We start from the raw sequence: 144,179 nt of genomic DNA, 5'->3' as shown, positions 1-144,179 counted from the left end.
AATATTTACACCAATGCAAAGCGTCAACTCAACCAATTTTGATTGTAAAATTAGACTTTGACAAGGCCTTTTACACCTTGGAACATTAATTTATACTAGATATGCTTGGAGCCAAAGGGTTTGATGACGGATGGAACATGTGGATCGAAAAAATTCTAAACTCAGGCACGTCATCATGAAAGAAAATGAGTTAACCGTATACCTCTAGGCAGGGATGTGTGCGTGTTATATAGAGATCAAGATTATATCATTGGCACGTGGTTATCTAGTCTTGACCCCTACTCCAAGCTATAAAAAGATAAGGATCATATCAAAAGAACCTCCTGTCGGTTACAACTTAATACACCTGATTAAATTAGCGTGACATACATCACGTTACAAAAGCCTATCATTAAACATCCTCCTTCAATCTGAATGTGTCAAGGTTTAGATTGTTCTTGCAGGCTTGTAGCTATCGGACTTCCAAAGGCTTTGTAAATCCATGCACGACTTGGTCTCTTCTAGGAATAAACCTGATGTCCAACAATTTTCTAGCAACTCTTGCTCTGACAAAACGAAAATCAATTTCTATGTGTTTTGTCCTTGCATGAAACACTGGATTGGCAGAGAGGTAAGTTATTCCAAGATTATCACACCATAAACGAGAGACATGTGGTCGTTCAACTCCTAGCTCATCTATCAGAGTTTCCAGCCACATTACCTCAGATGTTGCATTCGCAAGATACTTATATTCTTGTTTAGTACTAGAGCGAGAGACTGTTGTTTGTTTCTTTGCGTTCCATGGTATAAGATTAGAACCAAGAAAAACAACAAATCCACTAGTAGACCTTCTGCCATCTGGGCATCTTGCGCAATCCATGTCAGAAAAGGCTCTTACACTGGTTGAAGATGTCTTGCATATTTTTAGTTCGGTGCTAGCACTCCCTTGAACATATCTCAATATTTGCTTTACTAGTGTCCAATGTAGGGAAGTGGGACAGTGCAAAAACTGACAAACCTTGTTAACAGAGAACGATATATCAGGTCTAGTGAGAGTTAAGTATTGAAGTGCACCAACCACACTCCTGTATTTAGTTCCTTCTTCTGGACTCAACATTTCTCCTTCATGCAATGACAATTTTTATGTTGTAGACAGAGGTGTACTAGTGTCCCAACCCCCTCAAAAACCTCTTTGTTGATTTCTAAATTTGGGAAACTTTACATTATAAAGTTTCTCCAATTGACCCAAAACTTTTTGAGCAGCTTTAATGCCGCCCCCACGACAAATATTGGATTTGTGGGAATTGTCTGAATAGTTTTGCAAGAAGAAGGTCATTTCGGCCCATTTCATGGGTTTTCCAAGTCTACATTGGAAACTTTCTCCACCAAATCCGAAATTTGGTGTGCAGGCTTAATTTCTTCTATTACTAGATACTGTTAAGTTTCATATCAATTGGAATGCATTTGTTAGCCATAACATCCATCAAACACCTTGTGTGCACTCACCAAAATTTCTACTTTGGCCCCTCCCACTTAACTCCTTGCTCTCAGATTTTCACCACAACTCTATAAAGTTCCATTTACCTTGAGTAGCTTTGCCGTGGGGCACTGGTCAATTATTGGAGGATGACTCCATATATCTACCTCTCATTTTCACCTTGGCAACACTATTTTTACCACTCTTGCTATACTTCTGCTTAAGCCAAAGCCCCCACATTCTTCTAGGGCGTCTCTAGCATGCTAATGCATCATTTCAAACCAAGATATGACATGCTCATGTGGGAAAAATGAACAGCACATCTGAAACTTGACTTCTGGTAGAATTGTAGCCTTGCACTACAACTGCTAGCTAAACTCATCCCCCTAAGCTAAAACTTTGCACACCTATAGTCATTCCATTCCTAAGACATGGTTTCTCCCCATTGTCTCTCCAGTAAGTACCCTCATTGTTAGCCTTAAGGTTGATGCTGCAAACTAAAATGGAGTGAAAGCCAATTCAAATCAGCTCCATTCAAGGCCAAAGTCCACCATCAGCTTCTTGCATGCATGTCTACATGTTTGACACCTTGGCCTCGCCAACGGACGCCTATGGACATGTAGTGGGGTGGTGACCACCTCCTTGGCGTGCAGAAATGGTGCTCTTCACCTTGTCTTCTTCATCCAGGTCGTGTCCAGCTGTTGCAGCATGTCTCAGCACGCCGTTGGGCCACCTTTGACCAGTCCTCTCCCTCCCCGACGCCAATTTGCCTCCAAACTCCCTTGGCACGCGTTCTCTCCCATGCCCGGGCATCCAAAGCTCCCTCCCCCTTCCCCCATCTCTCCCCCTTCCCTACTCTTTCCCCTGAGCCACTGCTGCCTCCTACATCTCTCCCTCTCTCCCTGGCACACCCTCGGAGCTCCCCTAAGCCGTGTCCTTCTCTCCATCCTCAGCAATGGCCGAAGCCATGCCGGCGACCTTCACTCCAATTCCAGCGGCACAAGACCTCTCTCCCTCCCGTGGGACAACTAGTGCATTGCCAAGCCGCATAGGAGGTCTCCTATCTGCAAATCCTCGTTCTGGTGGCCGCAGAACCTTCCTCCCTTGGCCACCATCGCCAGCCCCGCCGCGGCCAAGCTCCCGCCCTCCTCGTTGCTTCCCTGGTGGAGCTAGGGCCTCAGGCGGGTGCGGCACGCCTCCCTAAGCATGCAGGTGGCCAGGGGCCCGCCAGAGGTGGCTGGTGCCGTCGAGGGCAGGAACCGTCGAGTGCAGGCGCCGCAGCATGCTCAGTCGGGTTCCCCTACCCCTCCCCTGTCCAGGAGGGAGGTGGGAGAAGGATCTGCCACACGGGCCCTGCCTATAAGCCGCAGACCGGCCGGGCCCCCCTATTTAAGTGGTTGCACCACGGCTGGTTGCTGTTTCAACCGCGCACTATTAGGAAAAGGCCTGCTAGTGGCGCACCTGTTTTGGCTAATAATGGCGCACTACACGTGCGTCACTAGCATCACGCCATTAGAATTTTTTACTAATGGCGCACCACAGGTGCGTCATTAGTATCTGGTATACTAATGGCGCACTAGGCAGTCCGCCATTAGTATAGCTCATGGTGCTCCATTAGTATGCCTCCCAGGGCATATATACTACTGGCGCACCAGGCAGTGCGCCATTAGTATAGCCCATGGTGCTCCATTAGTATGCCTCCTAGGGCATATATACTAATGGCGCACCAGGCAGTGTGCCATTAGTATAGCCCATGGTGCTCCATTAGTATCTGGTATTCTGGCATATATATGTTTTGTTTCAAAACCACAAATTCAACAACACATAACATATATATCAAATATATAATACATAATATGTGCCCAATAGTTTTACTTATCCACAACATATAACATATATGCAAAGTTGCATAACAAATTTCATCATCCATATATCAAAATTCCATAGCATCCATACATCCAAAATTCCATAGCATCGATATATACATATAGTTCCATAGCATCCATACATACAAAGCTCCATAGCAAATATAATATGCAATGATACTTTGCGGGCATTAGTAACTAATATTTGGCACTAAAACAAATGCCTTCATATTCATATCATAGTCCAAAGAGCATCCGCATGGCAACCTACAAGATGAAATCATCAACATGTCAAATTTAACACTCTAAATGATGAAGATCTTCAAGAATGGTCTCTAATTATAAATTTGATCTTCAAATGAGTCAAATGATCTCTACTTACATGTTTTGAGCAACAATGCCAGTGATGCAGAGGCGAAAAGAGCAACCTCTAGCAAATTACATGTGACAGCCCGATGCCGACTATTCTAGAAGATTCCCCTTTATTTCCGTTTCCATCGTGTGATTAGTTTTATTTGTTGCATCATCATTAAGTTTTCATCATGGCATCATGCATGGCATCATGTCATCTGTGTGCTTGTCTTGTGTGGCTAGTTGCACCTCGTTGTTTGAGTGTGAGCGCATGTGTGTATGTGCCTTAAGGCCTGGCAACGTGATTGGGTGCAACAAGATCAAGCTCTTACCCCTTGTTGTATCATGTTCTCAACCCCCCCCCCCTCTTTTCCATTTTTTTCTTTAGGGGCACATTTAAAGTCTCTGGTTTCAATCAAATAAAATGATCCTCCTCTTTTTCAATCCTTCTTATTAATGTGGAGGCAACCCCCTTGGGTTTCCTTTTTTTCCTTTTGTTTATTTTCAAAATAGAGCCCCATTTTCTTTATAAAGAAAGGATTTTATTTTTTATTCTTCAAAAAGGGTTTCATTTTATTTATTTTAAAAAAAGAGGCCCAATCTATTTTTAGTTGGGGTTTGTGTTAAAAGAGTAAAAATGTTTCTTTTATTGTTGTTTAAACCCTTTTATTTTGTTTGAGTTTCTTGCTTTAAAAAAAGAGCAAAGATGGGGAGGAACCTTGTGGCAGCCGGCCAAGGCCCAAGGCCCAGGTCCCCTAACCTTGTGTATGTGCCTTAAGGCCCGGCCTCCCTCGTTCCCTCGTCCCCTGCAGCACCGTCTTCCTCTCCTCAGCCATCGTCCCCGTGCTCCCCAACCCCTCGTCCCGTGTCCGCCCCCGCAGGAGCCCGATCCGCTGCCATGGCCTCTCACCGTATACTGCGCGCGCCGTGGTCGCCGCCTTCCTGCCGACCTTGCCATGGCCGCCTTGGCCCTCTGCATATCGCCTCGTCCTAGCCCTGCCACTATCTCCCCGCCCCTACGCCGTACCCCGCGCTCGCCGTTCCGTGCGCGCCGCCGCTGTGCCCTCGGCCCCGCGCTAGCAGCCCTGCGTCACCAACCTCCTGCTCCCTCCGCGCGCTAGCTCCGGCCGCTCGCCGGTACCTCACCCCGCCATGGCGTTCCTCGTGCCACCTCCTCGAGCTGTGTCACCATGCCGCGCTCGCCTCGCCGCCTCCCCGCGACCCTTGCCGTGCCGCGGCCTCCCTGCCCCGTTTCGGTGGCCGGCCCGAGGACCTCCGTCGTTGCCGCCTCGTTGCTCGCCTGTTGCTGTTGTTGTGCTCGTCTCCCCGTGCGCCTCACGAGCTCGCCGCAGCCGCCGATGGCTCGCCTCCCCGCGCCGCCGCCAAGCTCCCTCCAGGCCAGCCTCCTCCTGCCGAGCCAACCGCTGCTTGCCGGCTGGTCCTGTTGCCGCTGTTATGTTGCGGTGCTTGCTGAAGCTTGCATGTGTGATGGTTGTCCTGATGCTGTAGCCTGCTATGGCTGTTGCTGTGTGTAGCCGTTGCTCTTGCTGCTTGTTTCCTGCGTTGCTGCACGCCTGCCTGCTAGCAGATGTTAGCAGACGTTGGTAGTTGCCTGCTTTGTAGCTTGCTGCTGCTGCAGATAGTTGGTTAGCTTGCTGTTTGCCTTGCTTGCTTTGCTAGATGCACCTAGGTGTAGTTGCTAGGTTAGGTTGTTAGTTGCTGCTAGTCTGCTGCCGCTGCTAGCTGTTGCTTGCTGTTTGCCTGCTAGCTCTAGCCGGGTTGCCTGCCATAGCTTGCCGTTAGATGTTAGTTGATAGCGGTTGCCGCTGTCGCGGGTTACCGTCGCCGAAGACCGCATGCACCATCCCCTCCTTCATGGAACCGACAAGATCAGCGAGTACAACTACGTCCTCGACGACCCCCGGAACTTGTGCGACTACCGACGTCAAAGACCTGTCTACCGACGCAAGAGTATGACAACCGTCGACGAGACCGTGTACAACTACTTCCACGACGACCACGACGATCGTTGTTCTCCTTCACCGAACCAAACCGCTACGATTCGCACGCTTCGAAGGTATACCGATGGGACGCTATCGTTATCCGTGTGCATGTGATGTATGAGATGTATCATTTGTTTGCGACTAGTTGTTGTCTGTTGCACGTGTCCCTCTTTCGTTGAGCCCCGACACATCGGAACCCGGTAACTGGGATCACCCCATCTTTATTTAGCGTTCCCGCACACTCTCCCTATTCGCTGGCACGATATCTCGACGAGTTATCGGGATAAGAACGTTGCCGTGGCATCGTTTCCGTTTTGCCGCCATGGTTCCCTATTGCTCGCCGTGGCGACATATGCTTCTCTTCCTTCCTTCCCGTGTTGTTGCAAGCTTGCATGCATGACACATTCATGGCATAATTATCTTGTGTTGCATGTCTTTTGTGCCGTAGCTTCCGTTCTATGTCCCGTGTGTTAACCGACTAGGATGACATGTAGGATCACCGCTTCACCCTTGCCATGTTAACAACATTAAATATCGCCGTGTGAATTAAACGGGAGTGAACTCAATACTTAAACGTGGAGTTTCGTCGATACGCAACTCGTTGCATATCGAGCTTCACTTAATGTGTAGTGTTTGTGTGAGGGGAATTCCCATGCCATGCCTTGCATTATTGATTCTGCTCATGCATCATATTAGGTTGTGCATTATGTTATGCATCGTGTGGTGAATATTTGTGTTGATGTTTGTTTCCGGTTGCCGTCTCGATGGAGTTCCGCAAGCGTGTCGGAATGTGAGGACCCGTTCAACTACGTTGGTTCGCCGACTTCACAGAGTTGTTCTTCTTCCAAGCGGGATCTCAGGCAAGATGACCATTTCCCGAGATACCATTACTATCATTGCCATGCTAGTTTTATCGCTTCTATCGATTATATCACGTTGTCGACCACATGTTAAATATCAGCCTCTCAACAGTGCCATGAAAACCTTCAACCTATTCAACCTAGCAAACCACTGATTGGCTATGTTACTGCTTGCTTAACGCTGTTGTTAGTGTCGCTAGTTGCAGGTGTAGTTGCTTCCATGTGATAACATTGGTTCCTTGTCATATCACCATATTAAATGCTATTTAATTTAATGCACCTATATATTTGGTAAAAGGTGGAAGGCTCGGCCTTTCTAGCCTGGTGTTTTGTTCCACCTTTGCCCCCTTAGTTTCGGCTACCGTTGTTATGTGCCATATTTGAGCGCTCCTAACACGATCGAATTGTTAGGGGGACCCCCTTGATAATTCATTTTAGATTAAAGCTGGTCTGGCAAGGCCCAACATTGGTACTACATTTTCCCAACATAATAATTTTGTTAACACTGAAAGCATAGGGCGTCATGAACCCGAGGAGTAATTACACATAATACAGGGGGGCAGTGCTGATGGTGCTGGTCCAAAAACAGAGCACCGTGCGGGACCAACCCGGGGCAACTCGGGAGATTTCTATCAGGTCACCGTACGCTTCGCTTATCCGTCGTGTCCTGAGAATGAGATACGCGGCTCCTACCGGGATCGTCAACACGTCGGGTGCCCTTGCTTGATTAGTTTTACCTTTGACGAGATATCTTGTGCATCGGGATTCCTGTGATGCTTTGGCTAATCTCACAGTTGAGGTTTTCCACTAAGAAGTCCGACGAGATCGCGAGCTTTGTGATCGAGGATTTCTATGCGGCTTGTGGTACTTTACGATGGACTAGATGGAGCACCCCTGTAGGGTTAAATCTTTCGGAAAGCCATGCCCGCGGTTATGTGGCAACGTGGAAACTTTGTTTAACACATGTTCTAGATAACTTGTAGTCAACTTAATTAAAATATGTCAACTGTGTGCGTAACCGTGACTGTCTCTTTCAAGAGTTCCTTCTCCGATCGAGGACACAGTGGGGTTATGTCTGACGTAGGTAGGTGTTCAGGATCATTCATTTGATCATCAGTAGTCACGTCCGTTATGCGTAAATCTTCCCCCTCTTTATTCTTCTACTCGTAAGCTTAGCCACCAAATATAAGCTTAGCTGCTGCTGCAACCTCACCAATTAACCATGCCTCACCTATTAAGCTTTGCTAGTCTTGATACCTTTGGAAATGAGATTGCTGAGTCCCCTGTGGCTCACAGATTACTACAACACCAGTTGCAGGTACAGGTAAATGTTATTTGACGCGAGCGCGTTGACTGTTCATTTGGAGTTGCTTCTTCTTCTTCTTCTTCATCGATCTAGGATGGGTTCCAGGACGGTAGACTGGGATAGCAAGGATGGACGTCGTTCTTCTTTTCTCGCTTGCTTTCGTCCGTAGTCGGACCCTGCTCTTATTCATGATGATTATATGTTGTACTAATGTGACTCTGATGTAGCTTGTGGCGAGTGTAAGCCAATTATATATATATATAACTCTTCTTTTCAATGCATTTACTTGTAGTGATATCCATTCTTGCGACACAACGAGATGCGCTTCTATCACTGACGAGGCCCTCGTGCCAAATTGAGGATAGGATCGCATCTTGGGCATGACATTACAACACTTGAAAAGCATAGAGATTTCTATTGATAAATAGATAGGAGTAGAGAAAGAAGCACCTCTGGGCGGTACACTCATTGCTTGTCTACTTCACATACATGCATGCAAGTGCCACTGTACATGCCTTCAACTATAGAAGCAGAGCGATTAAACTCGCACGTTCTTTTAAAGAAATATAAAGAAGAGAATGGCTTGAAGATAAAAGTAATTGGGGCATTAATATATGGCACTGCAATCTTTTCTTCATCGGGGCATTGCTTGCTCGAGATAGTGATGGTCGACAAGAGATAGGACTGGGCTTCCGTTGTGGCGGTACTAGGCCAGCGGCGGAGGAGGGTGATCTAGTGGCCGTATTTCTGGAACTCCCATTCGCTATTGTCTGCAACGTGGAACAAAATAAAGATGCTGGCCAGTATGAAGATTTCAAACAAGATGAACTTCGGCCATACAGGGACTGTGGTTACCTAGTGGGTAGACTTGGCGAGTCTTGAGCCACCTACTGATGCAGTGGAAGTGGAAATCATGATTACAAACACCTGTTGTGCACAAGAGCACATCATGTTAGGTCCAGTGAAGGCAAGAATGCTACATTTATTGCACTATATTCATTTCAGAAAGAAAAGAATTGACCTCAAAGACTGTCCAGGGGATATAGCATGGCAAATTTACTCGGTCGCAACAAAATTTTAATGACTTCCAATATCAAATATCAAACATTCCAATTAATCACACCCACATTAAGTGCCCAATGAGGACATCCTACTATCTTCTGGGTCAACACCTATTCAGGTCTTGACACTACAATTACAGGACTAGGTATAGCATCAACAAATTCATATCTCATGGATGACTGATCTATGCTGCAGCCATAAGCACCAGTGTAAAATTATCTTGTGTTCTCATTTTCTCACGGTCCACCAGCAATGGTCATCATTACTACTCAAGCTACAGTGTGGTGAGAGGATTTTCTTTTCACATATGGAAATACAAATCTTACAAGAATAGAAGCTCATCGGAAACATAAGTGGTGTAACATGTACAAAACAGGGGCTGTAATCTTGATTCACCAAAAAAGGCAAGAACAACCCATAGTCGCCACTTAAATATCAGCTAGAGTACTTACACATGGAAATCTTGTAATAAAACCAGGCCCCCGTGTCTCACAAAAGATGTACCCAACTAAGAAGGAAGTTTTAGTCTTCTTCTTTTTTAGCAATATAAGTGGGTCTATTTCGTAGTAACCACACTCCGCCTCCCCTCCCGCGCACAAAATGCTACCAGGAAGACCCACCCACGGTTGTTCAGTGCTAAAATATAACATTGGAATATTGGAGCCTCAGTTTGCAACACACAAAAAAATAGAGCAGAGATGTGTATTTTGCTTTTACCCTTGATGATTTACATATAACATTGTTTTTCGAAGCCCCGACATTGAATCCATATCTGTTGCTTTATCATCTGCTTCATCTTTTTGGTGTCAGGACCAAAAACGCTTGTCTGAATTATATTCAACAAAAAGGCCATCTAAAGTCTAGAAGGGAAACAGGGGAGAATGCGTATTCGCAGAAGAAGCAAAGAGTTACGCGTCTTGGACGGTCAGGAGCTCCCAGATCTAACGGCAGAGAGCGGTCGTGGCAACTTATACCCTTCTTATTCGAGTTGGTCTCAGCTACGTAAGTATTTAGTACGCTTCCTACATTGTAAACTGTAATTGAACTGTGATGGATTCAGACAGTGCGAGCGCTATATAAAGTAAAGAGATGGTAATGAGAAGGATAGGAAGAAAAACAAGCAAATTTACTAGTGGACTTTAGTGTTTGCGCACTAGAATAGAACCCTAGCTTCGCTGCCTAATGAGAAGGATCGACGAATCCCCTCTCTCTTTTGTGATTTTGTTGTGTGAGGAACAATCCCTATAGGATCCTGACAGTAGGTCGCTAGACTAGATGATTATATTGCCTAATCAAGCATTCATCCAGGGTTGAAGCTTTTAACATAGTTATATGGTTCATTATGATTGATTTAGACAAGATGCAGAAGAATTTAGCACAGCCCAAGCATTAGAAGAAGAGAAGAGCGGCGCTGTGCGTACCCCAAGCGACTGTGCACTCCTAGCTGGTGGCACTGGCCTGGTTGGCCTGACACTCGATGCCTGCAGATCAGATCAGATCAAGGAAGGAAGGGGAAACCGAACCATAACCAGCCACAGATCGCCACATAGAAGATATATAATAGAAAAAGAAAGAAGAAGGAAGAAGGAATGAAGGAAGCTTACATAGATCCATGATGTGGTTGCGGCAAATGGAGCAGTTGTCTACCACGATGTCTGCACACCAATCAATCTACCAATCTATCTGTCTATCCAAGCTATCTAGGGTTAGAGCGGACGGATCGGCGCTTACCCCAGGCCCATAGCGCGACGGCGTTCCACTTCTTGATCTCGTAGTGCTTGCCAGGCTTGCGGGACGACGACGATGATGAGGACCCGGCCGCATCTTCGGCGGCGCGTTGGGGCTGTCGGTCTCCATGGCAGACATCGTCTCTCTCTCTATCTCTTTGTGTGCTTGTGCTCGGATGGATGTTGGATCTGCTGCGCCGTCTCTTTCTCTACTTTTTTTTGCAAAACTACTAATGGGGCACCACCTACAAATGCGCCATTAGTAACCCTGGTTACTAATGGCGCACCAGTTGGTGGTGCGCCATTAGTAGTTTTGCAAAAACAAATATTTAGTAGTGGCGCACTGGGTGAGTGGTGCGCCATTACTAGTTAAACAAGTAATGGCGCACTCTGCCCCGGTGCGCCATTGGTACTTTTGCAAAAAAAAATTATAGTAGTGGCGCACCGAGTGAGTGGTGCGCCATTAGTGTCCATCACACTAATGGCACACCTGCACATGGTGCGCCACTGCTATATAGTAGTGGCGCACTACCTGTCTGGTGCGCCATTAGTGTCTATATCATCTATAGCCCTTTTCCTAGTAGTGGCGGAGGAGGCGTAATATGGGGAATATGCCTTCGACCTGGCGAGCCTTCCACAGGGCGACGGTTGCTGGCAGCCCGGTGACTATCTTACGCCCTGGGCACCTCTTAGTCAGTCGGTGAGCTGTTTTCCCTCTTTCTTTTTATTTTACCAGAGAGTTCTAAAATCCATAAATATTTTTTTATAACTCCAAATCTGATAATTCAAATTTCCAAAGGTTCCTAAGATCAAGTCCTATCCATATATTTGCATTCCACATTTTTCCAAAAGACTTTTCTATGGGGTTAATATTCAAATGCCCATTTGAATATTTTTAACACCACCTTTCAAATATCCTAGAGGATTCAAATCAACTCCAAGTGGAGTGATTCCAATTTCCACAGACATATTAAATCATTCCCTAATTTCTTAGCATAGGTGAACATTCTTCTATACCTTGTTTGTGTTGCATTAAATAAATAGTGTCTATCCCTATTTATTCCATATTGTAAAATCACTAGAATATTCATACCAACTTGAAATCCATTAAAACAACTTCCTAAATGTTTCTAAAATCATGCTTTGTCAAATGAGTTCCTCTACTCGTTTTTAGCATAATGTTTTCTGTAGGCTTCTTAAAGGATCACCTATGCCTCCTTTCGTCCATTCAAAAATCCCGGATGGTCCAAATCTCCTAGAGCAAGCTTCAGTTTTTTTCTTATGACCACAGAGGTCCAAGAAAAATAAAACCTCTATTTATATAGCACTTTTATTTCTTCTTGCTCTATGTCTTACCATGATTGTTTCCGATGATAGTTGATGGAGTAGATGGAGTACTCAGAGTTGGACCGAAAGACCTTGAAGACCCCGAGAAAATGTCTTACCGTGAGAAAAGGCAAGCAGCCCTTTGACCATGTGTGAGAAAATGTTTTATGCATGTCATATTGATTACTTTATTCTGATGCATATAGTTAAGATTAATCGGTACACCCTTGCATGGTTTATCCGATAGCTCCTCTAGAGCAGTTGCGTTGAGCATGACCCTACCATCTATGAGGGTCACGCTGATAAAAGTTGACAAGTAATAGTAGTGCTACGCATAGGATGAGCATATGCATGATGATGGTAACTCAGAGTTGATATCAAAAGTTTTATGAAAACCCCGTCGGATGCCACTAATGCCCGAGAGTGATAGTGTTGAGCTGGATGACCACTTGAGGAAGAAGTGTTGTACCGGAAAGGTTTTCTGTGAGTGGTTTCGAAAATGGGATTAGATTTATGATTTGTCGACCGTCCCAATCTTACATGTGCGGTCATGATACCCCTTTATGGGCTGGGGATTTCTTGATTACTTTGCTTGGTGCTAGCAAAGAGCCCGCATTACAAGTGGCGGGAGTGATATATACTCACTCTCGTGACGGGGTCGTACAAAGTAGGTCGACTATGCCGTTTTGACGTGTTTCGGCCACACCGTTGGTCCCTACATGGATGATACCGTCTAGAGTTGGTGCTCATAAGACGTACATCATCTGGGCTCCGTAGCAATCGTGTGGACTCTTTGTCTAGTGTCATCAGGGGAAAGGCAATGATAGGGTACTTACCTCGGGCATGTTATATACCGCGAGTCGTGGATAACATGGAAGTTTCCCGGATCTCGTGTCTACAGAGTGTAAAACTATCCGAATAGCCATGTCCACAGTCAAGGACAGTTGGGCGGTGCTTCTTAAACTATGTCCAATCTTTTCTGCGTAAACCAACTGTGTGTGTGTGCGTGTGTGTTTAAAGATACGATCCGAGAAAGACGATATGACAAGTTTGGTGACTTGGCATATAGGGTGAACCTGATGTTTTCAACCCTTAGCAGATATGTTGATGTCTGCAACCTATTCTTATGATTACCATCTTGCTTAGGATGCATATCCATACAAGTAATTGACCATGCATATTATTAAGTAAAACTTCCTTTCCGCAAAGGCTGTATATCACTTTATTATTGTACCAACTGCATTATCCACAACACGGGCAGTTTGTGAGTACATTCAAAGTACTCATTGGCTTGCCACTGGTTATTTCATTGACCAGGTATGAGAGAACATGAAATGGTGAAGGGTACCTTGTTGACATTCCTGCGAGCTAGGACGATTCCTAGTCAGAATGCGTGTAGGTTAAGGCTGATGGCATGGGTTCATGCTTTCTACCAATATCTCCCCTATTGGTCAAGTTTGGTGTGCTGGCATTCAAGGCCCTATATATGTAAGACTTGACCGCAATGGTCATTTATTGTATCGAACCGTATGTATGGATGTAAGACTCTTGTTATTCAGTTTCTGTGTGTTTGGTGAGGATTAATCTCTGGGATCACCGAGCATGTTCATTAGGGGATCTCGACTTGTAAGTGTGGGTCCCCACATTATCACGACTTGCGGGTCGATGATTACGGCGAACAGCAGGAGCCATATGGTTGTTTATAATATATTTCATGCCATTAGCTTTATTTTATCGCTATGACTTAGCAATAGTAGTAGAAGAAATAGTTGGCGTGAAAACCACATGAAGACACAATGATGAAGATCATGGTGTCATACAGATGACGATAGATATCATGTTGTTGCTTTCAAGATGGAGATCAAAAGCGCAAGATCATGATGGCCATATCATGTCACTTACTTGATTTGCATGTGATGTTTATCCTTTATGCATCTTATTTCTCTTTGGACGATGCTAGCATTATAAGATGATCCCTCACAAAAAATTTGAGATAACATTATGTATTCCCCAAGTATGTACTATTGCGAAAGTTCGTCGTTTTCCAAGCACCTCGTGATGATTGGGTGTGATAGACTCCTTGTTAACATACAACTGGTGTAAGAAAGTTTTACACATGTGGAATATTTGGGTTAAACTTGATGACCTAGCATGTACAAACATGTGTCGGAATCGGGGCTCCGCAGACCTAGAAGGTTCGAACTCTGGGGTGCGCTCACCATCCTACCTTGTTCTACCTCCCGACTTCATGGCAACTTTCAGTGGCTTGATCTAAGGAAAGCAAACAAAAACAGACGAGCATTTTACCCAGGTTCGGGCCATATTGTTGTGTAAAACCCTATTCCTGCTTGTCTAAATTGCTTGAGGTGGAAGAGGAGTACAAAGGTGGGCTCTTGTCCTAGTGGAAAATGATGGGGATTAGATCTCTCTCTACTACGGAGGACGGACCTCTCTTTTCTAGTCGCCTTGGACCTCTTCCCCTCGAAAACACACTCGGTCGGAAAGGTTGCCACAACGGCTATTTTGAAAGGGGACATAACTGCATTCCGCACTGACAAAGGTGGTATTCTCCTGCAAAAGCCTTTCTTCGTGACGTGTTGGTGGGCTCGGGGTGACCTCTGTCGTGCCGAGCCCCCAGCATTGGTCCTCTTGCAATGATCAGGAAACTTTTGGGAGATGCTTTGGGAGCCCGCCAGCTAGCCCTGCTTCCTTGGCACGAAACTGGAAAGCCCTCCTATCCATGCCCGCTAGCACCGCTCCTGCACCGCGTGTACATCGTGCATCATCCACGTGGGGGCACATGGTTATGAGAGTCTCCTCATGTCGCCCTGACGAGTTTGTCCCTCAAGAACCTTTGGGTGGCCCCTGACGATGATCCCTAGACGCTTGCCTCACGAGGCAGTGACCCTTGCGAGGGTCTTCCTTGCAGAGCTTGCCGATGGGACGAACCACGCTTGGCCAGCTGCGTCGCGCCTGGCACCGCAGGCCGATGGGTCTAGGTACCCCCGGTCCTAGAGGCCCGATAGTAGAGTCCGGTCCTGTGTTGTGCATGACGCGAGCCCCAACCTCCTAAGGGTGAGGCTCGAAGCGTGAGATGCAACGCGATGCGGGACTCTTCCAAAAATGATTCGGGAACGTCCCAAGTGGGTTGATGCAAAGCTTGTGCGCAACGCCTACCATCAGTGCTCTTGACCGACGCCATCCACTTGCGTCATACTTACAGCGTAAGGTTACCTCTTTGCCAATGGCATGCGTGGATCGGCCGGTTGGTGGAATAAGGTGGCACGAGCCGTAACCATCCTGGAGCCAGTCATCGTACATGCCACATGATGGGGCGCATGCCGCCTCCACTTCCCAAAATGCCTTGGAGACTGCGGTCACGGCTATAAAACCGCCACACCCGAGGGGAGGAGGTGGCACAACACTGCTTCTTCCTTACAAATTCCTCGTGTCCTGCTCCGCCATTCTTGCGTGAATGTCACCTTTTCTCGTCTTTCTGCCTTTTCATGGCGGCTAGAAGGGATGCTTCAGGTGCTGAGGCACGCGCGGGCCCTTCGGGTCCACGGCTGCCCTGCTGCGACAGCGCCGGGACACCATTGATGAGTAAGTACACCGTCATCAATGCTTCCTTTTGCATGCCTTGTCCGGCTGAACGAATCGGATCGATGAACTTTCTAGGGTGCCGACACCCTAGAGGCATCGTGTTGGCCCGCCAGGGGCATCCTTTCCCTGGGGAGGCCTCCTCCTCCATGCTAGGCTCGACGAAGCCTAGGGGACCCGCAACCTCCTCACGGGCAACGATAGGGCAATGGGGCCATGCAACCAAATCCTCCACGCCTGCCCCCCCCCCCGGAGCGCTCGGCATGAGGCGGACTTAACCCTTCGGGAGGCGACCATTGTTGGGCAAGAGAAGGACGTGGCTCTTCACGGGCGGGAGGCCGCTTGGACCACCTTCGATCAAGAAGCAAAGCGAGAGTGCCTTGAGACCCAAGAGAGGCGCGTGCTTGCAGACGAGGTCACCTTCGCGGCAATGCGTGAGTAAGATCTGACCGAAGTGGAAGCGAGGATGGACCGAGAGCGAGCGACCACCCTAGAGGAACATGACGATGAGCTTGCCTTGCAGGAAAACCGCTTTCAACTCAGGTGCGACACACTCTAGGGGGAGGTAGGAACACTCAAGGCCTAGCTGCAGGATGCTCAGGTTACTCTTTAGACCTCCCTCCAGGGTGAGGAGGGTGCTAAGGAGGAGCTAGCCATGCTCCAGACCTAGGTCGAAGAAGCTGCTGATGCCTTGAAGGCAGCCAGGGACGGCGCAATGCATGCACGGATGATGGACGAGCAACACGCCAAGCAGTTCTTGGAGCTCGCCCACCACGCGAACAGCATGCTGCCTCGCTTGGTTGAGGATGCCCCACCACTATAGCGCGTGCATGGCAACGAGGGATACCTCGACTTCTTCCTCAAGGTGGTAGGGGTGCTGGAATCAGGCATCTCCAAGGTGGACGATAACATCAATTCTAGTATGCGGGAACTCCTAGATGGTGCGATGACGCGTGCCTTCTACAACCTACGCTGCCACGACCCCACGTTTGACCTCCCGCGTGTGGTGGAGCCGGGGTCCGCAGAACTCCAGAGCTCCCTCAAGGACGAGGTGCACGAGCATGTGGAGTCCCTGGTCGGGCGGTTCGTCCAGGAGGCGCCTTCTGAGGGGAGGAGTGACCTTGGTGTTGGGGCCTACAAGGGCCACGGCGAAGCCAGCACCTCCTCCGCCTAGGCTCTTATTTCCCTTTGTCCAACATGAATCACTCAGCCCTAAAAAGGGCATATGATGTTATGTAATATACCTTTGTTTTTAGTTGTGGCCGCCTTTTATGCTTGGTGTGTCTTTGTTCCCTCCGCGTGGTTCTTCGCTGACCTTCACGTGTTTACTGTGTCCTAGACGGGAGGGGGGTCCCATGGTGCATGGCTCACAAGGCCCTCTCCCCCGATGTGCGACGGGGCCTCGGGGTATAGCCACCAAGCTCTTCTTAGTACTTTCCTTGGTCGTCCTTCCCCATGAAGCCATCCGGACAGCTTATCAACACGGCCCCACGGGGGCGCCTGGAAGTTCTCGATGACGGTTGCCAGTGCGGGCCTCGCAAGGCTGGTGTCTTTGCGAGGACCTTGCCCATGCAGTAGGGCGATGAGCCGATCCAAGTCGCAGAGTGCGTCACAAGGTTGCCAGCTCGTGCCCCTAGGCTTCTCCAGGCCCTTGCACCCGACAGCATATCCCACATGTGTGCGTTTGGCCTGCTTTATCTGGTGGTGGAAGTCGGAACAACACAGGCCCTCCATGCGGAAGAATCGAGCATGACATGTGGCCTACGACGGGCGCTCCGCACTCCCGCTTCCGATGTCGCCTCGTTGCCTATCTGGCACTCAGATAAAGCCTCCACGCGGCGTAGGACAATTATTGCCCCTATTAATCTTCTACCCGTGGAATGTGTGAGAGGCGACGTAGACCTAACGCCCTCTTGGAGGCTCCATATAAGGGCAAGGGGGAGGGATCTCCTCCACCAACCTCCCCGCCCTTAATCTTCATCCCCGCTCATCGTTGCCGCGATGATGGCAACAACGAAGAGATCCTCCGCTGTCAAGAAGGAGACATTAGCGAAGAGGCGATCGGGTGTGCAACGGCCGGTGAGGGGAAGGGTCCTCCCTTGCGTGCCCGTCACCGCACTCTAGGCACCTCTCACGGGATGCGGGCGCTCTCCGCCAGTGGCCCGTGGCGGCCTGAGCGGCAGCGGGAGGGGTTCCATTCACAGGAGTGGAGGACGAGGAGGCCGCAGACGGGGCTGGTAGGGCGGCTTAGGCATCCAGCCCCCGAGGTCGTGAAGTCACTCTGTCGACGTAGCCCGCGAGTTCATCGTACGGATGGAAGACAGGACCCGCACCTGGCTCCGTATATTGGACTTTTTTGTGAGGAGATGGAGGAGCTTGCGCCTCTGGGCCTGTGGCTGCAGCTAGACGGCTACTACAACGAGCCCACCTGGGTGACGACCGAGTTCAACTCCCTCGGCTTCATGTTCCTCGAGCGCGGGTGGAACTCGTTCACCCTCACCCAAGCTTGTAGGACACGCGCTTCCTCCACTTCAAATTTGATGGGCCTGCCATGCTCTTCGTGAAGGACTTCAAAAGCGCCAGCGGTCGCCTAGGTTGCTGCATGGAAGGCGACAATAGCGGCAGTAGCGTCCCTTCTGGCACCGACGGCAGAGGCAGCAGCTTCTCCTCCGGCGGGAGTGGGGGTGAGAGTGACTCCGATGGCTCCCGGGGTTCCCATGTCAAGGTGGAGTAGGGCTCTGACTAAGCATGTGCGACGCCGACGTCGAGGTCCCTGCAATGATGCTTCAAGGACCTGATCTTGTTTCTCTTCTGCCATCTATCCCTTTCCTGTAATGTAACATGCTGGCCCCGTGGGCGTGTAAGAGGGGTTATGACCTTCATACTTCAAATCGAATGCATTTTGGATCAAAAATAAACTTCTCCTCGGTACTCATCGCCAAGCTTGGACCCTCCGCAAGGTCATCCGGACGCTTCGCGTTCCTGAGGCCCATCTCTTGAGCATGGGTACGAAGGCTCCTGAGGCAGCCCCTGAGGGGCTCGTCTTCCTCGCGCGGGCACCTCACGCGAGTGGTTGCTACCTGTGGCGTCCGCCTCGCGAGGCCTCTCGAGGGTAGTCCTGCAAGGGGGGTGCCATGTAGTGATGTTGCTTGCTTGTCCACTTGCATCTGGGAGTTGCACGAGGAGTACATGCCCTCAGGTCCTTGATGAGGCGACACATGCATGGTGTCTACCCACGGGCCAGAACCCAACTCTCTAAGTTCCCAGCATCGCCAGGGCAGACCGAGGCAAAGGCACAGTGCCCAGCCCCCCCCCCCCAAGCGCGTGGCCCAGGGTAAAGTGGCGGGCGCATGCTGCAGGATCGTTCCCTTGCCATCTTCGTCGTCCCCCAGGGTGAGGAATGGGGCTTCCGCTGGGTGTGGGCATGGTAAGAAAAGCGGGAACCAAGGAAATTCCACAAAAAAGCAGCGGACCAAAATCTTCACCAAAACACCAAGGCTAACTTGGGCCTGGTTGGCCTGTTCACAGGTTGAAGAAAAAGGAGAACAAAAACGGCTGCCTTATCTAGCACGGGTCAACCTAGAAAGAAAGGCGGCTGCCGTATCCAGCACGGGTCAACCTAAAAAAATAGGTCCGACTCGTGAGGCGTCTTCTTCGAACATCCCGCAAGCACAACGCGAGGGGCTTCCACTAAGGCATGGGGATTGTCCTTGTTCAATAGTTACTCCACTAGTGCGGACCATAGGGACTTCCACTTGGGCGTGGCCGAGGGCTCTCCACCGAGGCCACGATGCAGCTCGTTGTGGGCTTCCACTTATGAGACCCCTAGGGAGTGTACAACCCCAAAACTCATTATTACGTGAGAGTGTCACAGGTGGCGATAGTTGGGAGGATACCCCAGGAACAAGGCTTAGGAGTTCCTAACCCCGTCTTCAGGTGCGCTCGTGAGGCCTAAACATGAGCATTGTCCACGCCCCGCGTAGCCCCATGAACACCGTTGCGTGCCCCTACGGCCCAAGCATGAGCGTCGTTCATACCCCGCACAACCCTAAGAGCACGTCATGAGGAGAGTCGTCGTGTGAGGCGACAAAGCACCCGTCCAGCAGCAGCGAGAGCCGTGTTGTGTCCCCGTCACCTGCTCATGATGTCTTGTCGAGAGGGCGCGGCACTAAGTACCTTGGTGAGATAGCTAGCGCATGTGGCCAGCCCGCGAGCCAGAGCTCGATCGCTTTGATTTGTCGGCACTCTGAGGACAAGTCTAACCGCTCACCGTATATCCTTCCCTGGGCGGTTGCGGAGGCGCGTCAGCCCATGGCGGCGGCGGAGCAGCAGATCTTAAAGTTCAGACAAACTACACCATCTGTAATGAAAGTTAATCGAGTTTGTTACAGATCGAGAAAATGCCCACTCGGTGCGATGAAAAATACAAGGAATTTCCTGATTCGAGCAATCTGAAAGTCTCCTAGAGGGCATGCTACGGGGGGAGCATAAAGCCGCTTGACGATGCGCGCTGTGGAGGGCTACCCCTACGGGAGGGGAAGGCGGCTGGCCCTCAAATCTTCAATACCTTGTGGGGATGGTTCCTGAGGCCTCAAGGCCATGAGAGGCCCGGCATATCACGAGGCATGTGTGACCCGTATCTCTTGCAGCTTGCTGTTCTCCTGAGCGATGAACTCCAGCGTCCATGGCGCCCTGCGCCATGCTTCTAGCCCATGGGGGCGCAGGCCGAGATGCGCCACCACATGGTTCTCGAGTGCCCATAAGTTGTGCAGACCAAGATAAGCAACTCCCAGGTGGGAGCCCCCGAGACCGTCTTGATGAGGATGTCGGGTGTAGCCTCTTATACCGAAGGGAGGTGTGCGTCGGCCGAAGGCGTGAGTTGCATGGCACCGACGCCAACCGCGGTACTCCGTGGTCTGTCGGCGCGAAAGCGGGTCCAAGACGGGGCAACACGCTCACCTTGAGCGGACCCGCCTACTTGGCAGTCCTCCATGTTGTGGGTGCGCGTGTTGTGGTGAGGAGAGAACATCTCGCCGACCCTTTCGGGCATGCCCCTACGGGGGACCAGCGGCAGCCCAGACCTTGCCACCGGGACCAGGAGGATCAAGAGCACAGCGTCGGGCATACGTCGCCAGAGTCTCTCGAGGTGAGGCCTGAGTGAATCGTCGCTTGATACTGGAGGTGGCTCGCTGGCCGAGCCCCCCATTTCTGGCACCGGCGGACAAAGAGGGGCATAGGGCACAGGGAAGTCCTGGCGACAGTGACAAGCTCGGCGAAGTGGTTCACCTAATCGTCGCACCCTCTGTTCGTCGGCCGGTGGTGAAGTTGTTCACCCGCCATGAGAAGCGCGTCTTGCGGATTCAGACCTCCTACATGAACGCGGGCCGAGGCAGAGGCTGCGGGGGGCGCGGCGGGGCGGAGACCCAGCCGTGTAGGGGGCCACAAGGGGCCCTGTTGTCCGTGGGCGACGACGGTGGTGGCAGCGATCATGGTGGGGTGGTAAGAGCTGGCCGGCGCAGAGCACTCTGGGTGCGTGAAGTGAGCATTGGCCATCGGGTCTGTTAATCTGGAGGCAAATCCAGAGCTGGAGGACGCTTGTGCACGCCTACCTAGCACGCCAAATGCCGGGGTCGGGGTTCCTCAGACCTAGAAGGTCCGAACTCTAGGGTGCACTCGCCCTTCTGCCCTATTCAACCTCCCGACTTCAAAGTGACTCTCTGGTGGCTCGATCTAAGGAAAGCAAACGAGAACACGCAAGCAATTTACCAGGTTTCGGCCACCTTCCAGTGTAAAACCCTACTCATGTTTGTCTAGATTTCTTGATCTGGAAGACGAGTACAAAGGCGGGCTCTTGTCCTAGTGGAAAATGATGGAGATTGGATCTCTCTCTACTACGGAGGTTGGGACTCTCTTTTATACTGGCTTTAGTCCTCTTCCCCTCGAAAACACACTCGACAGGAAGGGTTGCCACAACGGCCATTTTGAATGGGGACACGACTGCAATCTTCCCTCACAAAGGTGGTCTTCTTCTGCAAAAGCATTCCTTCATGACGTGCTGGTGGGATCTGGGGTGAACTACATCCTACTGAGCCCCCAGCCTTGGTCCTCTTGCACTAATCAGGAAACCTTTGGGAGATGCTTTGGGAGCCCGCCACTTGGCCCTACTTCCTTCGCACGAATGTGGAAAGCCCTCATGTCCATGCCCGCTCGCACCGCTCCTACGCCGCTTGCGCAACCTGCATCACCCACGTGGAGGCATAGGGTTATGAGATCCTCATCAGGTCACCCCTAACGAGTTCATCCCATGATAAGCTCTAGGGTGGCCCTGGTGATGATCCCTAGACGCTTGCCTCGCGAGCCAGGGACCCTTGCAAGGGTCTTCCTTGCCGAGCTTGCCGATGGGCAGAACCAGGCTAGACCGGCCGCGTCGCACGTGGATCCGCACGCCGACAGGCCTGGTAACCCCTGGTCCCAAAGGCCCGTCAACATGCCCTGGAGACATAAGAGACCGAAAGATCGAACATGATTCATATAATAGATATTTTCAATATGGAGATGTTCACCGTTGAAAAAACCTCATCTCACGTGATGATCGGACTGGTGATGGTGGATTTGGATCATGCGACACTTAGACAACCTCAGGGATGTTGATTTGAGTGGGAGTTAATTAGTAATTTGATTAGCTGAACTTATTATCACTAACATAGTCTAAATATCTTTGCAATTTATGTTGTAGATCAATGACTCACGCATTAGTTCCCCTGAATTTTATGCGTTCCTAGATAAATCTAAGTTAAAAGATGATGGCAGTAACTACTTATAGTGGGTCCGTAATATGATGATTATCCTAACGGCTTCACAAAAGGCTTATGTTCTTGATGCGCCGCTCGTTGCGCCACCCCCTCCCGTATCGTCTTCAGATGTTGTGAACGTATGGTAGTCATGTAATCATGACTACTCAATTGTTCATTGCGCCATGTTGTACGACTTTGAATTGGGACATGAAAATCATTTTGAACACCAAGGACCATATGAGATGTTCAAGGATCTTAAACTTGTATTTCAAGATAATCCCTGAACTAAGAGGTATGAGACCTCCAATAATTTTTTTCCCTACGGATGGAGTAGAATAGTTCAGTAAATGATTATATACTCAGAATGTCTGGGTACTAAATCCGCTTGAATCAGTTGGGAGCTGAGCTTCCACCTGAGACGGTTACTGACAAAGGTCTCCAGTCACTACCACTTAGCCACAAGGGCTTTGTGATGAACTATATTATGCAAGGGATGAACAAGTCAATCTCCAAGCTATTCATGATGCTGAAGCCCATGGAAGTAGAAATAAAGAAGGAGCATAAAGTGTTGATGGTAAACAAAACCACTTGTTTCAAGCAACGGATGGGAAAGAAGGGAAACTTCAAGAAGAACGGCAAGCCAGTAGCCGCTCCCGTGAAGAAACCCAAGTTTGGACCCAAGCCTGAGACTTAGTGGTTCTACTGCAAGGGTAATAGCCACTTGAAGTGGAAGTTCCCCAAGTAACTAGCTGATAATAAGGCTGACAATATCAACGTAGGTATATTTGATATACATGTTATTGACGTGTACCTTACTAGCTTTGGTAGTAGTGCATGAGTATTTGATACAGGTTTAGTTGCTCATATTTGTAAGTCGAAGCAGGAACAATGGAATAAATGGAGCCTGACAAAGGATGAGGTGACGAAGCGCATCGGAAATAGTTCCAAGGTTGATGTCATCGCCGTCGGGTCGATCGCTGTTCAATTACCATTATGATTAGTTTCAAACCTAAATACTTTTTATTTGGTGTGTGCGTTGAGCATGAACATTATATCTAGTGCTTCTTTATTGTGAGGCGGTTATTCATTTAAACCAGAGAATAATGGCTGTTCAATTTATATGAGTAATATCTTTTATGGTCATGCACCCAATGTGAATGATTTATTATTGTTGAATCTTGAACGTAGTGATACACATGTCCGTAGAGTTGATGCCAAAAGATGCAAAGTTAATAGTGATACTGCCACTTTCTTGTGGCATTGTCGCTTTGGTCGTACTAGTGTGAAGTACATGATGAAGCTCCATGCTAATGGACTTTTGGAATCATTCAATTGTGAACCATGCCTCATGGGAAAGATGACGAAAACCCCATTTTCCCGAACAATGGGACGTGCAAGTGAATTGTTAGAAATCATACATACTGATGTGCGCGGTCCAATCAGTGTTGAGTGCGTGGTGGATATCATTATTTTCTTACCTTTGCTAATGACTTGAGTAGATATGGGTACGTTTACATAATGAAACACAAGTCTGAAATGTTCAAGCAATTTCGGAGTGAAGTTGAGAATCATCGTGACAAGAAGATAAAGTTTCTACGATCTAATCATGGTGGAGTATATATGAGTTACGAGTTTGGTATGCACTTAAGACAGTGTAGAATTGATTCACAGGTCAAGCCACCTGGAACACCACACCCCAATGGTGTGTACGAACATCGTAATGATACCTTATTAAATATGGTGTGATTTATGATGCGTGTACTAATTTGCCACTAACATTTTGGTGTTATGCATTAGAGACAACCTCATTCACGTTAAATAGGGACCATCTAAATCCGTTGAGATGACTCCGTATGAATTATGGTTTGGAAAGAAACCTGAGTTTTCGTTGCTTAAAGTTTGGGGTTGTGTCATTTATGTCAAAAGGCTTCAGCATGATAAGCTGAAACCCAAACCGATGAAGTGTTTATTCATAAAATACCCTAAGGAAACAATTGGGTACACCTTCTATGTATCATCTGAAGACAAAATCTTTGTTGCCTGGAATGGATCCTTTCTAGAGATGGAGTTTCGCCCGAAAGATTTGAGTGGGGGGAAGGTAGAACTTGATGAGGTCACCGAACCATCACTTCAATTAGAAAGTAGCATGACACGGAAAGATATTTTTGTGGTGTCTGCACAAATTGAAGAGGAAGATAATCGTGATGATCATGAAGACTTAAATCAAATCACTACCGAACCTCGCAGGTTGACAAGGACACGTACTGCCCCTGAGTGGTATGGTAATCCTGTCTTGGAGGTCAAGTTGTTGGACAATTGTGAACATACGAGTTACGGAGAAGGAATGGTGGCCTCATATTTTGACAAATGGCTAGAGGCGATGAAATTTGAAATAGGATCCATGTATGGAAAGAAAGTATGGATTTGGGAGGACTTACTTGATGATCCTAAAGGCGTTCAAAACAAATGGATCTTTAAGAAAAACACGGACGCGGATGGTAATTTCACCGTGTATAAAGCACGACTTGCTGTAAAAGGGTTTTCACAAGTTCAAGGAGTTGACTACGATGAGACTTTCTCTCCTGTAGCGATGCTTAAGTCTGTCAGGATTATGTTAGCAATAGCTGCATTTTTCGATTATGAAATCTCACAGATGGATGTCAAGACATCATTCCTAAATGGTTTCCTTAAGGAAGAGTTGTATATGATGCAACTAGAAGGATTTGTCAATCCTGAAAATGATAACAAATATGCAAGTTCTAGGGTTCCATTTATGGACTGGTGCCTCCATCTCGGAGTAGGAATCTATGCTTTGATGTCCTAATCAAGGCGTTTAGGTTCATACAACTTTATGGAGAAGCTTGTATTTACAAGAAAGTTAGTGAGAGCTCTATAGAATTTCTAATACTATATGTGGATGATATATTGTAGACTAGAAACAATATAGAAGTTTTGGAAAGCAAGAATATGTATGTCGAGACCGGATTTTAAGGGATTTTAATTTCCTTTCAAATGGCCCTTGTGCATTCCAACCCCAGGAATAATGTTAGTTGGTGCAGGAATCCTTATACATTTGTCCAAGAAAAATTACAAACTTGAAGTACAAGACCGAGGTGGTCCATAGAGTACATCAAAAGGTTTCTAATCGTTCATGGGGGAAGAAGTTTGGGGATCTCCAGCGTCTCTGGGACACAATTTCCCATAGGAACATCTGACCTAGATAATTCCTATCTCACGCGACTACTGTCTTCAGTGCCTAGGTTCCGAGTTTATCGTCAAGTTCCTCCTCTCCAAGCACGCAATCTGGCCAAGACAATAGCCAGGGAGAAGTCAGTGAGTACTTTGAATGTACTCGCAAATATCATGAAACAAACATAAATCGGCAGGGTTAACTATACACTTATAATAATGCCACAATACTTCGTCAACCCAGAAGTACTTCTCAAGTACTAGTAATGAAAATATAATCATATTGAGAATTTAATAAGCAATCAATAAAAGTAAAAGTAATGAATGTAATATAAAACATGCCTCCATCGGGCGTTTGAGCGACACGACATACACGGCTTGAATAAAATAATAATGAGCATGCCACGGTCGGGTATCTGAGCAACACCACATAAAGGGCTTATATGAAATAATAAACATGCCGCAGTCGGGCATCTGAGTGACACCACATAAAGGGCTTATATGAAATAATAAACATGCCACAGTAGGACGTTTGAGAGACACCACATAAAGGGCTTATATGAAATAATAAACATGCCACAGTCGGGTGTTTGAACGACACCACATAAAAGGCTTATATGAAATAATAAACATGGCATAGTCGGGTGTCTCAGCGACACCACATAAAGGGATTATATGAAATGACAATAAATAAAGAATGTCCAGGAGATAGAACCGTCCTAGGGATATTCAACAATCACAATCGTAGGGGTTAGTCCACAGAAAATAATGTTTATAATCATCCACCATATTTCCTGATTAGCCTCACAATTCTTTAACTACCTCCGAAGACCGACACTCACACCGACACTTGACTAGTCAACCAGTCGTCCTTGATCGTGGACACGGCTACTGGAATAGTTTTGACTCTGCAGAGGGTGTACTCTTTACCCACAACACACGGGTTTCAATAGTCACTCTGACTGATCCCGCGTACGGTATCTCACAAGTAAACACTCAGAACCATTACACGCCCTTTCTTCTCACGCGAAGACCGATATCACTCGGACTACGCTGCCAGAGAAGAACCATAAGACGGGGAGGCTGCAACCTCGAGTAGCATGGGATCAAATTTATACCGCGCGCTACTAGGGGAGAGCTCTTCCCCTCTCGGTCCCAGACCGGAAACACCCATGCCCCCTGACCGGATGATTGGATTTAGTCCAGAGCCGTGGATACCTTCATCCCGGCCCCTCTACTTGTTGTGTACCTGGTAATAGGTTTACGACTATTGAATTTCGGGCTCCGCAAAACCCTAAAAGATTTGAACTCAGGGGAATGTACGAATATCTCTTGTGGGCTCGCCTCACCTAGCTCGCTAGTTGTCGGGGATGGCAAATAACTCACTCGATGGCGAGGAAAACACTGAACACGGTGGTTTACCCAGGTTCGGGCGGCTGGGAAGCTTAATAACCTACTCCTGCTTTGGTGGATTACCTCTAATGGAGGTTGGTGGATGAACTAGTAAAGTGTTCGAGGGTCTCCGGAGGCCCGTCGACCTTTGTGTGGTGCCAATGGCCGAATAAATCAATCCCCCTCTATGAGGTAACCTACCCTCTGTATATCGTTTTGACAGGAAGGGAACTCACACTGGCCAATTTTGAAGGGGAACAAGGGAACATGCTCTCGTGCCCAAAGGTGGTGTTCGCGTGCAAAGTGGCTGCCAGCCGTGCAGGGACGGGTCCCGGCATGATGTATGTCCTGCTGGCGGGCTGTGATGGATTTGTTACACCAGATGGGAAACCTTTGGAAGATTCCTTGGGAACCCCGATACGTTCTTGCCCCCTTTGCACTAAAGGGGAAACTGCTCCGCCCTGCTGTCTGCTGCTCGCATGTCCTTCCTACACGTCATCCTTGACTCCTGAGGCTAGGCCTTGCCTGGAATATCCTCCTCTCCGGAGGGGTCCTGATGAGGCCCCCTCCGGGTCTTGATGTTGCTCATCCCCGCGAGGCTCGGGCCCTCGCGAGGGCCTTTCCCTGACTAGTGTGGTGCCTGGTTTGTTTTTGGTCGATGAAGTGGGCCAGCCCTGGGCCATAGGTAGGCAGGTCTATTTACCACCATTCCCAGAACACCGAGAGTAGTCCCCTGGCCCAAGGCGCGCATGGGCTGGCTTCCCGGCGAAGCCTTGAGAGCCGCCCGAAGCGCCATGGGCCCTTAACGCCTATGGGCCGGGTCTAGCGCGCGTCACGCGGCTGATGTCGGGTTTCCCTTGCCTTTTGTCTCCGCTCGAGTTATCAGGAGTCTGATTTGTTACATTGGTCCATTATTGCTTTCCCTTCTCCCAAATCGATCTTCCTCCTCGGTCGCCAACTCCAACCGGCGTCTCCCAAGTCCAGAGCCTCGCTGCTCCTTTGCTAGTTCAGCAATGGCGCCCGTCGGCAAGTAGAAGCCAGAGGCGCAAGGTCCTGCCCCGCCTCCTCCCCTCCTGGATTACGCCCTCTCCAAGGATGTGTATCTCGCCCCCGTGCTTCCATGGACTTTGGCCGAGTCCAACGAGCACAGGCGGACCCTGATCTGGCATGATGCCATAGAGAAGATGCCCGCGCCGAAGGTGGTATACCCCTTCTTCCTCCATAGCATCTTAGCCGGGCTGGTGCCAGCTTTCTCATCATTCTTCACCACCATCTTGTATCACTACGGGATCCAGGCCCTTGATCTCCAGCCCAACTCCATCATGCTTTTGTCCGTCTTTGCTTTCCACTGCGAGGACTTCATGGGCGTGCGGCCTTCAGTAGCCCTCTTCTGCCACTTCTTCTGTCTCCACTTGCACGACACTGATTTGTCGGCATGCGTATCTATCATTGGGGCCCGGAGCGGAAATTTTCTCCTGAAGGCCGGGAAGAAGGTGGAAAACTTCACGCACCGCTGAGTTCTCATGAGTCTCAGGGACGCCGAACCTCGGCTGGAGGAGCCAAAGGGGCTGTCGGAGGAGACTTTGGCGTGAAGCTCGGTGAAGCTCTCTAACCTTCGGGCCGTGCTCATCCTAGAGTGCTTCTCCAACGACAATAGTGCTAGGAGGCTGACTGGAGGAATGATAGTGAAGGAATTCTTGGCGCAGCGCCTGGCGCCCCTTCTGGACCACTCTAGGCACATGTGGGACTACAGGGCTGGTGACGATGAGCTCAGGCTCCGGTCCCAGGACCTTTCGACTGAGGAGCTAAACAGGGTCATGGCGATCTTACTGGGTGGTGACCCTGGAGACCTGCCCGAGGCTCTCGGTCCGCTCTATCGTCTCGACAACCGGGCCGATTTAATTGTCGCGCTGCCTGTCTTTGATGAGCGGGGGATCTTCCTGGCCGAGGGCTCTGGTCCGGTGGAGGTATCGTCGGACCGCACCTCCGGCAAGGAGGACTCAGAGAAGACCATCGAAGACTGCCCCGCGAACGCGCCTCCCCCATTGCAGGCCATTGTTCTACGCGAGCTTGAAGATGATGATACCACCGGCGAGGTCTCCGTGGTGATCTCCTCGCGCCCGACCAGGACCTCCAGGGACCCGCATGAGCCCCGCGCGCCACGCGGTCCGCGTGCGTGCTCGCCCCCAGAGGCATGGGGCTGAGACGCCCTCGGTGTGTCCCACCTTTGTCGGTCGAAGATCTGTGGCGCCGTGCTCACCCCCCTCCGCGGGGAGCCCTGTAGCCCCTTCCTTTGTCAGGGCAGAGAGGAAGAAGAGGTGGCGCGATGTTGAAGAGTAAGTGTCTCGTCTTGGCACGCTCTGTGCGCTCATCGTCCGTGCATGGCTGATTCTCTTTTTACCCGATGTCGAGGGACGTTGCTTCGCCGGGGGCGAAGAAGAAGAAGGCGGGCGTCAAGCCGAAGGCGACTCCTGACGCACCGCCGGCTTTCCCCAACGCGTCGCAGCCTGCCGATGAAGAAGGGGAGGCTCGCGAAGCGACCTCTCTGGCCTTGGTTGCCGAGCCCCCCGAGCCCCCGAAGCGTCCTGAGGTAGTCGTGGAAGCACCTTTGCCCGAGGGACAGGCTCTTGAGGCCCCTCGATCTAATGATGCGCCAATGCTTGCAATCTCCGAGCAGCCTCGGGATTCCCCTGTCCTTCGTGACACTGCCTCCCTGACGGCACCGCCCGCAATAGCACTAGGGCTCCTCACGAGGAGATCCTGAAGACTTCGGTATTCACTCAGGTCGTCCTGAACAATGCCTTCACCGCCGTGGGCAAGGTCGCGGTCGCGATGGCGAAGGGCGAGGACGAGGCCAAGGCCGATCACGCTGCGTGTGAGTGGTGCTGGAGGGAGACGCGACAGCTCCCAAACGCTGCGAAGAGGCAGAGGCTTGCTTGGAGGCCTTCCAACCAGAAAAAGCCAAGCTAACCGAGCAGCTTTGCCTGCGGGAGGAGGGACTCGCGGCCTGCAAGGCCAAGCTCGACGCCTGGGAAGAAGAGCTATCCTAGGAGGAAAATCGCCTGGGCGCGAAGCAGACATGCTTGGACGAGAAGGAGAACGAGATCGCCTCTAGGAAGACCCTTCTCGATGCCAAGGGAGAAGCCCTCGCCGCGGCAGAAAAGAAGACGGCCGTGGAGCTTGTTGGCTTCCCTGATGTTGATCTCAGGCTTCGCATGGCGCTCCGCACCCTCTGTCGGGACGGGTTCGACGAGCCTCTGGCCACCTAGAGAGCGGCTTCGCCGTGCTCGCGGCGGAGATCGCCGTGGCGTTCGACGACACTGTCATCCAGGTGGACAAGATCTTGTACAAGGAGTGATGCAACCTCTTCTCTGAGGCCGTGACACGCGTCTTCAGTCACCTCCATCTTCGTGAGCCGGGATTTGACTTCGGCTCCATGATCCTTCCGGTCCCCACTGATGCCCGCCACAGCGGTGCAGAGGCGGTGAAGGGCCCTATGGACGCATTGGTGAAGTGGTTCGCCCACGTCGCAGCTCCTTCATCTACGGATGCCGCTAAAGCCAACGACGGGGAAGACGACGCTTCTGATTCCGACGACAAGCCCCCTGAATATGGGGCGACCAGCGGCGGCGGCTCCTCCTGATTTGTCCTGTATGGTTTTTCCTGCAATGCCCATCGTGCCACGTGGAGGCGTCAAACTTTTCGAGAACATGTTGACGCTTGTAATAATTCGCTGACTGCTGGAATGTTTTCTTCGCCTCGTTTCTTTCATGTTTGTCGTGATACTCTGCATCGATAGGGCCTGCCCTGCACGTACCTCTGCCGCTAGTGAACCGACCGGAAACCATGAGGGCCCAAAGGGGGGAGGGGCTACGAGCACAGTTAGGCCCCTGAGTCGCGATGCTCAGGGGTCCCCCTTGACGTGCGAGCTGCCCTCATGAGGGGAACGCGGTGAGGATTTGAAACTTCAGAACATCTTCAGCGCTCTGCGTCGACAGGGCCCGCCCCGCGCGTACTAATATGTCCCAAACGTATCTACATTTTCTGCTCGTTCCATAATCTTTTGGGTGACATTGTTATATGTTTTGCTATAGTTTTATATCATTTTACACATATTTGGACTAACCTACTGACCGAGTGCACCGAGTGCCAGTTTCTGCGTCCTGATGTCTTTTTTGTAGGGGATTTTACCCAATTTTCCGAAGGTCGAAAAAATCCAGAAAAATATATAAAAAATCAGCGAAACACAAGCTTCGGGATCACCGAAGGAGGGCCAGAGGGGGGCCAAGGGCCTCCCAGGCGGCCTGCTGGCGCAGCTAGGCCCTAGGCCGTGCCAGGAGGTCGCCTGGGTGTGTCCCACCTCCTCCGGTGCTCTCCTTTGCCGTATATTTAGTGTTCCTTGAGAAAACCCTCGCAGACTTTCTGGAATCATGAATTTCTCCATCATTCTGCTGCTGCAGCGCTTCCAAGACCGGGAGCATCAGGAGACCTCTTCCAGGAAACTTGCCGGAGGGCGGATTCACCTCCGGGAGCTTCTTCACCGCAATGTACGCTTCCCAGATGTGTCGTGAATGGTTTTCCTTTGACCATGAGTCCATGACCAGTAGCTATATGATGTCTTCTCTCAAAACTTGTGCTTCAATGGTTAGTCCTCGTGAGCTGCCCTACATGATCAAGGCATCTATGTAATCCTCTTGCTTTTGCTATGCTCGTTTTGTTGGGGTCTGATGGATTATGACATTATGTTCAGATTGTTATGAGTTATATATTTGATTATCCTTTTATATTATGTTCCTTAGTGATTCATGCATGTTCTCCGTTGCTTTTTATTGCTTTGGCCAAGTAGTAGATTGTAACTCCAAGAGGGAGCTTTATGCATGATTGTGGGTTTGGGCCCCTCGATGTGTAGCTTGAGGGAGAGAAACATGCGACTAGGGGATGTGCTTGTGCCCACCAGGTAGAAAACAACGGTGCTTGTGACCACGGTTGCAAGGATTGTTTGCCTTATGCATAGTTCATTAATGCAATTGTCCATTGCTTTGAGTTTACACTTTGGGTGGGGCTCGCAACTTAATATCGGAGAGATGTTCTAGATAGGTATCTCGAGGTGGATGATTAGTAAGTAGATGTTGATGAATAAACGGTCTACTTGTCTTGGCGTACTGCCCATTACTATTGAACCTCTAAATATCAAGGAGCATAATTAGCATTGTGGTGCGATCATAATTTTGTTAATTGCCCAACTGTTATTTGTTTACCCTAGCATAGTAGTTTATCATCTTTTGGGAGAGTGACATCACTAGTGAACATCATGTGACTCCGGTCCATATCACCATCATTGTTTACACCTCCATCATTTACCGCTTTCTTTATTTTCTGTTGCAATCACTATTACCTACCCGCTTGTGTTATGATCATTTGCAAACTACAAGGCCAGAGAGATTGACAACCTCTCTGTAATCATTGGAAGCAAAGTTATTTGTTGTGTGTATAGGTCCACGTCTTCTGCTAGCGCCAGGGTGGAAGACACCTACTTGTTGAGCCTAGGAGTCGTCCTGGTTCGATAAACCTTACAGTCTATATGTAAGGGAAATTTGCTGCTGACTACTTCTCTACCTTCCACTTGGGGTCAAACGAGGGCGAGAAGTATATTCATCAACTCAACATCAAGCGAATTTCTAGCGCCATTAGTGGGAACTCCACTCTTCAAGATAGGGGAGTTGAACAATATCATTTACCTTTGCTTTTTAGTCTTGTTACTTTTCTTTCTAGTTTTTTCTTTATAGTCCTTTACCAAAAACCATAAAAAAGTTAGTTACTTTGCTCTTGCCTGTTGCCGTTGCTATGGGTTCCACTGAGAACACCAAGTTGTGTAACTTCACTAGTCACAACAACAATGACTTTATCTGCACACCTATTGCTGCTCCCGCCACTGAGGCCACGTCCTATGAGATTAAACCTGCTTTGCTGAACCTAGTTATGAAAGATCAATTCTCCGGTGCTGGAGATGATGCTACCTTGCACTTGAACAATTTCATTGAGCTCTTTGATATGCAAAAATATAAAGAAGTAGATGGTGCTATTGTTAAACTTAATCTTTTTCCCTTCTCCTTGAGAGGACGAGCTAAAGTGTGGCTTCAATCTTTCCCTAGGAATAGCATAGATTCTTGGGATAAGTGCAAAGATTGTTTTATTGGGAAGTATTAGCCGTCTGCTAAGATTATCTAGTGTTGGATTAACATTATGAATTTCAGGCAAATGGATAATGAACATGTTGCTCAAGATTGGGAACGTCTGAAATCTCTTGTTAAGAATTGCCCTACTCATGGTTAGACTACTTGGGTGGTTATCCAAACTTTCTATGCAGGATTGAACTTTACCTCGCGGAATCAGTCATACTCGACCGTGGGAGGAACCTTTATGTCAACCACACTTGGTGATGACACAAAGCTATTGGATGAGATGATGACAAATTATTCTCAATGGCACACCAAGAGAGCTCCAACAGGTAGGAAGGTAAACTCTGTTGAGGAGATCTCCTCCCTTAATGCTAAAGTTGACACGATCATGACTCTACTTACTAAGCAAGCTCTATTGATCCTCATGATGTTCCTTTAAATTCTTTGCTTGCTCAAGAAAGAGAGCAAGTGGATGTTAATTTTATTTCTAGTAACATCGTCAATAACAATTCTTATAGGAGTAATTTTCGTAGCAATCCTAGACCGTTCCCATCCAACAACTATGGGAACAACAACAATTATCCTAGCACCAAAAAATCCACTTCTATATTAGAGAGCAGGCTTAAGGATTTTTTCACTTCTCAAAAAGCCTTCAACAAGAGTGTAGATGAGAAACTAGAAAAATTAGATAATCTCTCTTTGAAGGTGGACAACATAGCTTATGATGTAGAGATGCTTAAAATTAGAACTTCCCCACTTGAGGAAAGGAACACCACACCCATGAATGTTTTCCAAGTCCAAATTAATGAGAACATATGGCCTAGAGAAAAGGTAGAGGAAGAGAGAACTAAGAGCCTTTCTACACACACTACCATTGCTACTATACAAGTTGCTCAGGATCTCAAAACTTTCAGCACCCATCACACTCCTAGTCCCAATGGACCCAATTCTCATGCTAATACCTCAAATATAGGAGAAAAAGGTCCTATGAATTTAGAGACTACTAAAAGAATGAGCTTAGATGATATTACTACCACTTTAATTAATGGTAGTAACCTTGATTTTGACAATTGTAGTCTCTCCGAAGTCATCACCTTTTTGCAAAGAATGGCTAAAGACCCCCACACTAGTACACTCAATATTGCCTTCACCGAGCATATTACCAATGCTCTTATCAAAGCTAGGGAGGAGAAGCTCAAGCTAGAGACTTCTATTCCTAGAAAACTATAAAATGGTTCGGATCCTATGGTCAAAATTAAATTGAACAATATCTCTTGCTTTCCTTTGTGTGATGTTGGAGGTAGTGCCTCCGTTATGCCCAAAAGAACGTATGATATGCTTGATTGGAAACCTTATGATCCATGTTATTTTCTTGTTCGTCTTGTTCATTCTTCCATTGTCGGGACCCCGATCCTAAGCCATACAATTCCAGCTTGTAACACATCATATCACTTTGTGGCCTCACGCACGGTAATCACCACGGCTGCCACCTTACCTTGGTCGGGACCGTTTGCGCCTTTTGGCTCACGTATATGACTATTTGACGAGCAATTATATGTTAGAGAACCCGGGTCGATATGGCTAGTGATAAACCCAAGTGGCACATCTGTACAGGGACATGCATAGATAACCCATCAAAGCAGGTGTCGGTCAACAACGTGTGTAGACGAGTCGTAGCAAGCTACATGGACTCCATTACACCGTGTGACATTTCCCCAAGGGGACAGACACAGTAGCAGAGAAGGATACATGCCGGTCAATCAATGCGACCGAAGCAGTACCAAGCTACCAAGGCTCGGTGCAAGCACAAAGAGGCATTTCCCTGTAAAGAGTACTACTACAGGCACACAACTAGGTGTCGACTCCCACACATACCAATGCATTTCAATCATACACACAATATGCATGATATGTGTAGATACAACAATGGCATCACAACATAACTCTATGGCATCACAACATTTAATTAATAAGCTCCGAAGAGCCAACATAGTATAATGTTACAAACAGAGGGGTCACATGACACAACATTCAGAGCATACAAGCATCAAGTGGAAGTTACATGTCTAGATAGAGACATCTAATAAAAGAGGCTGGAAAATACTGAAAAGCTGCAACGAACCTACCATAGGAGCCAGACCACTATCTCGGTTCCCAAGCTATTCCATCGATGTTAACATAGAGAGAACAACGTCTATCTATGCAAAAATGAAAAGAAGCAACAGTGAGTATGAAGGTACTCAGCAAGACTTACATCAGAACTAACTACATCTGCATCATGTATCAATCAACGGGGTTGTGGGGTTCACCGCAGAAAAGACAGCTTAGACCATTGGCTAACATAACTGCAACATTGTTTTATACCTCTCTCGTCTCCCTACGAGAGAGCGCACACGAGTCCACATATCCACCACATCAATACACCACCATGGATCATGTCTCGTCATCCTACGAGAAGGCCATCCATAGCACTCACACTTATCTGGACCATTTTAAAGTACGCGTCAAAATTATCTATGAACCATGTAGGTATCCAGTTAGTCCATATCCATGGACGCGGCTAATTGAATAGATAATTACCCTGCAGGGGTGTACTTCATCACACATGCTCCTACCACTTATCGCCAAGTGCACATAAAAACAAGCACCTCGGCAACCTTCAAGCGGAAGCCCAGCGAGGGAGTCGGCCACGGACGTTAACCTACAATGACTCACGCCCAAGGGCGCCGCCTATCTGAGTTGGAACCCATGATGGAAGTCTGGCCGAGGTTTCCAACATGGCCTCAACCGATGTGAGCAGGGCCCCAAGACGGCCCCGATTGGACCGTTCATCCACTTAGCAGGACGTGCCACAACCTATGAACATTTCGAACTACTGCGACTCCTGGACTGAGAACAAAGTAGTTAATAGGCCGAGAGGGGTCGAGTTACCGGAACCCAATCTGCGGTAGTAGCTAGTCTTGGAACACCAACACAAGATCTCAGGTCCTAAGTGCGGTATCACTGAGACAACCTACCATGTACTCCTACATGGCCTCTCATCGCTACCTTGGCCAAAATAGGTTCACACACTTAACTCTCATCAGTAGGACATGATCATTCCAATTCATCATCCAGATGATCAGGCCAGCTCAACTCTAAGCATAGCAAGCATATAAGGGTAATGACACAACATGGCTCAAACATCTACCAGGTATGCTAGGTTGCTTGGTTTAGCTATTTACTGTGACAAAGACATGTCATGCAAAGGAATGGGTTCATCTACCGTAACATAAATAGCAGTTGAATCTTTATGTCCTAATGCATTGAAATGAGAGCAAGAGCGAGAGAGTGGGGTTGTATCGGAATGCTCAAGGGGGTTTTGCTTGCCTGTTGATCAGAAGAACTCAGCTGTTATTTGATGTCGGTGATAACTACATGTCGCAAGGTATATCAACAAAATTGAACAAGAACAAATTAAGCACGGCTAATGCTTCACAATGATGCATGAGCATGGAATGTTAACATGATACTGGTTTTATCTAATGCAAGTGATCACAAGTTAAATGGGGTTTATTTGATCAATATAGATCATTTCCAAACTCCAAACATAAGCATTTATATGCCTATTGTGTAATTGTCCTATTCAGCAAGTCTAAATTGTTCAAACATGCATGAAAATGGTACCATTGGATTCCTTGCATTTTTCTGATAATTTTTCATATATAATTTATTTTCATTTGATTTATATTTTATTTTCTATGAATTTTTGAAGTTTTGCTATTATTCTGGAATTATTTAAAATCAGAAATTGCATTATTGCGTCACAGTGACGTCAGACTGATGTCATCAGTCAACAGCACCTGGCACAGGTCAAACCTGACCAGTGGGGTCCACTGGTCAGTGACCCAGGGCTTAATCCCACGTTGACCCACCCTAATGGGGGTTTGACTCATACGTGGGGCCCTCTGTCAGTGGCTAGGGAAGGTAATTAAGGAACTAATGACATTGCCACGTCGTCGCCCACCGGAGGGTGGTCGCCGGCGACCAAGCTCGCGGCGGAGGGCTCGCCGAAGTTGGCTTAACCAAGGCTACACGTCACCAAATCGAGCGCGGTCTACGTCTAAACGAAGCTAGCGAAGTGGCCAATCTGGCAGGGGTAGCAGGAGGGACTGAGGTGGCCGAAGAGGGTGCCGACGATGAGCACTAGTGGCGGCCAGAGGTCGGGCTCGATGGGGAGGTGGCTCTGGAGGGTTACTCACATGGGCGAGAGAGGGGAAAGGATCAGCGGCTAACTGTGGTTCCGTTTTTAGCATCCTGGAGGTCGGAGAGGCCCGGGGCAGACCAAATCAACGACGGCGGATCTCAGCGACCGGAGGAGGAAACGGCAACATAAGTGACAATATAGGGGCTCCCAGCTCGATTGACTTGGCGGTGAAGAGCTGCTCGTCGAGGCGGAAGTGATGAGCTAAACAGGGAGGCGAGGGGTGGATGGACACGACGGCGGCGACTCGAGCAGTGCTCGGCAATGGCGGCGACGAGGTGGAAAGAAAATAGAGAAGGAAGAGGGGAATGGAGAGAGGGGAGGACATAAGGGAGAGGGCGAGCTCGTGCTGGCGCAGTGGAGGCAGGAGAGATCTCCATGGCGAAGCAGGAGGTGGCGAGGGCGGTCGCCGTGCCTTCCTTCTGCTCTGCCTACTGGCAGGAGGAGGAAGACGACAGGGAGCTCCAGGTGGGCTGGGCCTGGTAGGTGAGCGACGGGTAGGCTTCTTCTCCTCTTTCTTGTTTTCTATTTTATTTTATTTCTTTCTGACATTTTCTTTGATTTGAAAATAGTTGAAATCATTTTTATAAAACCCTGAATTATTTTTAGGTGGCATAGTGTAATTATCCAATGCCACACATTTAGTTTCAGGAATTATAGAACTATATTTTATATATAGAAATATAATTCAACTGCAAATAATTGTTAGTTTAAATCAAAAGTCCAAAATAAATGTTTCTCTGATCCAAAAATATTGGTTGACAACTTTATATCATGCCAATAATTTATTGGAAAACTAGGGACATTTTCCTGGAACTATTCGAAGCAATTTTTACATTGCATATTCCACAAAATTTTGGTTCCTGAGGTTTGATCACTTCCCCATTTCAAATTCAAAAGAATTTAAATATGCATGCATGAATGCTTGGCAAGCAAAGTGAAACTAGAGCTGTGTCATCGATAAAGAAACCTTTAGGGAGAATTGATGATGTGCTTATTATTGTCAATGATAATTATGTGCCCGTTGATTTTCTTATTATGGACATTTAATGTGATCCTTCATGTACAATTATTTTGGGACGTCCTTTTCTCCGCACGTTGGTGCTATCATTGACATTAAAAAGGGAATCATTAACTTCCAATTTCCTCTTAAAAATAGATTGGCACACTTCCCTAGAAATAAGATTAAGTTACCTTATGAGTCTGTTACACAAGCAAGTTATTCTTTTGGAGTTGATGACACTTGATCTTCTTGCATTGTGCCTAGCTCAAAGGCATAAAAGAAAGCGCTTGTTGGGAGGCAACCCAATATGTTTTTATTTTCTATTTTAGTGGTCTTGGTGTGTGTTACTACTGTAGCAACATCATTGTATCTTTATTTTTAAAGCTTTGTGCCAAGTTATAGCCTCCGATTGCAAGAAAGTTCAAAAATTGTGACATGCTGTCCAGAAACAGATTTTGTCTTCTTGACAAATAACTTTGCAAGAAATAACCAAATCATCTTTTTGATCTGGAGTTTTTTGAAATCATGACCTATATAATTGTATTTTTGGCATCTGTTCTGAGTTTTGTTATTTGAGTTGCAGAAGTGCCCCAAATAAATTATTTACTACCTGCCGTTCTGTTTTTCACAGATTCTGCCATGTTTTGTGTTTTCATGGTTTTGCGAATCCTAAGCTTGCTTTTTATTTGCAAAAACCCTTTGGAATTCATGAGAAGCAGTAGCTTTTCATGAAAATCTTTATTTCCAGCATGTATTGAATTATTTTGTTAAGGTAACTAACCACTCTAATCAGCTTATGATGAGTTTTGTGTGAAGGGTGTTTTCAAATATTGCGATGGGAGAGATGATGAAAGAAGATAAAGGAGTGTCAAACACTCAAGCTTGGGGATGCCCCCATGCAACCCAAGAAATATTCAAGGATACTCAAGAGTCTAAGCTTGGGGATGCCCCCGTGCATCCCCTTCTCTATCAACAATCATCAGGTCGTCCATCTCCATCCTATATTTTTATCACTCCATATGATATGTGCTACGCTTGGAGTGTCCCGCTATTTGCTTTTTAGTTTTGTTTTAGTTCAGTTTGCTTGTCATAACAAGTCGGAACCTAGCCTACCTTGTTTGGGAGAGAGACACGCTCCATTCCACTCTAGAACACAACATAGCTTTTCATGCTTATCTATTTTGTGTGTTCTTCATCTTTTCGTAGCTACTGTCATACTTAGCTCTTAGATTTCATGCTTAACTTTTTAAGAGATTTTACTTAGGTTGATTTTGGAACTCTCTTGAGTTATCATGCTTATCTTGTTTAGAGAGTTGGCTTGTTGCACGGACTTGTGTGTCTTGCATGAGTAGGTAATAGAGATTGCTATTTAAGTATAGTAGTAACTTGCAATAGTTTTCAGGTATTGATTTGAGTAATGTTTGGACTATTGGTGCCACAAGCTTGAGCCTATTAGTGATAGGTGTTGTATTTTGGGAAGTCCGTGTGTTTTTCAAAAACTTAAATTAGTTGAGAACTCTAGCTACTAATTTGATCGCTAACCTTTGGAGGGGTTGGAATATATAGAGTACCCTCGCGTTACCATGAGTTGAGGATGCGCAAGGTTAACCAAACCCCCAAACATTCCACCTCGGGGTACTTGTCTCTTTGTGGATTTCCTAACTAGATAGAGAGTTACCGATAATAAGTGTATGTTCTTCGGACTAATGTGAGTATTCGATTGTTGGCACTTCCACCATCCATATTTTGCTGGCCGCTTGCATACCGTGCATTGCCTTTCTCACATTGAGAGTTGGTGCAAACTCCGCCGGGGCATCCAAACCCATGACATGATACGCTCTGTCATACATAAGCCTCATTATATATTTCCTCAAAACAGCCACCATACCTACCTATTAAGGCATTTACATAGCTTTTCCGAGATACATTGCGTTGTAACATCCATCATCTCATGACTTGATCTTCATGTCATACATGCTTTTTCTTGATCATAGAGCCACAAGCTAGTTGGGCTTGCCCTCAGTATTGCTACATGACGCGCTAGTATCATTGCATATCCTGCTACACTGGCAGAGGCATACATTTTCAAACATCATGATAGTTTTCACTTTTCTTTATGTTGATTACTTCTTATAAAGTGTGATGATTTTTCTTTCTATTTATGTAAAACATAGAGTGTTGCCCCTAAGTGAGGAAAAGATCCCAAAGAGGACTAAACAAAAGATCCCAAAGAGGACAAATGATAGATAAAAAGAAAGATCCAAAGAGGCCAAAAAAATAAAAAATAAAAGAGAAAAAGACAAAGAAAAAGAAATAAAGAAGTAAAAAGAGAGAAGGTGGCAACACTACTATTCCTTTTGAAAGATCGACACTCGTACTCCATTACTATATTGGTACTACATAGAGATTATCATTCATGCATAACTATGTGGGGACCCTACACTATAGAACTTGGTTTGCATATTCCAATGATGAGCCTCCTAAAATGAGCTCTAGGTATTCATGAGGAAACAAGTTGGATGCTCCGCCACTAGTTCCATTGGAGTGGTTACCTTAGCTCATATGTGCATCCGTTACATGGCAATCCCTACTCCTCACATCATATCTATCATTTGGCTTTCTCTCGCCTATGGTTGTCCTCATTGATGTTTGCCTTTCACACCTTTTTGTCTTCCTTCCCCATCATTATTCTATTTGCCTTCCTAAGTGCCAACATATCTTGCTTACGTTCATTCATTGCATGAGTGCTCAAAATCGAAAGGGAGAGGATCATTTTGACTTGTGCCTGACAAGTGGTCTGGGGATAAGCCAAAATAAGATTCTGAAGGAGACCAAGTGTGAGGATTAGTAGATTGAGGTCTCAATTAAAAAATATATTTTATCTCTCAACCCATCTCCCACTTCTTGCACGCAAACACCATTTGGAGACATTCGAGTCACGGACAGCGAGAGCTCTTGCACCTTTATGTTCTTACTTTGCTAAATTCAATACTAGATATAGACTCCTACTTGTTATTGTCTTGACTTGAATTGCATATCTCACTTGCTTTACTTTGAAGTTATTATATGTGTGTTTGCATGTCACCACATAAATTATTGTGTTATCATTTATCTACTCGAGGAGGAGCAGAAATTAAGTTTGGGGATGTTGATATGTCCCAAACATATTTATAATTTCTGCTTGTTCCATGATCCTTTGGGTGACATTGTTATGTGTTTTGACATACTTTTATATCAGTTTACACATATTTGGACTAACCTACTAACTCAGTGCACCCAGTGCCAGTTCCTGTCTCCTGGTTTCTTTTTTGCAGGAGCTTTTAACCAATTTTCCGAAGCCCGAAAAATCCAAAAAATATATATAAAAAATCTGCGAAACAGAAGCTTCGGGATCACCGAAGGAGGGCCAGAGGAGGCCAGGGGCGTCCCAGGCATCATGCTGGCGCGACCAAGCCCTAGGCCGTGCCAAGAGGTCACCTGGGTGGGTCCCACCTCCTTTGGTGCCCTCCTTTGGCCTATATTTAGTGTTCCAGGAGGAAACCCTCGCAGACTTTCTGCAATCGCGAATTTCTCCATCATTCCGCCGCCGTAGCGCTTCCAAGATCCAGAGCTTCAGGAGACCTCTTCCTGGCACCATGTCGGAGGGAGGATTGACCTCCGGGAGCTTCTCCACCGCCATGGACGCTTCCCGGATGTGTCGTGAGTAGTTTCCCTTGAACCAGAGTCCATGACTAGTAGCTATGTGATGTCTTCTCTCCAATCTTGTGCTTTAATGGTTAGTCCTTTTGAGCTGCCCTACATGATCAAGGCATCTATGTAATCCTCTTGCTTTTGGTATGCTAGGTTTGTTGGGATTCGATGTATTATAATATTATGTTCAGATTGTTATGAGTTATATATTTGGTTATCCTTTTATATTATGTTCCTTAGTGATTCATGCATGTTCTCCGTTGCTTTTTATTGCTTTAGCCAAGTACTAGATCGTAACTCCAAGAGGGAGCGTGCACGGATCGCCATTGGCATGTGCACCACTCATCGACCAATGCCTCCCAACAATACTTCTTATCTGCACACCATCTCGGGGATACCTATAAGTTAGTAAAGAGAAATTTGAGCGCTACGCCTACGAATCAAATCAAGGAAACTAAGTACAAGGCCTTAAGAATGGGTAATTACCTTCATTACTGCTCCTTCTTCAGAAACATTTCACGGCACGACGACTTCTCGTTCTTAATACTACGCGATGTGTAGTAGTCTCGAACATCCTGGACCCGAGCCTCGTGGTGTAAGTTCTGTAATAGTCGCTTGCACTCGGTATCGATAACCTTGGCCGCTGCTTCCTCGTATCCCTCCTGACATCTGTAGAAGGCTATCCCTCCTGACATCTGTAGAAGGTCTTGGATCAAACAAGACAACACTGATTAGTACAATAACTAGCTATATTGACAATTTTAGATTGTATAAAAGGAGAAATTACCCAAAAGTTGTTGATCACCATCTCAGCCCTTGTGTGGAACAAGACACCTTTGATCATCTCCTCCGGCGAGGCCTGGGCAGCCTTCTAGTGCTCTCAGCTAAATCCTAGTTGAGGAACGTGACCATGAAATGTAAAAACCATATAATAAGACATAAAACCACTCTTGTCGCACCCTGGATAGGGGCACCCGGTTGTTCTCTGCCATTTGCAAATGCGTCTTTCACAAACTACTTGGTTTTTGTTAACTATTCTTTGGTCATCCAAGCAGGATCGCTCATCTTACCTAGCTACTAAACACATATGAAATATATATATATATATATATATATATATATAAAACTCAACATGTATATTCATGAGCTAATCTAGTTTGTCAATTTTATTATGTCCATGCAACCTACCACTAGTAGAAAAAAGGCTATTAGTGGCGCACCTATATTGTCTATTAGTGGCGCACTATAGGTGCGCCACTAGTATCACGCTACTAGTAACAAATACTAATGGTGCACCGTTGGTGCGCCATTAGTAACCAAGGCTACTAGTGGCGCACCACATGGTGCGCCATTACTATGCCAATAGGTGCGCCACTAGTAGCCTTTGTTACTAATGGCGCACTATTGTCCGATGCGCCACACAAGCCCAGCGGTACTGCCGCTGACAGAAGTGGTACTACCGCTGATACCCAAGCTGTACTACCACTAGTCCTCTAGTGATACTACCGCTGGGGCCATTCACTAATGAAAGTTAGTAATGGTGCCCCTTCTAGTGGTGCGCCATTAGTAAGGTACCCTCACTCACAACACGAGCCCAGCGGTACTACCGCTGGTAGCAGCGGTACTACCGCTGAACCTCCAGCAGTACTACCGCCAGCTCCAGCGGTACTACCGTTTGGTCCATTATTATTTTTTGCTTTTTTGATATTTGCACAGGTTACAAAATACATTAGCACACAGAATATAAACAGCAGATTCATCGAATACAATAGAAGATTAGTCTCCGAATACAATTCATAATATTAGTCTCCTAATTCAAAATACAGAATAAAGTTAGAACATTACAAGTGTCGAGACCGCGAGTAGCGAGTTTCTCTTCACATTACAAGTCGATATCTAAACTACCATCACATAGAAGAGGGTTGCGGTCACGATGAGCATCATCACGATGAAACTGATCTTCATCCGGTTCCTCCTCCAGTCCCTCCTCTCTCCCGCAAGATAGCGAGCGTATCTAGCTTCCGCCTCCGCCCTAGTGGTGTACCCTTTGTAATTGTTACCGCTGAGACGGTAAACCTGTCTCTGACACTCCTCCCAGCCGTCATAGACTCCGGGAACCTCACCCTTGTAACCGACATACGACCGCATCTCAATGCACTAGACAAACAAAACGTTAGTAGCAATTCACAGATAATATATAAGCATCGATTACATATAAGTTGAACGACTGTCCAAACTAAAGAGACATACAAGTTCATTAAAGTTTAATTACCACATGAGCTAATCGATATTTCAGAACTACATAGCATCAATACTTTCGACTCGACTCAGGGACCGGTGCATGGATGAAGCCGCCGTCTTTCGTGATGGTCATGAATGTGCGGTCGTTGTCAGCCTGCATTTGTAGCGTTGTATCTATTTCACTGTTGGATGGTAGACAGTTGAGGTAGAACTGCCTCGATCTAGGAAGGACATCTTGATAGATGATTTCCGCAAACTTCGACTGGATGCGAAAGAATTCTTGTCTGATGTCCTCGTCTTGGATTGCCGATAAGCGTGCGGACCATTCTTTGAGATCATTTCGTAGCATACGGTGATGCTGGTGCCGTACGATCGCCCGCATGTGATGGAGGGCGTAGTAGGCATCCTTCTGACAGCCAGGCGGTTGCTCGACGCAGGGGAACGTCGTTATGTGGGTGAACACGTTCTTGCCGTACCTACAAATTGGCCTCCTGAAGGTGCCTGCAGATTTGGCATAGCCGGGGAGAGCATCATCAAGAACTTTCTTGATATTTGTGTAGTCTTTCTTCGACTCACGGTCCGAGTCGAAATACGTGGACATGGAATATTTCGGGCTTAAGTGGATGAGTGTGCAATGTGTGTCACTGCAAAAAACACGGAATTTTAGGGAAAAAAAGAACGATCGAAATCTAAGAAATCATATGTTATGGGGAGATGAGGGGATGACTTACTCGGAAAAGTAAGGCACGAGGAAGTTATCCTTATCTGCGTTCGCCAGAATGACCCCTTCGAGGTATGAACCCGCGACTTGCCAGTCCCCAGCGCTGCCCAAGATCTTGGAACGCATGTAGAAGGGGTCGACTAACATGATGTCCGGGGTCTTGTCTCTAATGATTCGCATCTCCGTACTGAGCGAAAATAGCCGAATGAACGTGTAGTGCAGCGGATAAAGGTAGTGCATCTCTAATGTTGAAGATGTCATCAAACCGCAGGACAATCATACGCCCTATGTTGCTATCGACAAAGCCCTTGCCCTTTGGCACCTTGGCCACGAAAATCGGGTATGCCACATCATTCTCGGAGAGACGCTGGTTCTCCATATAAAGAACACTGTCATGCAGACTCCGCATAGCACTGGTTGCAGCATTGAGCAGATTAGTCGGTAGCACCGGCCTACCCGCCACATGCACCCTCCTCTCAATATCCTTAGATTTTGGTGGCCCGTCCTCAGCACGGATCGGACTCGGTGCCGGCTGGCTCGCACCCTTGTTATTCTTTCTTTTCCATCCCTTCTGCTTCTTCTGCTATAATGGGATCGAGTTCTGCACAAATACCACCTTCTTGAGTGTGTTGGGGCTGATAATATTTGGCACCTCGGCTATTTGAGTCTCGGTGAAGGCGGCAGCTGGAGGCGTCTCCTGAGAACTGAACAGACGACGCCTTTTGAAATTGGGATTCTCCGAGGTACCAGCTGGATCGCGACCGTCTGTTGCAGGGTTGGGTTCTTGAGAAGGAGGCCCAAACAATTCGTCATCGTACCCATGTTCGTTGATGTATATATCGACGTTGGAAAATGTATCATCGTGGTCGTCCTGATCCTGTGCCATATAAATGTTCGTATCAGCTGACGGCGGTAGTGTTGAGGCGGTCTTGCCATGGCTTGGCGCCGGCACAACTGGCGGTGTTGTCTGTGTGGTGGTGTCCCCCGCCCCAAACGAATCTGGCTCTTCGGCCAAAGCATGGACCAGTTTAAGCAGGCGTTGAGGGTCATCACATCATCTTCATCGGCCCCAGCGGGTCGATACGGAGGTAACAAGTCTTCGCAGCCCCGCAGCACCCGAACCAGTTGAACGATATACACGGTGGGTGGCATCGGATTACCGTGGAACACACAGTTCCCCGGTTCAACGATTTTGGCCTTGGCGACATCGATCAAATTGTCGTCCACGAAGTGCAGGAGAGTGCATGGAACATTAGCGGCGCCCTGCGAGAACATGTAGGGCGTTAGGGATGCCCAGTCAAAAGCAAGGAGATGAAGTCATCGGCCAAGGCTTATTTACCATGATGACGTCGAGCTCGGCTAATGTCGAGGCACTGCCAACGGCGGGCGTGCACGTGACGGAGGGGCCGCTTGCTGCCGAGGTGCCGGCCAATGTATTCTTCCCACACCCGGGTGCATTAAGCTCCACTACCGGGGCCGACGCCGGAGACACAAATGCTGCCTCTGCCGGAGGCACCGATGCCGGCGAGTTGTTTCCCGTGAAGCTGGGAATCGGGGCGGCCCCTGTTGGCCGCCCGCAAACCACCCCGCCAGCCCCTCAAGCAAGGAAGGCATAATGGCGGTGATCGTCACTCCCAGTTGGTCTCGCACTTGCTCTTGGACTATCTCCGGAATCCGCGCCACTTGTGCCTTGAGTTCTTTAACCTCGCGCTCCTGGCTTTCTGAGCTGGTCCTTCTGTCCTTTCGCCCAGCCTTATAGTATTCTGACCATTTCGTCGACAAGCCTTCACCGGCCACACAACCAGGTGACGACGGCTTACTGAGCTTATCCTTGTGTTTCATTATGTTAAATGCCCTATTTAAAGTGCTGTCCCAAGGGGCATACGGGGAGCTCGGAGACCCCGCGCTACTGCCTTCAGTTTCTTACGAAAGGAACGTGCACCATTTATAAATTTGGCTTCTTTAATTAGAATGCAACCATATGGAGCTAATTACGCGGGGGTGTATTCCTTACCAGAACACGCTCAAGCTCCTTCACCTTCGGATCCGTGGTAAGCTCCTTTCTTACCGGGTCCACGTTGTACCAGGCCCTGATATAGTTCCTGGTCTATTTTTCATGGTATTTATCAAAGAGGGGTGGTAGGCCTTGCTCGGCACGCTTCAAGTCCTCCTTGTCCCATTTAGGTTCCGCCACTCTTTAACCGCCGGGACCGATTTTGTGGACCCCTAAGTTCAAGTCACGCATATCTTTCCCCCACTGACTTGATTCCGCGGATGCCTTGCTCTCGCACTTGATCTTGAACTCCACGTAGTCAGCTTCGCTGATTGAAGGATTTGTCTCCTTGATCTTCTCATAAGTATCACCTTTTAGAATCCTTCTCTTCACTAAGGCTCTCCAAGTAGCCAGGGCCGTGCTCATCTTCGTGAGGGCGGTACTGTTCACTTTATTCCCTGAGAGGCGTGTGTTTGCGAAGTCATAGGGGAACTTGTATCATTCTTGCAGCTTCGTGAAGAGGAGGTTGCGCAAATTGCCTCGGTCTTTATGCCTTAGGTTCTCGGTGTTGATCGAGACGGTACTCCAGAAAATCCACCCGAGTTGTCCCGCGTATCCACCGACTAATTCTTTGGGCGCTGTTGGATGCCCACTACTAGACACTTCAGTAAATTCCGCCTTGATGGTGTTGAGCACGTTCGGGCGCCAGTCCTTCCGTTTCCTCTTTGGTTGGCTGCCATCTATGCGTTCGCCGCCATCATCAGTGGTAGCATCCCCTGTGGCACCATCAGTGGTGTCATCCCCGACGCCACTAGGGGTTGTGTAGTCGCGATCAGTGTCTTCCGCAGCGTCCTCATAGCGGTGAGGTTCTTCCTCCATCTCCTGGGCCAGCTCCCAAAATGGCTTGCCCAAACCGCCGGCCTCATCGTTGTTGGCCATGTTCGCTCTAAATAGGAAAGTACGTGTTGCTCATAGTGGTTAAATTCAATGAATATGGTGTGTTGATTTTAATTCTTAGGTAACTTATCAGCACAACTAATAGATTAAGTTTTTGTTTCAATTGAGAATCGGGCACCTTCTAGGTCAAGAAAATTGGGCATGACCTTTGCTAATTTTCTTGACCTAGGAGTGCCCCATTCTCAACCGAAATGGAAATTAATCAACATTTCAGGAGAAAGGGGTAACCTTTGCTCATGTATAATTTCCTATATTGGTTGGCACCAATACACTTGAAGATTAGGAAAACTAATCAAATTCCTATCACTATAAGTATTATATGTACTTTAGTGTCGTAGGACCATCGTTCTTGCATAGCTCACCAACACAGAAAGCGACATTTCTCCTATTAGTAAGCTCTTAAGATTCAAGTTCTTTTAACATCAACATAAGAAGAAATATCAACATAATAAGAAACGGGAACACCCATCTTGTAGTAGCGGTAGTAGATCATAAAATTGATGGGTTTCATTCATAAAGGAACACAGCTAGCAATGAAGGTTAAATTGGAACATATTTTTCACCTTGGAGGTGCTTCTCCTACAGAGTGAGCCTTTTTCCACGCAGGAGGTGTGATCCTTGGAAAACCAAACATTCAGAAAGAAAGAAATGTAGTACTAAAGTATAGTACGTGATTGATGTACTACTAAAGGCGCATCAAGTAAAAGTAATGATTGATGTTCCCAGGTTTGTAAATGACCTGAACTCTCGTAGTATAACTCTAAATTATAGTACGTACAAGATTAGCAAAATGAAGATTGGGTACGCTGACTACCAAAATGAATATAAATTCCACAAAATGAATGTTGTTGCTGCTTGTAGGAACTGTTTCAACCAACAACAAAAAAATGTTAACACACAGTTGTAGTAACAAAATATGAGAGGTACCAACTTGATTTGGTCATTATAGATCCTTCACATCACAAATTAGCCTGCAAACTTGTGCGTCTGAAAATCCCATCCAGATATGACAAATCAACTTAGAATTCAATGCCTGAAATGTAGACTCAACTCTGAAAAATTGATGTGTACTTCAGTAATAGCACTCAAATTTTGCACAGCAGAAGTAATAGCAACAAGTTTGGGTCCATGATTCAGAGGCCAATAACATTGTTTCACATATAGTTCATCCTACTAAGTAAACAGTGCAAAAAAATATGGAGAGAGATAGAGGGAGAAGGAGCAGGGGAGGTCACCTTGGAGGGCGAAGGAAGCAGGGGAGCTCGGGGTCGTCGGCGGTGGAGTCATCGGCAGGGGAGCTCGGGTTCGTCGGCGCGCAGAGGAAGCAGGGGAGCTCGGGGTCATCGGCTGGGGAGCTCGGGGTCGTCGGCTAGTAGAGGATGAAGGGGAGGTCAGAGCAAGGAAGCCGGGGGCGGCGGCTGGCGGGCACCAGGCTGCAGGAGAGCGGCGGCGACGGCGAGGTATGAGGCGGTGGCGGCGGGGTTGGAGGAGTGGAGGGGGCAGTGGGAGGGAGGGATGAAAGCCCGCGCGCTCGGGAGTGGAGGAGTGGAGGTGGCAGTGGGAGTGGGGGAAGAAAGCCCGTCGAGCTGCAGGAGAGTTAGCAATGGCGCACCATTTAGGGGTGCGCCACTAGTACATAGCGGTACTACCACTGGAGCTGGCGGTACTACCACTGGCAGCAGCGGTACTACCGCCGACACTCCGGCGGTAGTACCGCTGGAGCTGGCGGTAGTACCGCTTGAGGGCCATTCACTAATGGAAAGTTAGTAATGGCGCACCTTCGAGTGGTGTGCCATAAGTAAGGTGATAGCAATGGCGCGCCTTCTTGTGGTGCGCCATTACTAACTTTTTTTATTATTATTTTTTGGATTTTTAGTTGCATGTAATTAAAAATGTGTGCTCGCTATCTCAGCTATTTAGTTCATCTATTTTCTTACTAAGAATTAATAATGTGTGATCGATAATCTTTTACGAGTAGCGCCCGAGGAGAGCATGTTAGAACCATGTAATAAAACTCACGGAGAGAGACACTTACAAAAAATCATGTTATGACGTGATATCACATTGTGCAAAGATTTAGAATTACATGACATGGTTGAAATCAAGTGGCATGAAATAACAGTCATCAAATATTGAGCTTGCCACTGACACACACGTGACCGACACGTCGTGATTCGATCTTAGCTATCTTTTCACAATAATCTTCTTGCCCTTTTTCTCGCGGTTAAATAATTTAGCCCCGGAACCCCTTTAATTCTTCTCTTGAACGGATGTCCTTTAGGTAGGGTGGTCTTGCTTCTTCTTGTGGTGTGTGCTACTTCATTTTCGTCGTCATCTTCCATCTTGGGGTCGCCGTACTTGTCGAAGTCTTGCTCATTGGCGACTCCATCCATTCCGATGATGTTCCTTTTGCCTCTCCTCACGACAACACGACTGGGCTTCGACGGGTCGGTAATGAAGAAGCATTGGTCCACTTGGCAAGCCAGTACCCATGGCTCATTTTTCGCGGTGACGTTTGCGCCCGCGGTCTTGGATTTGGATCCGTGCATAACCATGGTGGTGAAATACCGGTCTTCTTTTAGGACGCCCTTGGACCATCTGACATGGAACATCAGGACCTTCTCTCCAGCGTAGCTCAGCTCCCAGATCTCCTCGATCCTTCCGTAGTATATGTCCTTGTCGTTACGAGTGTAGGATTCCATCGTTACCCCGGAGTTCTAATAATCGCTCTTCATGTCCTTTTCCTCGGTGTAAAATGTGTAACCGTTGATATCGTACGCCTCATAGGTCATCAGGTTGTGCTCGGCGCCCTGTGACAAGGCGAATATGAGCTTTTCTTCCTCGGAAGAATCCTCATGTAAAGGGTACTACAGAAGCTTGTCCTTGAACCAACTCGTGAAACACGAGTTGTGCTCTTTGATTATATCTCTGTCCGTCCTCGGTTGGCCTCGGTCATTGTACGTCTTCTCAATTATGGTTTTGTGCTCTACCACCCAAGGATCGACCACGTCTATGTGTTGTAACTCGACTAGGTTTGCTCTTTTAAAGTCGGCAAGTCGACCCTTGAAGTCGACATGCATTTCACGGCGACCCTCGCGGTGACCCCATCCAGCGAGCCTGCTGAGGTGCCTGTTGACGGGCAGACCAACGGGGTTCTCGATGCCTAGATTATTCATGCAGAAGGAGATGCACTTTGCTATCAGAAAGCCCTGGGCTATGCTTCCTTCTGGACGTGCCCTGTTGCGAACGTATCCTTTGATAACACCATTCATCTTTTCGAACAACATCATGCTGTGCAGGAACGTCGGCCCGAGTTGTATACCAGAAGATGCACCATAACGTCGAAGAATGCGGGCGGGAAGTACATCTCAAGCTTGCATAGTATCACCACGATCTCTTCCTGTAGCCTTATGAGTTGCCTCATGCCAACCGACTTCCGAGAGATGACGTCGAAAAAGTTGCATAGGCCAAATAGCGTTTCACGCACGTGCGTGTCCATGATCCCTCGGATTGCAACTAGAAGTAGCTGCGTCATCAGCACGTGAAAGTCATGAGACTTTATCCCGCTGAACTTCTGCTTCACTGAGTCTAGTATCTGCTTATCTTCCTCTCGTAACCATAAGGAAGATTTACTCCTATGAGGCAGGTGAAAAACTGCTCGATCTCCTTCGGACTTAGAGTGAAGCACTTGGGAGGGCAGTCATATTCGATCTTCTTGGCCTTTTTACCTTTGCGACGACTTTCCGTGTCCTTCGGCTCATCATCATCATCATCATCATCATCATCTTTAGGGCGTTTTGAGTGAAGCTCCTCCCCGATGCCCATTGATTGCAACTCTGCCCTTGCTTTTGGCCCATCTTTAGTCCTCTCTGGCATGTTGAGCAGGGTACCAAGCAGACTCTCGCACACGTTCTTCGTGATATGCATGACATCAAGGCTGTGAGGCACACGGAGGATCTTCCAGTAGGGCAAGTCCCAAAAAACAGACCCCGCTTTCCATACATTCAGCAACGGCTCTGGCGCCTTTCGCTTCTTTCCCAGTGGTGGGCACTCTTTCCAATTTTTCAACAGCTCGTCTATTTCCTCGCCGCTCCTCGTACGTGTGGGTCTTCGGTGTTCGATTTCACCATCGAACAGGTCCTTGCATTTTCTCCATGCGTCATCATTGCGAAGCCACCTTCGATGTCCCATGAACACGGTTTTCGAAGACCCGAGATCTCTATCTAGGTGGCGATACATTGTGTCATCCATGCACCTGGCACATGCATAAAATCCATGGACCACCTGCCCCGCGATATATCCGTAACCGAGATAGTCGTGCACCGTCGTGAAAAGTGCAGCTCTCATAGAGAAATATTGTTTCGCTGCGGCGTCCCACGTATTGGCTAGCGTTTTCCACAGCGTGTCTAGCTCCTCTTTCAGCAGCCCCGGATACAGATTGATGTCGTTCCATGGTTGTTTCGGCCCTTCAATTAGCATACTCATGTGAATGTACTTCCTCTTCATGCACATCCAAGGGGAAGGTTGTACATCCACACAAACACAGGCCAGGTGCTATGTGTGCTGCTCTGGCTGCCAAATGGATTGACTCCATCGGTGCTCGCGTCCAGCATGATCTTCCTTGGATCGTCCCCAAATTCTGGGTGTTCAATGTTCAATGCTTGCCACTGGCTCGCATCCTTAGGGTGACTCAGCATCTTGTCTTTTTTATTTATCTCCGGATCATTTCTGTTATCTTCTCTCTTCTTCTCCTTCCTATCCTCGTGCTAACGCAGGAGCTCTGCTTGCTTATGGTCCGCGAAATATCGCTGCAGATGAGGAGTGATCGGAAAGTACCACACCACTTTTCGAGGAGCTTTCTTCCTCTTCTTGTATCGAGTGACGCCGCACACCGGACATACGGTAGACTCTGCGTGCTTGTCCCGATAAATGATGATATCATTCATGCACACATGGTATTTCACGTATGATAAATCCAGAGGACACACGATTTTATTCGCCTCCTCAAAACTGATCGGGCACTTGTTCCCGTGGGGAAGACGTTCGTGCCAGAATGACATGTTCTCGTCGAAGCATTTGTCGGTCATTTTGTGTTTTACCTTCATCTCCACAACCATGAGCATTACTTTCAGGCGGGTATCCTAGGGTCTGCATCCTTCATACAATGGAGTAACCACGTCTATCTCCAGTTGATCGAGCTTGGCTTTCTCTCGGGCGGCAGCTCTTGCGTTACTCGTCTGCTTGAGAAGCAACTCTTGAATATGAGGGTCCTGCACCCAGCCCATCGATGGTCCATTGTCCTATGCTCCGGCATCTTCATCTTCATGATCAGGCCCTTCGTCTTCCTCATCATGTCCAGCATCTTCTAGATGATGATTGTGTCCTGCATCTACTTCGTGATCATGTCGCCCGCCCTCGCTGTCTTGCCGCCCTTCATTATTTCTTGCCCGACCCCCATGGACGACTTCATAATCATCTTCATCACCTTGCCACTGATAACCATCCATGAAACCACGCACGAGCAGGTGGCCCCGCACCTGTCTGGAATCCGGGTCAGTAAGGCTCTTCATCTTGCATCTTCGACACGGGCATCTTATCTCCGTCTCGTTCTTTTGAAGCATCTTGGCCTTCTTCGATCTCAGAAACATATTCATGATGCCTTCGGTCATCATGCGGACCATGGTCGCCTGCGGGGTAGAGCAAAAGGATATTTTAGAACCAAAAAAAAATTGGCATGACTTTGCCTAAAAATAGGACCAAAAAGATATGCATAGTGCCAAATTCTTGCCGAAACGGAAATGAATCAACATTCCGGCAAAATATTGGCAATTATTGCATTTCAAATACCGGTGCCTGCAAAGACAAACATATGCAACACCACAAACATAGGCAACAACACAAACATACGTAGATCTAGGCCAAAGTGTGTACAATGGAGAGGGAGAAAAAAGTAGATCTAGAACATAAAGAAAGCTTTCCCCTTACTGACCTATCAAAAAATGGAAATTTAACCACTTAATTTGGTTGAATCTATGGTGCAAAAGAGGTGAGGAGGAGGAGGCAGCCGAGACAATTGCTTAATTGGTAGAGGTGGAGAGAATGAAGTGGGAAAGTGAGTGTGTGGAAAAATATCTAGTGCTCTCAGGTTACCAATGGCGCACCACCCAGGCATGCGGCATTGGTAACCAGGATTACTAATGGCGCACCAGGGAGTGGTGCGCCATTACTAGTTTTTTTTAAAATATTGGTAGCGGTACTACCGCTAGCTCTAGCGGTAGTACCGCTGGGATCATAGCGGTAGTACCGCTCCGACTAGCGGTAGTACCGCTCCCCTGGAGACAGTCCTAAAAACCTAGCAAGCCACGTTAGGCTGGGTTCATAGCGGTAATACCGCTCCCCCTGGCGGTAGTAACGCTCCCCGAGGCGCTACTACCGCTCCCCTTGGCGGTAGTACCGCTCCCCTGGAGTCAGCCCTAAAAACCCTAGCAAAGCCACGTTAGATGGGCTCCTGGCGGTAGTACCACTCCACGTAGCGATAGTACCGCTGGGGTCAGGTTACCAATGGCGCACCTGTTAGAAATGCGCCATTGATAAACATATTTACTAATGGCACACCTGGGTGTGGTGCGCCATTACTACTTTTGAAAAAGAAATTGAAAAAAGATATATTAGTAGTGGCGCACCGTGGGTATGGTGCGCCATTACTAGTTAAAAGTAGTAATGGCACACTTTCCTGTGGTGCGCCACTACTAAGTTTGGCAAGGGGTCGGGGCCCAGGCCTAACTTAATAATGGTGCACCAAAGAGTCGGTGCACCACATGCACAGTGCACCACTAGTAGCCATATTATCTATAGGCATTTTTCTAGTAGTGTACACGCTAATCGGTAAAGATAGGTCCTAATCTCACCTGAGCATGTGTAGATTGGATTCGTTTTCCCATGCTCTGCTCCAGATCAGACGCAAAAATTTGGCAACATCTCCATGTTGTTTTCTTGATAACGTCTTGATAATAAACAGAGATGATGTGTACCCGGAGAAGAACAGCGAGGCACTAACGAAATTATGCATCGGATCTGGAGCAGAGCATATGGGAAATCGAAACCAATTTGCACATACTCGGGTTGTCCATGCATACATTGGACAATTCGAAAGAATCACGATTATTAATATCTGGAAATGGATGCCTATTTATAACTGTAACCCTTCCAAACGGGAGACGAGTACTGGTCATGTATACTGCTGCTTTAATGTACCTATATCTAGAAAGCTTCATCGGCACAAAGACCGGAATAGAGCAAATGAAGGGGGAGGAGGAGATGTCATTTTTTCTCACACACGAACGCATGGACGGAGCCTGTCGAATGCACGAGGAGGTCGTCAAACACCAGACCCTCGCAGCGACGAAACAACTGCACATGTAAATCCAGCCGATCAACACAAATATTTTGTTTTTTATAAAAAATTGGAAAAAGTATGACCTAAATCAAAATTTGCACAACTATGACCCTGTCGGCCTCTAGAAGGCCGAAGACTACCTTTTCAGTCAACAAGAGGACAAAGAGGTGTTGGGGGTCGGGGTGAGTGGCGTCGGCGGCGGTGTATTAACACCTGCGCGGAGGATTGTAATGAATATCCATAAGTGACATCTTCCCGTCACCACACGTAGGTGCACGTTCCTGGTGTCATGCCGGTGTGTCGTGTCATGGTGTGTTCGGTGTGTCGTGTCGGTGTTTCATCGAGGTGTCGTGTCATGGTGTCTTCGGGGTGTCGTGTCAGTGTTTCATCGAGGTGTCGTGTTGGGGGTTTGTGCAGGGGATAACTAGAGGGGCGTCGTCGGGGGTGTCATGTCGGGATGTTGTGCCAGTGGTGTCGTGCAGGGGGCTCACCGGAGGTTCGTTGCTGGGGTGTCCTGTCGGGGCGTCGTTTGAGGGTGTCGGGGAGTCGTTTTCTTCTTCTTCCCATTCTTCTTTTTTCCTCTTCTTCCTTTTCTTATTATTCCTCTTCTACCTTTTCTTCTTCTTCTTCTTCTTCTTCTACTTCTTCCTCTTCTTCCTTTTCATCATCTTCTTCTTCTTCTTCTTCTTCTTCTTCTTCTTCTTCTTCTTCTTCTTCTTCTTCCTCTTCTACCTTTTCTTCTTCTTCTTCTTCTACTACTTCTTCCTCTTCTTCCTTTTCTTCTTCTTCTTCTTCTTCTTCTTCTTCTTCTTCTTCTTCTTCTTCTTCTTCTTCTTCTTCCTCTTCTACCTTTTCTTCTTCTTCTTCTTCTTCTTCTTCTTCTTCTTCTTCTTCTTCTTCTTCCTCTTCTTCCTTTTCTTCTTCTTCTTCTTCTTCTTCTTCTGCTTCTTCTTCTTCTTCTTCTTCTTCTTCTTCTTCTTCTTCTTCTTCTTCCTTTTCTTCCTTTTCTTCTTCTTCTTCTTATTATTATTATTATTCTTATTCTTCTTTCTTCACCTCATCCACCTCTTCTTCTTGTTCTTTTCCTTTTTTCTCCTTTTCTTCTCCTCCTTGCCTCTCGTTCTTCTTATTCTTCTTCTTATTATTATCTCTCCTCCTCCTCCTCCTCCTCTTCTTCTTCTCCTCTTCTCTTCTTCTTGTTCTTCTTGTTCTTCTTCTTCTTTTTCCTCTTCCTTTTTTTCTTTATCCTCTTCTTCTACTTAATTATTCTTCTTTCCTTCCTCTACTCTTCTTCTTCTTCTTCTTCTTCTTCTTTTTCTTCTTCTTCTACTCTACTTCTTCGTCTTCTTCTTCTTCTTCTTCTTCTTCTTCTTCTTCTTCTTCTCTTCCTTTTTCCTCTTCTTTTACTTATTCTTCTTTTCTTATGATTTTTTCATCTTTCTTATTATTCTTATTATCTAAACCTAATCCAAAACCTAAACCTAGCACTAACGTAAACCAAGCACTAATTAATCTAAACCTAAACAGTAAGATTGGAAAAAATAGAAAAAAGTCACATTGAGGGCCGATGGAGGAGGGTCGGCATAGTGGTGGACGAGGGCCGCCGAAGGGGGAGGAAAGCCGCAGAGAGGGGGGCGGCATCGTAGCCTACTCCGATGGTGGGGCGTCACGTGGAGGTCCCTCCGCTCCGAGGTCATCAGGGTAGGGGCGTGCGCAAGGGGCGGGGAGCGGGGAGGCGGGTGAGGTAATCGGTGAGGGGTGGCTGGTGAACACGTTAGGGGATGGGCGGAGGGTGAGGTCATCGAGGGAGGGGCGGCGGGTGAGGTCGTGGGGGAGAGAGGGGGGTTGGGGCTGGGGGTGCACGTCCGTTAATTAGGCAAACCTCTACCACACGTTAAAGAGGGGGTTGGGCCGGGGGGGAATGTGTGAGTTATGCAACTTCTTTGTCGTCCGCTAGGAGACGACAAAGAACTTCTTTGTCGTCCGCTAGCAGACGGCAAAGATTTGGCTGACGGCATCCAGGTCATCCATTTGACCTAGCCATCTTCACGATTCACTGTGGCCCAACTGGTCTCTTTGCCGTCTGCCTCTGGGCCCTTTGCCGTCTAACGACCGACGACACAGAACTGGCAGACGGCAAACTAAATCTTTGCCATCAGCCTCTTCTTTGTCGTCCATTTTCTGCAAGCGGATGGCCAATACCTTCTTTGTTGTCTGCTTGCAGACAACAAAGAACTCGCTAACGGTAAATTCCCTAATTCCAGTAGTCCAAGGTGGGTTCGATGAAGACTATTGTGATAAGGTTAGAGCCCTTGTAAAAGATGAATTTACTATCACTTATGAAAAACCTGTTTGAGAATATATTTTTCTTATAAACTGAAATTGGAAGAGAAATAATTTACAAAACATAGTCCCTTCCATTATTTGAGTTCCTGTAGTAGTAAATTTCTTGCCGAAAAAAGGTAGATAGAAGTTCTCATGATGATATTTTCTATAATCAAGTAATGGAGTTGATGAAGAAGGATGACAACACTTGATGCCATGCATTATTCCTAGCTAGGGGCAAAAAAATAACGCTTCTTGGGAGGTAACCCAATAGTTATCTTAAAATATTATGTTTTACTTTATATTTTGTTGTGTTGAAAAGATCAATTGTATTGTATTCATTGTGCTTTATGTTTTAATTAATCTTTGTGTCAAGTACAGCATTCGGATGAATTAGAAGATAGTACAATTTCTCTAATTTCACCATAACACCGTTTTATCTGGGTTTTTTCACAATATTGTATACCAATTGCCTAGGTTGTCAAAATTTTCACAATTTTCGAAGTAACACAATTGTGGTTTTAATGGTGATCACTACGAACTATTCTGTTTTGGAAAATTCTATTTTTCTCTCATTGTTTGCTTCTTTCGATGAGTCTATGGATCATATAGGGGAGTATAAGTCATGGAGAAGTTATAATAGAATACCTTATGCAATAATTAAGTATGAATCAATTTATAATAGTACTTGAAGTTTACGATTTTGCAATTAGAGTAACACATCTCACGAGGTTTATATTGAGTTTTCTTTGCTCGAGTTTTCATGTTTTGGGTGAGATAATGAAGGATGAAGGAATAAGGAGCTGCAAGACCCTGAGATTGGCGATACCCTAGGCACCCCAAGGTAATACTCAAGGAAGACCCAAGTGTCTAAGCTTGGGAATGCCCCAGAAGGCATCCCCTCTTTCATCCCATTCTTTCTGTATGTCACTTTGATCTATATTTTTATTCATCACATGATATATATTTTATTTGGAGCATCATGCATTATAGTTTTCTTTTTCTTTTAGTTTGCCACAATTATTGTTTTCTGGCCTCACATATTTGAGAGAGACACATATTCATCACAATTCGTTAGAATACTATATATGCTTCGCTTATATCTTTTGAGCTAGGCAGTTGCTCTAGTGCAACACTTATATAGTTTAGAACATGGAGGTGTTCAAATTTTAGAGAAATATTTGCCCTCTCATGCTTCACTTAAATACTTTTGAGAGTCGAAGAAATAGTAAAGGCCATATGCACGTGTTATAAGACTTGTGGAAAAAGATAGGTATTCAAGGGGGATATAATAAAAACTTTCATGTGGCTCACCAAAAAATAGACATATGGGTTATTTATACTAGTCATCAACCCGTGCATCTGCACGGGCTATCATTATATGTTGTCATACGTGGTAGAAGTTCAATAAAAATATTTGATTTTACATGGATTTCTTGGGAACCAAAATTATGCAAATGAAATGTGCTCTAATTGTTAATATCATGTTATTGTTTTTCTCATATATGATAAACATGAATAGTTGTCCCCAAATATTTCAGAATTGGGCTATTAAGTTCATGCAAAGAATGGTAATGTTAATTGTTTTTTAATTATATGTTGTTTTTACTGCTAGCTCAGATGTTTATTGGCATAAGCTTCTTCTTATGAAATCAAGCATGTATGAGAAAAATATAGTTATGACATCGTGATAAATTTCATGAATGTGTCATTTATGTTGCAATTGTGATTATAAAAGCGACTTAAGTTAAAGTGATACAACCACTGAAACAACTATTTCTTGTATATTTCTGTGAAACATTGTCTATCTTCGCCATGTTGTATATAAGAATCTTTTTGTAAGCATTACCGAGTGAAAGGAACTTACTTCATCTATGTGTAAGCAGTTATTTTAGTAAGAGGTTATTTCTTCCTGCAAAAAAGAGAGTAATAAGTTAATTTATTATGTAGAAAAATCATTGTCATGTTTCTTTCTGATTATATAAAGGGGGTATCATGGTTTCAAAATGAAAGTTCTGGTTAACGAATAAGGAAATCTCCATAAATGCTATTATAATTCCTCCATATAGAAGACAATAGAGTAATCCTAATTAAGGCTCCTAAAACTATAAAATCAAATTATGTTTGTTCCTCGATCAAATACCAATATACTCGAAACGTCAGATTATGTATGTCAATCAGTAACACTAATTATGTACCACCAGTTTTAAACCATTTTTTCATAATATAGAGGAAGCATGCAGGTTAAATCAAGCTAACAACGGGTACTTTATATATAAAGATTGCACTACATAATAGTATTGCCTGATAAACTAAACATATAATATTCATAATTCTAGTAGTACAATACAACCAAATTAGATATGGGAATTTGGCATGTAGTTCTTTATCACATGTCCCATGTAGTGGTGACTCCAAAACGTTCTATTTTCTACAAGTACATGGAAGCAATTGATTAAACTTGTAACCAAAATACAAATACACATCTATGATGGTTATGCTCAATAATTACTATTGGAGGACAATTGAAGTTTCTATCTATATGTAAATAATTTATGATGCAATAGATACAATTCAAACTGCTCGCTTCTCCCGGAACTCCTGTAAATAACATATGAGTCATGTTGTACATAAACGTGCACTTTCTTTTGCTTCTACAACATATTCATAAAAAAGCTTAAACACCGGATTAACCGCAGATGCATCAAATTAAATATAAATAATCGTACACCCAACATATGAATTTGGTACTTAGTTGGCCAAATTAGATATATAAGATACATGTTAGATGCTTGGAAATATTCTTTAGTTACTGACCCATTTTTTTCATTTCTAGTTGAACAAAAGGTCTAGCACATAAATGATATACATAGAAAAAGTAGTTGACCAAGTACACAACAACGACAATCTTTATGGCGTAATTTCCTTTATGTTCTGTGAATCTACTCTAACATCAGCAATACATAACATTGGGCATCATCCTGTAAATACTGCCACATCATGATCTAAAAATAAGATTTAGATAACTTTTTGTGGCTGAAGATTTAGACAAATTAGTCTACATTGATTTAAAAAAAATACTTTGATGTGTACCATAGATCCAATCGAACCACAACACCGATACATGATGTTTTTTCAGTTTAGAAATACCTACTTTTGTTTTCTCTACCATAATATATCAAAATTGTCGTGGTGTCAAATTTACATAAAGAACAAATTAGTATGAAGCCAAAATAGGAGCCAAGAAATTGTCATAAATGGTGTAGATGAATATTCTCACAAAATATAAACATGTAGGTAATGCTCTCATGCTAAATCGTATTTTTATATATTGAATCTATTAAACAGTATGTCCACGTCACAATATGAAGAACAAACTTGAATGGTTGTACCTGAGTTTGGAGTGGCCTGAGTTTGGTCGTAGCTACACATACAACAATCATCCAACATCCTAAGTGTGCAAGTAGACCTGAGCCCTTATATCATCAAATATTTGAGAAGAATGCATGAATAGAAGAGCAGAACACGTAGAACAATAATCCCCACTATCAAACATTGCCATAAACCTTTTGCTCACACCATATTCGGTGGCGCCTTATAAGACACTCCTTGAAAAACATTTGCCGACACTTAGATGGATTAGGAGTCTCTTTATTGATTTCATTTAATTCAGGAAGCTTTGTAGTGAAGCTTCAAATTCATTTTCTTCTAGAGTACCAACCATTAGTATCATAGCCTGAATCTCCACCTTTTTTGCCTTTTAATCTCAACTCTTTTGAGTATGCCCATATTTCAAATGAAATTATATACCAAGAAACATAAATATACATGGAAACAAACTTATTCTAATAAAAGAAAATACTAAGCCTATTGTTTAAGACATTCTATGTGAGGTCACATTCCTATGTGGCAATGAAATTACCGATACATCACGCTTTATGTTTCTAGAAACTCACCACATGTAAAAATCTCCCAAAGAAATTATCTCACGAATGGATCCCTAGCAGAATTCATTTGATTCTTTGTCTCTCTAATCTTCCCCGTCAATGATAGGGTATACAACAGTGGAAAAGGAGAATGTGAGTAAAGAATATGAGGCCATATTTCTGGTGCCAAATTCGTTGAAGAGTCTAGAAGACCGGCCACAAATACGATGACACATTGCTATTCAAACTTTGAACAGGGAAAAGAAGCACGTCATCAGGCCTCTGCTATACCTTCAAGATGTCCTGGTCGAAGTTGTGAGTGTTGAATCGATGTCTTCTTGATAAAGGCAGCAATGCTAGGAGGGACCGAGTGTAGGGATTCTGCTCGAGAGGCCAAGAGTTGAATGTGTTGCTAGTCTTCCACAATTTTCATTCGCTTAGGAGTGTTACCGATGGCCGCATCCATCTCATCCACATCAAACAATCGTATGTACACCTCGTCCATTGCATCGACCAACATTGTATAAATTCATGAATTTAAGAGAATAGATTGATGCATGCTCAGAACTCGGAAGGTGGAGAGATTCAAAGTATGCAGAGATACAAATGCTACTGCAGGGATCCTGTGCTACTACTTGAAGAGATGCAGAACACCCGTGGTACAAACGCTACTGCAGGGACTCCGTGTTGCTGCTTGAAGAGATGGAGAACACCCGTGGTCGTTCTCCTTGTTACGTACACATGCATAATCCAGATGGGAACAGTTCTGTTGATTAATTATACAGCCATATTATACATTACAAATCTAAAAGGAAATTTATATTAGCCTAGTCGAAGTTGTGGGTGCTGAATCGATGTCGTCTTGTTAATGGAAGCAATGCTAGGAGGGAGAGTGTAGGAATTATGGCCAAGAGCTGAATGTGCCGCTAGTCTTCCACAATTTTCTTCCGCTGAGTAGCGTTACTGATGGCCACATCCATCTCATCCAAAGCAAACAATCATAGGTACACCTCGTCCATTGCATCGACCATTGTTGTATAAGTTCATGAGTTTAAGACGCTAGATTTATGCATGGCCAGAACTTGGAAGGTGGATAGATTCAAAGTATGCAGACATACAAATGCTACTGTAGGGATATCATGCTGCTGCTTGAAGAGATGCAGAACACCCCTGGTACAAACACTTCTACAGGGATTTCGTGCAGCTGCTTGAAGAGATGGAAAACACCCCTGGTACAAACACTTCTACAGGGATTTCGTGCAGCTGCTTGAAGAGATGGAGAACACCCCTGGTTGTTCTCCTTGTTATGTACAGGTGCATAATCAAGATGGGAACAGTTCTATTGATTAATTATACAACCATAGAATACATCACAAATATAAGAATGTCACGACCTCTCCGAGAGCTCGTTGCGGGAGGTAGGTACAGGACTCGGCGGTGGAGTGGCCGGCTAGAAGAGAGAACCGAGAGGGAACGCGTGAAGGAGAATGGGAGGTCGAGGACGCAAGCAGAGAGAGATAAGACAGAGAGGAGGAGAATGCGGGAGAATATTCTCTATTTCAAATTCATGCGTTACCCAGTACATGGCTCTGCTATTTATAGCTGGCCCGGTTAGACCTTCACCCACACACGTGCTAGGCCCAGCCCAACCCACACACTACAGGCCCGATTCAAACATCCCTTTACGCGCCAGGTGCCGATGATCAATTAGCTCGTCTCCTCGCCTCTCTGCTTAGCTGACAGTGGCACTACTGACAGTACCGCCCCCTGAAGAACCAGCTTGATCCCAAGCTGGTGCAGATGGATACCACGCCTTCAACACGTCATGATCCTCCCAGGTGGCCGACTCCGCTGGAAAAGTAGCCCATTTCACCAGAACCTGCATGTGAGATATATTGCCTTTCTTCACCAGTAATCGGTCCAGGATCTCTTCAGGCACAAGGCCCGGAGCTGACAGATCAACTCGTGGTGGTAAAGTGGCAAACACTGGAGTGTGGTCAGGTATATGCTCCTTTAGCTGAGATACATGGAACACAAGATGGACTTGGCTTCCCCTAGGTAACTCCAAGCGATATGCAGCCATTCCTATATTCTCCAAGATCTTAAATGGCCCAAAATATTTCAGAGCTAGTTTCCTACAAGGACGATTGACCACTGAAGACTGGGCATATGGTTGTAGTTTCAAGTATTCCATTTCTCCCACTGTAAACACCCTGTCCACGCGTTTCCTGTCTGCAAATTGTTTATAGTTGCCTTGTGTCCTTGCCAAGTGTTCCTTAAGCACAACAGTATGTTCAGCATCTGATGCTAACCAAGTGTTGACATCAGGATTCAAAGAAGTAGGATGACCCAGCAGCTGCCCCATATTTGGAACATGCCCATACAAAGCCTTGTAAGGAGTACATCCTAGAGCAGAGTGATATGTGGAGTTGTACCAAAACTCTGCTAGTGGTATCCATGCTGCCCACTTACTAGGAAAAACATGCACTGCACATCTCAGATACATTTCTAGACATTGATTCACCCTCTTTGTTTTCCCATCAGACTGAGGATGGTATATGCTGTGCTCATGTGTAACTCAATGACCCAAGCTCTGAACAATTCTTTCCAAAAAGCACTGGTGAAGATTTTGTCCCTGTTTGACACTATCACCAGAGGCAAACCATGCAGTCTGACTATGTTGTGCAAAAAGGCCTTGGCCACAGAAGCTGCCGTGAAAGGATGTCTTAAGGGTATAAAATGACTTAATTTAGTTAGTCTATCCACCACTACTAGAATAGCAGAGTATCCTTCTGATTTGGGTAATCCTTCCACAAAATCCATGCTAATTTCTTGCCAAGGACTGTCAGGAATAGGTAGAGGTTGCAGAAGTCCAGGTTTCTTGCACAATTCATGTTTGGCTTGCTGGCAAATGGCACACTGTTTCACAAAATTTTCTACATCACTATTCATCCCTTGCCAACTGAACAATTGCTTGACCCTGTGATAAGTGGGCAAAATCCATGAGTGTCCTCCCACAGGAGTGGAATGAAAAGCTTGGATCAGCTTAGTCTGCAGCCCAGTGTTAGCTCCAACCCAAATCTTGTGATCTTGTTTAATAATGCCATCCTGCAACTTAAATCCTGGACAAGTCTCTGCATTAACTGATATTTTCTGCAACATTAGCTCAGCCATAGGATCCACAGAGTAGGAATTCAAAATCTCCTGCACCCATACAGGTTTGCTGGAAGATACTTGTTGGACTGGGAACAAATGTGCTACCCTGGACAAAGCATCAGCTGCCACATTTTCTACTCCTTTCTTATATTGGACAGAAAATTGAAGTCCCACTAATTTGGTCATAGCTTTTCTTTGCAAATCAGTAGTTAGATTTTGATCTTCCAAGTGACACAAACTTTGATGGTCAGTCTTGATCACAAAATGAGATCTAGATAGACAAGATCTCCACCTGTCAATGGCCATCATTATGGCTAGAAATTCTTTTTCATAGATTGACAATTTCTGGCTGTTGACCCCCAGAGCCTTGCTGTAGAATGAAATAGGGTGTCCCTCCTGAGATAGGACAACCCCAACACATGTGTTGCAAACATCTGTTTCCATAGTAAATGGCTTCTCAAAGTTTGGTAAAGTGAAAACAGGAGTGCTAACCATTGCTTGTTTAAGTGATTGGAAAGCTCCTTGTGCCTTAGGGAACCAAGCAAAGGCATGTTTCTTCAGCAGTGCAGTTAAGGGTTTAGCCAATATCCCATAATTTTCCACAAACTTCTTATAATAACCAGTGAGCCCCAAAAATCCTCTCAGCTCACTAACATTATGAGGAGTTGGCCATTGCATCATAGCCTCAGTTTTAGCAGGATCAGTGGCTACACCTTTATCAGAAATGATGTGGCCCAAATACTCTAAACTCTGCTGAGCAAAAGCACACTTGCTTTCCTTTAGAAACAATTGGTTCTCTTTTAGTACATCAAATACTGACTGGAGATGTTCCACATGTTCTTCTAAAGTTCCAGTGAACACCAGAATATCATCCATGAAAATCAGAACATACTTTCTGTTGGATCCTATAAAAGCAAAGTTCATGACACACTGAAATGTTCTTGGAGCAGTAGCCAAACCAAAAGGCATCACTCTGAATTGGAACTGTCCATGATGGGCTTTAAAAGCAGTCTTGTATTCATCCTCTTCTTTCATCCTTATATAATGATACCATGTTCTCAAGTCCAACTTAGAGAACCATTTAGCACCTCCTAATTCATCCAGAATCTCATTGATTACTGGCATGGGAAATTTATTTTTAACTCTCACTTCATTAAGCCTTTTGTAGTCCACACAAAACCTCCATGTGCCATCCTTCTTTTTAACCAGCAACACACCAGCTGCAAAAGGGCTCATGCTAGGGGTAATAAGACCAGCATCGAACATCTCTTTCACTTGCTTCTCAATCTCATCTTTCTGTAGAGGAGAATATCTATATGGTCTATAGTTTACTGGTACAGCTCCAAGAGTGAGATTAATTTGGTGATCAATCGCTCTGTGAGGAGGCAACTTGTTTGGTTCCTGAAACACTTCCTTATTTCTATCCAACACCTGTTGTACCACCTCAGGTACTTCTGTAGCTGGAGCCATCATAATTCTGTTCAGGACTGTAGTTGCCCACACATCATTTCCTTTCTCCCATTTCAACAACTGTTCCATAGATACTTCTTCCAGTTGGATTTGTTGTGCAGGTAAAACCCCTTGCAGTCTAACTTCTTGTCCAAGGTGATGGAACTAGATCCACGTCTCTGCCCAATGGCATAGCATTACTCGCCATTGTTCTAACCAGTCCATGCCCAAAATAATATCATGACCTCCTAAGGGAAAAACCTGCATTGAATTACTGAAAGTATGCCCTTGTATCCACCAGTTCAGAGCTGGTACCACCTTAGTGCAGGGTATGACTGTCCCATTAGCCACTTTCAATTTCATTGGTTGTTTTAAGTTCATAGTAGGTGCTGAAATTTTGCTCAACAGGGACTGATCCACAAAAGTGTGAGTGCTCCCAGAGTCTACCAAAATGAGAACCACCTTATTTTCCACCAATGCTCTTAGCTGAATTGTTTTAGGATGCGTTGCTCCTTATAGTGCATTAACTGATATGGTAGCACATTCTTTAGTTCCACTACCCACTAGTGCATCCAGTACAGCATCAGATATAATTTCATGAGGATCCACCATCTCAGCATCTTTGAGCTGTGGATTATTGATCCCAGGTTGAGAGCATACATGTCCAGGAATGAATTTCTCCCCACATTTGAAACACAGACCATTAGCTCTCCTGTACTCCTTTAATAGTTTGGCCTTCCATAATTCCCCTCGTACCAGTCCTTGCCTATTATCAGATTTGGCATAAGCTGGCTTTGGGTACTGAACCTTGTTGCTCCTCTGTGGTGCTAACAAGCCTTCCTGAATAGAAGCATAAAAGGCCGCCAACTGTACAGTTTGTGGTATTTGAACTTCCACCCCTGCCATAAGCTCCTCCTTAAGCTCCATGACAAACCTAGTGAGAAGGAAAGTATCACTGATGGTAGGCTCATATAATTTGAGAGAGAAAACCATCTGCGGAAATTTCTGTTTGTATAACTCCACTGTTTCTGTTTATTTCAGCATCAGTAACTCTTTCATGTGTTGCCTATATACATCCACATCAAACTCTTGGATCACTACAGCAGCAAATTGTTCCCAAGAGTGAAAACTCCCTGACTGTTTGAAAGCCTGGTACCAATGTGCAACATTGTCAGATTGATGCAAAGAAGCTGAACCACCTTGAAATTGTCAGGAATATGGTACAATTGGAAAAATGCCTCACACTTATCCAGCCATACCCGCACACCAGATCAATCAAAGCGAGAGAAATCCATTTTAGGCATCCAGTGCCTCTTCCCCCAACATCCTCTCCAGGAGGAGTAACAATATTCTGCACAATGGGTGGCACAACTCATACCTGAACCTGACACGGTGAAGCGAATGCCCCCACACGTGGTGCTGCTCCCAGAATGCCCTCTAATCCTTCTAAAGCTCTCGATGATGAACTCTCTGGCCCCACCTGTTGTTTGCTTTGCCGCACCGCCTGAAACTGCTGTTGTTGCCGCACCTGACTGAGCGCATCGCACGATAAATTGACCTTCATCTAGACATGATCCAGTAGTCCGTCTGCTCGGACAGCTTGGCGTTGAGTGCCGCTAACTGCTCGCGAATTCCATCCACCAAAGTCAGCTTACCTTGGGTTGCTTGAATTTCGGCGAACTACTGAAGCATCCTCTCCTGCAGTGCCTCCATCTCGTCTGCAAGGAAGCGCGACTGCGGATTTGGCTTGAACTTTGTTGTTGTCGCTGCTCTGCCCACAAATCAACCCACCTCAGGTCAGGAATTAGGCGGGTCAAACCCTAAGGTGATCTGCAACCTTCGCCTCGGATTTGCTGGGTATGATTCGGGAGAAATTTTTTTGGAGCACGCCACAGAGCGGAGGCTCTGATACCAGATTGTCACGACCTCTCCGAGAGCTCGTCGTCGAAGGTAGGTACAGGACTCGGTGGTGGAGTGGCCGGAGAGAAGAGAGAACCGGGAGGGAACGCGTGAAGGAGAATAGGAGGTCGAGGACATAAGCAAAGAGAGATAAGACAGAGAGGAGGAGAATGCGGGAGAATATTCTCTATTTCGAATTCATGCGTGACCCAGTACATGGCTTTGCTATTTATAGATGGCTCGGTTACACCTTCACCCACCCACGCGCTAGGCCCAGCCCAACCCACAGGCTACAGGCCCGATTCAAACATCCCTTTACGCACCAGCTCCCGATGATCAATTAGCTCGTCTCCTCGCCTCTCTGCTTAGCTGAAAGTGGCACTACTGACAAAGGATATTGAATACTTGCCTGGATTGTCCTGACATGCGTGACTAGTGACGACCTCCAAAAGTATAGGGGAGGTAAACCTATAGCGGATTTTTGATCTGATTCAAACTACATCCGTTGTGCCTTCGTCTTCACGTCATCTTCCAAGATGAATTAAAGTTTGCTCCTTCTAAGTTAACGTGTGTTGCATCATCGTTGGAGGTAGTGGAGACTCGAAGATCATGGAGGAAGGAGATTGGGAAGGACCTGGTTGGATTGCTTTGGATGAGCTTGAAGCCAGTAGATTGGATAAGAGGAGACGCAACGCTAGGGCTTTGTTACTCAAGTAGCATGACTGGTGGAGGAAAAAGTATGGGAGGGAGATGTGTTTTTTGCTAGAAGAGGTGGATGTGGCAGATCAGCCTAGGACTCCTAATGCTGTAGATAATTTATTTGGAGATCAAATGGACAACTTACACCTTCCGTGAGGATTAACGTGATATTTTTTCCTATAAGAGGTGTACGTGGGACAGTAGCTTAGGACTCCCAAGGAACCTCAACCGACGGCTCTAGATCATTAATTCGGATATCGAGTGGACAATTTTCATCATTTGTGAGGATTAACATGGAGACTTGTATGGTGCATTCAATTTGTAAATATAAGATTGATGTAATAATATGAAAGGACATGAGTACATGATCATTTGTTAATAGAAATATCGGTATTAAAGGATGTTACTTGTTATTCATCTAAATATTGGTTATGGCATGATGATGATGTGTGAGCATTCATATGTTTGATTGAAATCGTATCGTGTTGTTCCGGTCAAAGGAGCATGATGGTTTACTCCTACCAGCCTCCTACCTAGGGGTATGTGGTAGTACTTTTCTTCGAGAGAGCTACTATGTGTGTCCATAAGTTTGTGAGTTCTTTATGATTAATGTGAATCCACGGATATACAGAGATATATTTCCATGCAACTTCCACAAACCCTTCCAATAGCCCTTCACATAGCCCTTGTGAGATATATTTCCATGAAATCCTATATCTTCCACAAAACAGCCACTAAACCTACCTATCATGGCATTCCGATAGCCCTTCCGAGATATATTTCCATGCAACTTCCACCATTCTTTCACATGAATTCTGTGTTCATCATCATATTGCTTTTCATGACCATGATGCTAACATAGTATTTGTGGCCAAGCCACAATTCATCATTATCTACATATTACGCTGCTAAAGTGTCGGTGTACTAAGACTCACGTGCCTTAGTACCCTAACTTATGCACATGCAACAGTTGCAGCTTCCCTGCCAGCAAGGGCATGGCGAAAGAGAGATCAAATAAAAAGATTCAAGAAGAGGCGACAAGGAGCTGACAAGCTACTTGCTGCTAGGCTAAGGACATGCAACCCCCGCACCGGCAAGCCTTGATATGTATCCAATATATCGATAATTTTTGTTTGTTCCAAGCTATTATATTATGAATTTTGGATTCTTTATTTGCAAATATATGTTATTTTATATCATTTTTGGTAACTAACCTATTAACCAAGTGCCAAGTGCGAGTGGTTCTTTTCTACGTGTTTTTGGCTTTTGAGGAAATCAGTACCAAACAGAGTCCAAGTGCTACGAAATATTTCGATGATTTTGTCTGGACGAGAAGAGGACCTAGAAGCTTCGGAGGGAAACCATACAACACACGAGGAGATGACAAGGAAACAGGGCATGCCTAGGGGGTAGGCGTGCCGTGATGCATTGTGGGCCTAATGTGGCCTCGTCTGACTTAATTCCACCACTATAAATTCTCGAAAATTGTGAAACCAACACAGAGCCACCCGAAACACTTTTTCCATTGCCGCAAGTGTCAATTTCGATGGGAGGCCATATGGAGACCTTTTTCCAAGACCTAACGAAGGGGTGAATCGATCATGGTAGCCATTTGCACCAACCTTGTTACCTCTATCTTGATATTTGAGCAGTCCACCACAGACCTATGGGTCCATATCTAGTACCTAGATGGCTTCTTTTCACTTTTTGATCTTCAATAAAAAGTTCACCGCGATTCCCGCGACAACCTATTCGACGAAATCTTATTTTGCAGTGTGTTTGTTGGGATCCGATGAATTTGAGTTTTTGATCAGGTTATTCTTGAATATATATTGAGTATTCTCTAAATTCTTGTATACATCATTTTTATAGCTTTGTATTTATCTCCACTCTATCTCTTTGGTTTAGCCAACTAGATTAATTTATCTTTAGTGGGAGTGGTGTATTGTGATGGGTTCAATCTTGGGTTGATCAATCGTAGTGGCACGTACTGTATTGCTGCCATTAATGATAAAACGAGGGAGTTTGAACATATTTCTTTTCTTACTTTCTCTACATCATGTCATATTGCTCCAAGCATTACTCCTTTTCATAATTAATACTCTAGATGCATGTTGATAGCGGTCAATGAGTGGAGTAATGGTAGTAGATCCAAGCAAGAGTCGGTATACTTTCTTGTGGACGTGATGCCTATATACATGATCATTGTCGTGAATAATATGTCATAACTATGTGCTATTTTGTAAATTCCCAACAATAATTTGTTTGCCCACCGAATGCTATGTCCAAAAGAGACGCCTCTAGCAAAAACTATGCCACCCGGGAATACTTAAAAATACTAACAAAAACTCTAATAAATACTTTGCTGCCATTTATTTACTATTATTTACTTTTATTTATTTATTATCTATCAGTATTTAATCTTGGGGCTTGACAACCCTCTCGCTCATGTTGGGTGCAAGTATTTGGTTTTGTGTATATAGGTGATGCTAAAGAAGATTTGCGTGATTCTCCTATTGGTTCGATAACCTTCGTTCTCACTGATAGAAATACTTATCTCTACTATGATGCATCTCCTCTCCTATTTGAGGGAAGTATGAATGCAGGTTACAAGTAGCAAGATTCCACCCGCCCATCACTCCACCTTGCAAGGATGCTAGTCACTTACCGGACAAGTGTTGAGCAAGCAGGTGGGTTAGTGAGCTTGTCGGGGAATGTGTCGAATCATCGCTAGAAGAGAAGCTTTATTGGTCCAGTTTCCGATGGCGTAGAGAAGAAATAGAAGGTAGATGGGTTGACAATACAAAAGGAGAAGCACATCTTGCTGGCAAAAGTCCCCAGCTTGACACCTCATGGCGCAATTATTGTGTTTGTCCTTACATGTTAGATTTAGGTATTTGACACTATAGTCACTATTTTGCCACTATGGTAACCCCTTGATCTATAATCGGAGGTCCATGGCTAACTTTACAATGGTTAAAACCTGTCCATTTTTGCACGTGCAGCCGCCCTACCCGAGCACCATGTCGGCAAGAAGTGCTCCTTGTAATTTGGACTCCTACACTCATAATCCACCAAAGCAGGACATTGGGTATTACACCTTGCGGGGGCGCGAACATGGATAAATCGCTTGCGTTGATTGCTATTGTCGGTCTTTGTGCATATTGATTCCCACATTCAAATCACAAAGGGGCGCATTGTGGGTCCCATAGATTGTCGTACGTCGACAACTTTGGCACGCTAGGTAGGGGGGTTGCGTGTGCGAACCTCAATTAACTTTATGCACGTCTACCTCATCACATTTATTGTTACCCATTGCAGAGAATGCCAAGGGTACGTCGATTACCACCCATTCACGTCTAAGCTACCGAGTCGGGTAGCTATGGGTGACGGAGGTGTGGTGAATATTGCCCGCAACCTACTGGTGAGCACAACAACCACACCAACACCAAGTCATCCAAGGATGTCCGTACAAAATCTATGGAAAATGCGGCGGGGAAACGGCAAAACACACGCCGTGTCCATCATAGGTTTGTGCAACAAGCATCCTCAGGGCGGCGATGACCCCCCACCGTGTACTCACAAAAACCCCTTGCATCATTTTGGAGATGCGGAGGGCCAAGATTATCATCGACCCACTCGCAAGAATTGGCAGCGGACGCAGGAGCGGGATGGGGCTCCTTCTGGTTTTGTCACGACTCACAGCGCCACCTATTGTTCGCATCGCGCCATGCTGAAGACAACTGCGGAAGCCGTGGCGCAAGCCCACCTGTTGTTGGAGCTCCCTACCGTGTCGAACAAGATGGAAGAATGGAGAGCCACTATTCAGAGTCTCCTTAGCTTTGCACATAATGACGAATCAGGGTAGGCGATGCCCTTGAAAGCGCGCCTCAGAACACCAACAAAAGCAAGTCAACGAATGTAGTGCTAGAAGAACTCCCACGATACAGTCGCCTTCACAGCAACAATGACAAACTCAGCGTGTCTACATGCGAGACGATATGTCTATGTAATCGTCAGGCCTGCGACAATGTCAAGACAAACGACAAATCTTCAGGGATTGGCGGGTTGAAGATGCGGGAACCACTATCGAGTGGTGCCGGGAAGCAAGTTGTTAAACAAATGACTATGCCGGACCGGAGGTGGATGAGTCTGCGGAACGGTCACATGGGCTGCCTAGTATTTACTCATGATCTATGCAAGTTCGCTGGTCCTTGAACAAGACTTTTATGCCTGAGTTGCCTCACATGTATGACGACAACATTAGCCCTTTAGAGTTCCTCGACATATACACCATTGCAGTGCAGGCTCCCGAGGGACACGACGAGAAGGTGTTTGCCAACTATTTTCTATTGGCAATCAAGCCCAACGTGAGAAGCTAGCTCATGAATCTGGTGGAGAACTCCATCTCCTCGTGGGTGGATATGACCAACCAGTTTGTTCGTGCATATCATGGGGGGCACAGACTCCCTGGTCAGCCCGACGATCTGCATGTACTCCCCTAGACGGATGGAGAGTCTCTCCTCAAGTACATACAATGATTCAGCCGCATGTAGCACAACATGCCTGATATTCACCATGCTGCTTCCATTGCTGCATTCCACATGAGCATGCACGATACACAGATATGTGAGGAGATGAGAATCAACAAGGTGCAAGAAATAGCCGTGATCTACGCCCTGTTCGACAAGTGCACGTGTTCTTAAGAGGGAGGAGACTTCCGGGGATGATGCTGGCGCAAAGGTCGACTACGATGACGAAGATGCATCCACCTCAAAGAAGAAGGGCTGAAAGCACAACGTCAAGAACAACGTTGATGCAGTGATGTCCATCAAGGGCTTCGGTAGCTCCAACACGACAAGAAATCCGAGAAGGAAGGCTCTAGCAAGGAAGCTATCGCATGCTCATGTGACGATGAGTCTACGGCCGGTGACAAAACCGATAAGACCGAAGGGCCATACTGCCATATGTAATGCACCAAGGGAACAATCTCGAAGAGTGTCGGTCAGTTGGGTAAGTTGGCAAAAAGCATAAGCAAGAGTCTTAGAAGAGCAACAAGGAGAAAGGACAGAATGTTGCTCGCGGGTCCAGCAAGAAGAATCGTCGTGGCCATGCAGGACGTCGTGGTAATGCTAAACATCAGAAGAAGAAACCTGCTATAGGTTGCGATAAGAAGGAAGGTGAAGAGGATGATGATGAGGATGAAGAGGAGTGTGGCAACGAAGAGTTACAGAAGGTGACAAATGCCATGTGCATTGGTGGAGGCGCATATTTGTAACACTCTCGTAGGAAAATCAAGTAGTGCGCCCAGGAGATCAATGCGGCCGAACCAGTAATGGAGGCGTGGAATCCACTCAAATGGTCCAACATGCCCATCATCTTTTATGCCACGCTCGTCAAACCGCCGCGGTCGGGTGTTTGTTATTGTAGGTTTCACCAACAATATGCAACCATTAGGTCACTAAGATGTTGGTTGATGGGTGGGCCGACTTGAACTTGATTTCCCAGAGGTGATCAAGAGAATGCAAATCGCCGATGAAGACCTCAAGCACACGGGCATGTTCCAATGGATCAACCCAAGAAGAAGACATCCCAAGGGCAATATGACTATGCTGGTGACATTCTGAAGCAAGCTCAATTTTAGGACAAAGAAGATCATCTTCAACATTATCAAGATATCGTTGTCATACAACGGAATACTCAATCGTCTGGCTTTGGAGAAATTCATGGTTGCGTCCCATTATGCCTATAATACCGTGAAGATGCAAGGGCTGATGAACATCATCACCATTAACTCCAGCAGGAAGGACATAGTTCTTCGCACCGACAAGTTTTCTAGGGAAGCAGTTGCATCATATCCCATCATGGCACTTTCTCCTATCGACAAAGCTCCGAGGGGGAAGAAAGACTAGAATACTAGCAAGAACGCCAAGAAGGATTCTGGGATGCGCACCACGGTGTGCCGCCTGCCAGCTGAGCACGTACGGGAGTGCTCCGTCACCAAAAGCAAGAAATCCAAGGTGGGTACCGAAAGATGAAGCATGTCTTTGCGAGGGAGGATGATTCGAGCGTCACTTTTACCATAAGTGCCACTCTTGACCACAAATAGGAAAGCACGTTCATTGCCTTCTTACGGGTGAATGTCGATGTGTTTGCATGGAAACCATCTGACATCCCCAAGGATCTCAGGAAGGTAATTGAGCACCAATTTGCCATCTTTCCCCATGCAAGCCCTATCAAGCAGAACTTCCGAAACAAAGCCTTTGAGTGGCAAGAGTTCATTGCAGAAGAAATTAAGAAACAAGAAGCGACAGGCCTAATCAGAGGAGTGATCCATCCTACATGGCCAGCCTCCTCCTTCCACCCCTCCATGAAGCAGGATGGTCGCACCGCCACAGATTCCTCCCTGAATGCCCGCCTTGAGCACGTGGATGCGCATGATGTGTAGCTCATGAGGCGGGAGCTCCTCCGCTACTACTCGGGGAACACCGACTACAATGCTTGGCTAGGCCACATCATTGAGCTCACCATGGCTGTCAGGGAAGCCCAGGCAACCTCTCGCTGTCTTCGCCCCCTACGTCTCATGTGGGAGATGTGGCCCATGGAGATCCTCCACCACCTCCATTGTGCAACAGCCCAGTCAAGCCCCGGTGCGACACATGCCCTCCTGATCAGCACGGTGGAGCCCCTCTGCGGGCCCAAGACGAGCCCAGCTACAGGGTCGTCTGCCGCCCATCGCAGGGCAGTCGTGATGTTCTTGAGCAGCAACGTTAGCATTAGGACCAGATCGTCCAAGATGCCATGGCGGCTGGGTGTGAGAACAGGGTCGTGCTCAGTCATGGTATCCCCTCGAGCAGCGTGTGATGTCGGGCCTTCACCCATGAGCTGCATAGGGTGGTGTGGCTCGTCAAGTTCAAGGCCAAGCTTCCCCTATGCTATGATATAGACCCCAACCCCTTGGAGTTCCTCTGGCTCTACACCGTCATCATCGAGGTAGCTGGCAGCACTGATAAGGTCATGGTTAAATGGTTCCCCATGGCTCTCAAGGACGACGCACGCTCATGGTTCATGCACCAGCCCGAGCAATTGATTTCCTCATGGAGCGAACTCTATGAGCAGTTCATCGCAAACTTCAAGGGCACGCAGGACCTCCCCCTCTCCATTAACGACCTGCTCGGTGTGAAGCAATGCCCAGGGGATACATTAGACAAATAAATTCAGCACTTCAGCCAGGTGCACAACAATATTCCGCATGCCTCGGACGAGGCCATCATCATCGCTTTCTCCAAAGGAGTCAGGAATGTCCGCATGTGCGAAAAGCTTGCTATGAACGATAGCTTGAGCATCGCCGTGGAGCTATTCAATATCGTTGACAAGTGCGCCAAGGCTGATGAAGGGTGCCTATTCATCCCGACAATCCCGACAACAACAGGTGTGAATAGGAGGTCGGGGGCTACCACGAGCCTTGCGTGGTAGCCTCCATCCTTGGCAAAGCACACACGCTGCTCAAGAGGTTATCTCAAGAAGTAAATGCGCCTCTACGGAAGCATGAAGTTGCATCACACCTCAAGTGGTCGCAGTACACCATCACCTCAACTACAAAGACGGCCTTCGGTCCATGACCACTACGGGCGTGCTCCCCATGTTGTACACCCCCACCATCAAAAATGTCTCAGTCACCAAGACACTAATTGACGGAGGCGCTAGTTCCAACGTGCTATCTATCAAGACCTTCGACACGCTTCAGGTGCCATACGACAAGATGACGCCTACCGGGTCGTTTTCAGAAGTGACCACGATTCCACTATTCCCCTAGGGCAAGTCTCCCTTCGTGTGAACTTCGGCACGCGCGAAAACTACCACATCGATCTCATTGACTTTGACTTGGTGCACATCATCCTCCCATACAATGCAATCCTGGGGTACCCAGTGCTGGCCAAGTTCATGGTGGCAACACACCATGGTTACAACGTCCTTAAGATGCATGGATGTAACGGCGTCATCACCAACGCTCGCAACAAAAAGGATGCGACTCGTTTCCTGTAGTGCGACTACAAGGCTGCCACGACCGAGGATTCGTATGGACAGGGATACGTCGGGCGTCGCCAGGCGGTGCACCCGAGGAAGAAGAAGTCACTGTCCGCCCTAGGCTCCGCTGATAACAGCATCCCCCTTGCATAGGAAGGTGCGCCCGACGCATCCTTTGCGACGGGCTCGAGGGTTTCCACCTGGAAAGCGTCTAACCAAACCAGGATGACGAAGGAGGTTCCCGGGCACTAAATGAAGGCATGCTTCGATGCATGCCCCCGCGAGCACAAGGCGCGACAGCACTCACCACGGGCACGGGAGTTCACCACCCAACATATCGACAAGCTGCGGGAGGCTCGATCCATGTGCGGAGAGTGTGGCCCATGATGCTCCACGAGCATGACTGCCACCCTAAGATGAGCGACAAGGTGCGCATGTGCGTCTACGTCACATGCCTCAACAAGGATGACTCCCTGGACCCCTTCTGGCCGGCACACGCTAGTGCTAGCACGAGCACCACCGCCGGCCGCATTCGTGTATACTTCGCCATGGGAAATTCTACCACTACCTTCCAAAGGGTAGCTTGGATTTCGGCGGTGCCGCTCGAGTTGTTGACCTCTCGAGAGTTACCACGCTCCGCTCCACTTACTATCATAGCGGCCTGATTTATAGGTGACTTTTTTGTTGTTGAATTGAGGGCACCCTCCCGATTGAGTTCGCATCAAGTCGGCAAGCTTTCATTACTACAACGCCCTTGCTTTTTGGTCGTGTATCTAACCTAATTATCAGTTGGTTAAGTTTATGTTGTTCTCCTAAACCTTGTGTTTGATGTCTCCATGCCACATGAAATTATGTGCCCTTGTGATTCCCCTCTAGCCACGTTAGGATCGAGGGCTGGGCACAACACCTGTGCCCAAGTCCGTCCCTACGACGCCGATAAATCCAAGGGACTGGGCTCCGCCCCGTGGGCCTGCTCCCATGCATGGAACCTCACAAGGTCACTTGGTGTCCTGCCCTCTTGAAGGCAGGGCGGGGCCCAGTCGCGCCATCATGCTTGCGCCCCTCACGCGATAGTACCTATGTGACCACCTGACACATGTCGCCCAAAGCACCCTTGCGAAGGGAGCGTCGTGCCTCGTGAGGCCCCGCGCTGCCCCCTCGTCACGGGGCCCATGAGGCAACGGCCACCCCCAGTGGCGGCTTTTAAGCGACGCTCCTGGACACCTCGAAGCCTCCACTCGTGACCCTATCAAGTAATAGCATGGTGGGGTTGTACACAACCCGGAGTTTCCTGGTGTGCCGCTCAATGGCCTCGGGATGACTCCCGCCCACGTCTAGTGGAAGCCCCATGCTCCGTGCTGGCGGAATACGGTCGAACCGCGATCGTGTCCATACCTAGTTGAAGCCCCATTCTCGCCGCTGGCGGAATACGGATGAAACCACGACCATGCCCACGCCTAGTGGAAGCCCCTTGCTCGCGCCGGCGGAACACGGTCGAACCACAACCATGCCCACTCCTAGTGGAAGCCCCATGCTCGGCGCTAGCGGAATATGGTCAAACTGAAACCATGCCCATGCCTAGTGGAAGCCCCATGCTCCGTGATGGCGGAATACGGTTGAACCGCAACCATGCCAACGTCTGGTGAAAGCCCCATCTTACTTGCAGGTGGATAAAATAACCGAGGGTGCTTCGCAGGCCACACCAACTTCGGGGCGAGTCGTGGCATACGCGGCTTGCGCTTGCCAACCAACCCTCGGGCCCCACGTGAGCGAGGCCGCAAACGGGGATGTGCTCGGCTCAGCCCCAGCGCCGTGCTCGGCTCTGTCCCTGCGGAATGCGCAGCTTGGTCCTAGTGGCACTTAAAGGCAAAGGAGAGACAGCTCGGGCTTGAGCGCCTGCTCTCGCACATGCCCCCCCCCCCATGTTCCTTGGTGTTCGGTCTCATCGCATGGGGCCCAAACACAGGCTGGCGAGCACATTTCATTTGAATGGAGCCTATGAGTGTGAGACCCTTCTTCGGGATGGATCGCCCGAGAGGCGGCGCGAGGTGCGTCCGGTGGGTGACAGGCTGCCAACATGGCAAAGTGCTAGCAAAGGCCGAGGTACATAGGGGGACGGGCACTACCAATAGAGGGCGTGAAGTCAAGTAAAAACCCAGGACACGGAGGGGAGAACTCTGCGAAGGGACGCATGGCGCAAGCTCTTTGATACAAGATTGTACTTGAAGTAAGCGTCAGGGAGGCACGTCCTCGTGCCACGTGCACCGATGCAGGCTGGGACCACCGCGTCGTGCGTTCTAAAAAGTTAGGACAATGGCATCGTGCAGCTTAGTGGTCCTCTCTATCGTGGCATAAAGTACGAGGGGCGGCTAAGCCTGAATCAGGGGTTGGATCCTAGTGGCACAGAGCGTCAAAGCAATCTCAGGGATGAGAGAGGGCATAACAAGGAGTGCTAAGAGCTAATTAATATTTCGGCAAATACTAACATAAGGCACAGGAGCAATACTCCTTCTTACATGCCCTCGCGGGGCTAGCATAGTTTTTTCATAGAGAACGTAGGAAACAAAAACAAAAGGTGTCTCGTCCTCAAGTAGGTGCTTGGGGAGACGACGCGACCGTAACTCCTGGTGGAAGTGTTGTCTCCGCCATCATCGAAGGAGTAACTTGAGTTGTTGTTGCTGCTTTCCATGCACTAGTGTACACTACTGGAATTGAGAAATTTACCATCTCCCATGCCTTTGCCGTCTGCTGACACATGGCAAAGATCTTCTTTGCCGTCAGCTGGCACAAAGCAGACGGCAAAGAGGTTGCTGATGGCAAAGGTTTTATTTGCCGTCGGCCACCTCTTTGCCGTCTGCTGATGCATGGCAAAGGGCCCGGAGGCGGACGGCAAAGAAAACCCGGACGGCAAAGGGGGGCTCCCCCTGACGGCCAAAGCCCACACCACCCACCCACCCCTTTGTCGTCCGCCTCCCAGCTTCTGCAGACGGCAAAGGGGGGCTCCCCCTAACGGCACCCAACCCCCACCCCCGGTCACCTAACGACATGCTCCCCCGTCGATCTGTTGTCATCTCGCGCGCGCCCACCACCGCCGCCCTCCTCCCTGCAGCCTCCTCACTTCACTGCGGCCTCCTCCCTTCACTGCGCCCACCGCCCTCCTCCCTTCACTGCTCCGGCCCACCGTCGCCCTCCTCCCTGCAGCCTCCTCCCTGCGGCCCTCCTCCCCGCGGCCCTCCTCCCCGCCGCGGACTACCGGCTCTCCCCGCTCCCCTCCCCCCACGGCCGGAGCTCGCCCGCCCCTCCTCCCACTGCCCTCCTCCCCGCGGCCCTCCTCCCACTGCCCTCCTCCCCACTGCCCTCCTCGCACTGCCCTCCTCCCACTTCCCCTCCTCCCACTGCCCTCCTCCCACTGCCCTCCTCCCCGCGGCCCTCCTCCCCACCGCCGACTACCGGCTCTCCCCACTCCCCTCCTCCCAGCAAAGGGGCGCCACTACAGGTAATTTTTTTTCTTGTTTTTTCTCAGCTTAAATTGTTCACAGGAGGCTGGATTTTCTCAGCTTAACACGTGGCCGCGGGAGAGGTACGGCTACACGGTCTCCGCCACCACCCCAAGCTGATTCACCTAAGCACAGGACTTCTAGGGTGGATTCGTCTGAGGTGGAGGATACACGGTCTCCGGTTCACGAGCCTCGGGTCAACGAGCCTCAGGTCGACGAGCCTTCGACCCACGAGACTCCTGTCCCAGAGGCTTCCTTCCAGGCGACTCCGGAGCAAGGCAGGGATGAGGGTATGTCCCATGAGACCCAGTGGGATACCTGGCCTGAGGCAAGTGGCCATGCTGGTAGCGACGAGGAGCTAGGTGAGGGGTCTACCGTGTACTAGTGTGGTAGTTTGGGGCTCCCGCTCGTGCCAGCGACCCCCGAGTAGAGGTGGTCGATTAGGCCAAATGGGTAGAAGTAAGTTAATTTACTCTTATTTAACCTTTTGCCTTCGGGTTTTCTCAAATATCTAATGTTTTAGCTTTAATTAGTCATATTGTAGGGGTTGGATTGTTGCCAAGGGTGTCCGCAAGCCCAACAGCGTCCTTGGTGTTCTTTGCCGTCAAAACTTCCCAGGGTTAGTTACGTTTCCCGGTTGGGAGCGAGAGGTAGGAATGACCTAGGAGCACTACTTGGGTGCCCCGGCCCCGCCGGAGGTGGAGATCGACGGTGTTTTGTGTGACACGAGGGCGGACATGGTGATCCGAAAGTTCTAGGTAATTTCTCTTTCACACAATTATAAATCAACCATAGCTATTTATTGTACTAATCGGTGTTGTCTCGTTTGTAGACCTACTACAGGTGTGAGGAGGGATACGAGGAGGACGCGGCAAAGGTTATCGAAACCGAATGTCGCCGCCTACTTCAAAACTTTCGGCACGTGGCTCGGGTGCAGGCTGTTCGAGACTACTATGCCACGCGGCGTATTAGGCTTGACAAGGCGAAGTGCCGTGATGCTAAGATGGAGAAGGAGCATTACATGAAGGTAATTACATATTATTAAGGCTTTGTAGTTAGTTTCCTTGATTTGGTTCTTACGCGCTCAAATTTCTCTTTATTAACTTAGGTGCCCCCGAGATGGTGTGTGGAGAAGATGGATTGTTGGGAGGCCTTGGTGGATCAGTGGTGCTCCAAAACGTGGGAGGCGAGCCACAAAAACGCCAAGGAAAGGCGTGGTAAAATGGTTGGCGTGCCACACCATCAAGGGAGCGTCAACTTAATCCAATTTGGCGAGAACTGGGTATGTGGTTTGCTTCATGCCTCATGCAATTCAATTTTCCTTCTCCTTTACCAATACAATTTTCCTCTCTCTCTCTTTTAGGCGCGCCACAATAAGACGGAGGCGCCACAGATGTACGACCTGTATGCGATAGCCCATACTGCCTCGTACAAGATGGTCAAGGCATTCTCTCAGTCTGACCTCGAGCATCCAGAAAACTTCACCAACATCTCCTCCCACGACAAGCTCGTGAAGCATAGAGATCACGGCAAGGCGAGGAAAGGGGAGGACTTTAACCCGAGCGAGGGGCCTATTGATCTAGAGCTGGTGATGATAGCTGGCAACGCGGAGGCCCCATGGCTCGATCGCCATTGGAGACAGCCTTATACGTTGTCCTAGCTCTCTCTGGCAGATAAAGGCACGCGAAATGAGCTGTTGTCCGGAGATAACACGTCGTGCACGGCCAGTCGAGCTCGCCATCGAGGTTAGTTTAATGGACTCAAATATCTTTCCGCATTATGTTGTGCGTTGGAACCAATATGCTAACAATGAGTTGTGTTGTAGGCTGCTATTCAGAAATAGAGAGATGCAATGCAGGCGGCTATGGCGGAGAAGGATAAGGAAATTAGGGAGCTGGAGGACAGGACGACTGCATTGGTGGAGGCGGAGAGGGCACGGAATGATGCGTCTACCAGGGCCATATACGAGATCTTCGTGGTAAGTTTCTTCTTCATGTTAGTTCAAAGCTTGCATTTGAATGTCCGTTTCATTAATAAATAAAAAGTTTGACTTGTCGAAACCAAATGTTCAGTCTATGTGCGAGAAGAACGGCCAAGTCCCTCCGCCGATGCAAGTCGTTAACGTGGCGGGGACGGTGCGTTTCATTTCAGTGGAGTGATCTTAAGAGTGTCCTCATGCTAACTACACATTGCAAATGATGTTTGGTGCATAATATGTCCCGAAACGCATCGCACGACCCTTCTACAATCAAGCCTTCTCCAGGGCAGCCTTCTCCAGGTGAAACAAGCCAGAGCCACCGTGCTTGACGCTAACTTAGGTATGTTATTTCTAGTGTTTTAATAAAAGATAGCTAGATGACATAATTAGCTTAGTTAGCTCCAAAAAGACATATTTAATAAAATATAACTAGATGACGTAGTTAGCTTAGTTAGCTTAGTTAGTTTAGTTAGCTTAGTTAGCTTAATTAGCTTAGTTAGTTTAGTTAGCTTAGTTAGCTTAGTTAGCTTAGTTAGCTCCTCCTTCTCTTTCTTCTTCCAACAAAGCCTAAATTGGCTAATTATCCATCTAAATGACATAATTAGCTTAGTCAGCTCCTAAATGGTCTATTTAATAAAAAATGACCTATACTTAGCTAATTATCCTCGAAATGACATAATTATCTCCAAAAAGGCATTCTTAGCCAATTTAGCCGGAAGAAGGAGACGAGAGGAGAAGAAAGAGGAAAAATGAAAGGAAGGAAGAAGAAGAAGAGGAGAAGAAGAAGTAGGAGAGGGAGGAGGATAAGAAGAAGGAGGAAAAGGAGGAGAAGAAGGAGAAGGAGCTCCTCCTTCTCCTTCTTCCTCCTTCTTCCTCCTTCTCCTTCTCCTTCTTCTTTTCTTCTTCTCCTCTTCCATCTCCTTCTCCTCCTCCTCCTCCTCCTCCTCCTTCTTTTACTTCTTCTTCTCTTTGTCTTATTCTACGTAGCTTAATTAGACTCATCCAACAAAGCCTAAATTGGCTAATTATCCATCTAAATGACATAATTAGCTTAGTTAGCTCCTAAATGGTCTATTTAATAAAAAATAACCTATACTTAGCTAATTATCCTCGAAATGACATAATTAGCTCCAAAAAGGCATTCTTAGCCAATTTAGACCGAAGAAGGAGACGAGAGGAGAAGAAAGAGGAAAAATGAAAGGAAGGAAGAAGAAGAAGAGGAGAAGAAGGAGAAGGAGAGGGAGGAGGATAAGAAGAAGGAGGAGAAGGTGGAGAAGGAGGAGAAGGAGCTCCTCCTTCTCCTTCTTCCGCTTTCTCCTTCTCCTTCTTTTCTTCCTCTTCTCCTCATCCGTCTCCTTCTCCTCCTCCTGCTCCTCCTCCTTCTTTTACTTCTTCTTCTCTTTCTCTTATTTTACGTAGCTTAATTAGACTCATCCAACAAAGCCTAAATTGGCTAATTATCCATCTAAATGACATAATTAGCTTAGTTAGCTCCTAAATGGTCTATTTAATAAAAAATGACCAATACTTAGCTAATTATCCTCGAAATGACATAATTAGCTCCAAAAAGGCATTCTTAGCCAATTTAGCCCGAAGAAGGAGATGAGAGGAGAAGAAAGAGGTAAAATGAGAGGAAGGAAGAAGAAGAATAGGAGAAGAAGGAGAAGGAGAGGGAGGAGGATAAGAAGAAGGAGGAGAAGGAGGAGAAGAAGGAGAAGGAGCTCCTCCTTCTCCTTCTTCCTCCTTCTTCCTCCTTCTCCTTCTCCTTCTTCTTTTCTTCTTCTTCTCCTCTTCCGTCTCCTTCTCCTCCTGCTCCTCCTTCTTTTACTTCTTCTTCTCTTTCTCTTATTCTACGTAGCTTAGACTTGTCCAACAAAGCCTAAATTGGCTAATTATCCATCTAAATGACATAATTAGCTTAGTTAGCTCCTAAATGGTCTATTTAATAAAAAAATGACCTATACTTAGCTAATTATCGTCGAAATGACATAATAAGGCTTACGTAGCTGCAACATGACCTATTCCCCCTAACTTAGGTATTAAATGGCCTATAATTAGCCTAGCTAGATCAAAAATGGCTTAATAAGCATAGTTTGCTCCGAAATGACCTATTTTACCCAAGTTTGCTCTGAAACGACCTATAGTTAGCTAGGGTTCCACCTAAATGACATAATTAGCTTAGTTAGCTCCTAAATGGTCTATACTTAGCTAATTTCTTGCCGAAATAACCTATATATACACTACTTCATCTACTATTATTCTTCTAACTTTCTTATTTGTCATTTTGCAGAATACCTTCACTTCACGGGAAGCTTGGCAAATATTGATGGAATGCTTGAAGATGATTTCTTGTAACATGGGTTGTATTGAAACTATTCTAGTATATGAATATATGAAACTTTGTATGCACGTGGATGAAACTGGTGTAATATATGAAACTTTGTATGCATGTGGATGCAACTTGATAGCTGGATATAAGAGGTTATTTTAATATGGTTATGAGTACGGAAAGAAATTTATTTATGTCAAATATATATATACATATCCTGATTATTGTTAAAAATGCTGGATATAACAAAAAATAAATAAAAAATAGGCTGGTTCCCCTCTTTGCCGTCTGCCCCCACATGGCAAAGGGGGGGAGGCAGACGACAAAGGGGGGAATCTGCCCCCTCTCTCTCCCCTCTTTATCGTCTGCCCCCACATGGCAAAGGGGGGGAGGCAGACGACAAAGGGGGGAATCTGCCCCTCTCTCTCCCCTCTTTGCCATCTGCCCCCACATGGCAAAGGGGTGGAGGTAGACGGCAAAGGGGGGAATCTGCCCCCTCTCTCTCCCCTCTTTGCCGTCTGCCCACGCACGACAAAGGAGGGGAGGCAGATGGCAAAGGCAGATGGCCAGCCGTTAACACTTAACGGGGACGTTGCACCCTTTGCCGTCCCAGCTAATTTGTCGATAGCCCACTCATGGCAAAGATACTTTGCCGTCCGCTTTGGGATTGCTGACGGCAAAGAACCTCTTCACCGGATTTTTTTTTACCGTCTACTTTGCCGTCTGCTAACCGACGGCAAAGCCTTTGTCGTCCGTGGTTGCACCCTTTGCCGTCAGCTTTGGCGGACGGCAAATTTATGAATTTCAGTAGTGGTGGCTTTTAAGCGACGCTCCTGGACACCTCGAAGCCTCCACTCGTGACCCTATCAAGTAATAACATGGTGGGGTTGTACACAACCCGGAGTCTCCTGGTGTGCCGCTCAATGGCCTTGGGATGACTCCCGCCCACGTCTAGTGGAAGCCCCATGCTCCGTGCCTAGTTGAAGCCCCATTCTCGCCGCTGGCGGAATACAGATGAAACCACGACCATGACCACGCCTAGTGGAAGCCCCTTGCTCGCGCCGGCCGAACACGGTCAAACCACAACCATGCCCACTCCTAGTGGAAGCCCCATGCTCGGCGCTGGCAGAATATGGTCAAACTGAAACCATGCCCATGCCTAGTTGAAGCCCCATGCTCCGTGATGGCGGAATATGGTTGAACCGCAACCATGCAAACGTCTGGTGAAAGCCCCATCTTACTTGTAGGTGGATAAAATAACCGAGGGCGCTTCGCAGGCCACACCAACTTCGGGGCGAGTCGTGGCATATGCGGCTTGCGCTTGCCAACCAACCCTCGGGCCCCACGTGAGCGAGGCCGCAAACGGAGATGTGCTCGGTTCAGCCCCAGCGCCGTGCTCGGCTCTGTCCCTGCGGAATGCGCAGCTTGGTCCTAGTGGCACTTAAAGGCAAAGGAGAGAGAGCTCGGGCTTGAGCGCCTGCTCTCGCACATGCCCCCCACCATGTTCCTTGCTATTCGGTCTCATCGCATGGGGCCCAAACACAGGCTGGCGAGCACATTTCATTTGAATGGAGCCTATGAGTGTGAGACCCTTCTTCGGGATGGATCGCCTGAGAGGCGGCGCGAGGTGCGTCTGGTGGGTGAAAGGCTGCCAACATGGCAAAGTGCTAGCAAAGGCTGAGGTACATAGGGGGACGACCACTACCAATAGAGGGCGTGAAGTCAAGTAAAAACCCAGGACACGGAGGGGAGAACTCTGCGAAGGGACGCATGGCGCAAGCTCTTTGATACAAGATTGGACTTGAAGTAAGCGTCAGGGAGGCACGTCCTCGTGCCATGTGCACCGATGCAGGCTAGGACCACCGCGTCGTGCGTTCTAAAAAGTTAGGACAATGGCCACGTGTATCTTAGTGGTCCTCGCTATCGTGACATAAAGTACCAGGGGCGGCTAAGCCTGAATCGGGGGTTGGATCCTAGCGGCACAGAGCGTCAAAGCAATCTCAGGGATGGGAGCGGGCATAACAAGGAGTGCTAAGAGAAAATTAATATTTTGGCAAATACTAACATAAGGCATAGGAGCAATACTCCTTCTTACATGCCCTCGCGGGGCTAGCATAGTTTTTTCATAGAGAATGTAGGAAACAAAAACAAAAGGTGTCTCGTCCTCAAGTAGCGCCGCCTACAGGATGCCGACCCTCACGCCACCTCCGCCTAGTCCGAGTCCTCCTCCTTGACGCGGGTGCTTGGGGAGACGACGCGACCGTAACTCCTGGTGGAAGTGTTGTCACCACCATCATCGAAGGAGTAACTTGAGCTGTTGTTGCTGCTTTCCATGCACTAGTCTAGGTGGTCTCTGTTTCTCCTGAAGATCTTCACGAAGAGCATGGCGGCCCCGTCGAACTTGAAGTAGAGGACATGGCCCTCCTTCATGCCGTGAGCGAGGGTGAACGATTTCCACGCCTCGCCACCCAGGAAGGCCCGTTGCACCAACTGTCTGCTGTAGCCACAAGGCAAGGGGCATGCTCCACCATCTCTACCGTGAAGGAACTGAAAAGTTGAACCAGGTTTGAAGTTAGGTGCCTACCTCCACGATGAACTCAAGGGCCATGTCCACGGCGTCGCTCCACGACCTGGGTGGTCGGGATGCCGGGTTGTTCCTCTTACCTCACCGAAAGTTGCCTCGTCCCCCGCACCCGTGTCCGTGCCTTGGTCTTACCACTCGAGCACCTAGGCTGGCGCGGGCCGCTGACAAGGACCGCCTGTGCCCCCTAGGAGGTGCCTTGGGCGCGGTGGTGGACGTGCGGAAGCGGCCTTTCCCCCTCGCCAGCTGCGACGCCTCCGCTTCCTCGGTCGCCTCTTTCCCCTTCTAGGTGGCGGAGAACCTCCTCACGGGCATCATCATCGATGCAACAACGGGTGGGAAGAGATGTGAGAGCAAGGAAGATGAGCCCAAGGGCACCTTAGCTCGCCTATTTATATCAGTTGGTAGAAGGCCAACCTGGGGCCCCTCGCCTTCACTAGGCATAGGTGGGCAAGGAAGAGCAAAGATGGCCTCGTCCCACCCGCGTGCTGTGTGTCAGCCTAGGAAATTACCAAGGAGCCATGGGGAGTGGGAGAATTCCACGCCCCGTCGTGTGCCACGCGTTCCACCTCCCCATAGGCAGTTTGGGTCCGCGTCGTTTTTCCTTGACCATAGGAGCGATAGTGAACATTGTGGGACTGAGGGCTAGTGTCGGGCCCGGCGGACCAGGCTATCCAGGCTAGTCTGCCTCTAGACCCACGCGCAACATGTGCCATTGACCACCGGGACCCGTTATCGAACACCATGAGGGGAACCCCATGGACAACGATGGGAGTTGTGTCAAGCCCCGCCTCGTGAGCCCTCCGGACCATCCCATGATGGGTCGGGCAAGGTGGCCCGATGGGTTGAACGACCCTGCGCTGTCGCAGGGTCATGCACGCCCTGCCAGGCGGCGCCAAGAGTTGCATAAACGAGGACGGATGAGAAGGCTTTCCCCTTTTGTGCTATGGGAGCAGGGCCAACGCCGGTTCCCAAAGCAATCCCTAAAGGATTTCCTCTTTGGTGCAAGAAGACCAGGATGAGAGAATCGCCAAGGCCGAAGGTCATCCCCGAGCCCACAAATGCGTCACAGAATAAGCTTTTGCAGGCGGCGACTAGTTTTTTGTGGGGACCCCGACTTACGAGTCGAGATCGCAGAGATCCCAGAGGTCAATGATCACCAAACAAACATATGCCAAATATTACGAGTGTTACATCCAAGTACCGAAATATTACAACACATGACCGATAAGGTCAAGTTCACAAGGTAGGGCCCATAAGACGAAATAACAGTGATACAACTAGTAGAGGAAATCTTAGGGCCAAGCGGGTGCCCATGCGATCAGCCTGCACCAACAGACATTCTGACTGGGAAGTGTCCTAGCTTGCAGGGCCTTCTCCAAACTCCGGTCCTTCCATGTCTGGTCAATAATATAACCAGTGGCAAGCTAAAGAGTACTTTGAATGTACTCACAAACAACCCCTGATATGAACAATGCAATTGGTATAACAAGTAATATGCAGTTTTGGTGGATAGCAACTTAACTGTAAATAAACATGTTCATGGATGTGCTACATAAGCTAGATAGTATTTAGGAGAACAAGTTACAGATATCAACATATCTGTTATGGGTTGAACACTCCGGGTTCACCCAATATGCCAAGTCACCAAACTTGGTCATATCCACTCTTTCTCAGATAACACCATTAAACACACACACACACACACACACATGGTTTATGCAGAACCGACTAGACGTAGTTTAAGCAGCACGACCCAACTGTCCTTGACCGTGGACGCGGCTATTCGAATAGTTTTACACTCTACAAAGGTTTTAAATTGTACCCACGAGATCCGGAAAACTTCCGTGTCATCCACGACTCGCTGTATATAACGTACCCGAGGTAAGTACCCGATTTATGCCTTTTCCCTGACGATACTAGACAAAGAGATCCACTCGATTGGTGCCAAGCCCACATGATGTACATCTTATGAGCACGGACTCTGGATAGTATCATCCACGCGGGGACCAACGGTATGCCCGGAACACGTAAAAATGGCATAGTCGCCCTACCTGGCACGACCCCGTCACGAGAATGACCACACATCACTCCCGCCACTAGTAATGTGGCTCTTTGCTAGCACCGACCAGAGTAATCAACAAAGCCCCCTCCCATAAAGGGGTAACGTGGTCGCACATGTAAGGTTGGGATGGTCAACACATCATAAATCTAATCCCATTTCTGAAACGAGTCACACCAAAATATACCCGATGCACCACTTCACCAGAATAGGCCACCTACCTCATCATCACCCTCACGCATTAGTGGCACCCGACGGGGTTTTCATAAAACTATGATATTTACCATCATCATGCTCATGCTATTATTATGTTTAGCTCTCCTTGTCAACATGATATAGTGTGACCCTCATAGGTGGTAGGATCATGCTCAGAATGCAAGTGCTCTAGAGGAGCCATCGGTAAAATCACTTTAATGATTTACCGAATCTTATGGTCACATGCAACGGAAATATTTGCTTTACTAGCATGCAATATAACATATGCTCAGACATTGTGAAAGGGCTTCTTGCCTTGATCAGCTAAGTACCCGGGGTCTTCGGGGTCTTCAAGTCCAACTCCTTCGTCAAACGTGGTTTCTATCGTTGTAATAAATAAAAGCAATAAGTAGCTCACTCAAAAACAGATCACAAAGTCACTTTAAAAATGTTGTTTAATTCAGATAAATCCCATATTGTTATTTTAAAATTAATTATCTCTCGTTTAATGAAAGGATTATTGTCAAAATCAATTTAACAGAAGAAAAACTATTCCAAATAGCCTTTTTAATTATTATAAAATAGAAAGGTTTTTAGAAAAATTGTACAAAAGGCTATGTTAAATACTACTCATTTTTAGAAGAATTATGGTGGAAGAATAATAAAAATATACTGGATAGTTATTTTTGTAAAAATCATTTAAAACCAGAATAAACAGAAAAAGAAAAAGGGTTGGGGCTTAGGCCTGGCTCGACCCAGCCAGCCAGCTAACTAACCAGCTCACGTGCGCGCGCGGCCAAGTTCAAACCGGACGCGCGGGACCCTACGTTCAGCGGCACAGAGGAGAGAAATGGGGAGACAGGAGCCACCGACAATTGAGCCCCACCTGTCGGGGTTGTCTTCCACCTCAGGACAGAGAGGAGGGGAGGCTCGTCGGCGATGCTACAGATGGCCTCGAGCCCAACCAAGGCAGGAATGGAAACAGCCTACCATCGCCTACCTGCTGGTGGTCGAGAGGTCGGCGGGAAGGCCCAGCTTCGCCGGCGACGAGGTGCAACAGCGGAGTAGTTTCAGGAGGTAAATGAACTGGGTACTACGGGTTTGGATAAGCTCGGGGAGGTGATGGGGAAGTTCCCTCAGGTTGCTAGGAACCCGTAGGAGGTGAAAGGATTGCCGGAGCTGGCCTGTAGCCCAAGATGGACGGAGCTCCGAAGGTGCGGGCCCTTGGTCGATCTCGAGCACAGGAGCTCGTTGTGCTCAAATGAGAGTCTAGGGGTGGAATTCAGGCTCTAGAGAGGTGGGATGGAGGTGCTGGAAGGATGGAGGTGCTGGAACGGTGTCTCAAGCTAGTAGCATTGGTGGTTTCACAGTAGCTCACGGGATGAGTTGTGAGCCTTCGGGGTCGAAACCACGGGGTGCGGACATGGTTTTGGGACCTGCGTGACCCACTGAGAGGGAGAGGAAGCGAGGAGGAGCATGCACACATGGCCACGGTCTTTTGGTGGATCTAGCGCGTGTGGGCAGGCGTCGCTCAGGTCATCAGAGCGAGGGAGGAGGGGCCCTGGAGCTGCCCTGATACACAGAGGTGGTCAGGAACTCGAAATGGCAACAGGGGGTGGCTTGAACCGGCCGGGCTGGACACCTTGGCTTTGGGTGCGCCCAGCAGGGTGTCCAGAGTGCAGTTTTGGCATGCCACGGCATGTTGGCACGCTCTGGGGCGCTTTGGCCTTGTCTGGGCTGTCCTGGGGCATGGCTTGGAGATGCCTAGCCGTTTGGGAGCCGAGGGGCTCACTGTTGCGCATGGGAGGAGAGGAAAGAATAGATGCCAGTGCTAGACCAGAAGTTAGAATGGGTATTTTGGGGCCTTCTGCTTGGATTCAAAGAGGGCCCACTCTCCTGCACTTGGGGAATGGTGCTGGCTACTTGGTCAAAAGGTTTGGAGGGAAGAGCTCAAGTGTGGAGTTGGGTAGGAGTTGTTTTTCTATAATGGCAGTAGGTTTTCGAAAGGTGTTTTCGAAAGGTGTTAACAGGATTAGCTTGGGTGCAGAAATAAGATGCTCCACCAAATTTGAGCCTCATTGGATGAGTTTGGCAATGAAAACTAGAAATCACCCCCAAATGGCAGATCCATCCCTTCCAAAGGGAATGTGGGTAAATCACTTCCTCCAAATCCCATTTTTGGCAGAGGCTCCTCATTTGGGGTGTTGAACACTCCCACAAAGTTTCATCCCATTTGGATAAACTTTGCAATGTAGAGATGTTTCAACTTGGTTCTGGATAGAAAGGGTTTTGAAATTATTTAGTGAACCAAACCACCTTGGAATGAGGTAAGACTTGGTGTGGCCACTAAATATAGCTTGGGTAGGTTGCTGGAATTTTCTTGGATTTTATTGGAAATATTTCCTTTCAAAATATTCCAAAAGATCACAATAGACATAATAGGTTTTAAAGGATTTACTCAAATATTTTGAATATAAATAGGGGTTCAAAATCTTATGTATGGAAAATATAAGTCCCGTGAGTATCTCCAAATTTTCTCAGATTTTTCTAAGCCAGAAAAGTAGTTTTTCATATCGGAATATCATTTCTAGCCTCAAAAATAGACATGCAAATAAAATAGGACAAAAATTTATAAAATAATTATTTTATAGTTTTGGTAAGCTCAAATAGTTTTAGAACCAGATCACCAACTGTGGGTAAGAGCACTTTCTTGCTATCAAGGATTTGTAGTGCAACCCAAAGCAGGGTTTTGAAATAAACTGAAGTAAGAAAAAGGATTTTGAAAATATTTAGGTTATGAAAAATATGGATTTGATAATACACAATCAAGCATACAAGCATACAATGACAACCAGGGCACTCACATCATTGGTTTTTGAAAAGTTTTAATAAACTCATATTTTTTAAGTACACTAAAAGGGAAGTGACAACACGATGTGACAGACCTATCCCCCTTACAAGAATCTCGTCCCCGATATTCCTAAGTTAGGTGCTAAAAAGGTACGGAAATTCGGACCGGAGATAGTGTTCACGTTCCCATGTTGCTTCTGCTTCACTGTGGTTGCTACATTGAACCTTGAAAAACTTGATGGTGCGGCTTCTGGTGCAACGCTCTGCTTCATCCAAAATGTGGATCGACCTGTCACGATACGTGAGATCTGGCTGGAGGTCGATGGCCTGATGGTCAATGTCCTTATAAAGATCTGGACGATTTGGTGCTTGCAGACACTTCCGAGATTGTGACACGTGGAAGACGTTATGCACACTCGAATGTTTCGGAGGTAGCTCCAATTGGTAAGCAACTTCTCCACGCCTTGACGTGATCTTAAAAGGTCCAATAAACCTTGGAGTGAGTTTCCCTTTAACATGGAAACGCTTGGTTCCTTTGAGAGGTGTGACGCGGAGGTACACCTGGTCTCCGGAACAAACTCCACTTCTCTGTGGTGAGAATCCGCATAGCTCTTTTGTCGTGACTTGGCTGCTTTCAAATTTTCTCGGACGAGCTGCGCCTTCTCTTCTGCCTCTTGCAGAACTTTCGGCCCGAAAATCAACCCTTCGCTCATTTCGGACTAGTTGAGCGGGGTGCGGCACTTTCGTCTGTATAGCACTTCAAATGGGGCCATCTAGAGACTGGACTGGTAGTTGTTGTTGTAATAGAACTCAGCGAGCGGTAGACAGTCTTCCCAGTTAGCACCATGTGCAAAGACACATGCGTGGAGCATATCTTCGAGTATCTGATTCACTCTCTTCGTTTGTCTGCCCGTCTATGGGTGGAAAGTGGTGCTGAAAGAGAGCTTGGTTCCGAGGGCTTCTAGGAACTTCGTCCAGAAACTTTAGGTGAACTGCGTGCCTCGGTCAGATACTATCTCCTTGGGAACTTCGTGGAGACTCACTATACGATAGATATACAGGCTAGCCAACTGGCTACCATCATAAGTGGTGTTGACCTGAATGAAATGGGCCACCTTGGTTAGGTGGTCGACAATGACCCATATGGAATTGTGCCCTTTGCTTGATCTGGGAAACCTAGTGGCGAAGTCCATGCCGACTTTGTCCCACTTCCATTCCGGCACTTGGAGAGGTTGTAGCAGTCCAACAGGTCATTGATGTTCAGCTTTGACTCGCTGGCACACGTCGCACTTGGCAACATAGAATGATATTTCCCTCTTCATGTCGTGCCACCAGAATCTTTCTCGGAGGTCTTGATACATCTTGGTGCCTCTAGGGTGAATAGAGTAGGGTATGTCATGGGCTTCCTATAGGATCAAGTCCTTGAGTTCCGCCTTGTTGGGTACGCATAAACGTTTCCCAATCCACACTACCCCTTGCTCATCCACTAAGAATTCTGGGCCTTGCCTTCCTGGATCTTCTTCTTGATGCCTTCGGTGCTCTTGTGCCCCTTCAGGGCCTCCTTGATGTCGTCTGCCAGCGTTGGTTTGACTTCGAGGTTAGCTAGGAATCCTGGTTCAGCTAGCTCCAACCCGAAGGTTTCGATTTCTTCATACAAGGCGGGTAGCCTTTCCTTGAGCATAACATTCAAGGTGCTGGCCTTCCGGCTTAAGGCATCGGCCACCACATTGGCCTTACCGGGGTGGTATTGAATTTTGAGGTCTTAGTCTTTGATTAACTCCAACCATCTTCACTGCCTCATATTCAAATCCCTTTGAGTAAAGATATACTTCAGACTTTTGTGGTCAGTGTATATTTCACATCGCTTCCCGAGAAGGTAATGTCGCCATGTCTTCAGGGCATGCACTATTGCTGCCAACTCAAGATCATGGGTGGCGTAGTTCTCCTCATGCAGGAGCTGTTGCCGTGACAAATATGCCACAACCCTCCCGTCTTGCATCAGGACCTCACCGAGCCCGATTCTGGAGATGTCACAATATATCACAAACTCCTTGCGGATATTTGGAGTAGCCAATACCGGGGCGGTAGTCAATCTCTTCTTCTACTCTTGGAAGCTCTCTCCACACTCCGGCGTCCATTTGAATTTCTTGCCTTTCTTCAAGAGCTGCGTCATGGATCGAGCGATGCGGGAGAATCCTTTTAAGATCTAGCGGTAATATCCCGCGAGTCCGAGGAAGCTCCTGACTTCCTTCACATCGATTAGCGACTCCCAGTTGGTTACCGTAGTAATCTTGGAAGGATCGACCGTCAATCCGTTTCCCATCATGGTATGACCCCAGAATCCAACTTCGTGCAGCTAGAATTGGCATTTACTGAAGTTGGCATAAAGTTGATGCTCTTGAGGCTTCTCCAACACTAACCTCAAGTGTTGCTCATACTCTTCTTTGGACTTGGAGAAGATTAATATGTCATTGATGAAAACGACAACAGACTTGTCCACGCATTCCATGAAGACCTTGTTCATGAGGTACATGAAGTATGTTGGGGCATTCGTCAACCCAAATGACATGACAGTGCAGTCATATAGACCCTATCGGGTCACGAATGTAGTCTTGGTTATGTCTTCAGGTTGGATCTTCAGTTGGTAATATCCAGATAGGAGATTGATCTTGGAAAATTACTTGGCTCCATTCAACTGGTCAAACAAGTCTTCAATATTGGGGAGTGGGTACTTGTTCTTGATTGTGACATCATTGGGAGAACGGTAATCGACGCAAAGTCTAATAGTCCCATCCTTCTTAGACACGAACAAAACAGGTGATCCCCAAGGTGATGCACTCGGATGACTGAATCCCTTCCTGAGTTGCTCATCCAGCTGCTTCTTCAGCTCTGCTAGCTCTTCGGATCCCATCCTATATGGCTTCTTATAGATAGGCCTTGACCCGGGCATGAGCTCAATGATGAACTTGATGTCTCGGTCAGGAGGCATCCCTGGTAGGTCTTCAGGAAAGACGTCCGGGTATTCACAGACTATCGGCACTTGGTCCAGCTCTTCTCCCATAGGCAATTTACCAGCGAGGTTTGAGCGGACGTAGGCTCAGGGAAATACTTGACTTTGACCCCGTGGTCGCTTGTCATGGTAATAGTCATGTTGCCACAGTCCAAGATGCTCTCGTGTTTGGCCAACAAATCCATGTCAAGGATTACTTCTATGCCTTGCGACTTAATGACGATGAGATCTGCTGAGAAGCTTATCCCATTAATAATGATCCCGAGTCCTCTACATCCTAGGATTGTCCTTAGCACTACTCCCGGGGTATGTACTGCCATTTGCCTGTAAAGTAGGGTAGGATTCAAATTACATTTTTCCGCAAACTTCTGAGTAACAAAAGAATGCAAAGCACCACAATCAAACAGTATTGTTGCTGGGGTGGAGTTGACGAGGAACGTACCCAGAATGCAGTCTAGGTCTTCATGTGCTTCTTCTACGGAGATGTGGTTAATACGTTCCCTGCTGTGATACTGTTGGTTGCGGGGAGCTTAGTTACTGCCTGGTGCTCCTTGACCTTGTCCATGATTTGGCGCATTGGGGTGCGGTGTGTCGGGCTTTTTGTTCGGGCACTGCCTGGAATAGTGCCCAGCTTGCCCACATCCAAAACAGATAACCTGTCCCGGGATCTTGGTGTTGACTCCACTGTTGTTCGGTGGGTTGAATGTTGGCTTGGTGTTGATTTGCTGCTGAGGCTGGTAGTTCTGGCGGAGTGTTGGTGCCTTGTACTGCTGTTGTTGATAACTGGGTCTTGCTGGAGATGACTGCCATCACTACAGGAATCATCTTCTTTGCACGGCAAAGAGGACTCCACCGACGGCATTGATTAATCCACATACGGCAAAGAGAACACCTGTCGTCAAAGATTCTGCATCAGCCTATGATGGCATTGTAGCTTCTTTGCCGTCAGCCTACCCAAAGCGGACGACAAAGATCTTTGCCGTCAGTATCTGGCACCGAGTAGACGACAAATAATTTCAGACGGTAGCCGACAGGCGATGCCTCAGTTAGGGCTAATGGAGGCTTTGCCGTCTGCCTTCCCCATCCCCTTTGCCGTCTGCCTCCCTCGGCTCCTTTGCTATCTGCCTCCCTCATCCTCTTTGTCATCTGCGCGCCCGGGCTGCAGACGACAAAGAAGCTATATGGCCAGCTGCTGCTGCCCCCACGGTGCACAGCTGGGTGCCATGTGGCACCTTTGCCGTCGGCCAGCTGATGGCAAAGCACTTTGTCGTCGGCCAGCTGATGGCAAAGCCCTTTGCCATCGGCTGGCAGACGGCAAAGAGCCCATATATCTTTTGTTTTGTTTGTTTTTATTATTTCACAACACATATATATATATTTCACAACACATATATGATATATATTTCACAACACATATATATAGTTCACCACACATATATATAGTTCACCACACATATATGATATACATATAAAGTTCATCAATGTACATCCCATATATCGAAAGAACCAACATACTGTTGGAAATATGCCCTAGAGCCAATAATAAAATGGTTATTATCATATTTCCTTGTTCATGATAATCGTCTATCGTTCATGCTATAATTGTATTAACAGGAAACAGTAATACATGTGTGAATGAATAGATCACAATGTGTCCCTAGCAAGCCTCTAGTTGGCTAGCTCATTAGTCAATAGATGATCATGGTTTCCTGATCATGGACATTGGATGTCATTGATAACGGGATCACATCATTGGGAGAATGATGTGGTGGACAAGACCCAATCCTAAGCCTAGCACTAGATCGTATTGTTCGTATGCTAATGATTTTCTAATGTCAAGTATCTTTTCCTTCGACCGTGAGATTGTGCAACACCCGGATACCGTAGGAGTGCTTTGGGTGTATCAAACGTCACAACGTAACTGGGGGACTATAAAGGTGCACTACGGGTACCTCCGAAAGTGTCTGTTGGGTTGGCACGAATCGAGATCGGGATTTGTCACTCCGTGTGACGGAGAGGTATCTCTGGGCCCACTCGGTAGAACATCATCATGAGCTCAATGTGACTAAGGAGTTAGTCACACGATGACGTGCTACGGTACGAGTAAAGAGACTTACCGGTAACGAGATTGAACAAGGTATAGGTATACGGACGATCGAATCTCGGGCAAGTTCTATACCGATAGACAAAGGGAATCGTATACGGGATTGATTGAATCCTTGACATCGTGGTTCATCCGATGAGATCATCGTGGAGCTAGTGGGAGCCACCATGGGTATCCAGACCCCGCTGATGGTTATTGGCCAGAGAGGTGTCTCGGTCATGTCTGCCTGTCTCCCGAACCCGTAGGGTCTACACACTTAAGGTTCGATGACGCTAGGGTTATAGGGAATTGTTATACGAGATTACCGAAAGTTGTTCGGAGTCCCGGATGAGATTCCGGACGTCACGAGGAGCTCCAGAATGGTCCGGAGGTAAAGATTGATATATAGGACGGATGGTTTCGGACACCGGAAGTGTTTCGGGCATCACCGGTAACGTACCGGGACCACCGGGACCACCGAAAGGGGGTGACGACCCCGGGAGGCTAGATGGGCTAAGTGGGGAAGGGAACCAGCCCCTAAGTGGGCTGGTGCGCCACCCACCTAGCCCATGTGCACCAGAAAAAAGGGGAAAGGGGGAACCCTAACTAAGGTGGGCCTTAGGCCCACTAGAGGGGTGCGCCACCCCTCCCCCTTGCCCTGGCCGCCACCCCTCTCCCATCTAAGGGCTGCCGCACCCCTTAGGGGTGGGAACCCTAAGGGCTGCGCCCCTCCTTCTCCCCCTATATATAGATGAGGTTCGGGGCTGTTTGAGACACGGTTGAATCTCTCTCTCTCGACGCAGCCCTCCTCCTCTCCCTCCTCCTCTCTGCCGGCGCTTGGCGAAGCCCTGCCGGGAGACCTCGTCTCTCCACCAACACCACGCCGTCGTGTTGCTGGTCTTCTTCCCTAACCTCTTCCTCCTCCTTGCTGGATCAAGGTGCGGGAGACGTCACCGGGCTGCACGTGTGTTGAACGCGGAGGTGCCGTTGTTCGGCACTAGATCGGAATCGCTGCGAGTACAACTCCATCAACCGCGTTCTAGCAACGCTTCCGCTTGGTGATCTTCAAAGGTACGAAGATGCTCTTACCCCTCTCTCGTTGCTGGTCTCTCCATAGGAAGATCTGAATAAGCCTAGAAATTTTTTGAATTTATGCTAAGTTACTGAACACATACAAAGTTTTACACTGTTCATCCAAAGATACATACACATATAGTTTGACATTGTTCATCAACTCAAATGAAAACTAGAACTAATAAGGCACTCCATGAATGCCAGCTTCCATGCATGTAGTACATCCAATCTGCAAAATTGTGAATAAGAAAGTCAGAAGAAGAACAACATATGATGTTTTTGAGCTAATTATGTCATTTTCGAGCTAAATGGGCTAATTATTTTATTGTTGGGGAAAATAAGGTAAGGAGAATATGAAAGAGGAGAAGAAAGAGGACGACGATGAGAAGAAGAAGAAATCAAGAAGAAGGAGAAGGAGGAGAAGAAGGAGAAGAAGGAGAAGGTCTTCTCTTCCTTCTTCTCCTCCTTCTTCTCCTCCTCCTCTTTCTTCTTCTCCTCCTTCTTCTGCTCCTCCTCCTTCTCCCTGTTCTTCTCTTCTTCTTCTTCTTCTTCCTTCTTTTCATTTTTCCTATTTCATCTCCTCTTCTCCTCTTGTTGGAGCCAAATTACCTAATTATGTCTTTTTAGATCTATATGGGCTAATTATGTCATTTTTGAGGAAAACAAGCTAAGAATATAATATTCATGAGCTAACCAAGGTTTTTATGCCATCTTGAGCTTATTATGTCATTTTGGAGCTAAATGGGCTAATTATGTCATTGTTGGGGAAATAAGGTAAGGAGAATAAGAAATAGGAGAAGAAAGGTAGGAGAAGAAGAAGAAGAAGAAATCAAGAAGAAGGAGAAGAAGAAGGAGGAGGAGGAGAAGGAGGAGAAGGTCTTCTCCTCCTTCTCCTTCTTCTCCTCCTTCTTCTCCTCCTCCTCCTTCTCCTTCTTCTTCTCTTCTTCTTCTTCTTCTTCCTTCTTTTCATTTTTCCTATTTCTTATCCTCTTCTCCTCTTGTTGGAGCTAAATTATCTAATTATGTCTTTTTGGAGCTATATAGGCTAATTATGTCATTTTAGATGAAAACAAGCTAAGAATATAATATTCATGAGCTAACCAAGGTTTTTATGCCATTTTGAGTTTGTTATGTCATTTTGGAGCTAAATGGGTTAATTATGTCATTGTTGGGGAAAACAAGGTAAGGAGAATAAGAAAGAGGAGAAGAAAGAGAAGGAGGAGGAGAAGAAGAAGAAATCAAGAAAAATTAGAAGAAGAAGAAGGAGGAGAAGGAGGAGAAGGTCTTCTCCTCCTTCTCCTTCTTCTCCTCTTTCTTCTCCTCCTCCTCCTTCTCCTTCTTCTTCTCTTCTTCTTCTTCTTCTTCCTTCTTTTCATTTTTCCTATTTCTTCTCCTCTTCTCCACTTGTTGGAGCTAAATTATCTAATTATGTCTTTTTTGAGCTATATGGGCTAATTATGTCATTTTAGAGGAAAACAAGCTAAGAATATAATATTCATGAGCTAACCATGGTTTTTATGCCATTTTGAGCTTATTATTCCATTTTGGAGCTAAATGGGTTAATTATGTCATTGTTGGGGAAAATAAGGTAAGGAGAATAATAAAGAGGAGAAGAAAGAGGAGGAGGAGGAGGAGGAGAAGAAATCAAGAAGAAGGAGAAGAAGAAGAAGAAGGAGAAGGAGGAGATGGAGGAAAAGGAGGATAAGGCCTTCTCCTTCTTCTCCTCCTTCTTCTCCTACTCCTCCTTCTCCTCCTTCTCCTCCTTTTCCTCCTTCTTTATTTCTTCTTCTTGGAGCTATGTAAGCCTTATTATGTCATCTAAAAGCTAAGTTTGGGGAATAGATCATCTTGGAGCTACGTGAGCCTTATTATGTCATTTAGGAGAGAACTTAGCTAAGTATAGGTCATTTTTTGTTAAATAGGCCATTTTGCAGCTAACTAAGCTAATTAAGTCATTTAGGCGCTAGCCAAGCTAATTATAGGTCATTTTGGAGCTAACTTGGGTACAATTTGTCATTTTGGAGCTAACTATGATTATTAAGCTATTTTGGAGCTAGCTAAGCTAATTATACGTCATTTAATAGCTAAGTTAGGGGAAATATGTCAACTTGGAGCTACGCAAGCCTTATTATGTCATTTTGGAGAGAACTTAGCTAAGTATAGGACATTATTTATTAAATATGCCATTTTGGGGCTAACTAAGCTAATTATGTCATTTAGGTGGTAGCCAAGCTAAGTATAGGTCATTTTGGAACTAACTTGGGTAAGATATGTCATTTTGGAGCTAACTATGCTTATTAAGCCATTTTGGAGCTAGCTAAGCTAATTATAGGCCATTTAATAACTAAGTTAGGGGGAATAGGTCATCTTGGAGCTACTAAAGCCTTATTATGTTATTTAGGAGAGAACTTAGGTAAGTATAGGTCATTTTTATTAAATATGCCATTTTGGAGCTAACTAAGATAATTATGTCATTTAGGTGGAATCCTAGCTAACTATAGGTCCATTCGGAGCTAACTTGGATAAAATAGGTCACTTCGATGCAATCTATGCTTATTAAGCCATTTTGGAGCTAGCTAAGCTAATTATAGGCCATTTAATACCTAAGTTAGGGGGAATAGGTCATTTTGGATCTACATAAGACTTATTGTGTCATTTAGGAGAGAACTTAGCTAAGTATAGGTCATTTTTTTATTAAATAGGTAATTTTCGAGCTAACTAAGCTAATTATGTCATTTAGGTGGAAGCCAAGCTAACTATATGTCGTTTTGGAGCTAACTTGGGTTAAATATGTCATTTTAGAGGAGGAGAAGAATAAGAATAAGAAATCAAGAAGAAGGAAAAGAAGAAGCAGGAGGAGAAGGTCACCTTCTCCTCCTTCTCCTCCTTCTCCTTCTTCTTCTCTTCTTCTTCTTCTTCCTTCTTTTCATTTTTCCTATTTCCTCTCCTATTCTTGGAGCTAAATTATCTAAGTATGTTAAAAATGAACTAGAGAAAACTTACCATCGTGGTCATCAAGGAGGAGAAACACCAGGGTTGCTTGCGGCAGCTCCGTTTGGAGAAGGTTGCCCTGGAGAAATGTCATGCGATGCCACTCGGGAGTTATTTTGCAGAAAAGATATTTTGCAATGCCTCAGTTAGAATGTGACACTCAATTGTTAATACTAGTTTATAATGACCATTGAAATAAAACTCAACGTGCCAATCGTAGAGAAGACGGGCATCGGCGAAGGGACTTGATCGTTCTTCTCGCACATACTCTGAAGAGTTGGTCGTATTAGTTAGTAATGAAACAGACATTTTACACATGATTTGGCAAATGTGAAAAAAAACTTACCACCAAAAACTCGTACATGGCCCGTTGACCCGCGTTATTCCGGGGCCTCTCCTCCTCAATCAATCGTGTCGTGGTCCGGTCCCTCTCCTCAAGAGCAGCCTGGCTTGCCAATCTCTCTTTATCAAGAGGGGCCTGGTTTGCCGCTCTCTCTTTCTGAAGAGCAGCATGCAACAACATTCCTCATTACCACTATAATGATCGATGGTCACACACATAATGAAATGGATGAAAGTTTTCTGAGTCCGTACAACTGACCTCGATGGCAAGATCGACTAGCCGTGGACGAGGCGTTATCTCAGGACAGGAGCTCGACTGGCGCGCCTTGATCTCCGGGAGAGTGAGTGGACAAGTATTATCCCATCTCCAATGTCTCTAGAGCCATGGGGCCTCCCGCCACCAGACATCAACACCAGCTCTCGATCCAAAGGTTCCTGGCTCGGGTTAAAGTCCTCCCATTTCCTTGCCTTCCCCGTGTCCCTGTATGTCAGGAGCTTGTGGTGGGATGATATGTTAGTGAAGTTATTTGGATCATCCAGGTCAGACTCAGAGAATGCCTTCTCCTTCTTGTAGGAGGCACTATGGGCCATGCCATAAAGGTCGTACAAGTGTGGCATCTCCATCTTATCGTGATGCGCCTAAAAGAGAGGAACAAAGTATTAGTAAGGGGCTCAAGCTAGCATGAAGAATGAATTGCATGAATCATGAATCTAACCACATACCCAGTTTCGTCCGAACTGAAGTAAGTTGGCGCTGCCTTGATGGTGTGGCACACCAACCATTTGGCTACGCCGATCCTTCGCATTGTCGTGGACGGCTCGCCAGTTCCCTGTGCACCACTCATCCACCAACGCCTCAAAACAATCCATCTTATCCGCACACCATCTGGGGGCACCTATAAGTTATTAGAAAGAATTTTGAGTGCTACGCCTATGAATCAAATCAATAAAACTACGTAGAAGGCCTTAAGAATAGGTAATTACCTTCATGTACTGCTCCTTCACATACTTACCGCGACACTCCTTCTTCTGCTTCTTAATACCACGCGTGGCGTAGTAGTCTCGAATAGCCTGCGACCGAGACTCATGGCATAAGTTCTGTAATAAACGCATACACTCGGCCTCGAGAACCTTGGCCGCCTCCTCCTCATATCCCTCCTCACACCTATAGAAGGTCTGCAATCAAACGAGACAACACCGCTTAGTACCATAATTAGCTATATTGTTAATTTTAGATTGTGTAAAAGGATAATGTACCCAAAAGCTCTTGATCACCATCCCGGCCCTCATGTGGCGCAAGACACCATCTATAATTTCCTCCAGCAGGGCCTGTGCAGCCTGGTAGTGCTCCCAGGAAAATCCTAGTGTAGGAACCTGACCCTCACCACGCAACATGACAACCCCAGAAAATTTGTCCGGCAAAGAACACCAAGGACGTTCTTCGACTTGCGGACTCCACGAGGGTGTGCCCAACACCTGCAATATGATAAGGTCAACTCATTAGATATTTGAAGAAACTTGAAGGCAAAAGCTAATAAAAGAGTAAATGTACTTACTTATCCCCTTCAGGCTTAATCACCGGCCTCTGCTCGCGGGTAGCCGGCACGACCGGGAGACGTGTACTACCAGCACGCTTGTACACGGTGGCCCCGTCCACCTCCACATCGCCCTCACTATCCGTAAACTCACCCACGCCATCAAGAGAATAGCCACCTGGACCCTCGGTCCAATCCGGCACCTCGGTCCAATCCGGCACCTCGGTCCGATCCGGCCAGGCACCCCATCCGGACCTCTCCACATTGGCCGAAGAATGTGTGGCAGGAGTCTCCTGGGATGTAGCCTGAGGAACCGGAGTCTCATGGGCCGAAGGCACCTCGACCCGAGGTTGATCCTGGACCGGAGTCTCATGGGCCAAATGACCGTCCACCCGAGGCTCTTGGACCGGAGTCCCCGTAGCCTCCTCCTCAAACGGGTCCACCATAGCAGTCCTGTGCTTGGGTGAATGAGCTCGTGGTGGTGGCGAGGACGGCGCAACAGTCCGCCTACCTCTTCCACGGCTACCACCTCTCCCTGTAACCTTCCCCTTTTTCCCCTACCCGACCAGCACCTCTCGTAGTGGGCAATGCCGCCGACGAAGAAGCACTCGCGGTTGGTGTCATCAGACTGTCTTCCAAGGCTCTACAGATAGATAGGGATGGAATGGACGTACCACCCCTCGTGTGGGCCGCCGAAGAAAAATACGTCGAGCGATCTGGACCCGCGCCCACCATCTTTCAACACCTGCTGAGCTGTCATGATAAAGATTAAAAGAAATTAGTACAACATAAAAAAATTGAAGAACTAACATGAATAATAATATGTACACATATAATTGAAGTTATGAATCTTACAAACTAATAATCATCATCACTAAAATCTGCCAAGAAAATAAAATCTTCTATCGGTAGTATCCTTTAACCATTCACAATGATTACATCATTACTTTTTTTACTGGAGCATGTGTATCCAGTTTGAACTCCAAATCTTATGTCAATGTTGTGAAATTATTTTTGTTATTTTCTTCGTCTCTATTGGATGGTATTAGTTTCACATTTATACCTAGAGCAGAGGTTGCATCTCAATTTGGTTTATAAGTCACGCATGACGTTTTAGGACTTTGATTTATCTAATAAAAAATATATACTATGCATCACAAATTATATGGTTAAAGCCAAAACCTTGTAAATAAAGCCAGATTAATACTAGCTTAACAGGAACCGCATTAGCACAACGAATAAAGCACCAAAAGGAACAAGCTAAGCAGTTGTGGAACCGGACTAACAAGCAGAACAAGTTAAAATGCTTTCAGACTCTCCGCGTAGTGGGCTGGAACTTTTCTCTCGCGGCTAAATTCCCCCTCCCTCTCTTTTCTAGTGTACATACCTATCCATTTGATCTTTGCTTAATTAAATTATGCACCTATATTTTTTGTTCATCTTTGTTCATCAATGTATTTATGAGGAGAAAATTTCCACTATACCACTAGTGGAAACCGCAAGTGCCAAAATAACACTCCCCTTAGATGTCAACATCAATGTATTTTAGTAACCACCTACATGCAGCTAGGGTGCATATATATATAGTTGATCCCTGCAATACTATATATATATAGTTGATCCTTGAAATACTATTTTTATTTGTCTCAATATGAACACATGTCACTTGACCATACATACCACCTCATGAACTCCACTACTTATATTTCTCTCAACATGCATGGAAAATGCTACATACTATACTTTATAAATATTTTACAAAAATTTATAATCAAGTTCAATAAAGCATACGTATTTACATTTTTCAATCTCATATTCATATTCCGGATAACAAGATCAGAACAAAATATATATACTGCAAGAAATTCCAAGAAAAATTTGAGTCTCATTTTCAAAATGTTGGAATGAAAATTTCTTTATCGACAGGGGCGGCTGTGGCGTCCTGGGCAGCGGGGCTGGCGGTGTTGGGGCGGCGGGGAGGCGCCAGGGGAGTTGGGGCTGTGGGGCGGCAATGCCGGGAAGCTGTGGGGCACCGGGGCGGCGCGACGGGTGGTGGGGCGGCGACGACGTGGCTGTTGGGCAGCGGGGCCGCGCCGGGGGCGCGGGGGGCGGCGGCACGATGGTGGTGGCGGCGGTGGGCGGTGGGGTAGGAGTGGAAGAGAAGAAGAGAAGGAGGGAAGGCAGTTAGAAAGTAGTGAGAGAGAGAGGGGGGGATGGGATGGGGGCGGGACGACCGTTACAAAATACTAATGCTTTGTCGTCTGCTGGCAGACGACAAAGAAGGGACTGTAGTTTGACCTAACATTCCCTCGGCCACGTGAGCCTAGTCCAAAGCTTTGCCGTCTGGTGCCTAATCTTTGCCGTCTGCGGCTGATGGCAAAGATATTCTATGCCATCAGCCAGTTATTTGTCGTCAGCTTTGTGGCAGCAGACGGCAAAGACACTCTTCGCCATCAGCCAGCAGATGGCAAAGATTTGGCAAACGATAAAAAACTGAATTCCTGTAGTGCATGGGCGTGGCTTCGGGTTACCGGGTCCTCCACTACCCATCAGCTTGCGCTTACGGGTGTCGTGCATTGCACGACGCTTATCATCCAACATAAGGCCTTGTTAACTAGATCGCAGAAGGTCCGACATTCACAAACAACCACTTGATACCAGAGTGACTGTAGCAGTCCTTCCATAAAGTGTTCCACTTTTGCGGCCTCAGTGTTGACGTCCTGTGGTGCATATCCCGACACGAGGTTAAACTTTTGCGGATACTCCTTGACGGTTCCACTGCCTTGCCTTAAAGCTCGAAATTCACGCTTCTTAATGGTCATCATTCCGGGAGGAATGTGAGCACCGCGGAATCCTTCCTTGAACATTGTCCAAGTAATTGCTTGCCCTTCACGCATGATCTGGAACCCGTCCCACCAAGCTCTGGCCGTGCCTTTGACAAAGTGAGAAGCATAAAGGACTTTCTCACGATCATCGATGCACTTGACCAGCGCGAGGTCTTCGATAGTGCAGATCCTGTCATCGGAATCCAATGGTTCAGTCGACTCCATGAATATAGGAGGCGTATCCGCATAAACTCCGATAGAGTAGAGCGACCAGTGCGATTTCTGTTCTGCGGCGGATTGTTCACCAAAACATGAGCCAGCTGTTGGATGGCGGTATTATTTGCTTGACGTTCCTCTCGGAGAGCTTGGAGGAACTGAGCCACAGTCTGGCTCTCCGGAGGAGGCGGTGGCGGAGGAATATCGCCTTGCTACTACTCGTGGTGATCTCCATCTTGAGCGTCCCCACAGGTTCCCTGCTGCTGGCCAGAGGAGGTAGAGTCGGGGTTGCCAAAGGTGCTCGTGCGATTTGAAATCACCATCTTGTCAGGGGAGTAGACAGGTCAATATTCCGAATTGGCCGTGAATCATAAGGGATGATGCTCTAATAAGGGGGTTTGGTGCCGTGCTAGTGTGATATTTAAAAAAAAGGTTTTTTGGGAAAGCTAATGCATTAAATTTAAAACAAGTGATGTAGTCGCTTACAAGCTGCCTAAGGAAGAAATGCGGCTTGCATCATACATGCTCAAACAACACTCATGGTTCACATGAACCGATACATGGACTCAACTACGCATGGGGAAGACTCCTAATTGCCTAAGTTGTACTCCTAAGCGGCAGACTGCTCGGTCTCGTAGGCAGGTTCTGCAGGGTCTTCGTCTTCATCCTCATCGATACTTTCCTCCTTCTGAGTTGTGGGTGATGGAAGTGGTCCATCTCGGCGTCTCTTAGTCAGTGAAGCGTTGAGGAGCTCTCTGTACTCTTCCACAGTGAGATGACGACTCTGAATAGGAGTGGCGTGGAGCGGTGGTATTCCTCCTAGGAAGGCAATGGCTGACTGCCTTCCGGGTGCTCCTTCCTTCTTGACCTTGCGGGTCTTCATCTTCTCCAGGCGAAGTAGGTCCTTGACTTGGTGTAGCTCGTGGCGAAGCGTCATCGACTCCTTGATCAGAAGGTGAGTCAAGGTGTCGGCGGAGAGGGTGAAGTAGGTTTGAAACCTTAGTGGCGGCCCGTCCTCTGTAGATGGGTTGCGTGTCCAACTCCCGTCAATCCCATCCTTAACAAAAGGCAGGTGACGAGTAGCTTGCTCGTTAGACATCTCGGGAAGGATGTCGCGGAGATGCACGAGCGCCTCTCATACGGCCGTCTCCACTACCAACATCTGATTCTCCATCTATGGTCCTTCAAAGAATCAACTAGTTGGGTAGTCGTTATCCTTCACTATCACGTCCACGTGATATTCCTTGCTGTCGGCGTTGACCCAGTGCTCGTGGTAGAGGAATATGGGCGTGCGGTGTACTTCACACTTCTCGAGGCTATCTCCCAAAAGTAGGGGAAAGCCCGTCTCCAGAAGCATCTCAGGTACGGGTGTTGGAATTATGCCCTACAGGCAATAATAAATATAGTTATTATTATAATTCCTGTATCAAGATAATCGTTTATTATCCGTGCTATAATTGTATTGAATGAAGACTTATTTACATGTGTGGATACATAGACAAAACACCGTCCCTAGCAAGCCTCTAGTTGGCTAGCCAGTTGATCAAAGATAGTCAGTGTCTTCTGATTATGAACAAGGTGTTGTTGCTTGATAACTGGATCACGTCATTAGGAGAATCACGTGATGGACTAGACCCAAACTAATAGACGTAGCATGTTGATCGTGTCATTTTGTTGCTACTGTTTTCTGCATGTCAACTATTTATTCCTATGACCATGAGATCATATAACTCACTGACACCGGAGGAATACTTTGTGTGTATCAAACGTCGCAACGTAACTGGGTGACTATAAAGATGCTCTACAGGTATCTCCGAAGGTGTTAGTTGAGTTAGTATGGATCAAGACTGGGATTTGTCACTCCGTGTGACGGAGAGGAATCTCGGGGCCCACTCGGTAATACAACATCACACACAAACCTTGCAAGCAATGTGACTTTGTGTAAGTTGCGGGATCTTGTATTACGGAACGAGTAAAGAGACTTGCCGGTAAACAAGATTGAAATAGGTATGCGGATACTGACGATCGAATCTCGGGCAAGTAACATACCGAAGGACAAAGAGAATGACATACGGGATTATATGAATCCTTGGCACTGAGGTTCAAACGATAAGATCTTCGTAGAATATGTAGGATCGAATATGGGCATCCAGGTCCCGCTATTGGATATTGACCGAGGAGTCTCTCGGGTCATGTCTACATAGTTCTCGAACCCGCAGAGTCTACACACTTAAGGTTCGACGTTGTTTTATGCGTATTTGAGTTATATGGTTGCTTACCGAATGTTGTTCGGAGTCCCGGATAAGATCACAGACGTCACGAGGGTTTCCGGAATAGTCCGGAAATGAAGATTGATATATAGGATTGAAGTCCAACTCGGTTTGGGGGGGGAGCCTTCCCCCCTTGGACTCGGCCGACCCCCTTGGGGCTCCTTGAGCCCCAAGGCAAAGTCCCCTCCCTCCCACCTATATATACGGAGGTATTGGGGCTGATTTGAGACGACTTTTCCACGACAGCCCGACCACATATCTCCACGGTTTTTCCTCTAGATCGTGTTTCTGCGGAGCTCGGGCGGAGCCCTGCTGAGACAAGGTCATCACCAACCTCCGGAGCGCCGTCACGCTGCCGGAGAACTCTTCTACCTCTCCGCCTCTCTTGCTGGATCAAGAAGGCCGAGATCATCGTCGAGCTGTACGTGTGCTGAACGCGGAGGTGCCGTTCGTTCGGTACTAGATCGTGGGACTGATCGCGGGATTGTTCGCGGGGCGGATCGAGGGACGTGAGGACGTTCCACTACATCAACCGTGTTCACTAACGCTTCTGCTGTACGATCTACAAGGGTACATAGATCACTCATCCCCTCTCGTAGATGGACATCACCATGATAGGTCTTCGTGCGCGTAGGAAAAATTTTGTTTCCCATGCGACGTTCCCCAACAGTGGTATCAGAGCTAGGTTCATGCGTAGATGTCTTCTCGAGTAGAACACAAAAGTTTTTGTGGGCGGTGATGTGCGCTTTGCTGCCCTCCTTAGTATTTTCTTGATTCCGCGGTATTGTTGGATTGAAGTGGCTTGGACCGACATTACTCGTACGCTTACGAGAGACTGGTTTCATCGTTACGAGTAACTCCGTTGCTCAAAGATGACTGGCGAGTGTCGGTTTCTCCAACTTTAGTTGAATCGGATTTGACCGAGGAGGTCCTTGGATGAGGTAAATAGCAACTCATATATCTCCGTTGTGGTGTTTGCGTAAGTAAGATGCGATCCTACTAGATACCCTTGGTCACCACGTAAAACATGCAACAACAAAATTAGAGAACATCTAACTTGTTTTTGCAGGGTATGCTTGTGATGTGATATGGCCAACGATGTGATGTGATATATTGGATGTATGAGATGATCATGTTGCAATAGAAATATCGACTTGCACGTCGATGGTACGACAACCGGCAGGAGCCATAGGGTTGTCTTTATACTAACGTTTGTGCTTGCAGATGCGTTTACTATTTTGCTAGGATGTAGCTTTAGTAGTAATAGCATGAGTAGCACGACAACCCCGATGGAAACACATTGATGGAGATCATGGCGTGGCGCCGGTGACAAGAAGGTCGTGCCGGTGCTTTGGTGATGAAGATCAAGAAGCACGTGATGACGGCCATATCATGTCACTTATGAATTGCATGTGATGTTAATCTTTTTATGCACCTTATTTTTCTTAGAACGACGGTAGCATTATGAGGTGATCTCTCACTAAAATTTCAAGACGAAATTGTGTTCTCCCCGACTGTGCACCGTTGCTACAGTTCGTCGTTTCGAGACACCACGTGATGATCGGGTGTGATAGACTCAACGTTCACATACAACGGGTGCAAAACAGTTGCGCACGCGGAACACTCGGGTTAAGCATGACGAGCCTAGCATGTGCAGACATGGCCTCGGAACACATGAGACCGAAAGGTCGATCATGAATCATATAGATGATATGATTAGCATAGGGATGCTTACCACTGAAACTATACTCAACTCACGTGATGATCGGACTTGAGCTAGTGTAAGTGGATCATGAACCACTCAAATAACTAGAGAGATGTACTTTTTGAGTGGGAGTTTAGCGAATAATTTGATTAAGTTAAACTCTAATTATCTTGAACATAGTCTAAGTCCACTTTGAATATATTTGTGTTGTAGATCATGGCTCACGCGACAGTCATCCTGAATTTTAATACGTTCCTAGAGAAAGCTAAATTGAAAGATGATGGAAGCAACTTTGTAGACTGGGCTCGTAATCTTAAGCTAATCTTACAAGCTGGGAAGAAGGATTATGTCCTTAATGCTGCGTTAGGAGATGAACCACCCGCTACGGCTGATCAGGATGTTAAGAACGCTTGGTTAGCACGTAAGGAGGACTACTCAATAGTTCAATGTGCAGTCTTGTATGGCTTAGAACCGGGACTTCAACATCGCTTTGAGCGTCATGGAGCATTTGAGATGTTCCAGGAGTTGAAGTTTATCTTTCAGAAGAACGCCCGGATCGAGAGGTATGAGACCTCCGATAAATTCTATGCTTGCAAGATGGAGGAAAACTCATCTGTCAGTGAACATGTGCTCAAAATGTCTGGGTACTCAAACCGTCAAGCGGAGCTGGGGATTGAACTCCTGCAAGAAGGTATCACTAACAGAATCCTTCAATCACTGCCGCCAAGATATAAAGGATTTGTGTTGAACTACAACATGCAAGGGATGAACAAGTCTCCCGGCGAGTTGTTTGCGATGCTGAAAGTCGCAGAGTCTGAACTCCGTAAAGAGCATCAAGTGTTGATGGTGAATAAGACCACTAGTTTCAAGAGAAACGGCAAAGGCAAGAAGGGCAATTCAAAGAAGAGCGGTAAGCCTGTTTCCAATCCGACGAAGAAACCCAAAGCTCGACCTAAGCCTGAAACGGAGTGTTACTATTGCAAGGGTATGGGTCACTAGAAGCGCAATTGTCCCAAGTATCTGGCAGATAAGAAGGCGACCAAAGAAAAATCAGGTATATTTGATATACATGTTATTGATGTGTACTTAACCGTCTCTCGTAGTAGTGCCTGGGTATTCGATACCGCTTCTGTTGCTCATATTTGCAACTCGAAACAGGAACTGCGGAATAGACGAAGGCTGGCGAAAGATGAAGTGACGATGCGCGTAGGAAATGGTTCCAAGGTTGATGCAATCGCCGTAGGCACAGTGTCACTTCAGTTACCGTCAGGATTAGTGATGAACTTAAATCATTGTTATTTAGTGCCTGCGTTGAGCATGAACATTATATCTGGATCTTGTTTATTGTGAGACGGTTACTCTTTTAAGTCACAGAATAATGGTTGTTCTATTTCTATGAGTAACATCTTTTATGGTCATGCACCGAATGTGAGAGGATTGTTCATATTGAATCTTGATAGCGATACGCATATACATAACATTGAGACCAAAAGAGTTAGAGTTAACAATGATAGCGCCATATTTTTGTGGCACTGCCGTTTAGGTCATATTGATGTAAAGCGGATGAAGAAACTCCATGCTGATGGACTTTTGGAGTCACTTGACTTTGATTCACTTGACATGTGCGAACCATGCCTCATGGGCAAGATGACTAAGACTCTGTTCTCCGGAACAATGGAGCGTGCAAGTGACTTGTTGGAAATCATACATACCGATGTGTGTGGTCCAATGAGCGTGGAGGCACGCGGCGGATATCGTTATTTTCTCACCTTCACTGACGATTTAAGTAGATATGGTTATGTCTACTTGATGAAGCACAAGTCTGAAACATTTGTAAAGTTCAAGCAATTTCAGAGTGAAGTGGAAAATCATCGTAACAAGAAGATCAAGTTCCTACGGTCTGATCGTGGGGGTGAATATCTGAGTTTCGAGTTTGGTACTCACTTAAGACAATGTGGAATTGTTTCACAGTTAACACCGCCTGGAACACCACAACGTAATGGTGTGTCCGAACGTCGTAATCGTACTCTATTAGAGATGGTGCGATCTATGATGTCTCTTACTGATTTGCCGTTATCGTTTTGGGGTTATGCATTAGAAACAGCTGCATTCACTTTAAATAGGGCACCATCAAAATCCGTTGAGACGACACCATACGAACTGTGATATGGAAAAGGCCAAAGTTGTCGTTTCTTAAAGTTTGGGGGTGTGATGCTTATGTCAAAAAGCTTCAGCCTGAAAAGCTGGAACCCAAAGCGGAAAAGTGCATCTTCATAGGTTACCCAAAAGAGACAGTTGGGTACACCTTCTATCTCAAATCCGAGGGCAAAGTGTTCGTTGCTAAAAACGGAGCTTTTCTCGAGAAGGAGTTTCTCTCGAGAGAATTGAGTGGGAGGAAGATAGAACTTGACGAGGTTGTCGAACCACTCATCCCTCTGGATGGTGGCGCAGGGCAAGGGGAAACCTCTGTCATTCCGACGCCGGTTGAGGAGGAAGTTAATGATGATTATCATGAAACTCCAGTTCAAGTTTCTGTCGAACCACGCAGGTCGACGAGACCATGTGCTGCTCTGGAGTGGTACGGTAATCCCGTCTTATCAATCATGTTGTTAGACAACAATGAACCTGCAAATTATGAAGAAGAAATGGTGGGCCCATATTCCAACAAATGGCTAGAGGCCATGAAATCCGAGATAGGATCCATGTATGAAAACAAAGTGTGGACTTTGGAGGTACTACCTGAGGGCCGCAAGGCCATTCAGAACAAATGGATCTTTAAGAGGAAGACGGACGCTGACGGCAATGTGACCGTTTATAAAGCTCGACTTGTGGCAAAGGGTTTTTCACAAGTTCAAGGAGTTGACTACGATGAGACTTTCTCACCCGTAGCGATGCTTAAGTCCGTCAGAATCATGTTAGCAATAGCTGCATTTTTCGATTATGAAATCTGGCAAATGGATGTCAAAACGGCGTTCCTTAACGGTTTCCTTAAGGAAGAGTTGTATATGATACAACCCGAAGGTTTTGTCGATCCTAAGAATGCTGACAAGGTGTGCAAGCTCCAGCGATCCATTTATGGACTGGTGCAAGCATCTCGGAGTTGGAACAAACGCTTTGATGAGGTGATCAAAGCATTTGGGTTTATACAAGTGGTTGGAGAATCTTGTATTTACAAGAAAGTGAGTGCGAGCTCTGTGGCGTTTCTAATATTATATGTGGATGACATATTGCTGATTGGAAACAACGTAGAGTTTTTGGAGAGCATAAAAGGTTACTTGAATAAAAGTTTCTCTATGAAGGACCTAGGAGAAGCTGCTTACATTCTAGGCATTAAGATCTATAGGGATAGATCAAAACGCCTGATAGGACTTTCACAAAGCACATACCTTGACAAAGTTTTGAAGAGGTTCAAAATGGAACAGTCCAAGAAAGGGTTCTTGCCAGTCCTACAAGGTACGAGATTGAGTAAGACTCGGTGCCCAGCAACTGATGAAGATAGAGAGCATATGCGCTCCGTCCCCTATGCTTCAGCCATAGGTTCTATCATGTATGCGATGATGTGCACTAGACCGGATGTTAGCCTGGCCATAAGTATGGCAGGTAGGTTCCAGAGTAATCCAGGAGTGGATCACTGGACAGCGGTCAAGAATATCCTGAAGTACCTGAAAAGGACTAAGGAGATGTTTCTCGTATATGGAGGTGACGAAGAGCTCGCCGTAAAAGGTTACGTCGATGCAAGCTTTGACACAGATCCGGACGACTCTAAGTCGCAAACCAGATATGTATTTATTCTTAATGGGGGTGCGGTGCGGTAAGCTGGTGCAGTTCCAAGCAAAGCGTTGTAGCAGATTCTACATGTGAAGCGGAGTACATGGCTGCCTCGGAGGCGGCTAAGGAGGGTGTCTGGATGAAGCAGTTCATGACGGATCTTGGAGTGGTGCCAAGCGCACTTATACCAATAACCTTGTTCTGTGATAACACGGGTGCCATTGCCTTAGCAAAGGAACCACGGTTTCACAAGAAGACCAAACACATCAAACGACGCTTCAACTCATCCGCGACTACGTCGAGGGAGAGGACGTAAATATATGCAAAGTGCACACGGATCTGAATGTAGCAGACCCACTGACTAAACCTCTTCCACGGCCAAAGCATGATCAACACCAGAACTGTATGGGTGTTAGATTTATTACAATGTAATTCACATGATGATTTGAGGGCTAGATTATTGACTCTAGTGCAAGTGGGAGACTGTTGGAATTATGCCCTAGAGGCAATAATAAATATAGTTATTATTATAATTCCTGTATCAAGATAATCGTTTATTATCCGTATTATAATTGTATTGAATGAAGACTCATTTACATGTGTGGATACATAGACAAAACACCGTCCCTAGCAAGCCTCTAGTTGGCTAGCCAGTTGATCAAAGATAGTCAGTGTCTTCTGATTATGAACAAGGTGTTGTTGCTTGATAACTGGATCACGTCATTAGGAGAATCACGTGATGGACTAGACCCAAACTAATAGACGTAGCATGTTGATCGTGTCATTTTGTTGCTACTGTTTTCTGCATGTGAAGTATTTATTCCTATGACCATGAGATCATATAACTCACTGACACCGGAGGAATACTTTGTGTGTATCAAACGTCGCAACATAACTGGGTGACTATAAAGAGGCTCTACAGGTATCTCCGAAGGTGTTAGTTGAGTTAGTATGGATCAAGACTCGGATTTGTCACTCCGTGTGACGGAGAGGTATCTCGGGGCCCACTCGGTAATACAACATCACACACAAGCCTTGCAAGCAATGTGAATTAGTGTAAGTTGAGGGATCTTGTATTACAGAATGAGTAAAGAGACTTGCCGGTAAACGAGATTGAAATAGGTATGCGGATACTGACGATCGAATCTCGGGCAAGTAACATACCGAAGCACAAAGGGAATGACATACGTGATTATATGAATCCTTGGCGCTGAGGTTCAAACGATAAGATCTTCGTAGAATATGTAGGATCCAATATGGGCATCCAGGTCCCGCTATTGGATATTGACCGAGCAGTCTCTCGGGTCATGTCTACATAGTTCTCGAACCCGCAGGGTCTGGACACTTAAGGTTCGACGTTGTTTTATGCGTATTTGAGTTATATGGTTGGTTACCGAATGTTGTTCGGAGTCCCGGATGAGGTCACGCACGTCACGAGGGTTTCCGGAATAGTCCGGAAACGAAGATTGATATATAGGATGACCTCATTTGATTACCGGAAGGTTTTCGGAGTTACCGGGAATGTAGCGGGAATGACGAATGGGTTCCGGGAGTTCACCGGGGGGGGCAACCCACCCCGGGGAAGCCCATAGGCCATAAGGGTGGCGCACAAGCCCTTAGTGGGCTGGTGGGACAGCCCAAAAGGGCCCTATGCGCCATAGAGATAAAAATCAAAGAGAAAGAAAAAAAAGGGAGGTGGGAAGGAAGGGAAGGACTCCCACCCACCAAACCAAGTCCTACTCGGTTTGGGGGGGGAGCCTTCCCCCCTTGGACTCGGCCGACCCCCTTTGGGTTCCTTGAGCCCAAGGCAAGGTCCCCTCCCTCCCACCTATATATACGGAGGTATTGGGGCTGATTTGAGACGACTTTTCCTTGGTAGCCCGACCACATACCTCCACGGTTTTTCCTCTAGATCGTGTTCCTGCGGAGCTCGGGCGGAGCCCTCCTGAGACAAGGTCATCACCAACCTCCGGAGCGCCGTCACGCTGCCGGAGAACTCTTCTACCTCTCCGTCCCTCTTGCTGGATCAAGAAGGCCGAGATCATCGTCGAGTTGTACGTGTGCTGAACACGGAGGTGCCGTCCGTTCGGTACTAGATCGTGGGACTGATCGCGGGATTGTTCGCGGGGCGGATCGAGGGACGTGAGGACGTTCCACTACATCAACCGCGTTCACTAACGCTTCTGCTGTACGATCTACAAGGGTACGTAGATCACTCATCCCCTCTCATAGATGGACATCACCATGATAGGTCTTCGTGCGCGTAGGAAAATTTTTGTTTCCCATGCGACGTTCCCCAACAACGGGGGCCATCTACAAGGTTGTAGGAGAGGGTTGGAAATTTTTGGTGGGTGCAGAAAATCTCAATTGTAAGGGCTAAGTGCACTAATCATCCCAACTATCGTCCATGCTACCTAAGGCTTCCTATAGTCAGGATGGCTCTGATGCCACCTCTGTGGGGCCCCGACTTACAAGTCGAGATCGCCGAATGAACGTGCTCAATGATCCCAGAATTCAAAGCTCACCGAACACACAGATGCTAAATATTAAGAGTCTTACATCCAAGTACCGAATTAAAATTATTACGTCAAGATTCGTCACCAGAGCATAGAAGAGGAGAAAAAAGAATCCTACTCTCCAATATATAACTAGACTCAAAGCAGTTTTTCACTAGACTCGACTCGGCCAAGTTCGATCAATCAAGGGGGATCCTAGGTCGCTACTGCTCTGGTACCAACTTGTAACACCCAAGATGCGATCATATCCTTATTTAGGCATGAGGGCCTTGACAGGGATTGAAGTGCATCTCGTCGTTTTGCAAGAATGGATATCGTTACAAGTACATGTACTGAAGAGAATAGTATATGGAATTGGCTTACACTCGCCACAAGCTACATCAGAGTCACATCAGTACAATACATAACTATCATGAAGAAGAGCAGGGTTCGATCACGGACGAAAACAAACGAGAAAAGAATGGCGTCCATCCTTGCTATCCGAGGATGCCGGCCTGGAACCCATCCATGATCGACGAAGAGGAAGAAGCAGAAACTCCAAATAAACAATCATCGCGCTCACGTCTTAATATCACTTTACCTGTATCTGCAATTGGTGTTGTAGTAATCTGTGAGCCACAGGGGACTCAGCAATCTCATTTCCAAAGGTATCAAGACTAGCAAATCTTAATGGGTGAGGTATGGTTCAGTGGTGAGGCTGCAGCAAGCGTCTAATCATTTATTTGGTGGCTAACTTATGAGTACAAGAATAAAGAGGTGGATGATCTACGTATAGCGGACGTGAACTAATAATGATCAAATGAATGATCCTGAACACCTACTTAAATCAAACATAACCCCACTGTGTCCTCGATCGGAGAAGGAGCTCACGAAAGACACAGCCACGGTTACGCACCCAGTTGGCAACTTTTTATTAAGCTTACTTCAAGTTATCTAGAACCAGTGTTAAACAAAGTTTCCATGTTGCCACATAACCGCAGGTATGGCTTTCCAAAAGATTTAATCCTACACGGGTGCCCCAACTAGTCCATCACAAATTACCACAAGCCGCATAGAAATCCTCGATCACGACTCACGATCTCGCCGGATTCCTTAATGAAAAACCTCAACTCTGAGATTACCCAAAGCACCACAGGAATCCCGATGCACAAGACATTCATCAAAGGTAAAACTAATCCAGCAAGGCCGCTCGACGTGTTGACAATCCTGATAGGAGCCATGTATCTCGTTCTCAGGACACGACGGATTGTCCAAACTTCCGGTAGGCCAATCACAGAGTTGCCCCTGGTAACCATTGGCGGTTGATAGGTTGGACCAACACTCATGTGAAGCACTGGCCCGGGGTTTGATTAATTACTCCGCGGGTGCCGATGGGTCCATATGCATTTTTATTAGGTTATTAGGCAAATGTACTACCAAAGTTGGGCCTTGCCAGACCAACTTTAATCTAAGACGATTTATCAAGGGGGTCCCCATAACAACCTCGATCGTGTTAGGAGCGCTCAATTATGGAATATGACACCGATAGCCGAAACTAAGGGGGCAAAGGTGGATCAAAACACTAGGCAAGAAAGGCCGAGCCTTCCACCTTTTACCAAGTATATAGGTGCATTAAACTAATTAGCACTAATAGGGTGATATAACAAGGAACCCATGTTATCACATGGAAGTGATACGTCTCCATCGTATCTACTTTTCCAAACTCTTTGGCCCTTGTTTTGGACTCTAATTTGCATGATTTGAATGGAACTAACCCGGACTCACGCAGTTTTCAGCAAAATTGCCATGGTGTTGTTTTTGTGCGGAAATGGAAGTTCTCGGAACTTCCTGAAAATTTATGGAGAATATTTCTGGAAAATATGAAAAATACCTGCGCAAAGATCCACCGGAGCGGATGGGCCAGTGGGCCACAAGCCCTATTGCCGCAGCCCCCCTGACTGCGGCAACCAAGCTTGTGGGGCCCATGTGGGTATGCAGCCCCCAACTCCAGCTCTATAAATTCACTTTCGTCCACAAAAAAATGAAGAGAGAAGATTTCATCGCGTTTGCAATACGGAGGCGCCGCCACATCCTGTTCTTCATCTGGAGGGCACATCTGGAGTCCGTTTCGGGCTCCGGAGAGGGGAAATCGTCGCCATCGTCATCATCAACCTTCTTCCCTCTCCAATTCCATGAAGCTCTTCATCATTCGTGAGTAATCTATTCGTAGGCTCGCTGGGCGGTGATGAGTAGGATGAGATCGATCATGTAATCGAGTTAGTTTTGACGTGGATTGATCCCTAGTATCCACTATGTTCTGAGGTTGATGTTGCTACTACTTTGCCATGCTTAATGCTTGTCACTAGGGCCCGAGTGCCATGATTTCAGATCTGAAATTCTTATGTTGTCACCAATATATGTGTGTTTTAGATCCGATCTTGCAAGTTGTAGTTACCTACTATGTGTTATGACCCGGCAACCCCGGAGTGACAATAACCGGAACCACTCCCGATGATGACCATAGTTTGAGGAGTTCATGTGTTCACCAAGTGCTAATGCATTGTTCTGGTTCTTTATTAAAAGGAGAACCTTAATATCCCTTAGTATCCTTTTGGACCCCGCTACCACGTATGACTACACACGGAATGCATGCCTACATCACATTGACTAACGGAAGCTAGCCACATATCTCTCCGTGTTATAACTGTTGCATGATGAATGTCATCCAAACGAATCACCGACCCATTGCCTACAAGTTTGTCCCACTGCTGCTGTTATTTGTTTTGTTCTGCTGTTGTTACTACTTTTGCTGCTACTGTTACGTGTTCTGCTCTGCTGCTACTTGCTCTGCTGCTCTTACTTGCTATTGTTGCTACTTGCTAATGCTGTCACTACTGTTGTTCCTTGCCACTGTTGTTACTCGTTACACTACTGCTACCTGCTACAATACTTTTTTTCTCGCCGTTGCCGGCAAAAGACTATTTCTCGTCGACGGGCAACATCTGGTGCCATTGATACAACCGTTAGGAATAGTCTGCCTTGTCAACAGATCGTTTCTGGCACCGTTGCTATCATACTACTTTGTTACCGATACTTTGCTTGCAGATACTAATCTTTCAGGTGGCGGTTGAATCCGACACATTCATCTGCTAATAGTTGAGAGTATCCTTTCACTTCCTGACGGGCGAACCAACAAATTTGGGTTGAATACTCTACCCTCGAAAACTACCGCGATCCCACACGCTGGTGGGCCATTTCAAGACAATTGCTAATTTTTGAGCAACTGGGAGAAGTTCTGGCTCTGTTGCATCAGAGGCGTCAAGTCAGGAACATGTCAACAACATTCGTCTAGTGTCGTTGCCAGGGACTGCTAGCAGCAGGAAGCAACTTCATCTGCAACTAGCAACGCTAACACATGGTTAAGCAAGTGGTACCATAGCCAATGAGTGGTTTGCTAGGTTGTGAACAGGTTGAACGTTTTCATGGCAATGTTGGCAGGCTAATATTTAACAGGTGGTAGGCAGCAAGACATAACGATGAAAACGATACAACTAGCATCGCAATGATAGTGATGGTATCTAGGGAAATGGCCATCTTGCCTGACATCCCACTTGGAAGAAGAATGACTCCGTGAAGCAGACGGGTCCTCACTTTCTGACACGCTTGCGGAACTCTATCGAGACGAAGAAAACCGGAAACAAGCATCAACACAGATATTCACCACGGCACATGCACGACAAGATGCAATCCACATATGATGCATGATCAGTTGAATATATGCAAGACATGGCATGTCAATTCACAACAATCAAACACTACACATTAAGTGAAGTTCAATATGCAACGAGTTGCATATTGACCAAACTCCACATACAAATTATTTAGTTGTATCCCGATTAGGTACACGGCAATATTAAATGTTGGTTAAACATGGCAAGAGGTGAAGTGTGATTAATCTACCTATCTAGGCATTTGAAATGAGGTCGGAAATGACATATAGCATCTCCGAACTGACCTCATACGTTAATTTATAATCTGTCCAGATCTGAACTAACACGTTTTCATATTTGTTAAACAGCAAAATAAATAGGTTCACGTGATCCTACGCGTCGTTCCAATCAATTTACACATAGAGAACATCTCCAATGGAGCTACGATTCAAAAGATACGATCACCGCAAGATATGATGGCATGAATGCAATATGTATGCAATGATAGTCACAAGCATTCCAAACATACAAATAGGAAGGTAATATGAAACTACACGAGATTCTAAGCAAGTTTCATATAGGAAACGATCAAAGTGGAGCAACGGTTCAATAAATACAAGCTATGCAAGAAATAGTCATAATCTGCCAAAATCAGCCACATAGCATTTTCTAAGCCCCAAAACAACAAGCTACATAAATCTAAAATGCTCAAACAAGGCATGAGGCAATAGAGGTCAAGATGCACTATTACATCCTACTAATAACATCTAGCATGGAAGCATGGATCACTAGGAAAAGAACTCACAAAATGACATCTCACACACAGTTTCAGACTTGTGAAAATATCAGTTTTTGACAGTGCAGTTTTCCATCTGAAGGCATATTGACAGCAGAAAAACTATATGCTACAGGGCAAAAAATGACCTGAAAATTCTCAGCATGCTAGAGAATATTAAGGACTACAACTAACTCCATTGCACCAACCCCAAAGGAGCTACAGATCACCACCAAAACTCATGGCAAGACAACAACAAAATATAACAAACTTCAGACTTAGAAATATTTCAGCATCTTCAAATCAGCACTATATTCTAGCATGTTGGCGACAAGCAAAAAACATATAAACATGTATTTTTATTGCAACCAACATTACGAGGGGCTAGCCTACACATCCAAGGGCATATCCCATGTTGACAACTCATTCAAATCGTGCACGGAATAAAAACCACAAAATAAACAAAATGCCAACATGGGAAATATCACGCACACTAACTTGCTGAAAAGCTAAAACTAAATGCACAGTTAAATTCTATGGATTTTTATACCACGAAAACATATATAATATGTGGGGTTCCAAAACTAAACTTGCACCACACGTATATGCGAGAACATGACCTAAACATGACATAGCAAACTAGCGACGGAATCTACATGCAAAAATGCAAACAAATACTATAAAATACATGACAAAGGGTCCCGAACAACATGAATATTTTATCTATGAGATTTGAACAACTGGACAAGCGCTAAAATAACTACGGATTAATTATCTATTAGGACACCATGCAAAACAACGTAAACAACGGGTCAAACCACTCCAAACATGCATGCAAGTTGCAAAATCACAATCTACGTGAAATTCTACACGAGTTACATCTATAACTCGCCGCGATCCGATGCACAGCTAATTATCTACGGGAATTTGAAAATCAGCTAATATTCAAATTAATAAATCGCCGGATAAATAGGAAATCTGAATCGGGCCGAATCTAAACAGGGCATCGGGCGCAAGATAGCTAAACAACGCACAGGCGAGGCATAGGCGGGCTGGTGGGTTAGCTCACCTTGGGCCTTAGGAGGCCAAATATGGAGATGGGCTCCGGGGAGGAGGAAACAGGCCGGCTCGGGACTGTACACGGGAGCTAGCCGACGGAAGTTGGCCTAGATGTCGGGCCACGTCAGGGCAAGGCCCACGACGGCGAGTGGAGGCACTGGCGGCATCGGCGGCGCAAGGCGGCAAGGCGGCGAACTTCGGCGAGGCGGCGGCAAAGATGGCGACAGGGCAGAGGCGCTCGAGCCTGGAACCTGCGGGAAGAGAGGGAGATCCGGGTGAGGGAGAGAAGAAGAGAGGAGCGGACGGAGCTCTAGCCTGGGACCGGAGGGGCTCTCCGACGAGGGCGCGGGGCGGCGCAGCTGGCGGCGGCGACTGGCGCCTGTAGATCCGGCGTAGGGGAGGCCAGGCTCGGGCCTGGTCAGGCGACGACGCGCCAGATGGGATCGAGAGGGCTCGATCCGGGCCTGGGCGGGCCTGGAGCGAGGAGAGAGTGGCTGCTGCGGCGGCTAGGGTTTCAGGGTGGCGCAGTTTTCGAGGCATGGAGGGAAGACTAAAAATGGAAGGGGAGGTTGTCTAATTATAGACACGAAGCTCGCGTTATCCGAATCTGGCTCAGTTTTCGCCCACGGGATCGCGATCGGACGGCCACGGATGCGGGAATGGCTAGGTGGGCTGTGTAGAGTGGCTAGCCGGAGACGTGAGGGAAATGGAGCAGCGCGGCAACGCGATTTAAAACGCTGGAACACGTCCGACGAATAACTAAAGACAGTGCCGCTCCGGTCGACCGTTCGGGTGCCAGACGGACTCCGATCGCGACGAAAATTGGCTGGCGGCCTACCTATATCTAAATAAGACCGCACGCCAAGTTTCAACCCAATCAGGGAAAGTTTTACACACACCTGTAAAAACAAATATTTTAGCGATGTCGCGGGCGCGTGCGTGTGTGGTCGGGCTTAAAACAGTCAAGACAAAAAACGGAGAGACCGACAACTAATAAAGGATGTAAGTTTGAAAAGTGGCGGCAATGGGATGCCGATGGAATGCAGATGATGTGCATGATGCGATGGCGAATGCGGCAAACAAAATAATAAGACGACGACCACAGAAAAGAGGGGAATCTTCTGGAGCGTCGGTCTCGGTGTAACGACCAATATGCGGTCCTTTCCGCTCTGGGGTCGAGGCCCCGAATAGGAAAGAAGCGCATCTAAGCGTTTCGCAAACAGGTAACGCAACACAAATAATAATAAAGGTAGACAATTCGGGATTCAATTGTCTTCTCATAAAGATCTCAGAGTACAACACACATACAACCAAAGTAGTTCCGCTACGGACTACAAAACATAGAAAATGCTATGCTACCCTGGCCGCAAGCCCACGATCACGACCACACCTCAATCTTCTGGATAGTTCACGTAAAGGCGGTCTGTCTCCTCGTCGTACAGCCACACCAGCTAGGTGCCGTCGGAATCATATGTCTCTGGGGTACCTGAACCTGTTGGGATTTTGGAGGAATCCGTGAGCCACAGGGACTCAGCAATCTAAGACCTTGGTGCGAGAACTAGTCAAGTTATTAGGTAGGGTAAGGTGAAGTGTTTAAGGTTGCAGCATCCTAGCTTGATTTAGTGGCTAACTTACGTAAAGCATTTACGAAGGTGGTCTACACTAGCGGTCGTGATTACTTGATCACTAAGTGATCCTGAACACCTACCTACGGCATTCATAACCCCACCGTGTTCCCGATCGAAGAGAGATCTTCGAGGGGAAAGTCACGGTTACGCACACAGTTGGCAGTTTTATTAGCTTATGTTTGAGTTATCTAATACCGGATGTTAACAAAATATTCCAAATTGCCACATAACCCCCGGCACGGCTTTCCGAAAGATTAAACCCTGCAGGGGTGCTCCAACTAGTCCATCACAAACGTACACGGGCCGCAAAGTAATCCTCTATCACGAATCTCGTGATCTCGTCGGATTCCTTAGAGGAAAACCTCAACTCTGGGGGAAACCAAAGCTTCACCGGGATTCCTATACGCAAGATAGATCGCTAAGGTAAGGCAAGACTAGCAGGACCTCCCGACGTATCGAAGACCCCGATAAGAGCCGCGTATCTCAGTCTCAGGACACGCCGGATGGAACTAGCTACATGTACCAAACCTCAAGTTTCCTTGTGGTGGCCCCGCAGGCAGACCAGTTTGGACCAACACTCATGAGGAGCACTGGCCCGGGTTGTTGATTAAAGATCCTCGGGGTGATCATTCCCTATGCAGATTATTAAGTCATTAGCAAATTAACACCAATGTTGGGTCCTGCCGGACAAGTCTTATCACTAAGCGATTCATCGAGGGGGTCCCCATAAACAACCCCGAACGTGTTAGGAGCGATCATTATGGAATCAAACACCGGTAACCGGTAACTAACTCGGAAATAACGGAACAAAGCACCCGGCAAAAGGCTAGGCTGTCACATCCCTAACCCTTAAGCAAGATAATATTGTGCTCATGTCTTCTTTGCATTAGCATCTAAGAAGTTTCAACAAAAACAACAAAGTGGCAAAGGAAAAACTCAAAACCCTAGCCACCATTTCAATTAAAGGAAATCTCAAACTAGTTCAAAGTCAATGAACCCAAAATGGCCTCAAGAAATGTTCAAACTTTGTGATAAATCATGAAAGTAAATGAGCATTGGAGAAAACTATTTTCTTGACACTTTAAGCTTTTTGAATAAATGAAAAAGGCTACTGGTTTCAAGTTTTAAATTTGAAATCAAAAACTATAAATTTCCAAAAATGTTGAAAACCTTGGAAATGGTTGGGGATATTATAACAAATATTTCAGGAGGTCTAAAATAGTTTTACTTATTGTTTTGGAGCTGAATTAATTAGGAAAACAATAATTAGCAAAACAGAAAAACAAAAACAGAAAAAAATGGAAAAACCTTACCTGTCGCCTAAGCCTGGCCCGGCCCATCCCTGGCTCGCCCCCTCCCTCGCGCCAGTAGGCAGCAGGAGGTGGCCGCCGCCCCCTCCGGCGCGGCCACGCACCTGCGTGCCTGCCTGGCCGCCTCCTCGCGCTGGTGACGACGGGGATAAGCTCCCCAGGGCCTCCCCTATCCATTCCCCCCTCGGTTCTCTTCCTCCTCCCGGATCTCCTCCTCCTCCTTGTTGCCGCCATTAGAGCCGAGCTCGAGCTCGAGCTGCCCGTGCCCCTAGCCATAGGATTCCCTCCCAGAGCACGCCATTAGCTCCGCCTCGTCGCCCTGGTCATCTCTGCAGAAGCCGAAGCTTCCTCGAGCCCTTCAACGCCCGCAACGTCGTCGTCTTCCACCTCCGGCCGCCGGACCTCTCCCGTCGATTCGTCGCCCCCAGGCCTTCCCCGAGCCGTCTAAGCTCTGCTCTGCACTCCCCGTGAGCATGCGGTCATTTCCCTAAGTTTTTCCCGTCGATCCCTCCTCTAGCTCTAGTTTCACCGGAGCCCGACGAGGACCGCCACTGCCGCTCGTCGCCGGTGGCCCTCCGATGATCAGCTCGTCCTTCCGAGGGCACCAGCAGCTCCAGGTCGACGCGTAGATGTTGTAGCAGCTAAGAACCGAGCGTAGATCCCTCTGATTCAAAGACCCCGATGACGCCCGAGCCTTGGCCGCCGCCAAGCTCGTCGCCGGCGTCATCTCTGGCCAGATCAGGCACGGCTAAGTGCAGAAATGAAGCTGCAGGAGACGTGTCGTTCCTCTGGTGCTCTCCGCGCAGCATTTGGCCCCCTGTGGGCCGTTTCCAAGCCCCTCCGCCGTGCTGGTGGTCGCCGGAGGCTCCCCGCCGGCGAGGACGACCTCGCCGCCGGTGGATATCGACGTGGCAAAGCTAACCCAGAAGCTCAGCACCTAATCACTCGCTGACAAGTGGGCCCAAGGCCAAGTCAAACCTCAGTTAGGGCTGGTCAGCGCGGGATTAGTCCCACAGAGGCTGACCAGTGGGGCCCCCCTGTCAGGTTTGACCTGAACAGGTCGGCTGACCTGGTGACGTCAGTCTGATGCAATAAATAGAATTTCCAGTATAAAACTAATTCAGGAAATTGCTAAAAATTGTAAAAATCATAGAAATTAATCTGTAACTCTAATGAAAATAATTTATATATGAAGAAGTATCAGAAAAATTCAAGGATACTGATTATGCTATTTTCAACCATGTTTAAAAAAGTTACAGAACCCTAAATTGTGGAGTAAGGAATAATTCAATTCTTATAATCACTTTTTAAATGGAATTTGCAAAAGTATTCAAATTTCATTATATATACAATGTTTCACCACTGTCCTAATTACAAATCAGTACCATAACATGACATTTCATGCATGTTAACATCAAGTTGATCTGAGCATCAGGTCGAATCAATTAAACCGGTATCCGAGAATACCCTGTTTGAATTGCTATTCGAATGTGATTCAAATCAACTCTAAACCTAATACATGTTGAAAATAATAACTTATCACCTTGCATTATCATGCCATGCTCATGCATCATTTTGAGTGCATATGATTGTTATTGAATGTTGCCATTCATTTCGGTAGGCTCCGCACCCCCGGATTCCACCGAATATCCATCTGACGGATATCGTTCCTCCTCTGAGCAACAAGGGAAGCAACCCTTTTGATCATCCCGATAATTCCCATGTTCTTGCTCCTGCACCTATTTATTGCATTTAAGATCAAATGCTTCAACTACTTTTGCCACGATAGTTGAACCCACTTCCTTTGCATGACTTAACCTTGTCACCGTAAATAGCCAAACCTTGCAACCTAGCATACCTGGTAGTTGTTTGAGCTATGATGTGCCTTATCCTACTATGCATGCTATGCTTAGAATTGTGTATGGTCTGTCATCTGGGAGATGAACGGAAATGTGGAATGTGTTCGGTAGGCAAAGGTTGTGTGTTGAACTTGAGTTGGTAAAGGTACCGATGAAAGGCTGTGTAGGAGTACATGGCGGGTTGTTTCATTGGAACTGTCCTTAGGAACTGAGTTCCCTGTATGTATTCCAAGACTAGATACTACCACATGCTGGGCCCTGAAATATGACCCCGCTCGGCCTATTAATCGCGTAGTACCCGGTCCAGGAGTTCCAAGTAGTTTCTGGTGTTTATAGTAATGCTGGAGGCCGTGCATGGTGCTGACCTGAGAGGTGGGCCGTGATGCGGTAGGCAGTGGCATGGTGTACCAAGTGGCACCCGGATGGTGGGCTTGGGAACCCTGCGCACATCGTTTGAGGCCGTGGCGGAAACCTCGGCCGGACTTCCGTACGGGTTACTCTCAGATAGGCGATAAACCTGGACTAGGTACTAGTGTGGTTAACGGTCGTGGCCGACTCCCTCGCTGGGCTTCTGCTTGAAGGTTGCCGAGGTGCATGACGTGCGCATCGCGATAAGTGGTGAGAGCGTGTGTGACGAAGTACACCCCTGCAGGGTGATGATCTATTCGAATAGCCGTGTCCGCGGATATGGACTACTTGGAGACATATGTTGTTCATAGATAACTTCAATGGCTACTCATAAAATTGTCAAGATAAGCGTGAGTGTCGTGGACGGCATTTCCGTATGGAGACAGAATGATTCCACGATAGTGTATTGTTGTGGTGTTAGTGGACTCGTGTGCGAGAAATCAAGTTGTCAAAACTAATTTCAAAATGCAAGGTGTCTAGCCACGAGTCAAATACTGGCTTCCCGCATGAAACCCCACAATACCTTTTGATACCTTGCATGAGTAGTTAGCCATCCTGAAGTCTTGCTGAGTACCTTCGTACTCATGTTTGCGTAATAAATGTTTCAGAGGTTGCTAATGACCCGAATGGAGGGTTCTTCGTAGACATCGACGACGACGAGTAGCTGGTGTCCCAGCTACGATCTGGCCCTACGTCGGCTCTGTAGTATAGTCAGGCCATGTGCCTTCTAGTTGCCCTGTCTGTACCCAGACAGTTTATAACTCTTCCACTGACTTGTATTTGTATGACTGCTATTATGGGTCGTGAGACCCTTAATGTGTAATATTATGTGTGTGGCTCTTCCGAGCCTCTTAAATAAAGGTTGTATGTTTATGGTTATGTTGTGATGCCATCGATGTATCTATACATATCGGTATGCCATGCGTACGTGTGTCGTACTTGATATGTATGGGGTTCGATTACCTAGTCGTGAACTTTAGTAGCACTCCTTACAAGGAAATGCCCCTTTGTGATCCAACGAGCCTTGGTAGTTCGCTACTGCTCCGGACACATTGGTTGACCGGCATGTGTCCTTCTTAGCTGCTGTGTCTGTCCCCTTTGGGGAAATGTCAGGCGATGTAATGGAGTCCTTGTATCCTGCTACGACTCGTCTACATTCGCTGATGACCGACACCTGCCTTGTTGGGCCATGTATGCCTGTCCTTGTGCGGTACTGCCACTTTGGTTTATGACTAGACATGTCGATCCGGGTTCTTTGACATTGGATTGCTAGCGACACTATCACATACGTGAGTCAAAAGACGCAAACGGTCCCGGCTAAGGTAAGGCTGCAGCCGTGGAGTTAACCGTGCATGAGACCACAAAGGGATGCGATGTGTTACAGGCTAGATTCCTATGGCTTAGGATCGGGGTCCCGACAGCGTTGGTATCAGAGCCTGACTGACTGTAGGATTACTAAGCCAAACTGGTCGAAGTTGAGTCTAGAATTGCTTTAGTTATATATAAGGGAATTGTTTGTGGAAGGGAACGTAAGACTCTTGTTCTCTTCTCAAGACATTCTATTCTGGTCATCCTCGTCTTTTCTGCGGGAATTAAGGACTAGGTTACTCATCTTCTCCTAGGCTCGTGTTTCTGATCGGTAGATTATAGGACTACGGGTCGAGAGATATTGGGTTTCTTTTATTCCTAGGAAGCAGGAAGTAAGTTTGATGATCATGGAGTTGAACTTGATAGTTGAGTGGTTACGCTATTCCATGTTTGGGTTGTCTCAAAATTTGTTTTTGAGCATTTACAGCCGTTATGCTGCCCAATTTTGCATTCAGAGCTCTACTGCTTTTGCATTACTCTCTATTTACAGATGCCTGGCCGTCCTTCTCGTCAGGTGGTACGTCTGACCAGGTGCATTGATGTACCGGGTCATACGGCCATGCTGGTCAGGGTGATGTCGGTGTGCGGTTACCGCTGGTACCCCGAGTACACAGTGGAGGAACAGTACCGAGACTTCAACCAGAGCCAGTACACCTGCACTGTTAGGGTATTTCCAGACTACCCTGGAGCTGAGAAGCCAATCCATTGGTCCTATGGGTTGGGGGTCACCGTTGACATGGCAGTACAGGATGCTGCCTATTCAATGCTGACTATTATGAGAGCGAGACATGCACTGCTGCAGAATTCAGAGTTCTTCTATGTTCCGGCCTCTCAGTCTGGTGAAGAGGGATACCTCAGTGGAGTCTATTTTGATTCTTCTATGGAGGATCCACTTCTGCAGTCCACTGTTGAGATGCTAGAGAACAGAGACAGGGATGCTCGTGCTCTCCGCATGGAGCTTTATGCTACCCGTGCCCGTCTGTGGACAGCTTTGACGCAGCTGGCACCGGTAGTCCAGACAGGGTATGGAGAGATGGAGATGTTGAACCCTGTTAGAACCCATCTTCCGGCCCACGTTGACTGGCCAGCTATAGGAGGAGTCACACCTCTTCGGGGACCCCTCTTACCACCAGTCAGGGGACCAAGGCCACATCCGTGTCCTTATGGATCCCAAGGATCTCAGGCTAGAGTGTTTCCTGCTCCGCAGGTTGAGCTTCCAGGTCTTGGAGGTAATCTCTATGAGATGTTCTCTGCGGATGCCTGAGCTGTGAGCGGAAGGATGGTATGGTAGTAGCCGTACGTTCACAGTCCTGCGTGACTTGTGAAGTATGGTAGTAATGTGAAATGAATTCCGGAGGCCTAGATAAATAATGTATAGGAAGCTTGTAAGCCTCTGATGAGTAGTTCAACCATTTCAGTAGTTTGCTCATCGAGTAAGTTTGTACTGAACTATGTAAGGGTGTGTATGAACCATGGTGTATATATAGCAGTTGCTTGTTACCATGTTGTTCGGATATTCATTTCCGCATTCCGTGTGTTCAGTACATTCTTAATCCATAGCTAGTATTGATATGATATTGGTCTAAGCTATGAGTTGTTTGTCAGGATGGTGTTCACCAGGTTGAACCGTGCCCCTGCTCATGAGCAAGGTGAGGGTAGTCAAGCGTCGCAGGAAGACCTGCCTCACCCACCTTCTCTGGTAGAAGTGATGCTTGAGGCAGAAAGAAACAAAAGGGAGACCAACCGACTGCTAGAGCGTATTGAGCAGAATACGGCTCGACAGCCTAGGAATGCTGCAGTGTCCCTCAATGACTTTGTGAAGCTGAATCCTCCAAAGTTTCATCATTCCGTCGATCCCCTCGACGCTGATGACTGGCTGTGCAGCATCTCACGCAAGATTCGCTCTGCGAATGTGTTTGAGGCCGACAAGGTGACCTTTGCGGCGTATTTCCTGGAGGACCCGCCAATCTGTGGTGGGAGAATTTTGAAGCTATGCATCCCACTGAACCAGTGGCCACATGGGCAGACTTCAGTGCAGCTTTTCGTCTACACCATATTCCAGAGGGCCTGATGGACAGAAAGAGAGAGGAGTTATGTGCCTTCACTCAGGGCAAGTTGTCTGTGGATGCCTATAGCCGCGAGTTCGGTAACCTCGCCCGCTATGCAACAGAGGAGGTGTCTACTGACGCCAAGAAGCAAGCAAGATTCCGTAAGGGTCTGAGCCCTGAGCTCCGTCGAGACCTGAGCCTCCATGAGTGTGCAAGTTTTCAAGCCCTGGTCAACAAAGCGATCAGTGCGGAGACTGGTCATACTGACTTCGAGGCCACAAGGAAGCACTCCCGTGACTTTGGCTCATCTTCTGGTTCCGCGTTTCCAAAACGCAGGCTGTGGGTTCCAAACAGTTCTCTGCCGCCAAGATACACTCCGAGGCCATCCTACGTGGCGCCTCAGACGAATCAGGCCACCCCTCCAGCAAAAGCTTATGGTGGTCCAGCTAGCAATGCTGCACCGCGTGCCAACCAGGTGATATGCTACAACTGTGGAGAACCAGGGCATTATTCCCGTGAGTGTCCTCAGAATGTGGGTGCCAAGCAACCCGGAAAGTCCGTCGGGCAGGCCAAGCCGGGCAAAGCGTTCTATGTGAAGCCAACTCCTGCACGTGGCCGTGTGAACTATGTGTCAGCAGAAGAAGCTGTAGAGGATCCCGACGTCATGCTGGGTACGCTTCTTGTTCATCATCACCCAGCGTCCGTTCTCTTTGACACTGGGTCTTCTCATTCCTTCATTTCGGAAAGTTATGCACAGTTGCATAACATGTCATTTTGTGATATGCCAATCCCATTGGTTGTCCAAACCCCTGGTAGTAAATGGCAAACCTCTAGGATAACCTATGACAATGAAATTCTAGTAGACAGGCTAGTTTTTCTAGCCTCATTGATAGCATTGAAATCTTCGGATATTAATATCATCTTGGGCATGGACTGGATGTCAGCTCACTATGCCAAGATTGATACTCATTCTAGAAATGTCCAACTTACCCATCCCTCGGGTGAGATAGTAAATGTCTCTACTCGAGTTGCCAAATGCCAACTCTATTCCCTAAATGCCAACCCTCTTCCGGAACTTGAAGACATTCCGGTAGTCCGTGACTTCCCGGATGTTTTTCCAGAGGAACTGCCAGGAATTCCACCTGACAGAGATGTAGAGTTTGTGATAGATCTTGTTCCGGGAACTATTCCAATAGCCAGAAGACCTTATAAGATGGCACCCCTAGAGCTAGCCGAACTTAAGAAGCAATTAGATGAGGCCTTGAACAAAGGTTTCATTCGTCCTAGCTCTTCTCCTTGGGCTTGTCCCGTCCTCTTCGTCAAGAAGAAAGCCGGAACGGATCGGATGGTTGTAGATTACCGACCAGTTAACCTGGTCACCGTAAATAACAAGTATCCGCTCCCCAGGATCAACGATCTGTACGATCAGCTCGCTGGATCCTCAGTCTTCTCAAAAATGGATTTGAGGTTGGGATACCATCAAATCAAGATTAAGAACGAGTCATTCCAAAAACGGCCTTTGTTACTCGTTATGGCCAATATGAGTACACCGTTATGTCCTTCGGTTTAACCAATGCCCCAGCCACTTTCTCTCGGCTGACGAACTCAATCTTCATGGAGTATTTGGATAAATTTGTCGTGGTATACCTCGATGATATTCTCATCTACTCGAAGAATGAACAAGAACATGCCGAGCATCTAAGGCTGGTATTGATGAAACTTAGAGAGCATCGCCTTTATGCCAAATTTTCAAAATGTGAATTCTGGTTACCAGAAGTGACCTATCTAGGCCACGTAATCTCTGGTAAGGGTATTGCTGTCAATCCCGAGAGAGTTCAAGCTGTCCTTGATTGGACTCAACCTGAATCGGTTAAGCAAGTTAGGAGTTTTATTGGTCTAGCGAGCTATTGTCGAGACCTACTACAGGTGTGAGGAGGGATACGAGGAGGAGGCGGCAAAGGTTATCGAAACTGTATGTCGCTGCGTACTTCAAAATTTTCAGCACGAGGCTCGGGTGCAGGCTGTTCGATACTACTATGCCTTGCGGCGTATTAGGAAGGACAAGGCGAAGTGTCGTGATTCTAAGATGGAGAAGGAGCATTACAGGAAGGTAATTACATATTATTAAGGCTTTGTAGTTAGTTTCCTTTATTTGGTTCTTACGCGCTCAAATTTCTCTTAATTAACTTAGGTGCCCCCGAGATGGTGTGTGGATAAGATGGATTGTTGGGAGGCCTTGGTGGATCAGTGGTGCTCCGAAACGTGGGAGGCCAGCCACAACAATGCCAAGGAGAGGCGTGGCAAAATGGTTGGTGTGCCACACCATCAAGGGAGCGTCAACTTAATCCAATTTGGCGAGAACTGGGTATGTGGTTTGCTTCATGCCTCATGCAATTCATTCTTAATGCTATCTTGAGCCCTTTACTAATGAAATTTTCTCTCTCTCTCTCTTTTAGGCGCGTCACGATAAGACGGAGGTGCCACAGATGTACGACTTGTATGCAATGGCCCATACTGCCTCATACAAGAAGGTCAATGCATTCTCTGAGTCTGAACTCGAGCATCCAGAAAACTTCACCAACATCTCCTCCCACCACAAGCTCGTGAAGTACAAAGATCACGGGAAGGCGAGGAAAGGGGAGGACTTTAACCCGAGCGAGGGGCTTATTGATCTAGAGCTGGTGATGACAGCTGGCAACGGGAGGTCCCATGGCTCGATCGCCATTGGAGACAGACTTATAGGTTGTCCTAGCACTCTTCGGCAGATAAAGGCACGCCAAACAAACTCCTGCCTGAGATAACACCTCGTCCACGGCCAGTCGAGCTCTCCATCGAGGTTAGTTTAATGGACTCAACTATCTTTCCGCATTATGTTGTGCGTTGGAACCAATAGGATTACAATGCTAACAATGACTTGTGTTGGAGGCTGCTATTCTGAAAGAGAGAGAGGCAATGCAGGCGGTTTTGGCGGAGAAGGATAAGGAGATGAGGGAGCTGAAGGAGAGGACGACTGCATTGGTGGAGGCGGAGAGGGCATAGAATGATGCGTCTAACAGGGCCATATACGAGCTCTTCGTGGTATGTTTCTTCTTCATATTATTTCAAGTCTTGCATTTTAATGTCCGTTTCATTAATAAATAAAAAGTTTTACTTGTCGAAACCAAATGTACAGTCTATGTGCGAGAAGACCGGCCAAGTCCCTCCAGCGATGCCAGTCATTAACATGGCGGGGACGGTGAGTTTCATTTCAGTGCAGTGATCTTAACAGTGTCGTCATGCTAATGACACATTGCAAATGATGTTTGGTGCAGAATATCTCCCGAAGCGCATCGCACGAGCCTTCTACAGGGGAGCCTTCTCTAGGGCAGCCTTCTCTAGGTGAAACAAGCCAGAGTCACCGTACTTCACCGCCGTGATGACGATAATGGTATGTTATTTCTAGTGTTTTGCTGAACAACCGCATAATGGTCCAATATGGCTTCATAAGCATAGTTAGCTCCAAAATGACATATTTAACCCAAGTTAGCTCCAAAATGACATATAGTTAGCTTGGCTTCCACCTAAATGACATAATTAGCTTAGTTAGCTCCAAAATGACCTATTTAATAAAAAATGACCTATACTTAGCTAAGTTCTCTCCTAAATGACAAAATAAGGCAAACCTAGCTCCAAGATGACCTATTCCCCCTATCTTAGGTATTAAATGGCCTATAATTAGCTTAGCTAGATCCAAAATGGCTTAATAAGAATAGTTTGCGCCGGAATGACATATTTTACCCAAGTTAGCTCGAAATGACCTATAGTTAGCTAGGCTTGCACCTAAATGACATAATTAGCTTAGTAGGGTCAAAATGGTCTATTTAATAAAACCTGACCTATACTTAGCTAATTGTCCTCAAAATGACATAATTAGCTCCAAAAAGGCATAATTAGCTAATTTAGCCTGAAGAAGGGGACAAGAGGAGAAGAAAGAGGAAAATTGAAAAGTAGGAAGAAGAAGAAGAAGAGAAGAAGTAGAGAATAAGAAGGAGAAGGAGAAGGAGGAAGAAGAAGGAGAAGAAGGAGAAGGAGGAGAGAAGCTCCTTCTCCATCTTCTCCTCCTTCTTCTCCTTCTTCTTGTCCTTCTTCTTTTCTTCTTCTTCTCCTCTTCCTTCTCCTTCTCCTCCTCCTTCTCCTCCTCCTCCTCCTTCTTCTTTTACTTCTCCTTCTTATTCTCTTCTTTCTTCTTCTCTTTCTCTTCTTCTACGTAGCTTAGACTCATCCAACAAAGACTAAATTGGCTAATTATCCTACAAAATGACATAATTAGTTTATTTAGGTGAAAACATCATAAGAACCTTGGTTAGCTCATTAAAAGGACCAATTTAGTTAAAATGAAATAATAAGCTCAAAATGGCATAAGAACCTTGGTTAGCTCATGAATATTATACACTTAGCTTGGCTTCCACCTAAAAGATATAATTAGCCAATTTAGCTCCAATATGGCTTAATAAGCATAGTTAGCTCCAAAACAACATATTTAACCCAAGTTAGCTCCCAAACGACATATAGTTAGCTTGGCTTCCACCTAAATGACATAATTAGCTTAGTTAGCTCCAAAATGACCTATTTAATAAAAAATGATCTACACTTAGCTAAGTTCTCTCCTAAATGACATAATAAGGCTAACTTAGCTCCAAGATGACCTATTCCCCCTAACTTAGGTATTAAATGGCCTATAATTAGCTTAGCTAGATCCAAAATGGCTTAATAAGCATAGTTTGCTCCAGAATGACATATTTTACCAAAGTTAGCTCCGAAATGACCTGTAGTTAGCTAGGCTTCCACCTAAATGACATAATTAGCTTAGTTATGTCCAAAATGGTCTATTTAATAGAACATGACCTATACTTCGCTAATTATCTCCAAAATGACATAATTAGCTCCAAAAAGGCATAATTAGCTAATTTAGCCCGAAGAAGGGGACACGAGGAGAAGAAAGAGGAAAATTGAAAAGAAGGAGGAACAAGAAGAAGAGAAGGAGAAGAGAAGAAGAAGGAGAAGGAGAAGGAGGAAGAAGAAGGAGAAGAAGGAGACGGAGGAGAGAAGCTCCTTCTCCTTCTTCTCCTCCTTCTTCTCCTTCTTCTTGTCCTTCTTCTTTTCTTGTTCTTCTCCTCTTCCTTCTCCTTCTCCTCCTCCTTCTCCTCCTCCCCCTCCTTCTTCTTTTACTTCTCCTTTTTCTTGTCTTCTTGCTTCTTCTCTTCCTCGTCTTCTACGTAGCTTAGACTCATCCAACCAAGACTAAATTGGCTAATTATCATACAAAATGACATAATTAGCTTATTTGGGTGAAAACATCATAAGAACCTTGGTTAGCTCATTAAAATGACCAATTAACCTCAAAAATAAAATAATAAGCTCAAAATGGCATAAGAACCTTGGTTAGCTCATGGATATTATATACTTAGCTTTCCTTCCAGCTAAAGGATATAATTAGCCAATTTAGCTCCAATATGGCTTAATAAGCATAGTTAGCTCCAAAATGACATATTTAACCCAAGTTAGCTCCAAAACGACATATAGTTAGCTTGGCTTCCACCTAAATGACATAATTAGCTTAGTTAGCTCCAAAATGACCTATTTAATAAAAAATGACCTATACTTAGCTAAGTTCTCTCCTAAATGACATAATAAGGCAAACTTAGCTCCAAGATGACCTATTCCCCCTAACTTAGGTATTAAATGGCCTATAATTAGCTTAGCTAGATCCAAAATGGCTTAATAAGAATAGTTTGCTCCGGAATTTCATATTTTACCCAAGTTAGCTCGAAATGACCTACAGTTAGCTACGCTTGCACCTAAATGACATAATTAGCTTAGTAGGGTCAAAATGGTCTATTTAATAAAACATGACCTATACTTAGCTAATTATCCTCAAAATGACATAATTAGCTCCAAAAAGGCATAATTAGCTAATTTAGCCTGAAGAAGGGGACAAGAGGAGAAGAAAGAGGAAAATTGAAAAGAAGGAAGAAGAAGATGAAGAGAAGGAGAAGAGAATAAGAAGGAGAAGGAGAAGGAGGAAGAAGAAGGTGAAGAAGGAGAAGGAGGAGAGAAGCTCCTTCTCCTTCTGGTCCTCCTTCTTCTCCTTCTTCTTGTCCTTCTTCTTTTCTTCTTCTTCTCCTCTTCCTTCTCCTTCTCCTCCTCCTTCTCCTCCTCCTCCTCCTTCTTCTTTTACTTCTCCTTCTTATTCTCTTCTTGCTTCTTCTCTTTCTCTTCTTGTACGTAGCTTAGACTCACCCAACAAAGACTAAATTGGCTAATTATCATACAAAATGACATAATTAGTTTATTTAGGTGAAAACATCATAAGAACCTTGGTTAGCTCATTAAAAGGACCAATTTAGTTAAAAATGAAATAATAAGCTCAAAATGGCATAAGAACCTTGGTTAGCTCATGAATATTATATACTTAGCTTGGCTTCCACCTAAATGATATAATTAGCCAATTTAGCTCCAATATGGCTTAATAAGCATAGTTAGCTCCAAAACGACATATTTAACCCAAGTTAGCTCCCAAACGACATATAGTTAGCTTGGCTTCCACCTAAATGACATAATTAGCTTAGTTAGCTCCAAAATGACCTATTTAATAAAAAATGATCTATACTTAGCTAAGTTCTCTCCTAAATGACATAATAAGGCTAACTTAGCTCCAAGATGACCTATTCCCCCTAACTTAAGTATTAAATGGCCTATAATTAGCTTAGCTAGATGCAAAATGGCTTAATAACCATAGTTTGCTCCGGAATGACATATTTTACCCAAGTTAGCTCCGAAATGACCTGTAGTTAGCTAGGCTTCCACCTAAATGACATAATTAGCTTAGTTAGGTCCAAAATGGTCTATTTAATAGAACATGACCTATACTTAGCTAATTATCTTCAAAATGACATAATTAGCTCCAAAAAGGCATAATTAGCTAATTTAGCCCGAAGAAGGGGACACGAGGAGAAGAAAGAGGAAAATTGAAAAGAAGGAGGAGGAAGAAGAAGAGAACGAGAAGAGAAGAAGAAGGAGAAGGAGAAGGAGGAAGAAGAAGGAGAAGAAGGAGAAGGAGGAGAGAAGCTCCTTCTCCTTCTTCTCCTTCTTCTTGTCCTTCTTCTTTTCTTGTTCTTCTCCTCTTCCTTCTCCTTCTCCTCCTCCTTCTCCTCCTCCCCCTCCTTCTTCTTTTACTTCTCCTTTTTCTTGTCTTCTTGCTTCTTCTCTTTCTCGTCTTCTACGTAGCTTAGACTCATCCAACCAAGACTAAATTGGCTAATTATCATACAAAATGACATAATTAGCTTATTTGGGTGAAAACATCATAAGAACCTTGGTTAGCTCATTAAAATGACCAATTTACCTCAAAAATAAAAAAATAAGCGCAAAATGGCATAAGAACCTTGGTTAGCTCATGGATATTATATAGTTAGCTTTGCTTCCACCTAAAGGATATAATTAGCCAATTTAGCTCCAATATGGCTTAATAAGCATAGTTAGCTCCAAAATGACATATTTAACCCAAGTTAGCTCCAAAACGACATATAGTTAGCTTGGCTTCCACCTAAATGACATAATTAGCTTAGTTAGCTCCAAAATGACCTATTTAATAAAAAATGACCTATACTTAGCTAAGTTCTCTCCTAAATGACATAATAAGGCAAACTTAGCTCCAAGATGACCTATTCCCCCTAACTTAGGTATTAAATGGCCTATAATTAGCTTAGCTAGATCCAAAATGGCTAAATAAGAATAGTTTGCTCCGGAATGACATATTTTACCCAAGTTAGCTCGAAATGACCTATAGTTAGCTAGGCTTGCACCTAAATGACATAATTAGCTTAGTTGGGTCAAAATGGTCTATTTACTAAACATGACCTATACTTAGCTAATTATCCTCAAAATGATATAATTAGCTCCAAAAAGGCATAATTAGCAAATTTAGCCCGAAGAAGGAGACAAGAGGAGAAGAAAGAGGAAAATTGAAAAGAAGGAAGAAGAAGAAGAAGAGAAGGAGAAGAGAATAAGAAGGAGAAGGAGAAGGAGGAAGAAGAAGGAGAAGAAGGAGAAGGAGGAGAGAAGCTCCTTCTCCTTCTGCTCCTCCTTCTTCTCCTTTTTCTTGTCCTTCTTCTTTTCTTCTTCTTCTCCTCTTCCTTCTCCTTCTCCTCCTCCTTCTCCTCCTCCTCCTCCTTCTTCTTTTACTTCTCCTTCTTATTCTCTTCTTGCTTCTTCTCTTTCTCTTCTTCTACGTAGCTTAGACTCATCCAACAAAGACTAAATTGGCTAATTATCCTACAAAATGACATAATTAGTTTATTTAGGTGAAAACATCATAAGAACCTTGGTTAGCTCATTAAAAGGACCAATTTAATTAAAAATGAAATAATAAGCTCAAAATGGCATAAGAACCTTGGTTAGCTCATGAATATTATATACTTAGCTTGGCTTCCACCTAAATGATATAATTAGCCAATTTAGCTCCAATATGGCTTAATAAGCATAGTTAGCTCCAAAACGACATATTTAACCCAAGTTAGCTCCCAAACGACATATAGTTAGCTTGGCTTCCACCTAAATGACATAATTAGCTTAGTTAGCTCCAAAATGACCTATTTAATAAAAAATGATCTATACTTAGCTAAGTTCTCTCCTAAATAACATAATAAGGCTAACTTAGCTCCAAGATGACCTATTCCCCCTAACTTAAGTATTAAATGGCCTATAATTAGCTTAGCTAGATCCAAAATGACTTAATAACCATAGTTTGCTTCGGAATGACATATTTTACCCAAGTTAGCTCCGAAATGACCTGTAGTTAGCTAGGCTTCCACCTAAATGACATAATTAGCTTAGTTAGGTACAAAATGGTCTATTTAATAGAACATGACCTATACTTAGCTAATTATCTCCAAAATGACATAATTAGCTCCAAAAAGGCATAATTAGCTAATTTAGCCCGAAGAAGGGGACACGAGTAGAAGAAAGAGGAAAATTGAAAAGAAGGAGGAAGAAGAAGAAGAGAATGAGAAGAGAAGAAGAAGGAGAAGGAGAAGGAGGAAGAAGAAGGAGAAGAAGGAGAAGGAGGAGAGAAGCTCCTTCTCCTTCTTCTCCTCCTTCTTCTCCTTCTTCTTGTCCTTCTTCTTTTCTTGTTCTTCTCCTCTTCCTTCTCCTTCTCCTCCTCCTTCTTCTCCTCCCCCTCCTTCTTCTTTTACTTCTCCTTTTTTTGTCTTCTTGCTTCTTCTCTTCCTCGTCTTCTACGTAGCTTAGACTCATCCAACCAAGACTAAATTGGCTAATTATCATACAAAATGACATAATTAGCTTATTTGGGTGAAAACATCATAAGAACCTTGGTTAGCTCATTAAAATGACCAATTTACCTCAAAAATAAAATAATAATCTCAAAATGGCATAAGAACCTTGGTTAGCTCATGTATATTAAATACTTAGCTTTGCTTCCACCTAAAGGATATAATTAGCCAATTTAGCTCCAATATGGCTTAATAAGCATAGTTAGCTCCAAAATGGCATATTTAACCCAAGTTAGCTCCAAAACGACATATATTTAGCTTGGCTTCCACCTAAATGACATAATTAGCTTAGTTAGCTCCAAAATGACCTATTTAATAAAAAATGACCTATACTTAGCTAAGTTCTCTCCTAAATGACATAATAAGGCAAACTTAGCTCCAAGATGACCTATTCCCCCTAACTTAGGTATTAAATGACCTATAATTAGCTTAGCTAGATCCAAAATGGCTTAATAAGAATAGTTTACTCCGGAATGACATATTTTACCCAAGTTAGCTCGAAATGACCTATAGTTAGCTAGGCTTCCACCTAAATGACATAATTAGCTTAGTAGGGTCAAAATGGTCTATTTAATAAAACATGACCTATACTTAGCTAATTATCCTCAAAATGACATAATTAGCTCCAAAAAGGCAAAATTAGCAAATTTAGCCCGAAGAAGGGGACAAGAGGAGAAGAAAGAGGAAAATTGAAAAGAAGGAAGAAGAAGAAGAGAAGGAGAAGAGAATAAGAAGGAGAAGGAGAAGGAGGAAGAAGAAGGAGAAGAAGGAGAAGGAGGAGAGAAGCTCCTTCTCCTTCTCCTCCTCCTTCTTCTCCTTCTTCTTGTCCTTCTTCTTTTCTTCTTCTTCTCCTCCTCCTTCTCCTCCTCCTCCTCCTTCTTCTTTTACTTCTCCTTCTTACTCTCTTCTTGCTTCTTCTCTTTCTCTTCTTCTACGTAGCTTAGACTCATCCAACAAAGACTAAATTGGCTAATTATCCTACAAAATGACATAATTAGTTTATTTAGGTGAAAACATCATAAGAACCTTGGTTAGCTCATTAAAAGGACCAATTTAGTTAAAAATGAAATAATAAGCTCAAAATGGCATAAGATCCTTGGTTAGCTCATGAATATTATATACTTAACTTGGCTTCCACCTAAATGATATAATTAGCCAATTTAGCTCCAATATGGCTTAATAAGCATAGTTAGCTCCAAAACGACATATTTAACCCAAGTTAGCTCCCAAACGACATATAGTTAGCTTGGCTTCCACCTAAATGACATAATTAGCTTAGTTAGCTCCAAAATGACCTATTTAATAAAAAATGATCTATACTTAGCTAAGTTCTCTCCTAAATGACATAATAAGGCTAACTTAGCTCCAAGATGACCTATTCCCCCTAACTTAAGTATTAAATGGCCTATAATTAGCTTAGCTAGATCCAAAATGGCTTAATAACCATAGTTTGCTCCGGAATGACATATTTTACCCAAGTTAGCTCCGAAATGACGTGTAGTTAGCTAAGCTTCCACCTAAATGACATAATTAGCTTAGTTAGGTCCAAAATGGTCTATTTAATAGAACATGACCTATACTTAGCTAATTATCTTCAAAATGACATAATTAGCTCCAAAAGGCATAATTAGCTAATTTAGCCCGAAGAAGGGGACACGAGGAGAAGAAAGAGGAAAATTGAAAAGAAGGAGGAAGAAGAAGGAGAGAACGAGAAGAGAAGAACAAGGAGAAGGAGAAGGAGGAAGAAGAAGGAGAAGAAGGAGAAGGAGGAGAGAAGCTCCTTCTCCTTCTTCTCCTCCTTCTTCTCCTTCTTCTTGTCCTTCTTCTTTTCTTGTTCTTCTCCTCTTCCTTCTCCTTCTCCTCCTCCTTCTCCTCCTCCCCCTCCTTCTTCTTTTACTTCTCCTTTTTCTTGTCTTCTTGCTTCTTCTCTTTCTCGTCTTCTACGTAGCTTAGACTCATCCAACCAAGACTAAATTGGCTAATTATCATACAAAATGACATAATTAGCTTATTTGGGTGAAAACATCATAAGAACCTTGGTTAGCTCATTAAAATGACCAATTTACCTCAAAAATAAAATAATAAGCTCAAAATGGCATAAGAACCTTGGTTAGCTCATGGATATTATATACTTAGCTTTGCTTCCACCTAAAGGATATAATTAGCCAATTTAGCTCCAATATGGCTTAATACGCATAGTTAGCTCCAAAATGACATATTTAACCCAAGTTAGCTGCAAAACGACATATAGTTAGCTTGGCTTCCACCTAAATGACATAATTAGCTTAGTTAGCTCCAAAATGACCTATTTAATAAAAAATGACCTATACTTAGCTAAGTTCTCTCCTAAATGACATAATAAGGCAAACTTAGCTCCAAGATGACCTATTCCCCCTAACTTAGGTATTAAATGGCCTATAATTAGCTTAGCTAGATCCAAAATGGCTAAATAAGAATAGTTTGCTCCGGAATGACATATTTTACCCAAGTTAGCTCGAAATGACCTATAGTTAGCTAGGCTTGCACCTAAATGACATAATTAGCTTAGTAGGGTCAAAATGGTCTATTTAATAAAACATGACCTATACTTAGCTAATTATCCTCAAAATGATATAATTAGCTCCAAAAAGGCATAATTAGCAAATTTAGCCCAAAGAAGGAGACAAGAGGAGAAGAAAGAGGAAAATTGAAAAGAAGGAAGAAGAAGAAGAAGAGAAGGAGAAGAGAATAAGAAGGAGAAGGAGAAGGAGGAAGAAGAAGGAGAAGAAGGAGAAGGAGGAGAGAAGCTCCTTCTCCTTCTGCTCCTCCTTCTTCTCCTTCTTCTTGTCCTTCTTCTTTTATTCTTCTTCTCCTCTTCCTTCTCCTTCTCCTCCTCCTTCTCCTCCTCCTCCTCCTTCTTCTTTTACTTATCCTTCTTATTCTCTTCCTGCTTCTTCTCTTTCTCTTCTTCTACGTAGCTTAGACTCATCCAACAAAGACTAAATTGGCTAATTATCCTACAAAATGACATAATTATTTTATTTAGGTGAAAACATCATAGGAACCTTGGTTAGCTCATTAAAAGGACCAATTTAGTTAAAAGTGAAATAATAAGCTCAAAATGGCATAAGAACCTTGGTTAGCTCATGAATATTATATACTTAGCTTGGCTATCACCTAAATGATATAATTAGCCAATTTAGCTCCAATATGGCTTAATAAGCATAGTTAGCTCCAAAACGACATATTTAACCCAAGTTAGCTCCCAAACGACATATAGTTAGCTTGGCTTCCACCTAAATGACATAATTAGCTTAGTTAGCTCCAAAATGACCTATTTAATAAAAAATGATCTATACTTAGCTAAGTTCTCTCCTAAATAACATAGTAAGGCTAAGTTAGCTCCAAGATGACCTATTCCCCCTAACTTAAGTATTAAATGGCCTATAATTAGCTTAGCTAGATCCAAAATGGCTTAATAACCATAGTTTGCTCCGGAATGACATATTTTAACCAAGTTAGCTCCGAAATGACTTGTAGTTAGCTAGGCTTCCACCTAAATGACATAATTAGCTTAGTTAGGTCCAAAATGGTCTATTTAATAGAACATGACCTATACTTAGCTAATTATCTTCAAAATGACGTAATTAGCTCCAAAAAGGCATAATTAGCTAATTTAGCCCGAAGAAGGGGACACGAGGAGAAGAAAGAGGAAAATTGAAAAGAAGGAGGAGGAAGAAGAAGAGAACGAGAAGAGAAGAAGAAGGAGAAGGAGAAGGAGGAAGAAGAAGGAGAAGAAGGAGAAGGAGGAGAGAAGCTCCTTCTCCTTCTTCTCCTCCTTCTTCTCCTTCTTCTTGTCCTTCTTCTTTTCTTGTTCTTCTCCTCTTCCTTATCCTTCTCCTCCTCCTTCTCCTCCTCCCCCTCCTTCTTCTTTTACTTCTCCTTTTTCTTGTCTTCTTGCTTCTTCTCTTTCTCGTCTTCTACGTAGCTTAGACTCATCCAACCAAGACTAAATTGGCTAATTATCATACAAAATGACATAATTAGCTTATTTGGGTGAA

The 144,179-nt window shown here is 46.2% G+C and overlaps 1 long non-coding RNA gene across 1 annotated transcript; it reads right to left on the bottom strand.

Moving 5' to 3' along the window:
- Positions 1-3,409: 3,409 nt before the first annotated feature.
- Positions 3,410-8,451, bottom strand: LOC123446334. Its single transcript, XR_006631315.1, has 2 exons — positions 8,292-8,451; positions 3,410-3,588 (listed from the first exon to the last, which is right to left on the bottom strand). It is a non-coding gene; the product is annotated as an uncharacterized LOC123446334 (long non-coding RNA).
- Between the last annotated feature and the right edge of the window lie 135,728 nt (positions 8,452-144,179).

This window comes from Hordeum vulgare, chromosome 4H, assembly GCF_904849725.1.
Source record: "Hordeum vulgare subsp. vulgare chromosome 4H, MorexV3_pseudomolecules_assembly, whole genome shotgun sequence".
Taxonomy (NCBI): Eukaryota; Viridiplantae; Streptophyta; class Magnoliopsida; order Poales; family Poaceae; genus Hordeum; species Hordeum vulgare.
The sequence above is the reverse complement of the archived record's forward strand: the minus strand, read 5'-3'. Positions and strand labels throughout refer to the sequence as shown.